Genomic DNA, 143,183 nt, shown 5'->3' with positions numbered 1-143,183 from the left:
ATATTCGCAAGTTCCTAAAAAAGAAACAATATTTGAATTTGAAATCTTGTTTAACGTTTAAGAAAAAGAGTACTATTATATGTAGCATTAGCTAAATTTTGATTTAAAGTCAAAATATAGATATGGACGTAATTTAGTAGAATTGAATGTACTCTAATTAGGGATTTACCTTCAAAATTTACCTAAGAAACAAATGTAGGGACCATGACTCACATGTTTAACGGGGGGTGGATCTACTAAGAGAGATTTGCATGTCATTTCATTGTCTTACGATATACTAACATGATCATGCATAAAATTAGTTAAGTTTCATTGAAAGCCATAAAATCAAACTCAAACTCATTGAGGTTGGCTTAGTGGGTAATAATCTCATGATTAGCTTAATCAATTAAAGACAGTAGTTCATTAATAATTATTAAATGACACCCAGGCCGAGGCCCCAAGATATATAATTAAGTGTGTTCGTCTCCTTGTTGTCCCTTTCCTTTCTGCGCTATCAAACCATCATTAGCAAAGCCATGTGCAAACTAACATGGTTTCATAGATTATTCCTTCGCATGCCAAGCGCCACAGGCAACGGAATATAATTAAGAAAGGCGGAATCATTTGGTTTGTTCCCAAGCCGTAATTAATTAACATAAGGGAACACATATTCTTGCATTATTTTTAAGCATGTATGTAGGTCTAATTGGATTGGAATAGATGATTGATCACTATATTTAAGATACGTACACAAAATATATTGTGTCCAACTTGAAGGTAGAAGATTGAATACTTATTAAGAGAACTTATTCATTTCATCACTCAAATTGGTATGTACAATCCCTTATGATCCCCTCAAAATGTAAAATCATTCACTTATATATAATATAGTGAGTTATCCCTTCAATCTAGAAACCTAGACACCAAATGAGATCATAGTGAAACGCTCTTGGAGACATAAAATGCTCAGTATCAAATCATGAGTCAATTACCTTAAAAAATAAAAATAAATAAATAACTTGTGGCCAGGGCAATGTGGCTTTCTCTTCGGACTCAAGTTAATTTGAATCATTCTTTCTGTAGATTAGAGTTGTTGAGGATATCATTTTGTTAAAATATAAAACTGTAAATATTAATTTCCGTTTAATAACACGGCTCTTGCATGAAAGTATGCAGTTAAAGTTTACTGGTAATTTGTCTAACAACACAAGTATGACAATAGCTCAGAAATGGACTATATATTAAGCATGTATAACTTTAACATTGTTAATGAACCAATCCATATTAGGGCACATGCATATTAGAAAAGATTAGAAGAAGGAGTTGGCGCTCGTTACTGATGATGAGTTTATGGTGACATTAACTAGTAATGGCAGACACTCTTTCTTGCCTGGAGTTGACATAGCTTAGTGCTGATCTATGCATGCTGATTACAAGCAAAAACTGCTGTTTTTTTTTTTTTTTTTTTTTTGAAATATCGATTGAAGAATGGCATCAGGGCAATTGCTGAGCGATCAATTAGGTTACGGAAGATCATTGGACTACGAAGCATTTACGTCTTGTCTCCTTTTTTTCTTGGCCGATCGATTCATATGTTCGATCTCATCACTTGCGGTGACATGATTCCTTGTCAATTTAATCAACGATGTCCATGCGATGGTCTTGTTAACAACATTGTTCCCGTGTCATGTATGTATGATACCCCATCAAAATGACAATATCTCTGTTTAATTTTATTAACTAGCCCTAAAAAAATTGTTAGACTGGGATTAATTAACTATGGTCTTGTGTTCTTTCATACTCTAGAATTCAAAAAATCCTGATCACTTACCGTTTGATTTTAAATAAACGGCAAGTTGTCATATAATTTTTGTTAGATGGCCACAATTTTTGTGAACTATGGAGTCTAGAACAAGACTATAATTAACTACTAACCCTAAATTTTGTCATGATCTTTCGATATCTCATATCTAACTTCATCAACTGGAAGAACCATGCATGTGATTGTATGCATGATTTTTTTTTTCTTTTCATCAGAGCCGATACGAATTAATAAAGAGGTTTTGGTTGAGTTTGAGAATAATATATATAGTACCGCTGATGAATAATTAATCAAGCATCCACTGGTGGAGGGTTTCTACAACCCAGTTAAAACTATAAAAGTTATTAATTTCTAGATGCATGTATAATTTAAAAAAAAAAGTTGTTATTTTGATATTTGGTGATTTCGACAAAATACCAATGTACAAAAAGTCAAGGCAACATGCATGTAAAGCATTATAAAAACAATAACTCACACTATTTACTAAAAATGAAAAAAAAATTCATGGAAAATACTTGTGTCCAATGTACATGGGTATACCTATTTTCCACTTGTATAAATATAAAATTTGTTGAACATTGTTCATCATGTCTAAATTGTGTAAATCGTGCACATCTCAAATCCTACATAAGGATTTATGAATATAAAATGTGTGGTGTTTGAAATTGTCACTGAAACAAAATGTACATGATGTATATCATTTAATCACTCCCCAATTATTAATGCAAATAAGCGTTGTTCTGAGTTAATATTAGGGTCGAACATTGGCACACTAGGTTAAGAAGTCATTTATTTCTTTTTATTTGACACATTTAACAAAATCATTCATTCAGAAAACAAACAGAAAATCCTGGAACTGGTCAAGAGCCAAATATACCTTTTTTCATAGATAATTAGGGATGGAGTAAATCTTCTTTATATATAAAGCTAGGAGGTCCTTTTGGAGTCACCGACTTCATCAAAAATTTTAGGATAAAAATACTCTTCAAATAAAAAAGTTCAAAAACAATTCAAAATAATGCATCAAATAATGTAGAGATATTTTTGTCATATAAAACAGTATTTTTTAATAATTAATTCTTTTTGTACAGTGTTTTGTTATTTATTTATTTTTTATAATTAATACCTCATAATAGGCTAGCAATAATGTGATTCGATCAGTTGTTTATTAAATATTATTTTTTCTATTTTTAAACATGTTCAAAATATATTAAGAAGCATGTAGTACCGGTTATAAAAAAATAAAAAAGTCTTTCACACTCGCATAATAATACATTTAAAACGTGTAAATCGCGCATAGCACGTCGTGATTAAAAAAATACTTTCTGCACACGCTCACCAGTTATAAAAAAAGATCATTTACATGTGCATAATAATACATTTAAAAAGTATAAATCACATATAACACATCGTAACTTAAAAAATATTTTATATATGCGTGCATGAAAGCTAGTAACTAGTCAAAGAAAGATTAGGTCAGTACGAGTCCGTACATTTCGTAGGGCCGGCGGTGAGATTCTGATATGTATAATATAAAAAGTGTTCAGTAAAAAAGAGGTGGGAATAAAAAGTGTTCAGTAAAAAAGAGGTGGGAATGGAGGAGAGAGCCACAAAAGCAAGATTTAAGCCAATATTCTGGTCGGAGTTGCGAGGTAGCTGGCCCGACAAAAGCTGCATCATCTCACATGCTCGTCTCCGATGTCGTCTTTGGGTCTTCTCTGTCAACTGCCTGCCTTCCTCTGCTCTGAACCAGAAAATAAACGGATGGTCTTCCTTTGATGTTTCTCCTCATTTTGTTTATTTTAGTTCGTATTTATATATAAGAGCAACTTTAGCGTTATAAAGGTCTTTTAGGGCAATTTACTATTAAATAATCTTCAGTGAACAATAATTATCTTTAATGAACAGTAATTATCTTTTGCATCTCTACCAATAAACTGAATAATCATGGCAATAAGCAATAAAATATTAGTATTTTTTATTTTATAAAATAATACAAAATGATTTTATTTGTAATTTCGGATAAAATTTTGAGATACTTTGGATACGGTCCCTAATCTTTAACATTCTTTGCTTAAACCTTAATGGTATTCAAAGTTTGATCAAAGTCCCTTGACTTTGTACACCTCATTATATTACAATTAATATTTATATTTTTATAGTTTTGACATTAATTGTTTGATATTTTATGACATTTATAATCCTATAAATTTAAAATCTCTCATTATAATACTATTAGAAACGGTTACAATAAAAAAAATTCAAACATTTTGATTGAATAAATGGATAAGAACTATGTAAAAATAAGAAATAATAAATGGCAAAAGAATGTATCCATAGTGTTAAAAAAATGGTACATTTTACAAAAAAATTGGTACATTTCACATATAACAAAGTGGTACATTAATAAAGAAGAATGAGTACATTATAAATAAATTAGGGTACAAATAAAATGTAAGATCCCACATCGCCCAGGGGAGTGGATCCTCTAAGCCTTATAAGCCTTATATGTATATTCTCATCTCTACCTAGCACGATGCCTTTTGGAAGCTCACTGGCTTCGGGTTCTATAGGGACTTCGAAGTTAAGCGAGTTCGCGCGAGAGAAATTCTATGATGAGTGACCTACTGGGAAGTTCTTGTGTGAGTTCCCATAAACAAAAACGTGAGGGCGTGGTCGGGGCCCAAAGCGGACAATATCATGCTACGGTGGAGTCAAGCCCAGAATGTGACAATTTGGTATCAGAGCCAATCCCTGGCCGAATATGTGCCGACAAGGACGTCGGGCCCTTAAGGGGGGTGGATTGTAAGATCCCATATCGCCCAAGGGAGTGGATCATCTAAGTCTTATATGTATATTCTCATCTTTACCTAGCACGAAGCCTTTTGGGAGCTCACTGGCTTCGGGTTCTATAGGAACTTCGAAGTTAAGCGAGTTCGCGCGAGAGCAATCCCATGATAGGTGACCCATTGGGAAGTTCTTGTGTGAGTTCCCAGAAACAAAACCGTGAGGGCGTGGTCGGGGCCCAAAGCGGACAATATCATGCTACAGTGGAGTCAAGCCCGGGATGTGACATAAAAGATTAAAAAATTATGAGTACAAATGAATTTTTAAAAAATATAGACACTAAAAGAAATTAATACATGGGTACAAAATAAAACTAAAAAGAAAATACTACAAATTTAAAAAAAAATGTTGCAAATTAAAAGTGGGTACAAACTAAAAATATAAATATATGATACAAAGTTTAGGCATAAAACATAAATATATCATATGTAATTTTTCTATCATTGATTAAATATATAATGTCACTTGATGGTGTACACATGGGTACAAACACAAATAAAACTTTAAAAAATATGAGCACAAAAAGAAATTAATATATGGGTACAAATTAAAAATGAAAAGAAAATTGGTACAAATTAAAAATAGGTACAAACTAAAAATAAAAATATATGATAAAAAATTTAGCCATAAATATAAATATACTAATTTTAACATTTTTAACACTAGAGGAATATATTTAAAAATAAAAATATTTTATTATTCAAATAATTAATGATGTTATTAATATCCAAGGACCTTGATCAAAAATTGAAAATGAATAAGATTTTAATCAATCGAATAGCAAAAAGAAGGATATGAACCTAATTTCTCCCAAAAATTTTAATCGTTCTTGTTGCGTCATGTGTCATTATCCAAAAAGACAATTTTTAGTGATAGATTTCGATAAGATATTTATCCAATGGTATCGTGCCACGTGTCGTTACATTTTCAGAATCATTAAGGATAGATTTCTGATAAGATTTTTAACCAATTACATCGCACCACGTGTCACAATCTGTTTACAATCTTTGATGATAAATTTCGATTATATTTTTAACGAATGATGGCATGCCACGTGGCATTATCTACAATCTAATTCTTTCTTTTTCCTCCATATATCCCACCATCCATCCTAAGAAATCAAACACCAAAATCAAAATCTCTATCATTATTCATAGTTTCTACTTCCTTCTTATAATGTCTTATTCAAGGATGTTATGGGAAATCGATGAGCAAGAGGAATAAATGTTCAATCTCCAGGTGGGCGAAAATGAGATGGAAGAGGATGAGGAGCGTTGAATGAGAGATGATGAAGCAAAAAGCCAAAAAGCCTCACATTCTCGTTAAATCATCCAAGCTATGGGTCAGATCTCCAGGCCCAGTCGTTCCACAAACATTGAAAGAAGCAAGCAACGACGAGGTTCGGATCTGTTGGACGATTATTTTGTCTGTAATAATGCATTCCCTAATACATACTTTAGACGTCATTTTAGAATGGAACGACATTTGTTCAACAAAATCATGATTGTTGTTTGCAACCATGATTCTCACTTTGTGCAAAAGAATGATGCTTTTGATGTTATGAGTCTCCTACATGAGCAAAAAATTACTCCTTCCTTGCATATGCTTGCACCAAGTGGATGAGATAGCAATGATGGGGAAATTAACCATTCTTGAGTCTCTGATGAGGTTTTGCTTTGCAATCGAATCAATCTACACCACAAAGTACCTCCGGAGACCTACTGAGATGGACTTGCAAAGGCTTCTGAAGAAGGGCAAGATGCGAGGTTTTCCTGGGATGATTGGAAGCATCGACTGTATGCACTAGACCTGGAAAAATTATCCAAGTGCATGGCAAAGAGCATATTGGGACAAAAAAATGAGCAAAAGGTATTATTTTAGAAGTGGTGGCATCATTTGATACATGGATTTGGCACGCTTTTTTGGTGTTCTGGGGGCTCAAAATGACCACAATGTCCTTGACCAATCCCTAGTGTTCAACGATGTCCTGCAAGGAAAAACATCAAGAGTCACGTACTGGGTCAACGGACATAAGTACCATGGGCCATATTACCTAGTAGATGGCATTTACCTAAGGTGGTCATCGTTTGTTAAAACAGTGCCCTGTCCACAAAGTGCAAAGGAAAAACACTTTGCAAGTTGTCAAGAGAGGTGTAGAAAGGATGTGGAGCGTTGTTTTGGTATTGTCCAAGCTCATGAGGCGATTGTCAAGGTTGCTGCTGGAATGTTTGATTTAGAGTCTCCAATCCATCATGATGACGTGCATCATTCTTCATAACATGATTGTGGAAGATGAGTACGATTATGATGTTGTTGATGAATATGAGCTAGATACAATGAACAATTCTAGAACACAAATATATTGTGCTCCTGAAGCCACCGAAGAACCCGTGCAACACGAGCCATTACAAAGGGATGGACGTTAAAATGAAAGGCTCATTCAACGATATAATGCACTTCAGGACCCATATATGCACAATGCTCGACAAATTGACTTGATAAAGCACCAGTGGGAATTGAAACAAGTTCAAGAAAATTAAGTTCATTTACTCTATATGTTTTTATTTGGTGTGTTTTTTAAGTTCATTTAGTGAGTTTTTTTTATTTGGTGTGTTTGTAATTTTATTTGGTATGTTTATGTAATTTTATTTGGTGTGTTTATGTCCTTTGAATAAAGATACTTTTGGTTTAAATAAAGTACTAAATTCAATAAATTGGAAACAACATAAAATACTCTATTCAATAAATAAGAAATTACAACCCAAGGAAAATTATGGGCTCCGATTAAAAACAAATTCCCTAGTCCCTCGTGAATGGAAAATCAACACCTAACCAATTTGTGGTGTTAGGATAATCTCCTCTTGTGGTGCTATCTCATCTTGCTCTCGCTTCCCTTGCAAACCTCCTTCGCACCACGTCTGCTTTCTCTAAATTTCAAAAATATTTAGAATTCGGTGACTTCCCCTCTACAGGCTCTTTCATAATGTCACGATCTTGTTGAGCCCTTCTTTCTTCTTTAAGCTCTTTCCTTTCTTGCCTAAGTAGCTCTCTTTCTATCTCATTAGCTTGAGATAATCTTTTAGCAGCTGTAGCTTTTGCCTCATCTTTAGCCTTATCAGCCTCAAATTTAACCATTTCCCGCACCAAAGTTAATGCACCTTGGCGAGCAAGTTCTTCCATTTATTTTGCATAATCATTCTTGGAAGCACTCACTTTTCTCTTTGAAGCCTTCTTACCTTGAGGCCTAATTGGATAACTGGTCGACCCCGACGCTTATTCAGGGGGTGTTTCCGGCACTTCTTCTGTGTCGGTTTCATGAACATATGAGTCATGAACGGGTGTAGAATGTAGATGGGTGCTGTTCATGACAACTTCTTAACCGACAGACACAACTCTTAATTTAGGACAATATTTGACAATATTCCAACATTCCCAATGGGTGAATGATTTGTTTTTGTTTTTGGTTTTGGCATTATACCAAGCTTGTGCTTAAAGTATCTACACAATGCAGGAGAAGAAATAATTATAATCAAAGTAGCTAACAAATAAATAATACAGACAAATAATTATAATGTAAATTTGGGTATAGTACAAACAAATAAATAATATATTGTTACCTGATCCACTAAATTTTCCCCACTTCGAAGATTAGCACTAGCTTATGCCAAGGTGTCTCTCCAAAGACTAAACGATTGGCTGAGTATTCTCCAACGAATGGACATCGATTCTTTGGCTCTTTTCCCACCAATTTTCTCAAGATAATTGGTATGAATAAGACTCCACGTTTCTCGCAACTGCATCTTATTACCCGTAATCGGATCATGAATAACTTTAACCCAACTAGAACACAACGTAATATCTTCAATAAGCTTCCAATTCCTACCTGCATCATTAGTCATTTTGTTGGAAACCAATTGGATTGAAACTTTGAGAGAAAGATTGGATTGTGGTTGAAAATATTTGACAAAATATGAAATTGTGGTGTAAGGTAGAAGATAATGAGAAGGTAATTATAGAAAAGTAAAATCATTTTTTTTTAATTTTAATTTTTTTTGCTGATTTTTTTATTAATTTTTAACATTTTAATTAATTTTTTATTAACTTAATTAATCTCTGCCCGTTGGATTAAAAAAAAATTGAAATCCAACCCTCCATATTATGCCACGTGGCACAATGGTAATATTTCAGAATTTATTGAAGTGATTTTTTTTAATTTATAAAGGCGAATAACGTGGACCGTTGATCTCAAATCCAACGGCTGATATTGCGGAAGGGTTTCAAATTTTTTTCGACCGTTTGAAATCCAACGGTCCAGAAAAATTAATCGTTGAAATCCAACAGATTAGACAAAGCCACATGGCCACCAACGGTAACATTTCTGTTGTCTGCATCGTGGGCCACATCGCCTGAAATGTTGTTGAGGACGTGCCTCCACGTGCGCGTGTTATGCACGCACTTGACGCAAAAATAATTAAATAGTGGCTGACGTCAGCGTTGTGTCAGCTGGCCCGAGAGCTCTCGGGCCACCAATTCGTGCCAAGCCTCTAACTCGGGCCCCTATCCCCAATTGCCCGCATAGGTTGGAGGTTGTTGCTGGAGCTATTGGGTTGCAAAAGTCGCATGTCTATCGGGCTTCAGTGAACGTTGGAGCTGCTCTAAGCTCATGGATCTTGGAAATTAAACTTACACGAGCCTTTGAGTCGATGGCAGGATAGGTAGTATATATAAAAGTAGGGGTAATGCTAGGAGACTACATTTGTAGAGAAAGTTTTAGAAACTAAGAGACATAGAAGTTGATGATTGGTTTATTACTTAAACATTGATAAACGCGTTTATTCTTATTAGTGACACATAATTTAGTTTGCATTTTTAGTCTCCAAATTTAATCTTCCTAGCATTACCCTAAAAGTAGTATGTAAGTGCATGTATTTGGATACTCATACTCCTCAAAAACAAAATAATATATATATATATATATATATGTATATATATAGGAGACGTTGGATTCCATCTCTAACCACTAACATTCTTTGACTAAAACCTTAATGATATTAATTTTTTTTTTATCAAAGTCCATTGACTTTATACACCTCATTATTGCTATTAATATGTATTTTCATATGTTTAATATTAATTACTTGACATGTTTATGGGATTTAAAATCGCATATTATATGACATATAAATTAAAAACAATTACAATAAAAAAGAAAATACTCAAAAATTTTGATTGAATAAATAGATAAAAACAAGTAGCTATATAACTTTGAAATAATAAATGTCAAATGAATATAACCATACTGTTAAAAAAAATGAAAAAGGGTTACATTTTATCATAAAATATGTATATATTATAAATAAAAAATAAATAAAATTTACATCAAAAAATGGGTAACATTTTACATAAAAAAAGGTTACATTCACAAAAAAAAAAAAAGGTACACTTTACATACTACAAAGTGGTACATTTATAAAGAAAGATGGGTGTGGATGCAAATTTCCGTCTTCTTCTTCTTGGACAAAATTGCACCTACAAAACAATTAACACCTTAGGTTAAGGCCAAGGGCCTCACAGGCCCACGATGAATTGGGGGGGGGGGGGCTTTGGCAAAAAAACTTCCGATGCCAAAGTTAGAATTTAAAGAGAAAAGTATTTGGAGAGTTTTTTGGAGTTTTGCAAGAGTATCAACTTAGCTTTTTAGAAGAAATAGGGTCATATATATAGGGAATGGGGTGTGGCTGGCCTTTAAGTGTGTTTTGGGGTGTTATTTGGTGATTCAATTAGCAATTAATATATTAATTAGGTATAAATATATTAATTGGCTAATTATCATAATAAAAGAAATGTTTTGGGAGGTTTTTGGAGGTTATGGAATGAGGATGGATGAGACAAATTTGAACTTGTTACCTATTTTGGGTACTCCTGATTTGGTTGATGAATGATTCTCCACTGCTCGCGTGTTGGAGACCCGGTATGCCTCGAGGGTAAATTTGTCATCTTCACCCAAAAATCCACATGTCGCTTTGTGATTATTTTTTGCTCCACAATGGGTACAATATAAATAAATTATGAGTATAAATAAAAATTTTAAATTTATGGGCACAAAATAAAATTAATATATGGGTACAAATTAAAACTAAAAAGAAAATTGGTACAAATTTAAAAAGGGTTGCAAATTAAAAAGGTATAAACTAAAAAAAATATATATATATATAATACAAAGATTAATCATAAATATAAATATATCAAATGTAACGTATCTAACACTAAATAAATATATAACACTAAGTGAACATATTTTAGAAATAAGGGTTGCAAATATAACACTAAGTAGTCTACACTACTGTAGGAATTTATTCCAGGTTGGAAAAACAGAAAAGAAACTGCTAGAAAAGTTTGATACTTTGTTCAAACGACCTCTTGTGTCCACAAAAAATTTCAAAAGTTAGCGTTGATCGATGAATGGATAGGACACGCATGTTCAAGCATGTTTTGAAGATTTCTTACTTTTGTGACTAATAATCAGATTGATCGATCGAAAAATATAGATACTAAATGCTTGTTAAATATTTTACATGCAAGATTAAGATAACAATATATATATATATATATATATATCGAGTTCACATTCTTCTTGGCATGCATTTATGTTGCAAATCAACAAACAAATGAAATTCCGTGATTAAATTAAATGAATAACGTTCTCTAAACAAGCTTGTAAGAATTATATATATATATATATATATATATATAGGAAGCCTTTAAGAGAAGGGATCCTCATTTAAAAAAAAACAAAAATAGGAACACCCTCTTGACCGTTAGATTTGACTTTAATTAAATTCTATGGTTGAGATTCTGTGACCTGTGATTTAATCTCAACCACAAACATTTTTTTTAAAATGGGGATCTCTTCCCTTATAGGGTCTATATATATATATATATATATTAGTACATCAATATTTTTACACTAAAGAGAATGAGAGTTTGACTAAGATACACAACAGGCCCCCAAAACTTGTCCTCTACAATATTCCTTTATTTTCTTCGCCTGATAAATCAAAACACAAATTGCTTGATTTTCTTTCTTTTTATCTTTTGGCACTTTTTTGCGACTTTTCTTCAGACCAAAAGAAGCAGACCAGTTTAGATAACCTAGCAAGGCTTCTGTGGGGCAATGCTGTTCACTCACGAGTCACGACCTAGGCTGTATAACAGTACTACATGAACAAACGATGGGATGGAAACTAGGAAACGAAATCCAAATCAAAAGCTAAGCCCTTGCATGCATCAACAATAATATGGCCATAATCCTTTCTATATAGCATTTTATTGATGTCGTTTTGTTGGCCGGCCGAGATGTTGCAAGTTATTTTGATTGAGACTTAAGTACTATGTCAACTTTACCACCACTTCCTGCATATTCAAGTGGTCCATGAAAAGTTGTGGTCCTTTTTCTTTGAATTAAAGCACATGGAAAATATTAGCGACGGGACAGTAGTTGCATTCATCCTATAGGGTGTACCACCCGACCTCTTGCCACTGAAGTACTTTTGCTGTATTTTTTCATAATTAAAGAAAAATTGGCGGTAAGGCTAGCCGACATTCACCTCTCCCAGACCCTGCGTAAAGCGGGAGCCTTGTGCACTGGGTACGACCTTTTTTAAAGAAAAATCAATTAACTAGATATCGTTTAATTATTTATATGTATCAACTAAATGAACGATTCATCGTAAATATGTTATTTGCTACAAAATCACTGATTTATTTAATAATCCAGACTGACTAAATGATTCCCGATTTGATTGATTTTTTTATAAAGCTGATCCTAAATGAGGATCAAGAAAATGAATTGTTCAAATAACAAAAACTTGTAGGGTAAAGATATGCTAAATGCAATGGGTGGTGCACAGTACTATCAGGTGAATGCAAGTATCGTCCTTAAAAATATGGAAACTTGTTTTAAAGGAGTGTAACTAAGTTGACTAAAACACGTGTATCTATCCGTCCTTTAGAGAAATTCCACTGGTGGTTGAAAGCAAAGGGCAAGTGGCAAGTGGTGTGCCTGTTAGAGTAAATATAGAAATATAGAGAATAATCCGAATAATGACTTTGAGATACGACTTGAATCGTTTCCTTAAAGTGTTATTTGCCCACACTCGAATGAATTTGCTAAAGGGTTCTTGGCAAATCACTTCCAGGATACAACAAAGTATGAAATATTCGATTAGCAAAACCGAATTGTATTCCCTTATAAATAACTAGAAAGAAATTGTATGAATGTGATGAGGAGAGAAAAGAGAGCAAAGAAATTATGTAGACAACAAATTTATGAATGAATCTCTTCTACTAATGTTACCAATATATATAGAGAGAATTGCACCTTTAGACATATCCTTTGGTTTTGGGTGTATCCTCTCACCATGAGATACAACTGAACATTGCAGCAATGTTTCTAATGGATATGTCTGATGCAAAAAATACATTCTGATGCATCATACCTTTTCGCCCAAACAGAGAAAATGTGCAGTGTTTAATTGGAAATGGTGTGATTGTTGGGTTAATGACCCAATCCCATCATCTGTCAAACATTTCTGGTGCACTGCACCAATATATATATATATATATAATAATAATTTATATATTTATTATTGAAATCTCTAACAATCCTTCCCAATTTCAATAATATATAATAAATGATATTACAATAATTCTCTCTTTATAATTATCACAAGCATACCGATATAATCATGCACACAATAAAGGTGTCTTTCGAATTAAACCTTTAATTAGTGTAAGTAATTCAAAGTTATAATGAATGCGATAGTGACCTAAGTTTAAACCAACTATTCTTATGTTAAAACCGGAATCACTACACACATGACTATGTCTTATTTCTTTAAATAAATTCTTGAACCAATTAAGCACTATTATGGCCTTGTGCTTCATCCTTGTTTCATAAATATTTACAAGAGAAAACCCAACTCTTGGCAGAAGCGGCACCACTTCTTATGTTCATATGGGAGAAGTTCCTTCCCATGTCCCTACTACTATAGACATAACTACAAATAACCTCATTAAGAGATCAAACTCATCCTCTTAAACGTTGCAATCTTGCACTGATCATCATGGAATGAGCTATATAATAATTTTCAGTGCTTTCACAACCACTTAACAATAACTTGTTATTACCCACTAAACTTTTAAACTAGTGATGTTCTAGACAAAGTCGGGTTACCATTATTGGTGGCTAATTTTCAGTAAAGGGTTTTAGCCCCATTCCACTAGATGTACTAACTACCAAAGCTCTTGAAAGTGCTTTCGTTAACGGATCCGCCAAGTTATTACTTGATTTAACATAAACAATATTAATAACTCCATAAGTTATTAATTGCTTGACATATTCATGTCTCAAGCTAATATGTCTAGACTTTCCATTGTATACCTTATTGTATGCTCTAGACAAAGTAGCCTCACTATCACAGTATAAAGAAATGGATGGCATTGGTTGTGGCCAACTCTATTTCCAATAACAAATTTCTAATCCATTCCGCTTCTTTACCTGCTGCTGCTAATACTATAAATTCAGATTCCATAGTTGAATGTGCTATACATGTTTGCTTCCTCGAATCCCAAGAAATTGCTCATCCGACAATTGTAAAAATTCACCCTGATGTAGACTTATTATCATTAGCACTTGTTATCCAACTTGCATCTGAATATCCTTCACGTACTGCTGGAAACTCAGAGTAAGTTAAACTCAGGTTAATAATTCTTTTAAGATAACAAAAAATTCTATTTATTGCTTTCCAATGAGCAATACCTAGATGACTAGTGTATCTAGAAAGTTTGCTTACTGCAAATGCGATATCTGGTCTGGTACAATGCATGGCATACATTAAACTTCTGATTACACTAGCATACTCAAGCTGTGCAACAGACCTACCAGAATTGTTAAACAAAGTCTCACTAGGGTCATAATGGGTATTTGCTTCTTTTATTTGTAGATGCTTAAACTTAAGAAGCAATTTTTCTATATAATGTGACTGACATTAACCCCCACTATGCTTTTTTACATTAATTCCCAAGATAGTATCTACTTCATTCAAGTCATTCATCTTGAATTTTGAATTTAGATACTCTTTAGTTTCAGATACACCTTTCATGTTTGTACCAAACATTAGCAAGTCGTCGACATATAAACATATAACAACACCATAATCATTTGTGAATTTAGAGTATATGCATTTATCAGCACTGTCATGTCTACATCCATATGATAAAATGACAAAATCAAACTTTTCATGCCATTGTTTTGGTGCTTGCTTCAATCCATATAATGACTTTACTAATTTACAAACATTCTTTTCATTCCCAGAGAGAACAAACCCTTCTGGTTGTTCCATATAGACTTCTTCATCTAAATCACCATTTAAAAATGCCTTTTTCACATCCATTTGATGCACATGCAAATGATATAAAGATGTCAATGCAAACAATATTCTAATTGATGTGAGCCTAGCTATTGGTGCATATGTATCGAAATAGTCTATTCTTTTTTTTTTGCTTAAAACCTTTGGCAACTAGCCTGACTTTAAATGTCTGAATAGACCCTTTTGTATTGTATTTTCTTCTAAATACCCACTGACAACCTATTGCTTTTGATCATTGGGGCAAGTCTACTAAAACTCATGTCTGACTAGATATTAATGATTCAAATTCATCATCTCTAACCTCTTTCCAAAAGGCCACATCTCTTGAAGTCAATGCTTCGCTTAGACTTTTAGGATCATCCTCAACATTCAACAATATGGGTATTTTCTTAAGAACCTTTGTTCTATTTCCTTTAACTAAAAATACAATAGATTGAGATGAAATAAAATCAGAGCCTATAGTCTTTTCTTTTCTTACCCTTTGGCTTTTCCTTGGTTCATTAACAGTTTCAAACTGTTTTCTTTTCTCACCTTGAGATTGACTAGTAGACGGATTGGAGAAATGTGTTTGATCATTCTCTTTTCCAGACACTGAGTAGTCATTATAGAATTTATTTTCTATAAATTCGACATCTATAGACTCAACTATTGTGTTCGAATCTAAATTAAGCAACCTATATGCCTTTGAATTTTCTGCATATCCTACAAATATGCTTTTAATTCCTCTTGGACCCAACTTGGATCTCTTAGGATCGAGTGCTTTATAAAAAGCTACACAACCTCATACTCTCAAATATGACAAATTTGGTTTTCTTCATTTCCAAATTTCATATGGTGACACATGTGTCTTCATAGATGTAATTCTATTGTGTATATGGCATGCAGTAAACAATGCTTCACCCCATAAATATTTTGGAGTATTAGCATTAATCATCATAGAATTAATCATTTCAGTGAGTGTCTTATTTTTTTCTTTCTTCCAAATCATTTTATTGTGGTGTATAGGGTACAGTTCTTTGATGTAGAACATCATGCTCTTCACAAAAAATATCAAATTCATGTGAAAAATATTCACCACCTCTATCACTACGAAGACATTTAATTTTCCTTCTCTTTTGGTTTTCAACTTCAGCTTTATAGCGCTTAAAACACTCAAAAACTTCATATTTATTAGACAATAAATAAACATAAGTAAACTTAGAACAATCATCTATAAATGTGATAAAATATATTTTTCGTTCTCTTGTTAAAACACCATTAAATTCACATATGTCAGAATGTATTAAGTCTAATAAATTTGTATTTCTTTCGGTAGTTGGAAAATGTTTCTTAGTCATTTTCGCTTGAATACATGTTTCACATTTATTATTATAATCATCATTGCAAGCAATTAAACCAAGTGTGCACATGTATTTTAAAGATCTAAAATTTATATGTGCTAAACGTAAATGCCATAAATGAGAGGAAGATTCAACAATATAAGCAGAAGAATTCACTTTATTATTAATACTTAGTTTGAACATCCCATCACAAGAATACCCCTTCCCAACAAACATCCCATTTTTCGACATTATTAACTTGTCGGACTCTAGAATAGTCTTTATACCGTTCTTACATAATAAATTTGCAGACACAAGATTCTTTCTAATTTCTAGAATATGCAGTACATTAAGCAACGTCAATTTCTTCCCATAAGTAAATTGAAGTTCAACGATTCATTTTCCTAGAACTTTGGCGGAATTATGATTCCCCATTAAAACTTCTTGATTGTCCGTTGATGCTTTATATATCTTAAATTGTGCCTTGTCATTGCACACATGTATAGTAGCCCATGAATCGAGCCACCAATCAGAGGATTTTATTGCTATTGCCATATTCAGTTCGGTAATCATACCCATATGCATCGTTGATACCATTGCAATAATGTTATCAATTTCAGAGTTTTCCACCATATTTGCGCTATTGGTCTTATTGGCATATTCATCACTTGCTTTCATGTGTTTACAATCACGAATATAATGACCTTTCTTTCCACAATGATAGCATACACCATTTGCATTCTTTTGATTGTTGTTGGAATTGGTCTTCTTAAACTTCCCTTTGTCAATTTTGACTTTGAAGTTCTTTTTATATTTGTTTCCTTCGACAATGTGAACTTTAGAGAAATCTTGATTTACAAAATTCTTATCACGATTTCGAGTTTCCTCTTCAATTTGAATACCCTTTTGCAAATCATCCAAACTAATATCTTCCACCATGTGTAGAAGTTTCTTTCTATAGTTATTCCATGTTTGGGGTAATTTTGCCATAATAACCCCAACTATCATAGGATCCGGAATAACTATTTTAAGTTTACGAAGCTTTAAGACCAAGACCAATAACTCATGAACTTGGTCTAGGATGTGTTTGTTATCAAACATAGTGAATTCATAGTATTTAAACATTAAAAATTTATCGGTACCTCTTTTTTCCGTTGTGTACTTGTGTTCAAGTGCTTCCCAAATTTTCTTTGGAGATTGAATGTGTGCATACAAGTCATATAAACGATCAGATAATGTGCCCAAGATGTGTCCTTGACATACCAATTTATCTTCTTCACGCTTCTTTCGATCGACAACTATATTGTCTGGGTCTTTGTTACTTGGTTCATAAATAGGCTCAAATTTCGAGTTCAACACATATATGACATTTAGAACAGTAAGCATGAAACGCATCTTGTCCTTCCATCGGGTGAAATTTGATCCATCAAATTTGTCTAACTTGTAGACATCTTGATTGATAATCTTCAAAGCCATGTTATCAGATTTGTTATCCATGACGAAAATAACACTTTAAGATTTGTAGAGTAAATATAGAAATATAGAGAATAATCTGAATGATGACTTTGAGGTACGACTTGAATCGTTTCCTTAAAGTGTTATTTGCCCCCACTCAAATGAGTTTGCTAAAGGGTTATTGGAAAATCACTTCTTGGATACAACAAAGTATGGAATATTCGATTAGCAAAACCGAATTGTATTCCCTTAGAAATAACTAGAAAGAAATTGTATGAACGTGATGAGGAGAGAAAATAGAGCAAAGAAATTATGTAGACAACAAATTTTTGAATGAATCTATTCTACTAATGTTACCAATATATATAGAGAGAATTGCACATTTAGACATATCCTTTGGTTTTGGGTGTATCCTCTCACCATGAGATACAACTGAACATTGCAGCAATGTTTCTAATGGATATGTCTGATACAAAAAATACATTCGGATGCATCATACCTTTTCGCCAAAACAAAGAAAAGGTGCAGCGTTTAATTGGAAATTGTGTGATTGTTGGGTCAATGACCTAATCCCATCATCTGTCAAACATTTCTGGTGCACTGCACCAATATATATAAAAAAAAAAATAATTTATATATTTATTATTGAAATCTCTAACAGTGCCAAGCCCAAATACCAAAGGGCAAGTGGTGGGCCAAGCCAAGCCCGACCCAATGCTCGTGCAACTTTTGCCTAGCCAACATTCGCTATCATGGAGCCAGCAGAGGCAGAAAAAACAACATCCCCAACGGTCTGGACACATGGCTAAATGGATTAAGTCATTCGTCCGACCATTCCTAAGACGAATAGTTCCCTAGGGGCATCAGGAGATTTAACGGTGCGATAATTTTTGAAGTTCAAAATTAAAAAGAAAAAGAAAAAACATGAAAAAGGCTTTAAAAATAACAAAAACATTTGAAAATAGTCAAAATTATATTTATGAATTTTTTTATATATTTTTTTCCTATAAAAACCCAACCGTCCCTTCTTCATTCCATACACCAAATTTAACACATCCGCTAATTATTAGATAACTTAATTATGCTTAAAAAAAGAAAAATATATATTTAGAAATAGTAATCGCTATTGGCCAAGGGCTAAAGTTGCACAAGAACAGCTACCATTTGGAGTGAATAGTACCTTTCATTGAGCTGCTCCTGCCCTTGCTTATCGGCTGAAATTGCTCTTAAATTTTGCTTCTAATAGTTTATATTATGTTAAATAAAATATTGCTAGAATAAAACTTGTTTTATTGTCAATTAAAACTTACCACTCCACGATCCACATGATACACAATGGCCCCCTTGATTTTTATTTTCTATTTATAAAATTCCATAAATCAACTTGAAAGAGAAAATGAATCATGACTAGTGCTTTTCGATTCTCTTGTGCAAGTGGGTTAGAGGAAAAGTGTGCAGACTGAAGTCATGGATTCCATAAATCTTCTTAATTCTTATTGTCCAGATTAATTGTCAGTTTTGTCACTTGCTGCTAAAAATGTGTATATAATTGCCTCTCAGCTTTAGCTTAATTTATATTTATAGGCCCCAAAAAATACATGTGTATGTGTATATATATACATATCTGCATTCCACTTATAGAGAATGCACATATCTCACTACTTGCGATTAACGTATTTTTATAGTACAAATTTCATAATTAAAATCATTTAATTTCTTAATTTTATTTTAAGGCCATCTTTACAAAAAAATATTTGAATAAGAGATTGTTTAGTTATCTAAATGCATCAAATGAATGAACTGTTCATCATGAATGTGTTAATTGATGCCCTACTGTTGATTTGTTATATAAATTTGAATGGCTAAACAATCTCTGATTCGAATAATTTTTTGTAAAAATGATCATCAAATACATATTAAGAAGTTAAACAATTTCAATTATGAAATTTGTACGCTTAAAATACATTATTTACAGTAGGATATGTGTTTGGTGTATTCCATGAGCTTGTAGGGTAGGAGGAACCCACCGAATTTCTGGCATGTGAACATCTCCTGCTTTTGCGGCTTCTTCCCTTCCTACTTTCTATATAAAATTCTCCTTTCTTTTTCATCCCTTTTAATTTTTTTTTGGATACTTTTCTCTTAAAAGGTTTTAGGGCTCACATTATTGTTATTATTATTTTGCTACAGAGGAATCAATTAGCATTTCTCATAGAAAGAATCAGTTAGCATTATTTGCAGAAGATCGATCATACCAGAAAAGTGGGTATTTTTAGTTTTTAGTCAAAGTAAGGTGCCGCGTTTACATTTGGCCATAGCTTTGCACATTAAATTAATATATTGAGCTAAAATGTTAGTTCCCAATAAGAGTGGATTGTTGTGACGAAACTACTCGCGTATTATCTTTAAAAAAATGTAAATAAAAGATAATAAGTAATAAATTTAACTTAGCGAGCCCTATCTACTTACTTTAAGTAAGCAAGTGTTTCAATTCATTGAATGCACGTTAACCATCAAGGTAAGATAAAACTATGAAGCAAGGGTTGATTGCACGGGATTTGGCGAAATGCCAAATCTTTTCCATATAGACATAATGTATAAGGTTCGTAAATACAATGCACACAACTTTCTTCGAATATCATGAAAATGGAACTTTGACTTTTTTATCTAATATTTTTGTTTAACATTTTATGCAGGAACCAATAATTAGGAATGCTTTGACAAAATAATAATAATAAGGAATGCGATAACATACAACTATCATATTATCTTTAACTATAAAACTTATTCATAGGAAAATGGTCGTAATACTTGGCATTTTGTAATATTCAAGTTGACAAAGGAGGGATCTCTTACTCTTGAATGATTAAAAAAAAAAAACCAAAGAAAAACTAATGAAAAGTTCAAAAAAAAACTTTAGTTTGAATGAAAAATGATAAATAAAAATGTGGTTTTTCGTTAAAAGTGAACAGTACCGGGAGTGTTTCGTTAAAATTCCCTTAAAACAATGTCTTTTCTCTTCAAATAAATAATATAAACTAGTTTTTCTAGTACAAGTGATATTAAGTATGCATATTATGTTACTAAAAACTTGGTGCGAAGCCTTGTTGCTTACGTTTATATAAAAATAAACGACAAGTAATATAACCATTGTTTTGGGAAAATATAAATAAATGAAATGTCCGAAAATAAGGTGGGTTTGAATTTTAACCTTTGAATCATACGGATAGGAGTTTGAAACATGAAAAATTAGAGTCAAATCTCAAATTTTAATTTTACAAACTAACATTTTCCTCATTTGTGTGATCTCCAAAACTCAAAAGTATACACACACACACACACACACATATATATATATATTTGGGACTCAAATTTTATATTTAAACATCAATGTAATATAACTTTATAATACATTGGAGAAAAAAAAATATTGAATTTAGAGATGACCTAAGTGGAGAAAATTTAAGCATTTCTAAAAATTAAAATCCAAGAGCAAGAGCATCATCAAAATGATGTGCATGATGTTGTGATGGGTCCAACCTCCAATGAAAAGGCCCAAAAAAAGGGAAAAAATAGTTGTATGCTGGATGGATCAATAAAATAATAATATAAACAGCTCCTCCAGTCAAACATCAAGTGCGTCGCCACGTCAGCAACCACATAAAAAGGAAACTTCTTTTTTTCCCAAATGAGATCATCGCCAAATCCCATTCCCACTGTCCACTGCTTCCCTAAATTAGGTAAAATCCAATTTCACCCATCCAACGGTTAAAAACACCCAACAAAGAACGTTGCATCTTGCTTGTGCTCCTCAGCTAGGGCAAAATATTGGTGATAACTACTACTAGGGTATGTACTCTTTCTCTCTATCATTTTCACGACAAGTATTTCTTTCTCTAAGTCCCTCATTACGCGACTAAGTTACAAAATAATAATAAAGAAATTTGCATATGCTTCTCTACTGAGGCAAAATCTTGAGTTTGACCGGAGTTATATCACAATTTTTTTATAGGAGAAATTAGGTTTACATCCTTCTTTTTACTACTACATTGATTAAAATTCTATTCATTTTCAATTTTTTATTAAGGTCATTGGATATTAATAACATCATTAATTATTTGAATAATAAAATATTTTTATTTTTAAATATATTCCTTTAGTGTTAAAAATGTTACAATTAGTATATTTATATTTATGACTAAATTTTTTTATCATATATTTTTATTTTTAGTTTGTACCTATTTTTAATTTGTACCATTTTTTTTTCATTTTTAATTTGTACCCATAAATTAGTTTCTTTTTGTGCCCATATTTTTTAAAGTTTTATTTGTGTTTGTACACATGTGTATACCGTCACGTGACATTGTATATTTAATCAATGATAGAAAAATTACATATGGTATATTTATGTTTCATGCCTAAACTTTGTATCATATATTTATATTTTTAGTTTGTACCCACTTTTAATTTGCAACATTGTTTTAAATTTGTAGTATTTTCTTTTTAGTTTTATTTTGTACCCATGTATTAATTTCTTTTAGTGCCTATATTTTTTAAAAATTCATTTGTACTCATAATTTTTTAATCTTTTATTTGTACCCTAATTTATTTATAATGTACCCATTCTTCTTTATTAATGTACCACTTTGTTATATGTGAAATGTACCAATTTTTTTAACACTATGGATACATTCTTTTGCCATTTATTATTTCTTATTTTTACATAGTTTTTATCCATTTATTCAATCAAAATGTTTGAATTTTTTTATTGTAACCGTTTCTAATAGTATTATAATAAGGGATTTTAAATTTATAGGATTATAAATCTCATCAAACAATTAATGTCAAAACTATAAAAATATAAATATGAATTGTAATATAATGAGGTGTACAAAGTCAAGGGACTTTGACCAAACTTTGAATATCATTAAGGTTTTAGTCAAAGAATGTTAAGAATTAAGGACCGCATCCAAATTATTCATTTTTTATATATCTTTTATCACGTGACAAGTTTTCATCTCCCTCTCTCTCATTAGTCATTAACTAACCTCCTCAGCTAGGAAAAATCTTGAGTGACCAAATTAATATTACCTCATCTCTTTGTCTCTCATATTATGTTTTCCTATTTACATCTCTCATCACCTAACATGGTCACTTAAATGAGAAAGAGATAACTCTAAGTCCAAAAGTAGAATCTCTCCTAAACTACCATTCACAATTATATAAATTTAAAGAATAAAAAATATTATTTACCTACCGAATTTCTGTAAGCAGATTCCTAAAATTTATCAGACAATAACAACGTCGTGTTAGTAATTCACTAAACTTATATAATGCATGGAGTGACGTTTTACATGTAAGGTAAAATTTATCCCCTTTCATGATTTACTATAAGTTACAATATTAATGCTTGTATATGTTATAATTTAGCGAATTAATAATGGTGCCTTCAACTGCCACGCGACTACCATCACACACAAGACATTGCTTATAAGTTTTGGATCGAGTCAAGTTTCCTTCATGTACGTAGATCAACGTATCATTTAGTGAATATATTTAATAAATAAAGATTCTTATTGCAAATGGTCCATGATGTTTCTGAAACACTTTACTTTGGTTTCTTACATAAAAATTGATCAATATCGTTTTCATGTTGTGCTTCGCAAATAAATAAGTTTTTGCTATCAAAGTTTGTCAAAACTTTTATTAGCATGCTAATGTAAAATCCGAAGCGAAAAGTTTCAAAAACATTAAAAATCATTTGTGATAAAAACCCATCAATAAATCAAGCGACCTTAGCATATATTGTTTAGGAAAACAACCAAGAGAAAATATGAATTTAACATGAATATGAGGTGAATTTGATTATTTATATAAAAAGGAGGTGGGGACAGAGGGACTGGTTGGGGAATATAATTAATCATTGTCTGCGGAGAGCATAACACACGCTAATGAATACGATCCATCAATAATCAATAATGGTGTTTAATTAACTTAATCTCTGTTTTTTATATTGTTATTTTTGTTTTGTTTTTTAACCAAGTTTGAAGAGATACTGTTTGAGTGAGAAGCAGAGAGTGAATGCTCTGCTTTGCTTTTGCTTAAGTCTATTTCATGTCGGGCTGTTGATTTCATAAAGTAATAAAAAAAGCTGTCCGAGCATTGTTTGCTTGCTTTGCTCCCTCTCTGGTTTCCCGGCGACACTTTAGTTTCCTTTTCTTTCACCGATTCCTTAAACAAGAACTCCAATAACCCAAGAAAAAAAAGGCTTGAACCGAAAGAAAAAGCACAAAGTCCTTGGCTTTGTGTGATTATTTTAACCCATTTCGTTTTGGGAGTATATTCAAATAACCCAGGTTCCAGTTTGCTTAGTTTTTTCAGCAGTTGTATATTTTGTTTTCTGGGTGTGTTTTGGTTATTTGGTTGGTGAACTTGATTGGGAATTGAGAGTGGTTTGCTGAGATTTGAGCTGTCTGGTTTTGAAAAGGGCAATGATGGGTTTCTTCAAATTTGGTGAAATTAGAAAAAAGTCAGAATCTTGTAGCATTTTTGAGATTGGTAAAGGAATTAGTTATCTGGGTTCAATGTGAATTGGAGAAGGTTGTGAATTGAAAGTGGTGGTTGTTCTTGAAACTCTTTGCTTTCTGGAACAAGTTGTACTGCAACTGCAATTTCTGGGTAATGAGCTGCAGGTAGAAGAGCAAGAGTTTGAATTTCTGTGAGAAAAATCATTCAAATATTAAACATGAAGGTTCCCACAAATGGGTTTATGGAAAATTCTGGGGAAGGTGAGGCTTCATGAATTTTGGCAAATCTAGTCTTATGTTTGGTTGTCTATTAATTTCTGTGATTTAGCTTAATTTTATGCTTTTAAAATGCTCTGAGGGACTTCGTTTTCTGCAGAAAGTGGAAGTACTTTTATGGTTGGGGGTTTGTTTTCTGGTTATAGTTTACAACTTTGATTGAATCTGTTTCTGTTAGCAATTTTTTGTGCCATATAACATAGGAAACAAATCTGTTTGGAGAAGTTTATCACTTAACAAATTCAGTATATGAGTTTGATCACTTCCCATAAATTCAGTGTATGGATTTGAATTTTTCATTCTTTGATTTCATTTCATACGATTTCTACTCATAAATTCAGTATATGAATTGATCACTTCCCAAAGGAATATGTAATATTTCTAAGAAAAGTCTTGTTACATGAATGATTTACTGTTCTTAAACATAAATTGGACCACTTTTGAAATAAATTTTATTTTTTAACACAACAGATCTTGTGTTCTTCTAATCTCTTACGGATAATTTGGTTATTGTGGCTGAAAGATGAAAATACTGTACGATTTGTTAATTTTCAGATATTTTATGCCATGATCTCATAGGAAACAAATTTGTTTTGAGAAGTTTATCACTTCACATTTAATTATCGTGTCACGAGTTTTGAGTTCTCTTCAACGCTGATAAAGTTTTGTTTGGTCTGCAGCAGGAGAACAGAAGAGAATTAATTCAGAGTTATGGCATGCTTGTGCTGGGCCATTGGTTTCTTTGCCTCCAGTTGGAAGTCTTGTGGTGTACTTCCCTCAAGGTCACAGCGAGCAAGTGCGTCTTTCTCTATATCTGTAAAGAAGCAATACTTTTCCCGAGATTCTGGTTTCTGATGGAATTTTCATAACTATTTTTCAGGTTGCAGCATCAATGCAAAAGGAGACTGATTTCATACCGAACTACCCCAACCTTCCGTCAAAATTGATATGCATGCTTCACAATGTGACATTGCATGTATGACAGTTCCACACAGCTACTTTAGAATGATGAAGTTTAATTTACGAACGTAAAATTTTGTATTTTCTGTAACATGATTGATTTTAGATAGATTATTCATGTGTCTCTTTATTCATTTTAATGCACAGGCTGATACCGAAACAGATGAGGTCTATGCACAAATGACTCTCCAACCAGTAAACAAAGTAGGCCAGCCATTCTTTTTGTGAATTAAGCAATACTTTACTGCTTCCCTTTTCACATATAATCGTGTTCCCTTACTTGCAAAATTGTTTGAATATCTGTCCGGCAGTATGAGAAGGAAGCATTACTGGCATCCGACATGGGGCTCAAGCAAAGTAAGCAACCTGCTGAGTTTTTCTGCAAAACTCTTACAGCTAGTGACACAAGCACTCATGGTGGATTTTCTGTACCTCGTCGAGCAGCTGAGAAGATCTTCCCACCTCTAGTATGTACAAATTTGAAACTTTACATTTTAATACGAAAATATCAAAAAGCCGGTGTACACTTGTGGTAACTAGAAGCAATGATCTTTGATAGGATTTTTCGATGCAACCGCCTGCTCAGGAGCTTGTTGCAAAAGATTTGCATGATAGTGCGTGGACATTCAGACATATCTATCGAGGTATTTCCCTCTTTAAAACATTCTCCTATTGTTCTCTTCCTTCCCCATAAAGTATAACTTGTTTCTGTTTTTTGTTTTTCTTATTAGACGTTGAGATGCAAATTTCTGAATTTTCATTCTAACTGTGTAGCAATTTCATTTCAGGCCAACCGAAAAGGCACCTGCTGACTACAGGTTGGAGTATTTTCGTTAGCACAAAAAGACTCTTTGCCGGAGATTCTGTTCTTTTTATAAGGTATGAAAGATGTGGTCAATTAGATGAATGATTCAGCCCGATTTAGTTCCTTTGGTTATCGAGTTAGAACAATCTGGTTGTATGCAGGGATGAAAAATCTCAGCTTCTCTTGGGCATAAGGCGTGCTAATAGACAGCAGCCAGCTATCTGTTCATCAGTCATATCCAGTGATAGCATGCATATCGGCATTCTTGCAGCCGCAGCTCATGCTGCTGCAAATAACAGCCCGTTTACCATATTTTACAACCCAAGGTAACACTAGGATGTTTAGGTTTTTCTTGTTGGTCTTTAGGAAATGTCATCTGTAATTGTTATTTGATTGGTTCTGACAATAATTATTTGGTCTTAAAGGGCAAGCCCTTCTGAATTTGTGGTACCTTTAGCCAAGTACAATAAAGCGATGTATACCCAAGTTTCACTTGGCATGCGATTCAGAATGATGTTTGAGACTGAAGAGGCAGGAGTACGCAGATACATGGGCACAATCACTGGCATCAGTGATTTGGATCCTGTTCGATGGAAAGGTTCACAATGGCGCAATCTTCAGGTATTGGTTAGCATTTCATAGGATTTAGTCAAGATTGCATAACTTTTGTGTAGGTCTATGTTTAAGTGACACTGGATTGGTCTCATTCTTTATTTCTGCTGAGAGTTGATTTTGTGGCTCCCATTTCCAGATACAAATTTTAGTCGAAATTTTCTAGGCATTTTTGACATGCACTTAAGCTTAACCAGAAATTGAAACTTATATACTTTTTATAGGTTGGATGGGATGAATCAACAGCAGGTGACCGGCCTAGCCGAGTTTCAATTTGGGAAATCGAGCCTGTTGTGACTCCTTTCTACATATGCCCTCCTCCATTTTTCAGACCCAAGTTTCCCAAACAACCAGGGATGCCAGGTAAACCATATTGACAAGTTAGCTAGGCTCTTTAGAGTCTAAAATCTTCAAAGTCCATTAACTTGTAAAGAAATTTTTTAAAAGGTTAGCTTGAAAAGCTTTGTTGATGGAATCACACAAACGTTTTTTTGTATGTCCACGTGAATCCTGCCTATCTGTTTGTAACCTTGGAACTGCATTTTGTAGATGATGAATCTGACATAGAGAATGCTTTCAAGAGAGCCATGCCTTGGCTTGGAGATGAATTTGGCATGAAGAATTCCCCAAGCTCGGTTTTCCCTGGTTTGAGTTTGATGCAGTGGATGAACATGCAACAAAATAATCAGTTTTCAGCTTCTCAGTCTGGATTTTTCCCATCCATGGTCCCTCCAACCGGCCTGCAAAATAACCTTGGTACAGATGATCCATCCAAGTTATTGAACTTTCAAGCCCCGGTGCTGTCTGCACCCGGTCTCCAGTCAAATAAATCAGCTCCACAAAACCAAGCTAGCCAAATGCAGCAGCCGAATGTGACATGGGCCCAACAGCAGCAGCTGCAGCAATTGATGCATAATCCTATGAGCCAACAGCAGCAAAGTAACCCCCAACAGCAGCAGCTGCATCAATTATTGAATTCTTCAGCGAACCAACATCAGCAAAATCACCCCCAGCAGCAGCTGCAGCAATTATTGCAGACACCAACGAACCAACAGCTCCAGAATTACTCCCATCAGCAGCAGCGGGAGCCTCAACAACAGCAAGACCCTCAAAACCTGCTGCAGCATCAGCAGCTGCACCAACAGCAACCGCAACGTCAACAGCACCAGCAACAACAATTATCTCAGCCGAATCCGGTAAATAACGGCTCTGTTGCTCCTAACCAGGTCCCGGGCCAAAATTTGCAACAACCAGTTATGTTCTCCCAACATCAACAGCAGCAATTACTAACAGGGAATACCCAATCCCAGCAAGCCGTCCATTCTTCTAGTAAGAATTCATTTCAGGTGCCAACTGGACAACAAAACTCACAGCTCCAGCAGCAGCAACTGGAACCGCAACCAGGCGTCTTACAAAGGCAGCAGCAGGTGTCACAATTGCAACCGTCCCCACAGCAATTCTTGCAACAGAACATGTCACAGAAAGTACAGCAGCAGCCGCAAGTACAGCAATCATCTCAGCAGGGCATCTCTGAGCAACAACTCCAATTACAGTTGCTACAGAAATTTCAGCAACAGCAGCAGCCGCAGTTACTCTCCCCATCAAGCTCACTTTTGCAGCCTCAACTCTTACAGCAGCAGCTGGCCCACCAACAAAACCAGCAGTTACAACAGTTGCCTATGACTCAGCATCATCAGCAACAGCTAAGTGGTAACAGCTTCTCAACGGACAGACTTCTGAACAACTTTGCAGCTCCTTCGGTCATGCAGTCTCATCATATGCCATCTATCCAGCCCCAGAACCAGCACAAGCCACTTACAGCAATCAGAAGCCATTCTGGTCTTACAGAAGGCGATGGTCCATCATGTTCAACCTCCCCTTCTACCAATAACTGCCAGATGTCCCCATCAAAATACTCGAACAGGAATCAGCAAGGAACCGCCATGTTGTTGGGGGATTCAGTGGCAGAACCTGCTCATAATTTGGTTCAGGAGCTTCAGAGCAAGTCTGATATTCGGATAAAAAATGAGCTGCCCAGCTCAAAAGGGCCAGACCAGATAAAATATAAAGGTACAATCACGGATCAGTTAGAAGCTTCATCATCTGGAACATCATATTGTCTGGATGCTAGCACAATCCATCAGAACTATGCACTCCCCACCTTCTGTTTGGATGGTGATGTTCAATCGAATCCTCGGAGCAGTCTTCCATTTTCCGCTAATATTGATGGATTGGCACCGGACACTTTGTTGTCAAGGGGATATGACTCTCAAAAAGATCTTCAGAACTTACTGTCTAATTATGGCGGGACACCAAGAGATATTGAGATAGAGTTATCCACTGCTGCAATCAGCTCTCAGTCATTTGGGGCACCAAACTTACCTTTCAAAACTGGGTGCTCAAGTGACATTCCCATAACTGATACTGGAGTTTTAGGCAACGGATTGTGGGCAAACCAGGCTCAACGAATGAGAACATATACAAAGGTTTGTCGCTATACTGAATCATCATTGGTTTGTTCCTTTTGAAGTTGAGGTGCATTTTTGTCTTGAAATTTGTAAACCGACTAGGCTACAACTGGAGGAAACTTCGTTTGCAGTTTCAGAGAGTCAGCTAATATATAGTGATATTATTATGACTTTGATTACATTAGGTTTTTGTTGTTTTAACGACAATTGTCAAAGTCAAATGTCATGTAGTAATATATAATTTCATTTTCTCCTCAAAATACCTTTGCCAAACTTTTGCCTAACCTTTGCATAATACTGAACTTAACAATTTCAGGTTCAAAAGCGTGGATCTGTGGGAAGATGCATTGATGTCACCCGTTATAAAGGCTATGATGAACTCCGGCATGATCTTGCCCGCATGTTCGGGATTGAAGGGCAACTAGAAGATCCACACAGGACGGACTGGAAACTTGTATATGTGGATCATGAAAATGACATTCTTCTTGTTGGCGATGATCCATGGGAGTAAGTTCAAGAACCCTGCAACAGAAAATAGCAAACCCTTTTGCCTTTCCATTCGCTCTTTCTCAAACATCCATTCTATAATTGCTTTCAGGGAGTTTGTGAGCTGTGTTCAGAGTATAAAGATATTGTCATCCGTTGAAGTACGGCAGATGAGCTTGGATGGAGATCTCGGCAACATTCCAGTCCCCAATCAAGCTTCTAGCGGAACTGACAGTGGAAATGCATGGAGACCTCAGTATGATGATAACTCTGCAGCCTCGTTTAATCGGTAAGGGTTCAAATGGTGAAATGATCAAGTCTTCGGCAGATGAAATTCAATCTGGTTTGCAACTGTGAGCTGTAATCCATGTGAGCGGAATCCCTCTCGTGCGATACTGATACAACGATCAGAACTGGAGTCTCTCCAATCATTGAGGGATAAAATTGTTCGTTGTCCGTTCGGTGTGAAAACTACTGATTCCACGGGTTTGGCGAATTGAGTTCCTTTAATTTCCAATAGCAGGTCAGTAGGAGCTCAAAAATATCTCTAACACTCTACAGTGACTTAGTCGTAATCCTTGCATATATTATTGTTGATGTGTAGCTTCATAAGTGAGATTTTTGGTGCGGTATGGCGCGGTGAAATGTATAATATGACCTTTCCTTCTTTGAGACCGATTCGACATTCAATTTCCTACTCATTTGTAAAGTATTCGTTCGATATAGAGGAATCGAAGAGATGGAATATATAACTAGATATACAACTCTAGTTATAACTCGTAATAGATGTAATGGACCCAGGATTTTTATGATTCATTTTTCGATCACAGAGAAGCACCTCTTATGAAACACCGAAACCGACGGCGGAGGAACGATTTTCCGGTGAAAGCTAGAAGCTTTGGTACATGAAAGCTAGAAACTTTAACCAAAAGATTCAGTTCTGAAAAATGGGGCTTCATCCAAGGTCATATGTGAAAATATAGTTGCTAACGAAATTGTTTCAAACGCAATCATTTTACATTCAAAAGTACAGAAAAGGGGAGTTGGAAGCCATCAAATCTATGTAATCAGATTCAGAAATGTTTTCAAGAAGCTCTGCCAGATATTTCAAAAATACAACTTGAGCTCATCTAATTCGACGACTAAGAAAGTATGGCGATGACATCTGAAGCTCTCAAAGTTATGTACTCCGAACCATCTTTGCCCTTGAAGTCATTTCCTGCATACTTGGAGTACAAAACTGTGCTTCCCTGCGAAATGGATAGTGGTTTCCTGTTTCCTTCCTCGTCAACAGTACCGGGTCCGACAGCAATCACCTGTTACATCGAAAGAAGGATGTGAACCGCAATATCTCAGAGCCCAAAAACCATATCCACAATAGCAGCAATGCCTTGAGCTACGATAAAAATATCATTAACCCCTTACCGTGCCAATGGAGGGCTTCTCCTTGCTTGCCTCTGTCAGCAACAAACCTCCCGAGGTCTTTTCCTCGGCCTCAGCTACCTGCATGATTGAACAAAGGGGAAAGAAAATCATGTTCTTTGGTTCAAACATACAGGAAAACGCATAGTAGCCAATACGCCCGTATTAGAGAGTATGGAAAAGAACATAATAAACTGACAATTAGTAGCGTGACACTGGATGTACAATTGTAAGGATGAGACAATAAAGAGTTAATGAGAAGCCTCCCAATTTATGATTTGCTTCAACAACTGACTCTTGAACATTTCAAAGGGCAACAAACCTTGATTAGGACTCTATCATTCAGAGGCTTGAGATCCTTCACATCTTCTGTTTCAAGAATACCGATTATGTCATCATCCTTGAGTATAAGATGCTTCGCACCATTGAACTCCACCTCTGTCCCAGCATACTTGGAATATACAACTTCAGCACCAGTCTGTGACACGAAAAGCATTCAGTAAACAGGGAAACCTAAACAGTGATTCATCGTAGCTAAAGAGGATTATGTGGTAGATATCTTAGCTAAAGAGGATTTATGTGGTAGATATCACAACCTCGACGCTGATGCCCACTTTTGTCTTCCCAATTGTTTTACCCTCTCCGACAGCAACAACCTCACCTCCTTGAGGCTTTGTCTGCGCTGTAGTTGGAAGCAAAATTCCACCGCCGGTTTTCTCTTCCACTGTTTTGATCTTCACAAGCACTCTGTCGCCCAAAGGCTTAATTGAAGTGTACTGCAAAATCGAATCAGAACCCATTAACATCAGATAACCTACTAATAGCATGGAATCAACAACTTCAACAAAGGAGCTAACTTTATCAAACAACCAGAGCAACAAACAAGAATTCCACGACACAAACACTCTTTCAGTTTAATTGGCATCCTAAACTTGAAAACAACGAAACCTAAAGTGGTAAAAACAGTTAGAAACCCTATTCAGAACATGTTTTCGGGTCCTATGATACATACCCAATAACCAAAACCAGTATCAAATAGCAAATCTTCAGTGGATATAATGAAAAGGGTAGAGATTAAAGTTCAAATTTATTCATATTTATTATTCAAATCATTATCATCACAAAACTACACATAAATATAGCAAAATTGCCCAAAGCAACCAAATTTTACCCACAAAAGAAATGATAAAAGCAAAAGTAACAACCTTGGGAGCGACGGTGGTGGCGGCCTTGACGGCGAGGCCGCGGAAGGAGCGGTGGCTGACAAGTGATACTCCTGCCGGCGACCCGAACTTGAGGTTTGAAGGTCTGAGCCCTTCAAACGAAGCCAAACTCCTGGCCGAGATCGACGATGCTGTCAGTTGGGCTGCTGCCATTTCTACGACAAATTACCCAAATAAAATTCATCAATTCACCATTAAAAAAATGAAACAAAATCGTACAGAAATGCCCAAATGAACAAAACGCAGACAAATATGATTGAATTGACGAAGGAAAGGGGGCTACCTATTGAATTTGGAGGGCGGCGAGTGTGGGAGGAGGAGGAGGAGGAGGAGGAGGTTAGTGGCTTAGTAGAGTGAAGAAGATAAAACCCTAGAGTGTCTGCAGGCTGCAGGATTTTGGGTTTTATCAGATGATAGAAGACGCTTCTAGAACTCCGTTTTTTGTCCCTCTCCTTTGGTTGCAGTTGTGGTTCGGGCGCCTCTTTAATTTGGGTGGGTCGACGGTACCCGCCCGAATGTGCAACCTAGAGGCTTCTGGAAACATGGGCTTTCCAAGTACCCAAATGGACTCATAAGTGGCCAGGCCTCTCTCTATGTAGCTAAGTAGATTTGTGATTGGGCCATATGGCCATATGCTTATTTGTGTAGTCTGTTATTTATTTTATTTACACGAACGATAGTGTTAGTGAGTTAAGCTGTTAGTTGTTATGCGGATGGAGAACGGTGGGAATCGAATTGGCACCAGATGCATTGCTTTCTACCACTTTTTTTTTCGGTAACATAAGGGGGGGCAAATCAACCAAAATTAACTTGGTAAATTATTATTGCCAGTTCGATCCTAGAGTTTTTTATCATATCATTAAATAAATGAGTTCCAATCCATTCATGTGGATTCTCAAAATAATAGTGCACAAACAAAAATTTCATGATCATGTGCCGATTTGTCATTGGTTATGGCAGTCAATAGTATAAAGGGATACTTTTGTCCTTTGCATGGGAGGGGCATATGTAACCTTTTGACAAACTTGGGGTGAATGTTTTGATTTGGACCAAGATTGCTAATGGACTCCATCATAGGTGTACAATTATTAATTTCTTTTACTACGGGGGCCAATTCGAAAATAACCTACCATCACAGATACTACAAAAAAAATTTGGCCTTATTTTTATAACCCACCCGCAATTTAAATTAATTAATGCTAGAATTCAAGCGCCCAACTCTTACGTTCCCACATTCAATGCCAATTACATGTTTCATATATTACATGCGGTCTAATATTCTAGTGGATATTATGTTAGATTTCTACTCGTGTATTCTGAGTTTGAAACTACATGCTCACTTTCTAAATTATTAAAAAAAATGTTTCATATATTCGGATTAATTTATTAACTCTAAATCTATCATTCTTCTCTTTAAGCATTTATTCGACTCAGTCAGTTTTGAAATCCTGAGTTCTTTTTCCTGGAATATATAGCACGTACATGTTAATTGTTGAAGAATATAAGAATTCCACATCAGAAACTTGACAAAATTAAATATGACCTACAATGTACGTTTACACTTAATAGTCAAATAAAACTCTTACATCTACCTTGTGGAAATAATTAGATACAAATTAAAAAAAAAATCAAGGTAAATTAACTATGACCTGTAGCTTATTTCTCTAAAATCTTGACACATGACTTGCAGGTACGTAGGTGCATCCAAGTCACACCCCGGGATATAGATTAATTCCAGGTGGGCGGCTTAAGGAGTTAGATGATCATAAATTCATGAATCGGGTGCTAATTAGCTAGCTGACCACTATTGATTGTCAATATAATTGTTTTTAATAACAGAGAAGAAAAACAAAAGTAAAATAATGGATAGCGGATGGTCATAGAAATGTAAAAGAATGTGAAGAGAAAAACACAGAATGAACATTAAAAACCAAAACGAAAATCTGGTTTGAGTTGTTTTTATTTTTACGATTTTGTTTTCATTTATTCTTCTTTTATTTCTTTCTTTCTCTCCCATCTGTTTCTTCATTTCTCTGATATACTTTCATCATATCTTAAGCAGAAAAAATAAAAAACCAAAAAACAAATAGTTATGAACCGGCCTATAAGAGAAATGATCTATGTTAAGGAACATACGAGGTTTTCAAAGTCAATTACGCACAAAAATGCGTTTTAACTATTTTAGATAACAATGCGTGATTCAATTGAGGTAATATCGCTTCATGAAATTAAGCTCTTCCAGAACTGTCTAATTGGACAACTCTCGTTGAGAAAAAGCCAATTAAACCAATGTTTACGTAGATGATGGAAGAGAAAAATGGAACAAATTCAGACCCCCTAACTAGAGAGATTAGAAGGAGACAAAGCACAGTGAAGAGACATGCATCATGCATGGAACTTCGGATGAGCTGAGGTTTTAGATGCATGCACATGCGTGGGGTTGGGAATCTTCGGATCAGCTGAGGTTTTAGCCCTAGATGACGCGATCCCAAAGACCTAATATTGCATGCCATAGGCGAGCTTGGGTCAGCACGGTTGTAGGTTATCCATTTAAGTTAAGGTTTGTTCCGCGGTGACGCGTAGTTGAAATTGTATTGGCTGCACTAACTCCAGTTGTTGAATCAACTTTCTGGCGTGCTAACCGTATAAATGTACCTATTTGGTCTAAGGAATTTTATTTTTTATTTTTTATGTTTTCATTGTTTTTGAACAAACAATATTATCTATATTAAGGAGAGGATGTAGACCTAGCCTCATAATGGCCTAACAATAATGTGGTTCAAATTCGCCTTTGGTGAAAATCAAACATAAGACATTTCACTTACAAATGAAAAAGAATACCACTAGACCGTAGTACTAAGTGGCGGTCTGAATAATCTTTTTGAATCTTGATTTAATATCATTTTCATATGCTTAGGTTCGCGACGACGCATTTGGGCCCTCAATTATAGATTTTATTAGGGTGCGTTTGATTGCACTTGCTAGCATTCACTAGACTGGATTAGATTAGGCGGGACTGCAGTGCCGTGTTTGTTCCACGCTAGGACAAGCTTTAATGAGACTCGCCTCGACTAACCAAGACTAACGGCTTCGCTAGAGTGTCTTCGCGAGACCCCCCGAAATCGACTGGATTGCTAAGACCAACTCCTTGCTTTGCCCCCTCCTCTTCCTACTTGTTCCTCGCAAAATTCGAAACCCAAATCCCATTTACCAACTATGCTCTGCTTCGCCCCTCATATACCATTTTCAAACCTAAATCCCTCCAAATTTGAAAACAAAAAAGGAAAAAAAATTATGCACTCTTTCCATTCTCAAAACCAGATCCAAACCCAAAATTCGATACCAAAAAAGAAAAAAAAACAAAACAAAAACAAAATCGATGTGCGTATGAAACGCACAGCAGTCGTCCATTCACACATGCACAAGAGCTGTTCTAATTACACATGCACTCCAGACTGCCTAATCGCGGACCTTCGTCATTGACGCCGGAGAAGCAGAACGATGAGTACCCATATGACTCAAACTTTGATATGGGTTCTGATTTGTCAATTGCGTCTTAGAAAAATTAGAAAAAGAAACAAGGGAGATGAACGAAGAAAAATAGGAAGAAAAAGGTGGAGATGAAAAGGGAGAGGGACAAAGAAAAAAAGGGATTAGGATAGAGAAACTTCGGGAGAAACAGAGGGAGTGGGGAGGAAAAAGAGGGAAAGGACGGAGCAAAATTATGAAGAGTGAGGGAAATGAACAGAAAAGAAATAGGAAAGCACTACGGAGGTTTCTAGAGAGGAAAAATATAGACAAAAGTAGGAATAAAATAATAATAAACCTGAATTAATAATATAAAATAATAATTATTAGTGAATTAAATAATATAATATTAGAATTTGTTATTGCTTTTAGTTCTTAGTCCGACACTACACCAAACGCTTCATTAAGTTAGTCTAACTTAGTTTAGTCTAAGCCAGTCCAGCTTAGTCCCCAAAGCTAATCTAGTCCGAGATAGTCCGACGCAATAAACGCACCCTTAATGTTTAAAACAAACAATGAAGCATGTGTACATAGTGGATAATTATAATTTCTATTTAAATGCAAATATGTCGTTGATCTGTTATTTATATTGTTGAACTTGGTACTTGGACTTTACTAGTGTGAGACTGTTTTTCGTATGAAATGCTTTAGGTCATAAGCATTGTTGTTATGTGTAACGATGAACACTTTTTGTGAAGACTTGTCCCTAATTTCTCATATAATTTTCTTCCAGAGTGTGTAAATTGACATTTATGCCCTTGTGGGAAAAGTTACATGGACATGGTTATTCGGCTTTAATTTAATTTTCTCATTATCGTAATTATTTAGTACTCGTTACGATCGCTTGAGCGCGAATTAGACCCGAATCGGATTTGTAACGAAAAAGTTACGCACAGTTAAAGTATGTTAACAATGGGTATAGTTGTACACGCGTGTGTTAATTTATCAGTGCGCGAGACACTGTTATTGATAAGGAGACAGATTTTTGATGTACGACTTACTGTACAAAATCTGAAAATCTTATCCCCTTCTTCTTTTAAAAATTGGACACTTACCATTTTTCCTCACCACCAATCAATTACTGTCCCACACTATTGCACCCAATCTGATTTTTCTTATTCTCATCCAATCAGAACTCATACTCTTTCTCTCTCTCTTTCTCTCTCATTCTTTCTCTATATCGAGACTCTCTTTTCTCTGCAACCGCTAAGAACAACCACTAAACTCCATGGAACGAGCCTAAAATTTCCACCATCACACTCTGCTCATCCTCACGAACCCAATCGTACAAACCGATCGTGAAATAGTTGAGTTTTGAACACCCAACTAGGAAACTCCGACTTAGACGAGTTTTCCTCAACGTGTTCCCGACCGAGTTACAAGCTTTTGGGACGTTTGGAAGCCTCCACACAACTCCCTCGAGTTAATAGCCTAAGTTTAAAGTCTAGTTGACGTCGAAACACACAGTTTCGAGGCGAAGAAAATAAGTCCGAACTTTTTAAGGCTTTTTCAAGCCACTTCCATCCACCTTTTAGACTTTTGAAAGGTACAATCTTGTTATAATCCTCAAGAGCTTCAATTCCATATAAAGTGTGTTGAAAATGGTTGAGAAATGAGTAAGTTATGAAGTTTTAAATTTTTTTTCAGAAACCGACGACTTTTTCCAATTTCTGGCAAAACCAGACGGTGGCGGCGGATGGCGGAAGTCACCGGAGAAAAAGGAGAATATTCCATCAAAGTTGACAGAATATTTCGTCAAAATATTCCCTAGGTATGTCAGTTTCTGGCTTGCGTATAGGTGCGCGTGTGGTCGTGGGCTAGGCAGCGCGTGCTTGACGTGTACGAGTTGATGATGTCGAGTAAAACATTTTCGTATATTTAAACCCTTCGTTTGAGCAAACTATGGGGGTTTTTCCTAGCCTATTTGTGTATGTTTTGATTAATTAATTATTTTAGTTATTTCACATATAGGAGAAAATTATCCTGAAGAAGTATGAGGTCAAGCAAGGTAAGGGGGCTACGATTCGACCACGTATCAGTGGGTGGGCATTTGTTTTTTATATATATGATATATGAAGTTTTACAGTTTCCACAAATGCTTTTGAATTGAATCATGCCTATTATGCCATGATTAAATAATGTTATAAGAAATGTTATACTGTTGTTAAATGCTAAAATATAACTACGGGATACGCAGGTAAATTTACTATGTTGATTAGAATTATTGAATCGTTATGGCATGATTGTATTTATGTAGTTTGCTCATCATGCTGCACCCTAATGTTTTTGCTCGCCTAGGGCCATGGCCAGTCTTTCACGTGTATGTTCATAATTGTACCGCACGCTCACATTTGATCCAAGTAGGTGCTGGTCATGTCGTACAGGTTGCAATAGGCAACTCCGACTCGTATGTGACCGTGAATAGCGCTAGTCTTCACGTGATTGTAGCACTAGAGCGTATATTATGATTACATCTAGTCTTGTCGTACAGGTTGCATTAGGCAACTTCAACTTGTGTGTTAGCATAGATTGATAAGCATTAGTTCAGTCGTACATGTTGCATTAGGCGACTCCCACTTGTGTGCTAGCATAGATCGATGAGCATCTGATTTTATTATGCTACTGTTGAGATATTGTGATTGGCATATTTCTGGAATTATTGTTGATTTGCATTTGATTTCATACTTATACGTAGTATGATTTTTTGGAAACATACATATTTTACAGCAAGGGGTTAGTATGTTAAGAAAATAAATAAAATATGTTTTATAAACCTTTGTTTTTGCCCACTCACCCTTCTGTTTTTCGTCCCTCCATGTCTTAGATAGTTGAACTTTCTGTGGCATACGAGGAATCTTCGATGGTTTTGACATATCTATAATTAAATGTAGAGATGTTCCTGTTGTGTATTAAGTACTTAACTAGTTTCGACTGCACTACCTTTGTCATCTATGCTCTAAACATTTGTGTATTATGGGTTCTTCCCACTACTGCGCATACACTTTATTAGCTTAAATAAATTGTAGTTCGATTTAAATTTATCCATATTTTTATGCATCACTTTCCTTTATGGTTATGTCACATTCAGGTGTCGGCCAGCATGCCTCAACTTCGGTCGGGGTGTGTCATTTTGGTATTAGAGCATATGTTTAGCAGTCCTGCATCATTCGTATGTGCTATAGGTTATAATAATTTTTTATCTCTTATGTCAGAATCATGCCACCTCGTAGAGCGCAACCTGTCAATTCTGAGACTAATTTTTCCTATTTTGGGCAACTCGGTGAGGCGATCACCATCGCTATTCAGTCCACACTTCATCTTCCTCAGATGACTACCTTAGACGTATCCCATCTTCAGATAAATAATTTCTTTGGCAATGAGGGACCTGAGAAATCTGAGGTTTGGATCGACCATGTTGAGAAGACTTTTCGAGTTATGCAGTGACAGGGGAATCTTCCAGACAAGAGATGGGTCGAGACAACAACTTGGTTCTTCCGTTTAGGACCTGGATCATGGTGGGCTTAGGAGTCACACATGTTGTCTACTCAAGATGCCATGAATTGTGATGTTTTCAAGTGTTTATTTGAGGCTAGATTCACACATTCGGAGTACAAGGATAGAAAGAGAGAAGAATTCACAGAGCTGAAGCAAGGTAAAATGTCAATCACAGAGTACCACCGAAAGTTCACTGACTTGTCCCGAGATCATTGGGAATCCCAGATATATGCTGCATTATTTTAAGAAGGGGATTCGTAAGCGACTGCAATCTTTGACAACTTCTACTCCATGCTATGTATATTAAGAATTCTTTGAGGTTCTGCTTCGTGTTGAAGATTCTAAAAATGCTGCTGATGATGACGATGATGAAGAAGGAAACAATAATAACCCGAGGAATAATAATATGGGGTAGTCATCCTTTGGTCCTCGAAGGACTCAGAAAATGGTAATAGTTTTGGATCGTCGAGTGGTGGTTTAAGTTCCAATGCATTGCGAATGAGGTAATTCCACTGGCCGTTCACGTTTTAAAAATTAGAAGAACCCTAGCAATTCTGGTGCTTTGCTCTATCGTAGATGCAATAACTGTCATTTCAGTGAGTGTAAAAAGGAAAATAGTGGGTGCTATACTTATGGTTAGATGGGGGCACATAGCTAATCAATGCCCTCAGAATCAGAAACCTCAACCTCTTACTCTACCACCTGTAGTTCCTCTTTAGTAGATTCCAGGACTTGGTACCTACCAGCAAACATGTTATGGTGGTGTTTTCCACTACCAAGGCGATATAGCCCAGTACCTAAGAGGAGTGTATTAGTACCCGCCTGATGTTCTCTATTACCAGGGCGGCTATTTGCAGTACCAGAGAGGTTATACACTGTATCAAGGCGGTGGAGCATAGTGGTATGCTGGAAGACAGTACCAGAATTTTGATGTAGCTTCTAGCAGTGGCGGCTCAACCAAGCAAACTAATCAAACCAACCAAGGTCGAGGTAATCAGGGACGCGGCAACCAGGTAAACATCCGTCGATGAGGCAGACTGACAACCATGTAAACAAAGGTCGAAGAGGTAGACAACAAAATCAGGGTTGTTTAAAGAACATCAACATGCAGTATGCTCAGGGTAACCCTGACTTGATTATGGGTACGTTGAATGTTCTTGGCCATTTTGCTAGAATTTTAATTGACTCGGGTGCTACTTATTCATTTATTTCCCATACATTTGCTCAAAAGACTCAACCTCACCTCATTCCCCTCGGTTATGATTTGGAGTTCTCGATGCCTAGGGGTGAAACTTGTTGTGTTAGTTAGGAGTACCAAGGATGTCCCGTCCTTATCGAGGATATCGTAATGCCAACTAATCTTGTTCCTTTGGATATCGTTAATTTCAATGTTATCTTGGGTATGGATTGATTAGATTACAATCATGCCATGTTGAATTGCCACCAGAAAATAGTTACTTTCCATCGACCGGGCATGCCTGTTGTAACTTTCGTCGGTGAACGTAATGGCTTAAAACACGGAGTTATCTCAGCCATGAGGGCGAAATGGATGTTGAGAAAGGGTTGTCAAGACTACTTAGCTCATGTAGTGATGACTGAAGATACTTCTGCTCGTGTGGAAGACGTTCGGGTAGTCAGACACTTTCCTAATGTTTTTCCCAACGATTTACCTGGCTTACCATCGGATCGTGAAGTGGAGTTCACCATCGACCTAATTCCAATTATCGACCATATTTCTCTAACTCCTTATCGTATGGCTCCTGTGGAGTTAAGGGAATTAAAAACCCAGTTGCAAGAACTTGTTGAAAAATGGTTCAATCAACCGAGCATTTCCCATTGGTGAGCTCCAGTCTTGTTTGTAAGGAAGAAAGACGAAACTTTGAGGCTATGTATCGATTACAGACAGCTGAATCAGATGACGATTAAAAACTGTTATCCGTTGCCTTGTATCGATGATCTTTTTTATCAGCTTCGTGATGTTTATGTTTGCTCAAAAATTGATCTAGGGTTTGTGTCGCATCCCGACCCAGGGTCCACCACATTCGGAGCTTTGCATCCATCGTAACACGATATTGTCCGCTTTAAGCCACAACCACGCCCTTATGGTTTTGTTTTTGGGAACTCACACAAGAACTTCTCGATAGGTCACCCATTCTAGAATTGCTCTCGCGCGAACTCACTTAACTTCAAAGTTCTGATGGAACCCAAAGCCAGTGAGCTCCCAAAAGGCCTTGTACCAATAGAGGTGGGCATGTACATATAAGGCATAGATGATCCACTCTATTGGGCGATGTGGGATCTAACAGTTTGGCTATTATCAATTGAAGACCAGAAGTGATGATGTTCTGAAAATAGCCTTCCAAACTCGATATGGTCATTATAAGTTTCTTGTGATGCTATTCAGGTTAACTAATGTTCCAATAACTTTTATGGACCTGATGAATTGAGTATTCCGTCCGTACTTTGACAAGTTCGTAATTGTTTTCATCGATGAAATTTTGGTGTATTCTAAGAGCGAGGTTAACCATGCCAGACATTTACGTCTGCTTTTGAAAAAAGCTAAGGGAGAATCAATATCAGTAAATGCCAATTCTGGTTGGATCATTGTCATTCTTGGGACACGTGATATCAGCCAAGGGTGTTCTCGTAGACCCTTAGAAAGTAGCAGCAATGGAGAATTGGGAATAACCTCAAACGGTCACTGAAGTTCGAAGTTTTTTTGGTCTTGCTGGCTTCTATCGACGCTTTGTGAAAGACTTTTCAGCCATAGCCCTGCCTTTGACAAGGTTAACCAGGAAATGTGTTAGTTTTGAATAGAGTGATGACTGTGAATGGAGTTTTCAACAATTGAAGTATTGTCTCACTCATGTACCTGTTTTGACACTTCCCGATGACAGTGGGAATTTCGAGATCTATAGTGACATCTCTCTGAATGGTCTGAGCTGTGTGCTGATGCAGCATGGAAATGTGATCGCTTATGCTTCACAACAATTAAAACTTCATGAAATGAATTACCCTACTCATGATATCAAATTAGCAGCTATTGTTTTCGCTTTGAAAATTTGGCGGTATTATCTTTATGGGGAAACGTGTCAAATCTTCACTGACCACAAAAGCCTAAAGTAAATCTTTACTAAAAAAGAACTTAATCTCTGGCAGCGTAAATAGATGGAATTCATCAGTGATTATGACTGCACTATCGAATATCACCCTGGTCGTGCAATACTGTAGCATATGCTCTCAGCAGGAAATATCACTGTCGACTCAATGCCCTTTATGCATGTCATGTTCATTTTCTCACCGACCTAAGATCTACTGGAACCACTTTGGGAGTGGATCACCAGGGAGCTCTATTTACCAACTTTCAAGTTAGACCCGTTTTATTGGATCGTGTTCTTGAGGCTTAGATGAATGACTCCGAATCCCAGGAGTTAAAGCAAGCAATGTTAAAGGGCAATAGAGGAGATCGAAGGATTCGAATGCCTGATGGTATGCTCATGCAAGGCGATTGAATGTATGTACCAAATGTGGAAGAACTGAAGAAAGAAATACTTGATGAGGTGCATATCTCGGCTTTTGGATGCATCCCGGGAATACTAAAATGTATCATACTATTCGACCTTTTTACTACTAGCCGAGAATAAAGAGAGAAATTGCAGAGTACGTGAGTCATTGTTCGATCTGTTATCAGGTCAAAGCAGAAAGAAAGAAACCATTCGGGTTGTTACAACCACTTCCTATACCCTAGTGGAAATGGGAAGATATCACAATGGATTTCGTGTACAAGTTACCTCATACACATAATAGCTATGCCGGTATCTGGGTGATTATAGATCTGCTTACCAAGTCAGCATATTTTCTACCTGTTTGTGAAAACTACTCTTTGAGTTGGTTAGCTAAACTTTTTGTCTCTGAAATTGTCAAGTATCATGGTGTTCCTGTTAGTATTATTTCTGATCAGGACCCTCAATTTACTTCAAAATTTTGGGTAGCTTTTCAAGAAGCTCTGGGATCGAAATTACTCTACAACACTGCCTATCATCCTCAGATCAATGGACAGTCATAGAGAACTATTCAAACGTTGGAAGACATACTGAGATCTTCAGTCCCACAATTTGGAGACGCATAGCACAAGCGCTTACATTTGATAGAATTTGCCTACAACAACAACTTTCACTCTAGCATTGGTATGTTGCCATTTGAGGCGCTTTATGGGAAACCATGTTGTACACCTTTGTGTTGGTCTGAGGTCAGCGAAAGAGTTTTGGCTAATCCTGAAATCGTAAATGAGACGACACAGAACATTCAGGTGATAAAAGCTAACCTGAAAGTAGCTCAGAATCGGCAAAAGAGTATAGCAAACAGACATTCGATCGACAAAGTATATAAGATTGGAGATTGGGTATTCTTAAAGCTGTCACCGTGGAAATGCGTTGTATGATTCGGGAAGAAATGAAAGCTAAGCCCTCGTTACATCGGGCCATATCAGATCATTGAGCGAATTAGTGAAGTTACTTACCCACTGGATCTACCTCTAGAGTTGTCAAGAGTGCATAATGTGTTCCACGTGTCCATGCTACAAAGATATGTCTCTGATCTGTCACATGTGATTCCTCCTCAGCCGTTAAAGATTAATCCAGATTTAACTTATGATGAGGTTCCAGTGACTATTCTTGACTGGGAAGACAAAGTTCTCAGGAACAAGATCGTTCGTATGGTAAAAGTCCTATGGAGAAATCACTCTGTTGAGAAAGCTACCTGGGAGACAGATGAGCATTTATGGGATCTTTATCCACGTCTGTTCTTTAATTATGATCTTTAGTAGTGTTGAAATTTCGGGACGAAGTTTTCTTAAAAAAGGTAGATTGTGACGACCTGTCCCTAATTTCCCATGTAATTTTCTTCCCGACTGTGTAAATTGACATTTATGCCCTTGTGGGCAAAATGACATGGACATGGTTATTCAGCTTTAATTTATTTTTCTTGTTATCATAATTATTTAGTACTCGTTGTTATGATCGTGTGAGCGTGAATTAGATCCGAATCAGATTTGTAACAAAAAAGTTACGCACAGTTAAAGTACTTAACAACAGGTCAAGTTGTACACGCGTGTGTTAATTTATTAGTGTGGGAGACATTGTTATTGATAAGGAGATAGATTTTTGATGTACGACTTACTGTACAAAATCTAAAAATATTATCCCCTTCTTCTTTTAAAAATTGGACCCGTGCCCTTTTTCCTCACCACCAATCAATTACTTTCCCACATTATTGCACCTAATTAGATTTTTCTTATTCTTAGCCAATCAGAACTCATCTTCTTTTTCTCATTCTTCTTCTTATTCTCTCTTTATTTCGAGACTCTCTTTTCCATGCAACCACTAAGAACAACCACCAAACTCCACGGATCACACCTAAAATTTCCACCATCACACTCATCTCATCCTCACAAACTCAACCGTACAAACTGATCGTGAAATGGTTGAGTTTTAAGCACCCAACTCGGAAGCTCCAACTCGGACGAGTTTTCCCCAACGTGTTCCCAGCCGAGTTACAAGTTTTTGGGACGTTTGGAAGCCTCCACACAACTCCCCCGAGTCAATAACCTAAGTTTAAAGTCGAGTTAACGTGGAAACACACGGTTTTGAGGCGAAGAAAATAAGTATGAAACTTTCAATGCTTTTCAGTCCACTTTTGTCCACCTTTTGGACTTTTGAAAGGTACAATCTTGTTCTACTCCTCAAAAGCTTCAATTCCATATAAAGTGCATTGAAAATGATTGAGAAATGAGCAAGTTATAAAGTTTAGAAAAAATTTCTAGAAACCGGCGACTTTTTCTAATTTCCAGCAAAATGCTCCGGCGGCAGAAGTCATCGGAGAAGAAAGAGAATATTTCGTCAAAGTCGACGGAATATTCTGACGCCGTTAGGTTCCATTACTATTTAACTAAATATTTCGTCAAGTCTGACGGAATATTCCCTAGGTATGTCAGTTTCTAACCTGCGCGTGGGCACGCGTGTGGCCGTGGTTAGGTGGCGCGTCCGACCTCCGGCTGGCGTGTGCTTGACGTGTATGGATCTATGACATCGAGTAGAACATTTTCGTATATTTAAACCCTCCGTTTGAGCAAACTATGGGGGTTTTCCTAGCCTCTTTGTGTATGTGTTAATTAATTAATTATTATGTAAATATCAGTTTACTACCCTCAAGTTTCATGGTTTTCAACATGTGGTACATAAAGTTTTTTTCGTCCCAGAGTCATACCTAAAGTGTTAATTTTGAAAACAATTTCATACATCCATTAGTCTAGCTATTAAATCAGCTGTTAACTGGTGATGTGGCGTTCACGTGGATAATGACTAAATGCTATGTGTCATAGGGGTCCCCATAAATATTAAAAAATTAAAAAAATTAAAAAATTAAAAAAAAATTATGGGCTCAACCCCGACCCTTTCCCTTCATTCTCTCCGCACACCCACCCTCAACCCTCGATTTCCTCCCTCCATTCTCTCATTTGCGACAAACCACGACCCCAAAGAAATCTCTTCCCTTATATGTACCAAATTCAAACAATGGCAGAAGGTCGCAGATGGAATGGAAGATTTCAAATCCAGATCGTGCGATCACCGAAAGTTGTAGATGGAGAGCTACAATGGCGGACCTGCTTTGTCAGGGGTCAATGGGATGCAGGATCTCAGGTGCTACAGTGCCTCCTACACGACCTCTGTGCACCGCAACAACAACAAACCCAGGCAGGAAACAACGGCGAGAAGATCAGGAATAGGAAGTAGGCGAACAGGTCGATGAAGAAGAGTTGGAGCTTGAACAATCCGGAGATGCAGAGGAAGAAGAGGGTGGCGAGCTATAAGGTGTATATAGTGAAAGGGAAGCTCAAAGGGTCGCTACAGAATAGCTTCAGGTGGAAATGGTGTGCAGATGAGAGAAGGGAAGGAGGGGGTCGGGTGGAGATAGAAGAGACTAAGGGTTGGGTGGGATCAGAGGGATGAAGGGTTTGGGTGGGATTGCTGGATGGAGGGGTCGGGGTGTGAGGTAGAAGAATGATGGTTTTTTTTTCTTTCTAATTTGTATTTTTTTAATATCCACGTGGGCCATATTGACATGTGGTGCGCAGTCATTGTCCACATAGGCTCCACGTCATCAATTAACGGCTGATTTAATAGTCAGACTAACAGATGTATGAAACTGTCCTAAAATTAACACTTTAGGTATGACTCTGGGATGAAAAAAACTTCATGTACCAAATGTTGAAAACCATGAAACTTGAGGGTAGTAAACTGATATTTACCCTTAATTATTGTAGTTATTTCATATAAAAAGTACGAGGTCAAGCAAGGTAAGGGGGCTACGATCCAACCACGTATCAATGAATGGGCATTTGTTTTTTATATATTTGATATATAAAGTTTTACAGTTTCCACAAATGCTTTTGAATTGATTTATGCCTATTATGCCATGATTAAATAATGTTATAAGAAATGTTGAACTGTTGTGAAATGCTAAAATAATACTACGGGATACGCAGGTAAGTTTACTATGTTGATTAGAATTATTGAATCGTTATGGCATGATTGTATTTATGTAGTCTGCTTATCATTTCTGCACCCCGGTGTCAGTGCTCGTCCAGGGCCAGGGCCAGTCTTTCACATTTATGTTCACATTTGCACCGCACACTGATAGGAGCATATTTATGCGACTTAGTTGGCTTGTTCTTGTGCATTTATGTCGTGTTTCCTTAGTTATTTTAATGTTTAAAGTCATTTTCGTGTGTTTTCAGATTTTATGGACAAAGTAGGCAAGAAGATGCATTTTGGAGCATTTTGGAGCAAAATGGAGCTTGGAATGCATGTCACATATTTGGGCCAAAGTGGATGGACAAATTTGAGAACTAAAGAGGCCAAGAATGTGAAGAATTATGGTCCAAAAGATGAAGAACTCAGCCCAAAAATTTGTCACCCCAACTTGCCTTCATTGCCATGCAAAACAACATAGAATTCCCTTTGGATTCCCATGCCATGCTTGATCACTCTTGTCCCCTACATAATTTCTGATTTCATGCTTCAATTCATTTAATTATTACACTTAATTGCTTGATACCTCTTGTTCCTTTCACCCACAAAATTTTATACAACTTTCACAACCATAACATGCACCAATTGATGCTCTATCATTCACATTTGGAATCCCATGCCTTGTGTACCACATGTTGCTGCACCTTTGACCCATTTATTGACACATTTTCACCTCCCTTTCCATCTCTATGCAATGTACACAATCATTCATGCCCCCTAGCTACAAGACCACTCCATTTTACCCTTCACACTTTGCATCATCACTTCATTTTCACCATTGGACCATTGCACACCACATACACTCTTTGCCGTGCATTCTCCCTAGCCTAACCTGATTCTCTAAGGTTTTTAGGGCCTATATATACATGTTTACACCCCTTGGCAAATGGTTCACACTCTCATATTCACCATTCATCACAGAAATTCGTCCATACTCACCCTAGGTAGCAAAACACCCCAAAAACACCATTCTAGTGCCTAGAAAACATAACAGCCACTCCACCTTCTTCCACCCTCTTTGCCTAGTTCTCCACCACCCTCCAACCCTCAAACACTCCTCCACACTTACCCTAAACCTTTCCATACCATTCCCCATCCATTCTACATCATAAAACTACCCAAAAATTCGTCCACAAAGCAATCTGCCGCAAGCAAGCAAAGGAGAATTCTTGGATGCACTTGCTACCCAAGTTGGAGCATTATAGGTGTTTTCTTTCCTTTGATTTTAATGTCTAATTTTATGTATCTTTGCTTTGTGAGTATGAGGAACTAAACCCCTCTTAGTTAGGGGGTGATTCGAAACCATGTTCATACTTGCAATATGATTTGATTACATCCAGTTGTGATTCATAAGTTGTGAATTCAATTTACTTATCCGATCGTATAAAAAATGATTTGTGTATGTTGGTTGAGAGTGCACGCTTAATTTTCATGCATGAATTTAACGCTAGAATATAAGGGAGTTTCACCTAATCGTTATGAACTTATATTCACAAGTAGTGAAGGTTGCTAGTCACAATCACGTTAAGTAAATTCTTGGCATAAGTTTCATGCAAATCATAGTAACGAGTGCCTCGTCAATGCTTATGTTTTTCATAGAACTTAATGATTCGTGCTTGTATCTCTATTATGCAATTCATGTAGGGAACTTGTAGGGAATGTTTTGGGTTGTCGTATGCAATCATCCAATCCAATAACTTGTGGAAAAACTGAGGGTTAATTAATGCAATTCACGGTTAATTTGGGGCGTTGAGTATTCATAGCTTATCGAAAAGCAACTGGAAATCGTTTTGTATGCAAGTGTGACATGTGTGGAGAAGAACCTCCTAGCTAGCCTTCCATCCATAAGTTTCATTCAAATTCATTTTACAATCTGTTTTGATTCACTTAAATTTGTCTAAGAATTTGTTTACTTTGTTCTTGTCTTAATTTAATTATTTTCGTCCAAAATCAACCCCATCTTATTTCTTTGAGTCATATTAATTAGAACTTGTCTTAGATTATGTTTTTAAGTGTTTTAGTTCATTAGAAAACCAAAATTCGTCCAAGTTTGTGTTAGAATCCCAAAACTGCCCAGATTGTGTGTTTAAGGTTGTTTTGAGTGTTTAGGGGCTGTTTTGAGTCTTTTGGTTTGTTTTAGTGTTTTAAAGTATAGTTTTGCATTCTTTGAGTCTAGTTAGTGTTTTAAACTTTGTTTTTACGTTTTCAAGTCAGTTTCCAAGTGATTTAGCAATCCCTCCTAATCCCCGGCCTAGAACGATCCCTACTTACATACTTTACTACAATTGATAAAAAGAGGGTTTAATTTGTGTGCTTATATATTTCGCATCACACACTCGCCTTGGATCCAAGTAGGTGCCATTCATGTCGTACAAGTTGCAATAGGCAACTCCGACTCGTATGTGATCGCAAATAGCACTAGTCTTCACGTGATTGTAGTATTAGAGCGTATATTATGATGACACTCAGTCATGTCATACAGGTTGTAGTAGGCAACTCCGACTTGTGTGCTAGCATAGATTGATGAGCATCAGTTCAATCGTACATGTTACATTAAACGACTCCGACTTTTGTGTTAGCATAGATCGAGGAGCATCTGATTTATTATGCTATTGTTGTGATATTGTGATTGGCATATTTATGGAATTATTGTTGATTTGCATATAAAGTATGATTTTCTGGAAACTATACATGTTTTACAACGAGGGGTTAGTATGTTAAGAAAATAAATGTGTTTTATAATCCTTTGTTTTTGTCCACTCACCCTTCTGTTTTTCGCCTCACCAGGTCTTAGGTAGCTGAACTCTCTGTGGCATACGAGGAATCTCCGACGGTTCTGTCATATCTATAATTAAATGTAGGAGTTGTTCATGTTATGTATTAAGTACTTAACTAATTTCAACCGCATTACCTATGTCATATATGCTATGAACATTTGTGTATTATGGGTTTTTCCCACTACTGTGCACACACTTTATCAGCTTAAATAAATCCTAGTTTCGATTTAAATTTATTCATATTTTTATGCATCACTTTCCTTTATGGTTATATCACCTTCGGGTGTCGGTTAGCATGCCTCGACTTCGATCGGGGTGTATCACTTCTAATTTTATTTTTTTTAATATTTAGAAGTACTTTAAAAAAAAGTATTGATGTTTTTTTAAGTGCTTATATCACACAAAATATAGTAATAAGCGTCTTTGATAGTCAAGAAAGGGTTTTTCTTCATTCCATAAAAATCTCAAATAGACCGTATCTTCAGTCGATAAGCTTGACTGCATTTTAAAAATATTTATTGTTTTAAGAGTTGTATCTACATATGTATCATGTGTGTGTATACTCAATCTATAGTTTCTAATCTGAATTATTGGAATGTGTTAGCGATCGAATAATTTCTAGTAAGTTGTTGGTGAGTGGACTAATTTTATTTTATGTTATTTTATTAATAGTGTGTATGTAAATATTTAGATGACGGTTTTAGACTTCATTCTTCAGTTCTACCATCATTTTTTCATTATTTGTTTTATAAACTTGAGTCTCAATATCAAAGTGAGAATTACGTGCGTGCTTCTTCTTCTTATTTTAATAATATATATTTGCACTATTGAAAACCCAGTTCCTTTGTTCTTAATTCTTACTTGTTGAAAATACTAGTGGGTATTGAATGCCCACGTAGAAACTGAAAACATTGGTAGAAGTTTTCAATGACCATGCAAATTGGAAAGTGACTTTGGATGCAGGAGATCATGTTTGTCAAAGGTTACATGCTGTAAATTTCCATATGTAATTAATACGGTTGTTTGAGTTGCTCTATAAATAGAGCACTCGAATGCAATCAAAGGATACGGAAAACAGATCAATAATATCATCCATCCCCCCTCTTTAATTTACCATCTCCTTGTGTTTTAATTACAGTGTGATATTTTACCTCTGCTTCGGTCCACTCACTATAAAGGTTATCTCTCTAACTTTTACATTTATATAACACGTTATCAGCACGAGTCTCTAAATATAACCATGTCTCATTTACATTCACTAAACAAAAAGGAAATCATTCTCTCATTTCTCTCCGCCGAACGAAAAAAAAATGTTTCCTCTAAGGTTTTTCTTGTTCATCTTCTTCCTCTGCCTCAACTGCGCGGTATACCCTCGCGACGAACTATTTGCTCCATGCCTGCTCGTAGTTCTCCAACTAGCGGTTACATACATATTTGATTACTTGTTTGGTTTGGATATTGATTACTAACCCAGTATTTATTTATGTTGATTTTACTGCAATCCAAGATGGTGTAGTACAATCGCACATCTTGAATTGCAAATTTCATCTTACTACGATCCAAGATGGTGTGGTATCATCGCCTATCTTGGACTGCAGATCTACTTTTACTGCAAATTTCAGGTGGAGCGGTATAATCGCCCACCTTGCTCTGCAAATTTACATTTACCTGTTGTTTAATTTCATTGCAATTTTAGGTGGTGCGGTATAATCGCCCACCTTGCTCTGCGTATTTCAATTTTCTTGCTACTTGAGTGGTGCGGACTAATCGCCCATTCCATGTTACATTATTTCAATGAGAATGATGCGGTACAATCGCCCTTCTCATTCACCCTGAAAATCTCGAGCCAGAAGTTTCGAGTGCTTATCATTTTGGCCTGAAGATCAAAATGAAAAATTTGTAAGAACCAGAAGTTCTAACATTACATTCCTTCAAGAATACATATTATTGCAAGTTCTTACACATCTCATTTTCTTTCAGAAAAGAAAATGGCGAACTTGGCAAAACTTGAATATGTTGCCCTGGACATTACCGGGAAGAATTACCTTACCTGGGTACTTGATACCAAGATCCATCTGGAAGCAGGGAATCTTGGAGATACCATCAGGGAAGAAAGCTGCTCATCCTCTCAAGATCGGGCGAAGGCCATGATCTTTATTCGCCGCCATCTTGATGAGGTACTAAAAAGTGAGTACTTAACGGTTGAAGATCCATTAGCTCTCTTGGAGGCCTTGAGAAGCAGATACAATCACCAGATAACAGTGATTCTTCCAAAAGCTCGCTATGAGTGGTCTCACCTGAGAATTCAGGATTTCAAATCAGTAGCGGAGTACAATTCTGCGTTGTTCAGGATTACCTCTCAGATGAAGCTCTGTGGGGATACCATTACTGAGGAAATGTTGCTAGAAAAGACTTACAACACATTTCATGCCAATAACGTGCTCCTGCAGCGGCAGTATAGAGCGCGAGGCTACACTGAATACAACCAGCTGATATCTGTGCTCCTGGTAGCTGAACAGAACAATGAGCTCCTGATGAAAAACCATAATTCCTGACCTACTGGATCTGCACCATTCCCAAAAGTGAATGTTGCTTCCCTCGAAGTGAACGCCACATCCTCTGGTGGTGATTATCATAAATGAGGACGTGGCCACAAACGAGGTGGATAGAATAGGAAAGGCAAGAACCATGGTGGTCAGTTTCACAACCAGGTTCCGAGGCATAATTCTGGCCTGAGCTTCAAAAATGTGAATCGTCACAAAGGCAAAGCTCACATGACCAATGCTCCCAAGAACTCTGAAGGAGCCTACCATAGGTGTGGTGGCAATGGGCATTGGGCGCGAACTTGTCATACCCCAAAACATCTGGTGGAGTTGTTTCAAGCCTCCCTCAAGGAGAAGGGTGTCGAGACCAATTTTCTCGACCAGGCTAAACCAATGGATATACCTGATCCAGTGTTTGATTTATTAGGGCAATTTGACGCAACTCACCTCGATGTTTCAGACTTCATTATGGAAAGGGGGAATGAAGTATATCGGTCCGATTAAATCGTTTATGTTTGATGTACTTTTATTATGTTGAACTTGTTGTCTAAAACTAGTTTTTCAGATTCAATAAAAGTGGAATGTAAATTTCCTGTTATAAATTGTTTGTTAACTATGATTCCATTTACTCAGAAAGCATGGATAAAAACTGTGGTTATTCTCAGAACATGAGAAATGGCGGAGATATTTGTCTTACAGATAGTGCAACCACACATACAATACTTCGTGATCGAAAGTATTTCTCAAGCTTAATGCTTACAAGAGTAGGGGTAACAACAATATCAGGACCTTCAAATGTGATTGAAGGCTCAGGGAAAGCCCAGATTATGTTACCAAATGGAACAATATTGTGCATACAAAATGCATTGTATGCTACTCGATCTACTCGAAATTTGTTGAGTTTCAAAGACATACGTCTAAATGGATATCACATTGAAACGAAAAGTGCAGAAAATGTGGAGTATCTATGCATTACCTTCAATGATACCCAGAAGCGTATATTGGAGAAGTTGCGTGGTTTTTCGAGTGGATTATATTATACATACATAAGGACAATTGAATCACATACTGTCATGAACCAGAAGTTCATTGATTCAAAAGTTTACATGCTTTGGCATGACCGTCTGGGTCATCCAGGATCCACCATGATGCGTAGGATCATTACCAACTCTAATGGACATCCATTATTAAGCAGAGACATTGCTATCTCAAATGATAACCCTTGCAAGGCTTGTTCTCAAGGGAAATTGGTAATAAAACCATCACAACTAAAGGTTGATGCTGAATCCCCATCATTTCTGCAAAGAATTCAAGGGGATATTTGTGGACCTATTCAACCATCTTGTGGACCATTTCGATATTTTATGGTTTTGGTTGATGCATCCACCAGATGGTCACATGTTTGTCTCTTGTCTACTTGGAATGTAGCTTTTGCGAGACTTCTTGCTCAGATAACTAAGTTACGAGCACAGTTCCCAGATTATCCCATTAAGTCAATCCGACTTAATAACGCTGGTGAATTTACGTCTCAAACCTTTGATGATTACTACATGACATTGGGCATTGATGTTGAACACCCTGTTCCTCATGTCCATACTCAAAATGGTTTAGCAGATCAAGCGGCTTCAGTTAATAGCCCGCACTCTGCTTATGAAAACCAAATTGCCAGCTTCTGCATGGGGACATGCCATCCTACATGCTGCATCATTGGTTTGATTGAGACCTATAGCCAACCACCAATACTCCTCAATACAACTCGTGTTTGGACATCAGCCAAACATTTCACATTTACGAGTTTTTGGTTATGCTGTTTATGTGCCTATTGCACCCCCGCAACGCACTAAAATGGGACCTCAGCGTAGACTGAGAATTTATGTGGGTTTTGATTCACCATCTATCATTAGATATTTGGAACCCTTGACAAGTGATATGTTTACAGCTCGTTTTGCTGATTGTCATTTTGATGATACAATCTTCCCATCGTTAGGGGGAGAAAAGACCGTTTCAGAAGAACGGAAAGAACTGACATGGGTTGTTCCCACCTTGTCTCATTTTGATCCTCGAAGCATTCAATGTGAAAATGAAGTAAAAAGGATCGTTCATCTTCAAAGTATTGCCAATCAAATGCCAGATGCATTTAATGATGCTATGAAAGTGACAAAATCGCATATACCAGCTGCAAATGCACCTGCTAGAATTGATGTCCTTGTTGGACAAAATAAAGTGGCAGCGAATGATTCATCTGGTGCACGCCTGAAGCGTGGTAGACCACCAGGTTCAAAAGATTCAGCCCCTCGAAAGATAAAAGACAAGGGCACAACTGAATCCAAATGAAATCATTCAGGAAGAAAGAATGAATGACAAATCCACAATTCATGATTCTGGACTTCCAGAAAAAGAAAATGTCCTCGATGAGACATATGTCTCTGAAGAGACAGAAGTACATGAAAGCAAAGAAATCTCTATAAATTATGCATGTACTAATGAATTGTGGGATCAGAATGAAATAATCATTGATGATATGTTCGCATTCGCAGTAGCCACTGAAATCATATTAAGTGATGATATTGAGCCCCACTCTGTTGATGAGTGCAAACAGAGACAAGATTGGCCTAAGTGGAAAGATGCAATCCAGGCAGAATTAAATTCCTTGGAAAGGCGAAGTGTTTTTGGACCAGTAGTCCAAACCCCGCCTGATGTAAACCCCATGGGTTACAAATGGGTATTCGCAAGGAAACACAATGAGAAAAACGAGATTGCTAGATACAAAGCACGACTCATTGCACAAGGTTTTTCACAAAGACCTGAAATTGATTATAAGGAGACATACTCTCCTGTAATGGACGCAATTACGTTCTGTTACTTAATAAGTTTAGTGGTTTCAAAAAAGCTTGACATGCGACTTATGGATGTCATCACTGCGTATCTATATGGAGTATTAGATACTGACATAATCATGAAAGTCCAAGAAGGACTTAAGTTGCCTGAAACAAGTAACAAACCACGAGGTATGCTCTCGATCAAATTAAGGCGATCATTGTATGGGCTGAAACAATCTGGACGAATGTGGTATAATCATCTCAGTGAGTATTTGATCAAAGAAGGATATATCAACAATGTCATTTGCCCTTGTGTATTCATTAAGAAATCCAACTCTGGATTTGCTATAGTGGCAGTATATGTTGATGATATGAACCTAGTTGGAACTCCTGAAGAGCTCCATAAAATTGTTGAATATCTGAAAAACGAATTTGAAATGAAAGACCTTGGGAAAACAAAATATTGTCTCGGCCTGCAGATCGAGCATTGTGCTAGTGGAATTTTGGTCCACCAATCAGCTTACATTGAAAAAATTCTGAAGCGATTTGGCATGGATAAAGCTTATCCACTCAGCACACCAATGGTCGTTCGTTCTCTGGACATTAAGAGAGATCCATTTCGTCTAAAAGAAGAGGATGAAATGGTCCTTAGTCCAGAAGTACCATATCTGAGTGCAGTAGTTGCTTTGTTGTATTTAGCACAATGTACTAGACTAGATATAGCTTTTTCAGTCAACTTGTTAGCCAGGTATAACTCTGCTCCAACAATCCGTCATTGGAAGGGTGTCAGAGATGTATTGCGATACCTTCGTGGGACAACAGATATGGGTCTCTTTTACTCAAAGAACTCCACAAATGACCAGGTCCTTGTTGGATATGCAGATGCTGGTTTCCTCTCTGATCCGCATAAAGCCCGCTCACAAATTGGATATGTGTTCAAGAATGGAGATACAGCAATCTCATGGCGCTCAACAAAGTAAACCTTAGTTGCTACATCTTCAAATCATTCAGAAATACTTGCTTTACATGAAGCAAGTCGTGAATGTTCTTGGTTAAGATCAATGATCCATCATATTCGGAATTCATGTGGTCTAACTTCGAAGATAGATAATCCAACTGTCATTCATGAAGATAATGCAGTCTGTGTTGCTCAAATGAAGGAAGGATTCATCAAGGGCGATAAGACTAAACACATATCTCCAAAGTTTTTCAGTGCACATGAGCTTCAGAAGGCTAAAGTTATTGAAGTCAGACAAATCTGTTCTAGTGAAAATCTGGTAGACTTGTTCACCAAGTCCCTACCAAAATGCACGTTTCAGAAGTTAGTGCAAAGTATCGGATTACGTTGATTTACCAAACAACTAAGTTTGGAGAATGCGGAATCAGGGGGAGATACATCTCAGGGGGAGCATCCATAATACATGCTTGTTGTACTCTTTTTCCTTCGATCAGGATTTTTCCCACTGGGTTTTTCCTATCAAGGTTTTAACAAGGCAACATAAGTATACTGAACACTATATCAACAATCCAGGTAAAGTTGTACTCTTTTTCCTTCGCTATGGTTTTTTCCCACTGGGTTTTTCCAAGCAAGGTTTTAACGAGGCAACTGATGTTGATATGTGGGCATCCAAGGGGGAGTGTTGAAAATACTAGTGGGCATTGAATGCCCACGTAGAAACTGAAAACATTGGTAGAAGTTTTCAATGATCATGCAAATTGGAAAGTGACTTTGGATGCAGGAGATCATGTTTGTCAAAGGTTACATGTTGTAAATTTCCATATGTAATTAATACAGTTGTTTGAGTTGCTCTATAAATAGAGCACTCGAATGCAATCAAAGGATACGGAAAACAGATCAATCATATCATCCATCCCCCCTCTTTAATTTGCCATCTCCTTGTGTTTTAATTACAGTGTGATATTTTACCTCTGCTTCGATCCACTCACTATAAAGGTTATCTCTCTAACTTTTACATTTATATAACATTACTAAACTTTTCTCAACTTTTTCTTTTAATTAATAGTATATTATATTGCCTTCCCTTTCCAGATAGAATAATCACTTCAGAACGAGGAGCATTTTTGCTCATCTTCCTAAACTCTAAGCAGGGCCGGTCCTGAGAATTTGGAAGCTTTAGGTGAGCCTTCGAAGTGGGGTCCTAAAATTCTCTAATCTTCGGTTCTTTGTATATTGATTTGTATAAAAAAAAATTCGCTAAATACGTAAAAAGTCCTATTTTCACATCAAATATCATTAACAATTAATATCAAAAGAAAATAAATATACAAACATTATTCAAACATTACACGATTCACTTTTTTTAAAACACAAATGTACTAAATCTTTGCAGTCAAGAGTTTAAGATTGAGAGTGAAGAACAACAAAACTTAATGATCAAGAGAGTAAATAACAATAAAACTTGATTGACGAGTATAATAAATTCAATGCCAATTGTTTCTCTTGTGTTTTTTTTTTCTTCTAAAATCAACATCACACTAACGAATTAAATATTAAAATAATCCATTGAATAAAAAGTTATTGAAAAGAAAAATATAAAATTCAAAGTTTTGATTACCTTAAAGTACAATCTTTAAGACCATATGATAGTTGGTTTAAACATTCAATAGAAATTGAGAGAATGGGAAGTTGGTTTAAACATTCGATAGAAATTGAGAGAATGAGAAGTTGAAAGAAAAAAGATTGCAAAGAGACATTTAATAACTTTATATGCATTTAGACAAATGGATTGGCAGTAGATTTGAAAAACAAGAAAAATCTAGTGACTAAAAAGACAGCTTCGCGTTTCGAACTCAACACCCCAACAAAAATGAAGCAACATTTCCACTGCACTAACAAATGAATTATGATATTTCTTACTTTTTTTTTTGTATTTATATGTTAATTATAGGATATAAAATTTTTTTGGGAGCCCTTCCAAAGTGGGGGCCCTAAGCGGGCACCTACTTGGGCTACCCTTAGGGCCGGCCCTGACTTTAAGTGTATGGTTAATCATTTATTTTTTAATTGTCCCCGGAACGGTATATTCTATTAAACTTAGCGGAATATTCCCCGGTCTCCTAAGTGTCTCTGGTCGCTGGTGCCACCGCCTGCTACCTTCATAGCGTCCGGAATATGGGGATAATCACGAGAAAACTATGTAATTTTCAAAGCCTATAACTTCTTCATTCTCCACCAAATTCAATGATCTTGACATGAAAATATATCTACTCAACACGAGTAATCGACTTATGGCGGTTAGAGTTCTAACCTTGGCTGGAATCGACAAGAAAATCATCGGAAAATTCGCAGCTCAAAACAATAATGTAAAACTCACGTTTGGGCACAAATTTTCACTAATCGAACGGTGGGTTCACATTTATAAGGACGGGATAAAGGTTTTGATTGTGTTTTTGTGTTCGAACGCGCCTGAACGACGATGGGTGGTTGTTGGGTTTTCAAGGTGAAGGAAGAGAAAGTGAGAGAGTTGAGAAAGATGGAGAGAAACCGAGAAAGAAATGGTCAGAAAGATGGGGGTGGGCCCCACGTGGCACACACACCGAGTCAGAAAATGGTGATCAACATGTGACCAAATTAATGGTAAAATGACCAAAATGACCTTGAATCCAAGCTTTGTAGAATCTTCGTTCCAGCTCCCAATTGCATTATGCTCGTGCTCATGCTTCCGTACATCCAAATATGCCACGTTTTCGTGGCAAAACATGAAAGGATCTACAACGTTCATGTAGAACTCTACGTAGCCCAACATGGGCATTTTTGTCCTTTTACAAATTAAAAAATTATGCTAAAAATATACGCATCGTAACTACGAAATACGAAATATAAATAGTGAAATCTGAAGATAGGATTTCACACCTATTTCCTAACCATAGTAACAAACAACATACAATTCAAACTTATCACCAAGTCAACTGTAGTCAGTGGAACAGTGAGTATAGTCGGACTTGCAAGTAGTGGTGTAAACACGGAAATTCCTGAAACAAACGAGACAAGAACACGTGTACAAAATAATATTTTGTATTAATAATTTTGGGGTTACAATCTCTCTCGAATTTGATCATTTGATTCGATCTCCTTAAGATGTTGATTTGTGGATATGCAATTGATCCAAGGGGCGTCGAGGCTTGATCTTGGATGAATGTTTGGAAGTTTCTTCAAGGGTCGTTGGAGCTTGATCTTGAAGGTTGATGGATGAATGGGTCTTCAATGGTTTTTGGGCTTGATCTTGAAGAACGCTGATGAACGGATCTTCAAGGGGCTTTTGGGCTTAATCTTGGAGAACAATTGGATTTGTTGATGTTGTTGATCCAAATGGCCGTTGGGGCTTGATCTTAGGATGAACAGATGATGAACAATGAACACTTTCTTCAAGGGCCATCGGGGCTTGATCTTGAATTGGTGAAAGTTCTTCAAGGGCCGTCGGGGCTTGATCTTGAAGAAGGATTTGACGAAGAATGAAGAGGGATTTCTTAATCCTTTGGGATTTCTTGGGAATTTAGGAGGTCGGATGCTTGAAAGCTTTAGAACTTCAAAGCTTCAAGGATTTAGGGAATTCTCTTCCAATTTGGGAGTAGAGAAATGTATATCTCAATTCCCCCTAAAATGAATGAAATGGCTTCTATTTATAGAATTTTCCAAGGTCTAATTTTGAATATAATATTCAGATGAAACAAATCGTTTCTGCCAGGTGTTGACATGTGTCCTATTTGATGACTTTTCCAATTTATTTTGATTTTTCATTTAGTTACACGCTACGTGTAAAATTTATGTGACACGTGAGCGTTGAAATTGTAACTATTGGTCAACATTTATTTCACCAAAATTTCGATGTCTACAAGTGGTTTCAGGCAATAGCATGCTGGTGATTTGATGCATAAACGATGGTGGGTGCGGTTCATGCAAATACGAGTGCATGCTAGTTTAATTCAAGGATAGGGGTTGTGGAGAATGGGTGCTAGGCTTTTAGGCAAGAATCGGTGCGGTGCATCAAGGTGCAAACTTTAGGTGTCGACTCGGCTCCGGTGCAATGTGGCTCCCGCGGTACGACTTAGATACCACAATTTTGTTTTTCGATTTAAGACAAAACCTAACAATGACAAATAGATAGATTGATACGAACAGAAGCAAATTAAACCTTGAATGATGAAACTTGCTCGGATACCAAGTTGAAAATAAACTGATGAACAAACGAAATATGAACCTTATTTTATTAACAGAAACGAATAAACAAAATTGTTGGAATGATAACAATTTACAAATTCATGGCTACATCCTGACTAACTTATTCTCTACTGCATAACGAAGCACTATTTATAATAAATTAACCCTATATAATCCCTAATAAGCAAGAAAACAAAAACTTAACTCTAACAAGTTGGGTCAAAATTCAAATAGTAAAATAAATCTAAATGTTAATATTTTCCAATATAAAAAATATGGGATAAAATGGCTGCACAATAGTGAATTGTTCTATTAATTAATTTTGATTGTGTAGGAACAAATGATATTAATTGTTGAAGGGGAGATGCGAAAGGAAGTTTTGAATTTGGGTGGAGGAGATGGGGAAGACACAGCTTTGGATTTCGGGTAGGAGGACGAGGAAAAATAGGGTGGAGGGAGAATTATGGGTTTTTCATTTGGGTAATGTATTTTTTTTGTCAAAATTTGGGTGATGTTAGGGAAGACTAATTTTTTGAACTAAATTTAATAAACAAAATAATGTGATTGTTGATGGTTGGTTTAATACTTTTTCCCTACAGGATTCAATTCGAAAGTAATCTATTATCACAAGAACCACGAAAAAAATATAAGAATCCCACATCAAATGATTAAAAATTTAAACATGAATTATAATGTATGTTTGCTCTTGTAGTCAAAACAAGGCTGCTTGTGATAAACTCTTCCCCCTATCTTGTTGTGCAAATAATTAGAGATAAATTGGAGTAATAAAACAAGTGTAATTAATTATGAACTGTTGCTCATTTCTCTAAAATCTTTTGACACATGACCTGTAGGTAGTTGCATCCTAGTCACACCCCAGGGTATAGATTAATTCCAGGTGGGCGGCTTAAGGAGTTAGATGATCATGAATTCATGAATCGGGTGCTAATTAGCCCAACAGGATTCTCTGGATTCTTTTGGTGAGGATTTTGGAGATCTATGAATTATGTCTGTTCATCGTAAATCGTGCGGTCAGTTTTTATCAGGTACTGTTTGTATTTAATTTTAAATAAAAATATTTAAAATGATTTCTGACCACACGATGTACGATAAACGGACACAATTCACGCATCTTCGGAATCCTCACAAAGAGGATCCGGATTCCTAATTAGCTAGTTGACTTTCAATTTAGTTTCCAGACTTCAAAATCAGCCATTTATATGACCGGACCGGCAAGAAAATGTGCGAAGTAAGGACCAACTAAACGAATCATTTCATAATCATTTTAATTGTTTTTTAAATAGAGGAGAATACAAAAGAAAATTAATGGATGAATAACGAATGGTTATAGACATGTAAAAAAAATGTATAAAAAAAGGACACATAGCGAACATTAAAAACCAAAACAAAAATATATTTTGAGTTGCTTTTACTTTAAGATTTTGTTTTCATTTATTTCTTTCTCTCTTTCTCATCCATTTTCATCTCTCATTTCTCTCATATATACTTTCATCATATCTCAAGCAGAAAAAATGAAAAACTAAAAAACAAATAGTTATGAACCCTATAAGAGAAACTAACTGTGTTGGGGAAGATATCAGGGTTCAAAGTCAACTACATACTGCAATGTTTTAATTTTCTTGAATAACAATGCGCGTGATTGAATTGAGATATTATTGTGTAATGAAATTAAGTTCTTCTAAAGCTGGCTAATTGGACTACCCTTGTTGTAAAAAGAAAAAAGAAAGCCAATTAAATCAACGTTTACCTTGATGATGGAAGAGAAAAATATGAACAAATTAAGACCCGTAAGTGGAGAGATTAGAAGGAGACAAAGCACAGTGAAGCGACATGCATCATGGATGGGGTTCGGAATCTGCGGATCAGCTGAGGTTTTGGACCTGGGAATCTTCGGATCAGCTGAGGTTTTGGACCTGGATGACGCAATTCCGAAGACCTCATATCGCATGGCGTAGGCGGTGCTTGCGTCAGCACGGATGCGGGTTATTTATAAGTTCAGGTTTGTCCTGCGGTGACGCGTAGTTGAAGTCGTTACTAATTCTAGTTGTTAAAGTATATATTTGGTCTAAAGAATCTTTGTTTAATCTTGATTTTAATATCATGTTCCATATGCTTAGTTTTGTTATGACGCATTTGGGCACTCAATTATATATTATAAACAAAACAATGAAGCGTGTTTACATAGTGGATAATTCTACTTCTATTTAATGCAAATATGTTGTTGATAAGCAGTTGATATTGGCAATATTATACATTGAACTTGATACTTTGACTTTTCTAATGTGAAATTGTTATTTTGTATGAAACACTTCAGCTTATAAGTACTTTTATTATACGTGTGTTTTATTATAAACATGTCGATTTTTTTTTTTAGAAAAAAAAACTTGAAATGCTTTCTAAAAAAGTATTTGGCATGTGCTTTTTTTTTAATAAGATAAAATATAGCAATAATTGTATTTGATAATCAGGAAAAGTTTTTTTTTTTTTTTTTTTTTTTTTTTTTTTTGCATTCCAAAAACATCTCAAATAGACTATATAATCAATAAGCCTGACTGCACTTTTATAAATAATCGTTAGTTCTTTAAAGATTTGTGTTACATCTGAATGATTGTAATGGGTTGAGGATTGAGTTTGAATAATTCCTAGTAATTTGCTAGTGAGTGCATTGACTAATGTTTTATTAGGCTCGAATTGAGTGGACTAATTCATATAAGGGAAATTTTGAAAGAGATCCAATTTTATAGCCCATTTTTTAAAATAAGTACAATTTTTAGTGACTTTTGATTTTTGAAATAGGTCCAATTTTTAATCCAATTGGACCCATATCAAATGACTCCTTCATACTAATAGTGTGTACGTATGTGCATATTTAGATGACGGTTTTGGACTTCATTGCTTGTTTAAATCTTGAGTCACCATATCAAAGTGAGAAACATGTGCGTGCTTCTTCTTATTTTAATAATAGAGGCATGTTGATATATATATATATATATATATGCACTACTGAAAACCTAGTTCCTTTGTTCTTTATTCTTTATAAACTATAGGAACTTACCCTTTTAATTAATAGTATATTGCCTTCCCTCTCATATAATAATCACATCAGAATCTTCGAATCCTTTTCCTAACCAAATTGATAGTATTTTTCGTTCTCTCTCACTGTTATATGAAAGCTTATGGTTAATTTTGACAAAAGGTGCTTAGATAATGTATGTGTTTGAATGTAGATGAGAATCGTTATCCATGCGTTATATGCATAAGTGACGTTCTGTTTATATATTCTACTATTTTATGAGACGTCTGTATATGCTCGTGCATCTGCAAAATCTTTGTACGGATGTCTTTTTTTAATTTGTTATGAAATTGTCCATTGACCAAAACATAAAGTTTGGTTTGAAGGAATGTAGTATGAAATTAATTGGTTAGGCACGTCCATTTCATCCATGCAAATGAATTCATCCTCGGAGTTCAATTCTCAAATTGTAGATATTCAACAATTTGACTCATTATTTGGGAAACCTTTCAGACTTGGGATCTCGAACATAGAAATGATAAGAAAAAACTAAAAAAAAAAAACTCATATTTGAAATGTAAACAAGGAGTTTAGGATTGTGGAACCAGTACCACTTTTGAACTCTAAACTTTAAACTCTGAATTTAGAACTCAAACCTAGATCTTGACGGGTAAAATAAGTATAGTATAAATCATACGTGTGACGAGATTAATTCAATGTAATCTATGTTTGGTACTAAAAATGAACTATAATTCAATCGTTTTGCAATCTTGTGGGTTACCTAGATAACACGTCATTAACGAGAGTCGAATCTAACAACACTTACTTACAAGTAAAGATGAATACTAATAAATCGTACCATTAAATTTCATCGAATTATTAATATCCTTAGAAAACATATGATAACGAATCTCAATTACTAAGCTCCAACTCAAGACTTGGGGCACAAACTCAAGACCTTGGTGCTCAGCTCACGATACTTTTAACTCGGGACCTATGTTACATCAAAGATTGCATGTTATTAAAACTATTGAAATTCAATATAATCAGTCCTTCGACAACAATCAAATTCAATTCTAGGCACTAACGAGTGCTTACATACAAAGAATAGGAATTTGAATTATTTTGATTCTTGAGTTATGTGCGTTTACTAAAATATGAGTAAGAGAAATATTTCATTCTTTTACCTTTCCATGTTTTTACTTACGCATAAAAGATTTGAAAAGTGTAAGTATTCTCTGGAAATCAATAGTCAAATAAACGAGTGTGAATAAGAAGATACAACGACAATAGCGAGTCCAAAATTTTCCCAAATAAGGCCCTTTGCCTAATTTGGTATCCAACCTTTCTTTTCCAGAAGGAAGAAAAAACAGGGAGGGAAATAAATGGAGCGCACGAGGAACAAATAACACACGTGCTTCCAAACCCATCTCTCAACCCCGCGTAAAAATTCGTACCACCACTCTCTGAAGCCGCCAGTTGTCCTTCAAACCGATCCGGACGCGCTAAAACAGTCAACTCTCTTCCCACGCCCCCAACTCCCCCACATATATATACTCACCAGCCGCAAATTCCTTAAACCCCAAGGACAACAAAATCAACCCTCAAGAACAAACAATTACTTATCGCAAAAGCACTTCCCACTACAAGTCCATCCACTTCTCCAAAATCTTTAATACGTCGTCGTCGTCCATGGTGAAGCAGACGATTGGGAAGCCCTCCGAGCGAAACGACATCAAGTACAAGGGCGTCCGCAAGCGCAAGTGGGGCAAATGGGTGTCGGAAATCCGCCTCCCCAACAGCCGGGAGCGAATCTGGTTGGGATCCTACGACGCGCCCGAAAAGGCAGCGCGTGCCTTCGACGCGGCCCTCTTTTGCTTGCGCGGCCACACTGCCAAGTTTAATTTCCCCGACAACCCGCCTGAGATTTCGGGGGGAAGGTCCCTGAGCGCGGCCCAGATCCAGACAGAGGCGGCGAGGTTCGCGAATTCGGAGCTTCCGAGGAGCCACCAGTCGATGTCGGAGTTTCAGGCGGAGTCTCAGTCGATGTCGGAGTTGCAGGCGGAATCTCAGTCGATGTCGGAGTTGCAGGCGGAATCTCAGTCGATGTCGGAGTTGCAGGCGGAGTCCCGGTCTCCGTCCGTGTCGGAGGGGAGTGGGACCGTCTTCGTGGAAAGCGAATTTCTAGTGACTCCAAACGATTCGTTTTCGGACCCTTTTAGCACATTCGGGTCGGGTAATTACGCTACGGAGTACGGGTTGTTTGCGGGTTTTGATGAAATGAACTATCAGTTTTTCAGTCCAGCTGCGGCGGTGCCAACGCCGGTCGTTGATTACTACGCGGAAGAGAACTTGGACGGTCAGTTTTTCAGTCCGGCCCAGGAGTCTTTCCTCTGGAATTTCTAGAGACGTACAGAGTACAAATTAACGTTATTTTTTTTCTTTAAGGGAAACAAATTTAAATTCAATTAAAAAACGAAAACGATTCAAATTTTTTAACGGGTCGGAGCCCCGGACAGTTTTTGTTTCTGGAGCTTTATTAAAAACCCGGATTATGGGTGAACCGATTTTTGTGCGGCCATCCCCTTGATTGAATTCGTTGTTCATGTTATAGAGTTTTATGACCATTGTATTTCTTCATTGAAACTCGTGTGTAACAAAGTGACCGCGTTGTTACCCAACTAGTTCAGCTTACGTATGCTATTCAAATTTTATTTTATTAAAAGCGGTGTTACTACATTAAACTAAATAAAAAAGAAAGAGAATTCAAACTCATAACACAATATATAAAAAGAAAAATACGTTGTTCTTCAAGTCAGTTCACTACTTACAATCCTATTGTTTAATGTTAGAAGAAGAATGAGCCACCATTGAAAAAGGGCATTATCCCAATGTATACCACACTCTAATTTCCAGAATAAAATTTCGAAACAGGAAATGCACCCACGTTTTAATCAAGTCATGCATCTTATGTAATATCTCAATCCAAATCCAAAGGATCCAGCAGTAGTGATAGTGAAGGGGCAACCCACCAATTGCACCGTACGTGCATGCTTCTATCCAAATTCAACTATCCGACAAAACAGTATTATGAAATCACATATTATTCTATGATTGTAATACGATATGTGACATGTTAAAAAAATGTTAGACGTTACTAATTCACTTGTAACATGCAGTATAATTGTACTTGTTATTGAAAATGTTCTAGATTTAGAATGTGTTTGAACCTAGATATGTAGGCTTGGTAGGTAACGCAGGTATCGAACCATATTCGACCTCAGTCTCATCCGTGATAGTCTTCATTGGAGATTTGACTTGAAACCGGAATCAAGACCCATCTAAAAAAACTAAATGAACCACAAATTCACCCGTATTTGCTCCGTATTAGCTTGTAGCTGGGTTTTCTTTGCCCCGGCTTTGCTTTGTAATGATGTTCTCTCTATCAATGCAATTTCTATCGTCTCTTTCAAATAAAAAGAGAGAAAATTAACAAGTTTTGTTAAAGGACCAGAAATCAATTGTTAAATAACTTAAATTGATTATTATTGAAAGTTAAAAAATGTCATCCTTCAACAATATATAGGCACGCACAACAGAGTTTATCATGCTTTGAGATTTAAATTACTAAAATATATATATAATTGAGACAAAAGAAAATGAAGAATATAAATTAAAAGAAATAAAAATTTTATATTTGCAAAATAAAGCGGCAGTGCCTTTGATCGAACACCGACTACAGTCACTACACTGATAGAAACCCTAGCTAATTAATCTAACCCTTGCTACTTAGATCATCAAGCTAGCTAGTACTAAACTGATCACATAACACAAAATTATTAAGAAAAATCTAAACTCTGTTAGCAAACAGCTTCCACAGCCAGCCTCTTCACGGCATCACCGCAGTTTGTCAAGCCAAATTTGCTCTCAGAAACATTGATCAAGCACTTCTCCTTGCCCACGCATTCCTACAAAATCATTAGGGAAAAGAAATAGGAATTACATAGATATAATATAAATAGAAAATTAGGGTTCATAAAATTCAAGTTCACAGAAAATTAAAGTGTTCAGAAAAAAAGACTTGCCTTTTTAAGGATCGACAATGCACGTCCAGAATCACAGCTGCCTTTCTCAAATGATCCACAGGTTCCTTGGGAATTACCAAAGCTAGCGAACTTGATTGCAGAAATGGGACGACCTTCGCATGCCAATTCCACTGTGTGCTTCTCGTATGCATGGGCACAGACGGTTCCAACTTGGATGGTTTGGAAATTCACAAGAGATGGATTGCCACCAAACTCCTCAAACAACACAATTGCATTTTCTCCATCTTCCATAAATGATCGAGGAACGTGGTACCTTCAATACAATTAAAAGCAATTAAAACTGTGATCGTTATTAAACTGTCAAGTAAATAAACATGAAAGCGCAAACTATAAAGTTCTTACCATCTTTGGGTAGGATTGCCACAATTGAAGGAACACTTGTTGTTGTCATATGTACCACGGTAGTCACAAGCATCGAGACTACAATCAGTATCATATGACAAATAACTCGGCCAATACCGGCCAATACTATGGCCATTGATCCAAGCGTGACCCTTTCCCAAACCTTGTAAGTCCACCACAACTGGATCAGTTCCAAGAGGAGCTTTGAAAGTTGCCTAAACAAAATCAAACAACAACAATTGTTATTAACTTTGTCAGTTTATTAATTAGTGATATATATGAGTTAAATATATATGTGTACATAGTAGGTTTAATTACCTTGTACCATGTCAGCATCCGGTTAATGGGTAAGTTTTCCGTTGACCACTTAGTAGCGTAACGAGAATCGGTGCTAAAAAGCTTGTTTTTCAAACCATGAAGTCCAACCTTGTACGACCATTTGTGTGCTGATAGATCCTTGATCACAATCTCATCACCATTTTGTCCCACCAGTACAACTGGACCAGAAATTCCAGTTTTGATCTCTTCAAATCCACCTCCGTAATTCTGGTTATCATTCAAATCATGATTCAAAGTTTTAAATTAAATGAAATAATTAATGACAATTAAGTAATTAATTTTAACAATCCAATAATACTAACCGGAAATCCAACGGTAGCACTCAACAATGAAATAATGTTCTTTCCAGGATGCAACTTGACACTCTTCTCAAATACATAGTTGTAGACGTTGTATTGAGCCCATTGAGAACCTATTTGCACCAAGGATATATAAGGAAATAAATAACTATAAAACAACAAATTTATTAGTATATTTAAGATTAATCAAGAAACAATATTTGTATGTCTTACCAACATATTCTCCATTAACATATGCATGAAGAATGAAACCAGTGCCATTGACCCTTAGAGTCATGTTCTTACTCCAAATTGGATCATCTTTCTTGAGATGAACACTGCCAAAAATCCAAGATAAATAAAATGAGTAAACCAAAATACAAAATATATTAGAAGAAAAGGACAAATGGAAAATTAAAATTAAAATATCCACTGTACCTTGTCATGTACCAAAGATAATCACTAGCATCATCTCCAGCAACCTTTTGATCCAAAAGTTGATTTGCAGTAATTTCTCCCTTTGCAAGGACTCTGGTGTCATCAATGGTCTCGGGCCTCCACGACCAAGCAAGTGATTCGGGTTCATCTTCAGCCTTGTTCCCTACCTTCACCTTAACTGTTGTTTGTGTGTTGACCTAAACCAGGTAAAAGAAGTTCAGAAATACTTAATAAACCAGACTCTATGTGTTTACACACACAGTGAAAGTTAATTGTTCATACCTTTGCAGTGTTATATCCTTCTGTTTTGCAATCAGGAAGAATACTAACAGACCAAGCAGGAATGGTGTATGTATTCCCTTGAAAAGTGATTGTAGCATCAGTGGTGCTATTTGCATTGCCCAAAAAGCAGCTTGATGACTCATTTGTTGCATACACAGTGGCCTAAAATATATATGCACATATCGATCCTATCAATTTGAAATTCTACAAAACTTTGGTTTATTAGTTATATCAATTCAAAAGGATAATCTTACTGAAACAGAATTGTCAAAATTTGTGGTTGTAACATTCCCATGTGTGAGAGTATACTCCATGGATTTCAAAATCTGATGGAGTTCTTTCAAATGCCCCCATTTTGGTTGGTTCAAGTTGCCTATAAAATGAGATAATAGTAAGAACTAAGAAGTTAAAGAGCCAAACACAAAGCCATGTTTAGAACTTAAATTTGAGTATTTGCTTACCATATTCGTCGAGAGGAGCATCGTAATCATAAGTAGTAGTGACGTACGCAGCTGCTGTTCGGCCAAAGTTTGTTCCACCATGATACTTAAAGAAAAAACATAAATCATGTTAGAAAGAATTAAATTACAATGAACCAAAATACAATTTAATCTAATTAATTAATGTGCCAACCATGTAGTAGTTCTGAAATGTGCCTCCAAGCTGGAAAAATCTTGCAACAGAGAAAGCAAGATCCTCAGCAGTCCTAAGCGGATCTTTGCCTCCCCAACTCTTAAACCTACAGTAACATTATATAGATTTAGAAAATTAGGTAACAAAACAAAAATAATATATCATAAAATTGATTCAATTAGTATTAATTCCAGAACTTACCATCCAGTCCAATTTTCGGTCCACATCTTGGGACTGTTCTCATTATTTGGAGTAAATGAATCACAGTACCAACCATTGCATGTGTTCATCTGATAACAAAGATATATAAATAAGTAACAATTATAAACACTAAAAATTAAGAAAGAAAAAAAGAATATTGTACCATTGGTTGAGGAGCATCACTTTGTTGGCACATAATCCATGGAACTCCAATGTCGAGAGATTCGGCAAAATTTGCACACCAGTTCATATATGCTTTACCAGCATCTCCATAGTATGATTGCACATTTCCGTATTCATTTTCAATCTAACAAAATTACGGCCAATTTATCACAACAAATTTATATTTTGATACCTAATATGATGAAATCGAATTATATGCATATATATTACCTGAGCAATAATAATTGGGCCACCTTGAGATGCAAAAAGCTTTTCTTTTTTCATCATATCAACAATCAATGTGGTAAAATTCTTCATCTCATTCTGCAAAAGATAAGAATGTTTAAATGTTTCATCATAGTTGTAAAATTCTTCATCTCGTTCTGCAGAATGTTTAAGTGTTGCGACTTGTATAACAAAATTAGTTTTGCGTAAACTAAAAGTCACTGCGATTAATTACCATGTAGACATCATTTGCGGTTCGGATCTCACAGCCAGGCAAGTTGTGCAGCCAAACGGGAAGTCCTCTGATTATTACATCCAGAGAGTTAAATTGTATCCAAATAGTTAAATTGTGTTTGGTACAAAATATTATGTAAAGCTATATGATATGTTGACAAAAAAATGTACCCATAATTCCATTCGGCACAAACATATGGACCAATTCGAAGAACAGCATAAAGTCCTTCATCTTGAACTGTTTTGAGAAATCTAACAAGGTCAAGATTCCCAGTAAAATCATACTGACGACGAACTGGCTCATGCACATTCCAGAAGACATAAGTCTCAATTGTGTCTAGTCCACCCTCCTTGGACTTCTTAATCAAGTCTGGCCACATCTGTGTACAACATGATAAATTCGTTTATAAAAAAAGAACATGAAAAACACCAAGTTAGAGTGTACTAGTTGAAGACGACGAGTAAGATTACTTGTGGTGTGCTTCGAGGATAGTGGATTGAACCCGAAAGCAACAGTCGCCTTTTACCATCGATTGTGATGGCTCTCCCATCATGAGAAACATCAGTAGCATTAGCATAAAAGCTTAAAAGGATCACAGAAAAACAGAAACAAAACGCAAAACTAAAAGAGTTGGAAAAAGCCATCGTCAGAATAACAAGAGAACAGTGTGAGGGAATGAGGAGGAGATGTCCTCTATTTATAAGCGTTGGAGTAAAGAAAAAAAATTCTTAAACCAAAATGTGTTTTATCAAAACTAAACTACTGATATTTTAAGAATATTTGGATAACAATAAGTTTCCATCGGATAGAATGTCAGAATAATATCAAAAATCAAACACTTTGATATCCAATATATATCCAGACTTGAAGTTATCTAAATTTTAAAGTTCAGCGATGGATATAATTTTAGATAAAATTACCATAAACTGGATCTGTACCAAGCCTTTTCGTGTTTTTTCATAATTAGTTGACATCTTGACAAATATCACTATCAAATAGAGAGTTTGCTGAGGCTGGGTGAGTTTTTGTGGAGTCTTTTTAATTGGATGCTATTTATTAGCTAATTAGTCTTATCGTTTTACTATTCTGTCGTAAAAAGAAAATGAAATGTCAATAGTCTAACGCAAGTACAGATTTTCGTTAGGGAAAAAAAAAAAAACATTTGAATGATATTTAGTTATAGGGAGTTTTAATAAAAAGAGCTTCTTCAAACTTTTTATTAATAAAAAACCATCTACTAACTTTATTTAATAAAAAGAACTTAAATTTTAATGTAAAAGACTTAAATTTTAATGTAAAGAACTTAAATTAAATTTTAATGTAAAAGACTTAAATTTAAGTTCTTTACATTAAAATTTAAGTTCTTTTTATTAAATAAAGTTAGTAGATGGTTTTTTATTAATAAAAAGTTTGAAGAAGCTCTTTTTATTAAAACTCCCTATAACTAAATATCATTCAAATGTTTTTTTTTTTTTCCCTAACGAAAATCTGTACTTGCGTTAGACTATTGACATTTCATTTTCTTTTTACGACAGAATAGTAAAACGATAAGACTAATTAGCTAATAAATAGCATCCAATTAAAAAGACTCCACAAAAACTCACCCAGCCTCAGCAAACTCTCTATTTGATAGTGATATTTGTCAAGATGTCAACTAATTATGAAAAAACACGAAAAGGCTTGGTACAGATCCAGTTTATGGTAATTTTATCTAAAATTATATCCATCGCTGAACTTTAAAATTTAGATAACTTCAAGTCTGGATATATATTGGATATCAAAGTGTTTGATTTTTGATATTATTCTGACATTCTATCCGATGGAAACTTATTGTTATCCAAATATTCTTAAAATATCAGTAGTTTAGTTTTGATAAAACACATTTTGGTTTAAGAATTTTTTTTCTTTACTCCAACGCTTATAAATAGAGGACATCTCCTCCTCATTCCCTCACACTGTTCTCTTGTTATTCTGACGATGGCTTTTTCCAACTCTTTTAGTTTTGCGTTTTGTTTCTGTTTTTCTGTGATCCTTTTAAGCTTTTATGCTAATGCTACTGATGTTTCTCATGATGGGAGAGCCATCACAATCGATGGTAAAAGGCGACTGTTGCTTTCGGGTTCAATCCACTATCCTCGAAGCACACCACAAGTAATCTTACTCGTCGTCTTCAACTAGTACACTCTAACTTGGTGTTTTTCATGTTCTTTTTTTATAAACGAATTTATCATGTTGTACACAGATGTGGCCAGACTTGATTAAGAAGTCCAAGGAGGGTGGACTAGACACAATTGAGACTTATGTCTTCTGGAATGTGCATGAGCCAGTTCGTCGTCAGTATGATTTTACTGGGAATCTTGACCTTGTTAGATTTCTCAAAACAGTTCAAGATGAAGGACTTTATGCTGTTCTTCGAATTGGTCCATATGTTTGTGCCGAATGGAATTATGGGTACATTTTTTTGTCAACATATCATATAGCTTTACATAATATTTTGTACCAAACACAATTTAACTATTTGGATACAATTTAACTCTCTGGATGTAATAATCAGAGGACTTCCCGTTTGGCTGCACAACTTGCCTGGCTGTGAGATCCGAACCGCAAATGATGTCTACATGGTAATTAATCGCAGTGACTTTTAGTTTACGCAAAACTAATTTTGTTATACAAGTCGCAACACTTAAACATTCTGCAGAACGAGATGAAGAATTTTACAACTATGATGAAACATTTAAACATTCTTATCTTTTGCAGAATGAGATGAAGAATTTTACCACATTGATTGTTGATATGATGAAAAAAGAAAAGCTTTTTGCATCTCAAGGTGGCCCAATTATTATTGCTCAGGTAATATATATGCATATAATTCGATTTCATCATATTAGGTATCAAAATATAAATTTGTTGTGATAAATTGGCCGTAATTTTGTTAGATTGAAAATGAATACGGAAATGTGCAATCATACTATGGAGATGCTGGTAAAGCATATATGAACTGGTGTGCAAATTTTGCCGAATCTCTCGACATTGGAGTTCCATGGATTATGTGCCAACAAAGTGATGCTCCTCAACCAATGGTACAATATTCTTTTTTTCTTTCTTAATTTTTAGTGTTTATAATTGTTACTTATTTATATATCTTTGTTATCAGATGAACACATGCAATGGTTGGTACTGTGATTCATTTACTCCAAATAATGAGAACAGTCCCAAGATGTGGACCGAAAATTGGACTGGATGGTAAGTTCTGGAATTAATACTAATTGAATCAATTTTATGATATATTATTTTTGTTTTGTTACCTAATTTTCTAAATCTATATAATGTTACTGTAGGTTTAAGAGTTGGGGAGGCAAAGATCCGCTTAGGACTGCTGAGGATCTTGCTTTCTCTGTTGCAAGATTTTTCCAGCTTGGAGGCACATTTCAGAACTACTACATGGTTGGCACATTAATTAATTAGATTAAATTGTATTTTGGTTCATTGTAATTTAATTCTTTCTAACATGATTTATGTTTTTTCTTTAAGTATCATGGTGGAACAAACTTTGGCCGAACAGCAGCTGCGTACGTCACTACTACTTATGATTACGATGCTCCTCTCGACGAATATGGTAAGCAAATACTCAAATTTAAGTTCTAAACATGGCTTTGTGTTTGGCTCTTTAACTTCTTAGTTCTTACTATTATCTCATTTTATAGGCAACTTGAACCAACCAAAATGGGGGCATTTGAAAGAACTCCATCAGATTTTGAAATCCATGGAGTATACTCTCACACATGGGAATGTTACAACCACAAATTTTGACAATTCTGTTTCAGTAAGATTATCCTTTTGAATTGATATAACTAATAAACCAAAGTTTTGTAGAATTTCAAATTGATAGGATCGATATGTGCATATATATTTTAGGCCACTGTGTATGCAACAAATGAGTCATCAAGCTGCTTTTTGGGCAATGCAAATAGCACCACTGATGCTACAATCACTTTTCAAGGGAATACATACACCATTCCTGCTTGGTCTGTTAGTATTCTTCCTGATTGCAAAACAGAAGGATATAACACTGCAAAGGTATGAACAATTAACTTTCACTGTGTGTGTAAACACATAGAGTCTGGTTTATTAAGTATTTCTGAACTTCTTTTACCTGGTTTAGGTCAACACACAAACAACAGTTAAGGTGAAGGTAGGGAACAAGGCTGAAGATGAACCCGAATCACTTGCTTGGTCGTGGAGGCCCGAGACCATTGATGACACCAGAGTCCTTGCAAAGGGAGAAATTACTGCAAATCAACTTTTGGATCAAAAGGTTGCTGGAGATGATGCTAGTGATTATCTTTGGTACATGACAAGGTACAGTGGATATTTTAATTTTAATTTTCCATTTGTCCTTTTCTTCTAATATATTTTGTATTTTGGTTTACTCATTTTATTTATCTTGGATTTTTGGCAGTGTTCATCTCAAGAAAGATGATCCAATTTGGAGTAAGAACATGACTCTAAGGGTCAATGGCACTGGTTTCATTCTTCATGCATATGTTAATGGAGAATATGTTGGTAAGACATACAAATATTGTTTCTTGATTAATCTTAAATATACTAATAAATTTGTTGTTTTATAGTTATTTATTTCCTTATATATCCTTGGTGCAAATAGGTTCTCAATGGGCTCAATACAACGTCTACAACTATGTATTTGAGAAGAGTGTCAAGTTGCATCCTGGAAAGAACATTATTTCATTGTTGAGTGCTACCGTTGGATTTCCGGTTAGTATTATTGGATTGTTAAAATTAATTACTTAATTGTCATTAATTATTTCATTTAATTTAAAACTTTGAATCATGATTTGAATGATAACCAGAATTACGGAGGTGGATTTGAAGAGATCAAAACTGGAATTTCTGGTCCAGTTGTACTGGTGGGACAAAATGGTGATGAGATTGTGATCAAGGATCTATCAGCACACAAATGGTCGTACAAGGTTGGACTTCATGGTTTGAAAAACAAGCTTTTTAGCACCGATTCTCGTTACGCTACTAAGTGGTCAACGGAAAACTTACCCATTAACCGGATGCTGACATGGTACAAGGTAATTAAACCTACTATGTACACATATATATTTAACTCATATATATCACTAATTAATAAACTGACAAAGTTAATAACAATTGTTGTTGTTTGATTTTGTTTAGGCAACTTTCAAAGCTCCTCTTGGAACTGATCCAGTTGTGGTGGACTTACAAGGTTTGGGAAAGGGTCACGCTTGGATCAATGGCCATAGTATTGGCCGGTATTGGCCGAGTTATTTGTCATATGATACTGATTGTAGTCTCGATGCTTGTGACTACCGTGGTACATATGACAACAACAAGTGTTCCTTCAATTGTGGCAATCCTACCCAAAGATGGTAAGAACTTTATAGTTTGCGCTTTCATGTTTATTTACTTGACAGTTTAATAACGATCACAGTTTTAATTGCTTTTAATTGTATTGAAGGTACCACGTTCCTCGATCATTTATGGAAGATGGAGAAAATGCAATTGTGTTGTTTGAGGAGTTTGGTGGCAATCCATCTCTTGTGAATTTCCAAACCATCCAAGTTGGAACCGTCTGTGCCCATGCATACGAGAAGCACACAGTGGAATTGGCATGCGAAGGTCGTCCCATTTCTGCAATCAAGTTCGCTAGCTTTGGTAATTCCCAAGGAACCTGTGGATCATTTGAGAAAGGCAGCTGTGATTCTGGACGTGCATTGTCGATCCTTAAAAAGGCAAGTCTTTTTTTCTGAACACTTTAATTTTCTGTGAACTTGAATTTTATGAACCCTAATTTTCTATTTATATTATATCTATGTAATTCCTATTTCTTTTCCCTAATGATTTTGTAGGAATGCGTGGGCAAGGAGAAGTGCTTGATCAATGTTTCTGAGAGCAAATTTGGCTTGACAAACTGCGGTGATGCCGTGAAGAGGCTGGCTGTGGAAGCTGTTTGCTAACAGAGTTTAGATTTTTCTTAATAATTTTGTGTTATGTGATCAGTTTAGTACTAGCTAGCTTGATGATCTAAGTAGCAAGGGTTAGATTAATTAGCTAGGGTTTCTATCAGTGTAGTGACTGTAGTCGGTGTTCGATCAAAGGCACTGCCGCTTTATTTTGCAAATATAAAATTTTTATTTCTTTTAATTTATATTCTTCATTTTCTTTTGTCTCAATTATATATATATTTTAGTAATTTAAATCTCAAAGCATGATAAACTCTGTTGTGCGTGCCTATATATTGTTGAAGGATGACATTTTTTAACTTTCAATAATAATCAATTTAAGTTATTTAACAATTGATTTCTGGTCCTTTAACAAAACTTGTTAATTTTCTCTCTTTTTATTTGAAAGAGACGATAGAAATTGCATTGATAGAGAGAACATCATTACAAAGCAAAGCCGGGGCAAAGAAAACCCAGCTACAAGCTAATACGGAGCAAATACGGGTGAATTTGTGGTTCATTTAGTTTTTTTAGATGGGTCTTGATTCCGGTTTCAAGTCAAATCTCCTATGAAGACTATCACGGATGAGACTGAGGTCGAATATGGTTCGATACCTGCGTTACCTACCAAGCCTACATATCTAGGTTCAAACACATTCTAAATCTAGAACATTTTCAATAACAAGTACAATTATACTGCATGTTACAAGTGAATTAGTAACGTCTAACATTTTTTTAACATATCACATATCGTATTACAATCATAGAATAATATGTGATTTCATAATACTGTTTTGTCGGATAGTTGAATTTGGATAGAAGCATGCACGTACGGTGCAATTGGTGGGTTGCCCCTTCACTATCACTACTGCTGGATCCTTTGGATTTGGATTGAGATATTACATAAGATGCATGACTTGATTAAAACGTGGGTGCATTTCCTGTTTCGAAATTTTATTCTGGAAATTAGAGTGTGGTATACATTGGGATAATGCCCTTTTTCAATGGTGGCTCATTCTTCTTCTAACATTAAACAATAGGATTGTAAGTAGTGAACTGACTTGAAGAACAACGTATTTTTCTTTTTATATATTGTGTTATGAGTTTGAATTCTCTTTCTTTTTTATTTAGTTTAATGTAGTAACACCGCTTTTAATAAAATAAAATTTGAATAGCATATGTAAGCTGAACTAGTTGGCTAACAACGGTCATTTTTTTAAACACTAGTTTCTTTATCGAGAGCTTAAAAGAGTTTAGTTTTGCTTTGTAGCATTATATGTGAATAAAATGCATAATTTTCCCAATGAAGAAATACAATAGCATTATATATGAATACTATATTTAGGCAGATCCAAAGTTGCATACGCACTTTTCATGTCCTACAAATGCATTAAGATTACTTATCGCGCATGCTAATTCTTAAATTGTAGGAAGCTCTAAGAAAATAGGAAATTAATCTTGTTGATACACAAAATCAGTGAGGACGTTGGTACAACATAAAATGTTAAGTTTATGACATTCGCTAGATTGCTCCGGTAACTAGTGTGGATAAGTATGTAAATGGATAGAGACAGGGAAGCAAACACAAGATGTACGTGGTTCACTCAGATTGGCTACGTCCACGGAGTAGAGGAGTTCTCATTAATTGTGAAGGGTTTACACAAGTACATAGGTTGAAGCTCTCCTTTAGTGAGTACTAGTGAATGATTTAATACAAATGACATTAGGAAATATTGTGAGAGAATGATCTCTATTTATAGAAGAGAGTTTCTAGCTTTGTTCTGACATTGACACGTATCGTGTTGTGATTGGCTTCTGATGTTGATACGTGTTGCGCTATGATTGGCTTCTGATGTCGACACTTGTCGCACTGTGATTGGCCTCCTGGTTGGACGGAAACTCTTCTAGGTCTTTGACGGTATAACTTTGATCGGTGCTCAGTAGTTTCGGGATTGGTCAAGTATGGTACAAACAAATCTGATACCCCAGTCCGATCAGGTCTTTGTATCTTGTGCTTTCAACTATTTTAAAAACATTTCCAAACTAGCCCTAATAGTTTCTGTTGATGCACAAAATCAGTGAGGACTTTGGTACAACAAAAAGTGTTAAGTTTGTGACCTTCGCTAGATTGCTCCTGTCACTAGTGTGGATAAGTATGTAAATGGATAGGGATAGGGAAGCAAACACAAGATGTACATGGTTCACCCAGATTGGCTACGTCCACGGAGTAGAGGAGTTCTCATTAATTGTGAAGGGTTTACACAAGTACATAAGTTCAAGCTCTCCTTTAGTGAGTACTAGTGAATGATTTAGTATAAATGACATTAGGAAATATTGCGGGAGAATGATCTCCTTTTATAGAAGAGAGTTTCTAGCTTTGTTTTGACATTGACACGTGTTGTGTTGTGATTGGCTTCTGATGTTGACACGTGTCACACTATGATTGGCTTCTGATGTCGACACGTGTCGCACTGTGATTGGCCTTCTGGTTGGAGGGAAACTCTTCTGGGTCCTTGACAGTATAACGTTGACCGGTGCTCAGTAGTTTCGGGATTAGTTAAGTATGGTATAAACAGTTTCTATTTTCATAGTTTGATTGCTGAAACATTTTATTAGCTTGATTCCATTGCTTGTTCTATCATCGATCTCTTGGCAATGGAACAAGAGATCGATGATAGAACAAGCAATGGAATCAAGCTAATAAAATGTTGGGGGGTTTTGATACAGATGCCTAGGATTTAAAATTTTGAGATTAAACATTTATGCTTTTTAGAGTTTTGATTAAACATCTTCATATAATTTAGGTGCCACATGAATTAGAAGTAGCCTTTTTTATAATTTAAATTACCCAACTTGCCATTATATAAATATACCTTTTAATTCCTAGATAATACATCAAAACTCCTAAAATCTTGTAGATAAATATTGTAGAATTTAATTCCAATAAAAAGTCTTTCAAAATACCCATGAATGCGACTTGCCATTCTATTTATACCTTTTAATTTTCTTAGATAATATCTCAAAACTCCTAAAATCTTGTAGATAAATATTGTAGTATTCAATTTTAATAAAAATTCTTTCAAATTACACATAAAACGTAGATTTCTTCTTGGTACATATTTGATACGTTACTTAATATATCTTCTTGGTACATATTTGGTATGTTTGTTTTCTTTTTTGTATGTATTTGTTATGTTTATATTTATTTAAAAAAAAACATATTTGGTACATATATTTCCTCTTGATTAAACATATATTTCTCCTTGGTACATATTTGGTACATTACTTTATATATCTTCTTGGTACATATTTGGTACGTTCATATTTCTTTTTTGTATGTAATTGGTACATTTATATATTATTTTGGTATGTTTATATTTATTTAAAAAAACATAGTTGGTCCATTACTTTATATATCTTCTTAGTACGTATTCAATACGTTTAAATATATTATCTGAACATATCAGCCTCAAGCCTCCAAAAATAGAGAATACGTCTAATTATCTCATATGATATCAATATAAAATAGTGAAAACAACCACTAATTGAAATGGATGAGTCCATTCAAAATTAAAAAATGAGGATCACAAAATTCTAACGTGGGAGAAGAAACCATACAACTCAAACGTGGGAGAAGAAATTGGCTTCCTAAAAAAAGGCCACGTAAAACGATATATATGGAATTTAATAATTAACATTTTAAATTAAAAAAAAAACACAATAATTACATGTAATCTAAATAAATATAAAAATGCTGACATGGCTATTGTTTAGGCGTCCTAATCAAATTTCAAAATAGAACCAATGTTTAATCTAAAGAATATTAGAAAAGTGCAGGGGATTCTAATTTTCCCTAAAATATTGTAGCAATCAAACTATGAAAATAGAAACCATTAGGGCTGGTTTGGAAATGTTTTTAAAATAGTTGAAAGCACAAGATACGGAGACCTGATCGGACTGGGGTATCAAATTAATTTCCTATATTCTTAGAGCTTCCTACAATTTAAGAATTAGTATGCACGACAAGTAATCTTAATGCATTTGTAGGACATGAAAAGTGTGTATGCAACCCTAGATCTGCCTAAATATAGTTCCAAAACAAAACATAAACTAATTCTAACACGGAACATGAACCAACTTTGGTGCGGAGCAACATGCAACTAACAAACTGCCTATGCACACCATTCGAATTTGTGGACTAAACTAGAATTTCTCAGACAAAATTGGACAATGCAGTTTATATCACTAGAAAGCTACGGTACCATCTTTCCACAACACTTTACGACTTACGATTCCAACCACTAATGAGGAAGATATCACCATTTTACTACAAACAGTGCAAGCAGAGTTTTTTTATGGATCAGTAAAGTTCACCTTTTCAGGTTTAAACTTTCACCAGCACAAGGGATCAGAGCATGAACATATTCCCTTACAAGTATGGAAGCCCACTTTCACGCTACAAATCTTGGAAGTTGCATGGAAGGGAATGAAGGCTCATCCATCGGGTGATGAACCTTGGTACAAACTTTGGTAAAGCTCCAAGAGGTAAGTACTTTTGATTATTTAATTGTATATGTGATCAAATGTAGCTATATTACGTACTTTAAAGATTCTTAAACAAGATTGGAGCGTGAAATCATAACTGGTCATGTGCATAAGCTACAACTTCGATTAAAGTTAACCTCAACCATGTATAGTTATTACCTACTAAGCCTCCAATAAGTCCAAATCTAATTCATCAATCGACCGCAAGCCAAATCAACTTATTCAAGTAATAACATCCTATGCAATGAATTAGGCACCTAGTATGGGCCAACATCGAAAATTGCATATTCATGACATAAAACCCCCAAAGTTGGGGATGATATTTTCATATTGTCGCTATAGATAGCCAAGGATTGTGCAACCTTGCCACCCTTGTAGCAAACCATCATTCCCTCTTGCAAGGATATGAAATTTTAATCCTTGCATGATTTTGTTTATTCTATCTTACTCTATCTTTTTCGGTATAGGTCAAAAGCCAAATTACCATGAGGCATAACTTTGCCGGATTACTTGGAAACTATGTAAGAATGCAACTCTAAAAATTTCAAAGTACTAGAGTCAAAGGAGTTCGAGTGGACTTAAGTCGTATTAAGAGCAGTTATGATGGGTAAACTTTTAATGTTGGGACTTGGCCTTGCTATTCGATAATTCAACATAAATATTCGGCTTCCAAAAGTTTATGCAACCCAAAGGCTATGTGTTATATAATTCAAGCTCAGGCTCTAACCATTCGAGGGAATAATTAGAAGGGTAATCTGGAAATCATGCGAGTGGTGCCTTCGAATTGTACCCCTGAGTACAATTACTTATATCGTAGAGCAGCGTACAAAGTCAATAAACCTAGCAGCGATCTTGTGTTTAAGTAGGACTAAAATAGGCAACTAGACTAAGAATTCTCAAGATGAAATTTTCCAAATGGAACTCTATCTCACGAAGTAACTTGGTAAAATGCACTAAATTTATTGTGTGGGCAATGATTTTCTAGAGCCAGAGTAAGGTGGATTGGAATTTGCGTACCTCAGAAGTTCGATCATGGACTCACCAACCTCCATTGCAAAGATGACTAAACTAATCAGTGATGCCACTTTGATCATGTTCCGGAATTAGTGGATGAAGTCTGATCCTGTTCTGGAATCAGTTGGCGAAGTCCGACAACTTCGTTGAGATTGACCATACTTGTTCCACAAGATTCGGGAACCTAATTCAGCAAGGAATTAGCAAGTTTTGCTATAATCTTGGAGTCTTTAAAATCTAATGGTTGGCGTGCGCTGCAAATAATCACACTTTTAAGAGGATGCAATATCTACTTCCTAGATATCATCTAGGATTCTCCAGGTTTAACAAAGATTCTACTATCCTACAAGATCATCTCCTCGACTGGTATAAATCTAGGGTTTATCTCTGGTTACACAATCTTTGCACATATATTCTCTTACCCACTGCTTGAGTCTTAACATTGCACACACCCTCTGGTCTTTGGTCTACTCACGATTGTGTGTTCTTTTATAGGTAAACAGGTTTAAGCATCTCCACCTCCTACTGCGATGAGCAAATTTGGTTCTAACATATTCCAATTTAGAAATACTCGGGTTCGACGCATACTAAGGATCTGACAAAATGATTTCAAAGATGCTTTCAATCTCAAGCAACCAGATTCCTAACGGACTTTCAATATGGAGTTTACTAGGAACGATACATGGAATTCGAAACTAAGGAATATGTCCTTCTTAGTTATACATGTTGCACACATCAAATTCTTCGCCTGGACTGGGGCTAGGTAAAGGACAAATGAAATCTAAGTCATGCTAAAATCTGATTCATTAAACACTTAAGTTTATTTCCACAAGTCTTAGATTATTTGTACAAGTTCCTAAACTTGCTTTTAATTGAGTATTATTGAAGCCTACATCTCTGAAACTTTCTCAATTTAGATCAAATCCAATGAATCAAAGAATGCGATTTCGGACCACTCAAACAATATCAGGTTCTGGACCACTCAACAAAACCAAAATACAAAGAGGGATTCTGAACCACTCAACGGAATCGCAGAGTAGAAGGGATTTCAGACCTCTTAATGGAATCTAAGTGGATACGATTACAGACCAGTTAACGGAATCACGTAGTACAATGGATATCAGACCACTTAACGAAATCCAAAGAAGGATACGATTCTGGACCACTCGACGAAATCACAGAGCACGAGAGATTTCGGACCACTCAACAAAATCCAGACGGAGCAGGGAACCAAACCACTCAACGGAACCCTAGTGGAACCCAGTTCCGGACCACTCAACAAAACTGAGCGGAAGTCCAAGAAACATAACAACGGCTTGAAGAAACAAGACATGAATCAAGTTACTCTATTCAAAACGACTCAACGAGGTGAGAATTGAAATAAGATCAAAGCAACAAATCGCCATGACAATGGGTTCACGGTTTGCTACTAGCCCTCACATTTTACAAACAATTCAACATGCATTTCAAATCACATTTCACAAATATGTCTAATACAGAAGTCAAATCACATTTCATAATAATAAAGCAATGGCTAAATATTAAAAATCACACTTTAATAGAAATCAACTTTATAAAACCAAGTCATATCCACAAAGGATACTACATACGAAATCAAGGTAATAACCATATCACATATATTAAAATACTCACCAAGATAGGCCCGCAAAGATTCACTGAGTCTCTAGTAATATAATTTTAGAACTTAAGAACGATTACAAATATTTGGATCAAAGTTAACCCTAGTAATTCAATTAGGAAGATCCACTCACCCGATTTCCAATCCGTAAATTTCTAGAGTCCTTAATAATACGTATGATAACATATTAAAATTTAGTGACGATCTAACAGTTGGATCCTTGTTTGCTACATTAGTCAAGTGGCGGACCCTAGCAAAACTAGGTCCAATAGTGGAATTTCATCAAACGGATGTCAAATATGAAATCAGATTATCAAATTTAGCCTAGAAAGGCAAAGTTGGCCCACTAGCCATGCAATGGTTTCCGGCGAACAAAAACCCAATTTTTCGACTAACTCCAAAAATTACCAAATTTTACAAACATGTAGATCTCAATAAGGGAAACATTTTTCATACATAGGCTGAAGGCCACTTCAGCCTGGAAACACTTGAAATGGCTCTCGATCCGTTGGAACCCTAAAAGTAGGTGTTCTCGATTCGACCTCAAAACGAACTCCAACGCCTCAACCCATGCATGGCCTTTGTTCCTTAGGTTGATGGGAGTTGGTTGGTGGTGGTGCTACCTTCAAGATTGACAGATCGCCGCTGAGGAATCACCGCACCCATTGGTGCAGTTCTTCATGAATTCGAGCCCAATTTCATTGGTTTTGGGGTGGAATTAGAAGAGGGAGGGCCATGGAGTGTTTTCTAGGTGGTTGTTTGACGTGATTCACTAAAAAAACCTGACAAAAAACTGTCGGATGAGTCGAAGGGAATCGGGTCGGGTCGACATGTCAAAAGGGATCCCATGCTCATCTCCTCTCACTCTTCCCTCATTTCTTCTCCTTCCTATTCGGCAGTCTCTCTCCTTTCCCTCCTTTCTCATCTCTTCTCCCTGTTACAGCAACACACGTGGCTTGATCTCAACGGTCCCTGCTCCAGCAAAGCTGGAGCCTTTTAGAGATGGAGGGCCAAATGACCAAAATGCCTTTATTTTTGTTCGTTTATATCTCATTTGTTATAACTGTGTTCCACAAACGGTTTTCACTTACGTACTCGTAGGATCGAGCTCTGTTCTATTATTCTTAGTGTGACCTCATATGGTCTACAGATTTTTAACGATTACTTACCAAAATGGAAACTTCGTAATTAGTTTAATTAAAATCTAAAATTAATATAAATTCCCAAAAATAATATAAAATCTCGTTAATACAAATACGCAGTTTACAATAGTGAAATCCAGGAACAGAATTTCACAAGACTAGTCCAGCTCCATATCAATAAGAAGTGTTCGATACGCAAAAACGTCATTTTAGAGAGATTTTCTCTTGGTCCATTTGTAACTATTCATTCTCGAGCGGAGGGCACTCTAAAAAACATAGTTAAAGGTGTTGATGCACCAAATCAGTGAGGACTTTGGTACAACAGAAAGTGTTAAGTTTGTGACCTTCGCTAGATTGCTTCGGTCACTAGTGTGGATAAGTATGTAAATGGATAGAGACAGGGTAGCAAACACAAGATGTACGTGGTTCACCCAGATTGTCTACGTCCACGGAGTAGATGAGTTCTCATTAATTGTGAAGGGTTTACACGAATACATAGGTTCAAGCTCTCATTTAGTGAGTACAAGTGAATGATTTAGTACAAATGACATTAGGAAATATTGTGAGAGAATGATCTCTATTTATAGAAGAGAGTTTCTTGTTTCATTCTGACATTGACACGTGTCGTGTTGTGATTGACTTATAATGTTGACACATGTCGCGCTATGATTGGCTTCTGATGTCGACATGTGTCGCGCTGTGATTGGCCTCCTGTTTGAGGGAAACTCTTCTAGGTCCTTGACGGTATAACGTTGACCGGTGCTCAGTAGTTTTGGGATTGGTCAAGTATGGTACAAACAAAAGGCATTTGTGGGACCATGATTTTCTGGGCACATGCCATGTGGCACACAAGATGATTGGAATGGCGAAATTTTCCTTATCACATGATCATGGCCGCGCTTAGCACCTTGGGCCGAATTGCCTAGGGCTTAGGCAATCCGATATGGATCCAATAGGCTTTAGCCCATTGAGGAGTTTACTTGACTCCCAAGTAAAGAAACCCTCATGTCAAATCAGGATATCACTGGGTTTAAACAATATAATCATAATCTAAGGAGGATTGAATATCTTATCCAGGATTCATTATTAGGATTTAAGATGGGTATGAATTTTATATCAAAAGAAAATTAAAGAATAACCAAAATTTGAAGAGCAAATATGTAGATATGTCTCAGGAAAATTTAGTGAAGTACAATCTCGTTTACTAGCAACTGGTTTAGAAATTTTACCAACAATTAACTCTCTTGAGGCATTCTCTTTACTTTTACATAATGAAATCTGTTATAAGTGTCAAAATGTTGTATCTCATTTTAACAAAATTAGTATTAATAAAAAAGCAACAAGATGGGTTAACTTTGTTGATGGTAATATTGAAAATAGCTTTAAACCAGTTTTTGAACATATTAAAGAAACTAATAGTGCTTTAGCTGATATCATATCCAGATCATTCATTGACAAGAATGGAACAGTTCATAGCATCAAGTTCAAGTGATAGAAGATCACAAATTAGAGCACCACTTCAGAAAGGAATGATGTTATCACCAGCAGAATTAGAACCTGCTTATTATAATAATTATAGTATTATTATGCACTTAGTACATGAATATAGAACTTTGGTTCTTAGGAGCAAAGAAGTAGAAAGACAAATCAGCATGATTAGCGTGATTAATTTCCAAACACAAGAGGCTATTGAAGAAGTAAACCAACATGAACAACAAATAGTTTTTTAGCATCATTTTTAGAAGAAAATACAAAATTTTCTACCCGCATTAATTAGCAAGAGAAAGGTGTAAGCATTTAGCATTAGATATACAAAAACGTGTAATACAACATGAGTATGAATGAAAAAAATACTACATTTCAAGTAGCATTACAGAAGTTTCTTTTTTATTCTATAAATAATCCCAAGTCAGGATTTACACTTTTATTAAGCTTTAATACTTATTAATTTGGGAACTTTAACAAAAAGTTCCATGTACTGTTCATTTTAACGAAAAATTACATTTTTACACTAAAAAGTCAATCCTGGTACTATTCAATTTACCCTTTATTTTGTCCTTATCGTTAAAACTCAAATTTTTCAAGTCATTTTCATTAGTTTTCCTTATTAATTTGGGCACCTAGCCCAAAATCAAATCCATCGAAAAAATTGAAGATAGTTATGCATTCTTGGAACACATCATCAAATCAGCTTCGTTACTCTTTTTTGCTTTCATGTAGCAGTACCCTAGTCAAAGCTTCTTGAAAGGAAGTTTAATGGCTTCACACCAAATCCTTGCCTTGAGACCGTAGGACAGGACAAGTAGTGTTGCTCCGTATTAGGTAGGGCTAAGTAGGGGTGTGTTTGTTGGACTTGGATTGTCTGCCCTCCCATTTAGGTGCCCTCTTGTGCCCTCCTGTTTTGTGTGGTCACGGTTAAGCTACGTCAATATTTTATATTATTTTTTTATAAAAATAATAAAACAAAAATAAATAGTAATATAAAATGTTGACGTGGCTTAACCGTGACCACAAAAACAAGAGGGCACGAGGAGGGCACAGAAATTGGAGGGCAGACAATCCAAGTCCGTGTTTGTTTTGTTCAAGACGGCCATGTTAGTAGCGTGGAGGCTATCCCTGCTTCAATTAGCGTCAAAAGCAGAAATTCATTTTGATGAGTTTGTTTCCTAGTTTCCTTCATCTAGCTTCTGTTATAAGTGAATTTCTATGACCTGTTTTATATAAAAGGAAGCCATATGAAAGAGTCTGTAATGGGAAGTGGTCCATTAACGTTGCTTATCGTCCTTTATTAGTGGGTATTAACATGACAGAAGCTAGAGATATTTCAGTTTTTGCATGACCATATAGATTTTTTATCATTGACCAAAAACAATAAAGATATTTTTATCGCCCCATGATTATTACTAGAGCATGCAGACACACACGAAGTCGACTAGTAGTGGCCATTTACATTCATTTCTAAAAGATAAATGTTAAGGAAATTATTTTAAAAATGAGTTTTTTTATGGACTCTTCGATATTTCTTTTTTCATAATTTTCGTGACAACATTATAAAAAATTTTGTTAAAAAACATGAGGTGACAAAAAATCTATTAAGAATCCCACTTTAAAAAAAAAAAAATCTTTTGATCATTTCTCTTTTCCAAAACACATGGAAACATTTTTCACGTTATCACTTGGAGCATCACCTGCTCTAAATTATGGGTGACCCGACCCCTTGTAGTAGTTTTGACCAAAAATCAAAAAACATAATGGAGTAGAAAAAGTCCATACAAAGCCAAAGGTCGATATCGCTTTCCACCATTATTAAGGTGAACGGAATAAAATTAGTACGTCGACATCTTACATCTAATACTTATAATTTAAAAATAAAGATTTTTAGCTAAAATAATCTTTCAGATTGGCATAATTCCTCATTTTGGTCTCTAAGTTTTGAAATCAAATGAAGTGATCTCTGAGTTTGTCCACTATCAATCATTTTGATCATTCGGTGAAAAATTCTGTGAAATAATTATCAAAATGACAAAAATACTCTCAATTTAATAAACATGACTCAATTTAATAGAAATTTTTTACGGAATGACCAAAATGATTGATGGTTGACAAACTCAGAAGCTACTTCTATCGATTTTAAATCTTAAAGACTAAAGTGAAGAATTATATCAATCGAAGATATCATTTGGATTAAAAACCAAAAATAAAATAACTCAAGTTAGAGGGTACTTGTTTTTTAAATATATATTTACTTTTTATATATATTTTTGGAATTAATAATTGAATGTTGTCAACATCTTGACGCCCTCTGCTGTATAAATGATTCTTAGGTCGTTGTCGTTAGCCACTCAGAGAAGGGTCGACTCCAAAAAGGACTTACACGAAATGGGTTATCGTTTTATAGGAACTTAAATTGTATTATAAAGTGATTTCGTGTCCTATAAGTCGTTCTCATCCCCTTCCTCCCACGGTCGTGGTTTATTGACGTTTATGGAGCTTTTCTCTTCTTGTAAAATATGTACTAACCAAATGACAAAATTGCCCTTTGTTGGTAATATAATAGTAAAGCCCTTCCCCTTCTTTCTGGCACATGGAATTGGTCTTCCCCCGAACTACTACATAAAAAAATGAAAATGTAAAATAAAAAAAAACAATTTTTATCACAGATGGTTCTTAAGATTGACAAAACTCATTATTTTGATCTCTTATTTTCAAAATCAATCAATGTTATCCCGTTAAGATTATGTCAACTATTACGTTAGGTTGTATATGGGACCCAAAATCCAATCAAATGGTGACACATAGATTACACAAAATAAGAGTTTTTATCACAAATTATCTCTGACATTGATCCAACTCCTCATTTTGATCTCTAAGTTTCAAAAATCAATAAATTTAGTCTCTAACTTTCACTACCGTGCATCAATTTATTCCCTCCGTTAATGTGGTCCCACTAGTCCAATTATATGGCTCAACATGAATTAACTATAAGAAACTATTTTTTTAAGAGTGAACCAAAAGAAGAGTATTCCACGCTAGCATTTTTCTCGCACCCCACAACCTCATTTGGAAACAAAAATTCAATCTAAATTCGATAAAATCGAATCCAAATTCAATTCAAATTTGACAGGATTTCAAATTATAACCAACTAGAGAGAATGAGGTGTGAGTTTAGGAGGCCAAGTCCTTTAGTGGTGTCATGATGCCTTCTTTTTCCTTTTGATCATACCTTGATGAAGACGACGATGACTTCTTTTTTTTTTGTAAGTTTTGGTTTTTAGTTTCTTATTTTACTTTTAGTTTAAATCTTAAAAAAAATAGTTTCTTCTTATAGTTAATCCATAAGGCGCCATATTGATTGGATTAGTGAGACAAAAAATATTGACGAAACTCTAACAAAAGGATTAAATTGATGTGTGGTATTGAAAGTCAGGGACCAAATTTATTGACTTTTGAAACATAGGGACCAAAATGAGGACTTGGATCAATGTCAGGGATCATTTGTGATAAAAATCTTTATTTTGTATAATCCACGTGTCATCATTGTATTGGATTTGTGGGTACCACATACAAACTAATAAAATAGTTGACGAAATCTTAATGGAATGATCAAATTGATGTGCGGTAGTAAATGTCAGGAACAACATTGATTGATTTTGAAAGTGATGGACCAAAATAATGAGTTTGATCAATCTTAGTAAGCATTTGTGAAAGAAAAAAATCCCTAGAAAAAATGACATTGAGATTAGAGGCATTCATCACCACTCAAAAGATATAATAAACAAATGATGCAAAGATATTGGAACATCAGTTTGGAAGAGACGATGGAAGCAAGAGTTCATTTTGGTTTTGGTCCGCCTTCAATCTAGCGAAATGCCAAGAAAATTGTCTTAAAAGTGACTTTCTATGGATTCTCTGCTACCTCATGTGTTTAAAATAAAGTTTTATAATATTGCCACACGATTTGACGTTAGGTGGCAGAGAGCCCTTGAAGAGACCTATTTTGAAAGAATCTCATTAGCATTTCTCTCAATCGTTTTTCACGTCTGAAGAACTATTGTGAAAATATTACTTTGTAAAGCTTTAACTACTGAAATTTATTCACTCAACTAATTTGGTTGCCTTTCTTCATCTAATTTGATTACTTTTTAACAATTGTTACTATGTAAAATTGATGCTGCTGGATTGCCTTTTTTATTCTCTATAAGATAAGATTAAAAAGGTAATTTAGTAATAAATTATGTGAATAGTGTTCAATAATACGTACAGGGCTAATAAAAAACTCTTTTAATTTAATATTTATTTACATAAGCTTATAAAAAATCAAAGCAATGCGTTTTTTCTAAAGTTTTTTATAAATAATTTATTGTAAACTCAAACAGATATATTCTCGATATATATAAATAATTTAACTCATTTGCAATACAACAAAAATTTTATATTTAAGAGATAAGAAATTTCAAACAAACTCCAAATTTACATTAAAACTGCACGGTTTTACAACCAATTAAAAATTGAGAAAATAAAACATAGAAGACAGCCAATACTCTTTAACAAATTGTATTAGAATGTGCTATCCACACATTTCCTTTTACTTCTCACACACCCTTTGATAATTTCTGTCCGTTGATCTTCTTCAATTCATTAGATCCGACGGCTGAAAATAAAAAAGATGTGTGAGAAGTAAAATAGGGTATGTGGATATCACACCTCCATTGTATTTTGCTCCTTTATATCATAATGCAAGGGTATTATAGTCATTTAGAGTTGCAAACAAGAAACCAGGCCGCGTCGTTTTCAATGACAAAAATGGGCCCTCAATTTTCTGTGGGCTCACACGGCCGTGGTTTAGTAATTATTGTTGTTGCCCAATCCCTTTGGATTTCTGACACGTGCAGCCAATCCACCGATGATAATGCTAGGAATCTTATGTGGGCCCCAACTAAACATGTGGTCCCAGAAATTGGAAAAGGACATTTCTGAACAATTGCCTCTCTTTGACAAGTGAGTTTTGATTGGAACCAATTTTATTATAAAATACCTAATAATAAAAAGAAAATTTTTATTTAAATCCATCTATTTTTTTTTACATCATACTTAAATTTTAAATATTAATTGTCTATTTTACCTTATTTTATAATTACTATTAAGTAAAAATTAAATTAATAATAAAAATTAAATTTATCAATAGACGCACATACTATAATTAAACCCTAGCATCACCCTTTGTTTATCCTAAACTCATTCTGACTAAAAATCTAATAGCTCTGAAAGAGAAAAACAAGATTTTCTATTAATGAATGGTGATTTTGAAGTTTTTAATCCTCCAACTAAGGTATGACTCGATGTATGAATATTTTGTTTGTTTGCTTCTTCTTTGGATTAAATTTCATACTTTTTATATTATATTGTATTTGTTTTTCTCTGTCGTCTGTATGCGCCCCAAAACACTAGTGCAATGACTTTTGATTAGTACTCCAAAGACATAAAACTTGATTCTTGGTGCAAATAAAGATTGCTCAACCTTAACCATGAACTAGCGGGTGGCATGTCTTGCACCTTTTTTATTCGAAATAGCTCCAATTTGTTTATTTGTTTATTAACATAGCAGCAAAACAGCCAGCCCTATGTCACTTCAAAGTTTATTAAAAAGTACATGAAAATGCTCGATTTTAAAATGACTAAAATGGAGCTTGCATAACATTCTCTTGACAAATTCAAGTCTGCGGAATTATCTCTTGGATCCCAAGTCCATGGATGGGTTGTGGTAGCAAAAAGAAAAGAAAAAAAAAAGCCATGGACATGCTAGTCCTATACTACATAAGCAATTATAGAGGGGCAAATGACGCCTCTTTGAAGAAAAAAAAACATTCAATTAGATGTGTTATTTTATAAAGAGAATGGGTGTAAAGATAATTTTACATTTTGAATTGGGTTTGAAATGGTAATTTAGGTAATAATTTGAGTTTAAAAAGATATTAATTCTTTAATAAATAAAATAATATGGATGAAGAGAATAAGTTAGATGTAGAAAAAAGTTAAACGAGTTCAAATAAAATTTTCCTAATAAAAACTTAAATACTTAAACACAAAAAAGTAATTTATGCACTCAGCTTTTTTTTTTTATTCTTTTTATAGAGAAATTAACTAAAAGTCTAAAATGCAACACTTACAAATTTCATTATTTAATGAATTTGTTTTTAGCATTTGATTTTGAACAGTTGAGCAATTGACAATTATAAATTCATCACTTTAGTTAGCTTTTTCTTTATTAACAGGTGGATTAAACAAATTAAATGAGAATGAAAGGATTGCCTATAATAATTACGTGTATATAATATCATCAATGTCTAAAAGTCGAGATGCTAATTATATTAAACACATGTAGGTATCGTAGCCAAATTCAAGAATTAAGTATAGAAACAATAATAAGAGGGTAAAAATATAAAACATGAATAAGGAGGGAATATGATAAGACTTACTTTACTTTATGGGAAATGAATTCGATATGATGAGAAATAATATCCTAAACACTTTTTCTTTCTTTTACGCTCCTCCTTGTATTTGTCTCAAAAAAAAAAAAACGTTATTCTTTATATATTTTCGTTGTTTCGTTTGCTTTAACAAAAATAATAAATGTTGTATAAAACGTAAAAAAAGTATGTTTATCATATGGGGTTTTTGAACTTTAATCCCTCAAGAAGATTAAAATTAAAAAAAAAACTTGGTGTTAGATTAAATATTGATTTTAGTCCTTAATGTGCCCTTAATTCAAAATAATTAATGTGCATTTTATTTAATGTCTCCTATTAAATATTTAAATTTATTAATACACAAATTTTAATTTATTTTTTGACCAAAAAAGAGTTTTTTAATTTATTAATTTTATTTAACATTCTTCAAACTTGAAAGACTCAATTAATGTACCTAAATGTTAGTACCGAAATATATTATATTGAACTAATATATTTAAATGTTAGTACCAAAATGTATGTACTTAAATATATGCACCGAAATGTATTAATATTAAAATAATGTACCTAAATGTATGTACCAGAATGTATGCACTAAAATGTTAGTACCGAAAATGTATTACATTGAATTAATGTACCTAAATGTTTGTATCGAAATGTATGTACCGAAATGTATGTACCTAAATGTATGCACCGAAATGTATTATAATGAATTTAATATACCTAAATGAAGAAGATAAAGTACATCAAAATATATTGTATAACAAAAATTAGTTTATCTAAATGTTCACAACAAAATATATTACGATGAATGAAATTAAAATAAAAATTATAATGAAATAAAATTAATACATTAAAAATTAGAAAGAAAAAGATAAATAATTAAAAAATCAAAATATAATTAATAAATGAGGTTATTAATGTATCAAGGGACTAAAATTAGATTTTGATCTTACTCATGGTTTTAATCAAAAAGTCATCTTTGCCAAGAATTAAAATGAAGTTTTCTATATTGGGTGTTTGAAAACAATCATAACTTACAGAATTCTAATGAGAAATGTTAAGGAAACTTTCTTAAAAGTGAGATTATTTCTAACACTTCATATTTTTGATACAATATTTTATAATATTAACAGGATAATTGACGTTAAATTGTGAAATGTCAGAGAATTTATGGAGAGTCGCTTCGAAAACCAAACCACTAAGTCCACTGTCCACCCACTCCTCCATCATATATTGGTGAACCTGAAAAGCTTAAAAGCATTCCAAATACACTCAAACACTTCCATTTCAATCTTCTTAAATTGGGAGGGAGCCTAAACATAAAATTTGTACACAAAAGTTATGTTGAAGTTTGGCAAGAGACCTCTCCCGATGGTCGGAAGGATATCGGAACTCCTAGTTTCCGGCAGCAGTGCCGGGTTTTCTGACACGGGCACAAGCCCTAGAGGTCCACTGGACCTCAAGATACAACCTACTTCAAGTCCTAGAGGCGTAAAGAGCTATGACGTTGGTGGTGTTGGGTTGGGAATAGTAGCTGCCCTGGAAAAATCAACCCATAACGGACGTGAAATATTGGCAAAATACGCTGTGTTCTGTCCGAACACGAACCGGTCCGACCCGATTCCGGTGAATTCGGGTCAAAACTGTGATGGGTTTTCATCAGGAGGTGTCCAAGAATTTGAGGAAGATAGTTCAGAGAATTATACTTACGTGACTCTACGTGGACAAAAAAAGTCATGCACAAAGGTGTACTACGACGGTGATGACTGCGCAGGAAGTGCCAGGCACCGCCGTGCCAGTTGCGGTGGTTTGACTATATGTGCTGATGATCTTGAAAGTTCGGTTTTTCCTACATCGGATTTCCTCAGTTGCTGCCATTTGTGCAAGAAAAACCTCCATGGCAAGGACATATACATGTACAGGTATTCCACAATCTTAACAACTTTTTCTTGTTCTTTATTAAAGCGATATTCTAATTAACCTAATCTAAACTACTGGATAACTATTCGAACTTGAGTACAAAGAGTGGTTTGTGAAACCTTTTCTTGTTAGTGTTTAACACTGTTTTGTTGGGATTTATGTTTGATTATGTCATTAATGTTTCCTGTGATGTTTTTTTTACAGAGGAGAAAAAGCATTTTGTAGCACAGAATGTCGGTCAACCCAGATAGTTGCCGACGAGAGGAAAGAGCAGTGCAGATTAGACGCTTCGAGATCTCCGGATGTTTCGAGCTCGTCTTATTCCAAAGATGAGATCTTCTCTACTGGGATTCTTGTGATTTAAGGCAAAAAATTACATAGACGGCCATACACTATACATTTATATATAATATATGAGGATATTAGTTTGTTTGTTTTTCCAATTAACAAGAAAAAAGAAAGAGGAAAAGAGAAGGAAAATTTTGGATAAATCGTATCAATCAAGCTTGTATTTTGATCAATTTGAATAATAAAGAATAAGTGTACACCTTGATTTCAATAATACTTGGATGGATGGATGAGTATTGTGCTTATGCTAATCTAACGGTTCAACTGTGTTCATATAACAGACAATTTTTTTTTTTTTTAAATTTATACAAAACCAGTTTCATGTTTCTGCAGCGGTGCAGATCGTGTTCGTATGACAATCTCTATAAAAAAAATTTGTTAGTCTTTATTTTATTGCTGATTAGTGCTTACTGATGTGTTACTGTACCGGAATATTTCTCCAAAATATGCTTTACAGTAATGGAACGAATTGGAAAAAGTATACAAATCCCGTCCCATTCGATTGAAAATTTGAAAGCTTTCTCCTTTGAATCGGACACAGTTGGACCCCATTTTTAAGACTTTCCACAAAAAATTGGACAGTGACCCCCCAAAATTAACTGTCCAACAACAGAGAGTATCAATATCCTATTAAGTATTGATGCCTGGAAAGTCCAGTTCAATCATGTAGTCTCACTCCTCTAGAAAGGGACTCGTAAGGCCACAATATTTACGAAAGAACTGATTTCCGTATACCTATTCCTCTCTCGCAATCTCAACTGTGATTTTGGCCGTTAGATTAAATAAAGTGGAATCAAGACAAACGAACAAGTGCAAAGAAGAAAAAAAGTGCGGATGGTTCTTCTGTCCACAACCATTGTGGGATATGCCAGAGTCCATTTTAAAATTTTATGTGATAGTCGTATTCAATACCAGCCATCAATCCAATCGTAAGAAATCTTGAGGCCCAACCTAACGGTAGAAGTTGGACGCAAGTATTCCGTTTCTCTCATCACGTGACTAGGGGCACTTGATAAGTGAGATTGAGTGAGATATGCAACCGATTACGTGCTATATTCACAAGACAAGGTCAGTAGAGAGAAAGGGAGGGAGATATACAACCGTTTAAATGTTAGAATCCCGACAAGTGTAAGCCAAGTCTCTACAACCGAAGCTCTTGAAGCCATCAAGACTCTTCATTTGGTAATATGAAATCCCATCTTAAACAAATCCTTAAAGAGTATAACTCGCTAATAGAAAGCTGTAAATAAGATTATGCTAAACTGAGTCAGGTCATAACCCCCAAATGTTAGAAACATAAACCATAGTAGCCATACACAGCGCAGGTATAAGTTATAAAAACACATAAAAATCTAAAAAAATACAAAGAAAACAAATCTTCAAACGAAATAAAAAAGGGGGAACCGAAAAACGTTTACACTTCCTACAGGTTTTCTCAAACACTTATTCCTCAGTGTCGTGGTATATCGGGGGGTTTCCGAATCATAATTACTGGTAGTACATGAGTTGCTGAGTTGTTGCTACATTATGGTAGCCACCGTCGTATATGGCCTGACTGGCTCCACCACCCATCCCCATGGCTGCCTTCAGAGCATGCTGACCCTGCGGAAGCATGAGGGCTTGCGCACCACCCATTTTGCTCAATGCCATTTGTCTTTCATAGGCCACAAGGTCAGCGGCTGAGAAGCCTGGCATGTGAACTGCAGCTGGTGGCGGCAGGGGGGTTGAGCTTGTCCCTGGTGGAGTAGGCTTGCTGCCCCATGAACACTGTTAACACAAACAGAAAACCATTAGAAGATCAAACCAATTGATCATTTGACGACACCATTAGGACCTATACATATCACAAACATTTAAAACAAGCATATGTGCCTGCTCCACACGACGCCTCACTCGTAAACTAAGAAAAGAAGCAATCATCTGAAATCTAATATATTTGCCAAAAATTTGTCAATTGTTGGTAATTCAACTGAATTGTAAACTCCGTCAAGAGTGTACCTTAATTGGTTTGCCACAGAGAAACCTAGCATTCCCCAACTGGATGGCCACAGCTGCTTCAGAATGGGTACTGTATCTCACAAACCCAAAACCTTTATCTCGCTGCACCCGAACATCTTCAATAACTCCAGCACCAAGGCCATGGAAATGACGATGAAGGTCAACTGAAGTAACCTGCAGATTAATGGTAACTCATATTTAGAACATTTTTCTTTGTTTATTGTGCAACTTGGACAAATGTAGACATTATTTGTTATGCCCACTGGGAGTTCCATGCTAACCAGAGCCGTTTGCCTGTGGATCCTGTCACTAACACGCAATTAACCTATGATCTTATAACAATGGTATCTTTGCAGTTTTGAAAGAGGGCCAGCTGTCCACCACGTATACATAGAAAAACACAATCAAAACTAACACTGAGGTGATAAGCTGACATTAGTTTGCTGAAGAAGTTGGTTCTTCAGCACTTTATTTGCCTATGTTGTCAGAAATTTCAGCCTCTACTGTACTTTGGTCTAAAATTGACTTCATTTGCATAAGAACATATGGTGATTACAGTATGAAAAGAAAAGATATAGCCAATCCACAACCAGTTTAATAGTCCATGAGTTAGAAAAGAAATCCTTGCCTCAGGAGCCAGATTGCCCACATAAACCGTAGTATACTGAGGATTGTTCTCTGGAGCATCTTCATTAGGCTTCTCCTGACCATCGTCTGCAAGGGACACAAACAGTAAGCTCATCATTATGGGAACACAAATGTGGCAGAAAATTAGAAAGTGAACATCATATCTAACATCATCACTACTCACAGATTTCTGATTCCAATTCAAAATAGTTTTGTACAATAAGAAAAAAAGCATTTTGGAAAAACAAAGAGTAGACAACAGATTCAAGCTGCAATATCTACAGACAAATTATCACCCAGCAAATATGCCATCATAAAACTAAAAGGATAGTTTCTTACACATCCCACTTATCAAGAACAAAAAATAACAAGAGCTACACCACTCATATTAATTATGGATAGTAACATCCAAGGGAGAACACAAACAATTTTACTTCCACAGCTACATAAGCAACTATGAAAACTTGTTTCATCACTAATGAAGCAGCTCACCTGATGTTCCATTCGTCAGCTCTACAACATTTTTAGAATCAGAACTCTGCTTGTCATCATTGGAAGTAGCACCTTTTGTGGCCCAATTGCACCGAATCTGTCTACTTCCAAGCCACTTTCCTGAGATACCAAGTTAAGAGTTATGTCATCATAGCACTTCTTAATGGGTACACTAACCAAAATTTAAACAACATATGCAAGCAAATAAACTTCCATCAAAAGAATGTACACTGTCTTACCATTTAAGTCATTAATTGCACTTTGGGCCTCCTGAACAAATAAAACCAGTGGCACAATCATACAATGAGCCCAACCAGAAAACAAGGAGTGAGAAGGAAGATGCAAAAGGAAATGTTTAACAATTTCGGTACCTGCTGATTTCGGAAAGAAACAAACCCAAAGCCCCTTGAACGCCCAGTTTTCTGATCCCACATAACTCTAGCATCTCTTTGATAGAAATCAGATCAAATTAATTTAAACAGCCGAGTATGTTTGAAATAAGAGGTACTTCAATTATCCAATAGAAGTAACCCAATATATCAAAAGACATCAGCAGAATAACAGAAAACATCAATGTTGAATAAAAAACTAAAAGACAAGGAAGTGGAGCTTACGAACAACTAGAATAACCAGAAAAACATGCAAACAGTGTAGCATCAGTAACCTCAGGGCTAAGATCACCAACAAAAATATTAAAGTGACCTGCACACCAACATAACAAGCATAAGAAATTAAAATTTTGAACATATCAGTCCATGATAATCAATGCATACACATCACTTCATAATAACCGATGCATATACAAACCTGATGTATCCTCTCTCTGACTACTTGCATATGCCCAATTAACTTTAATCGGCTGCCCAAACCTGAATAAACAGCACATTCAGCAAAGGACACCACCAAAAAACGAAAGCCTATCATAATTCTATAAGGATTTTTACTTACAGATGCCTGCCATTAAGAGTCACAATAGCAAGAGCAGCTGACCTACGATCAAAGTAGTCAACAAATCCATAGGATGACTGCATTGAGAATACATTGGAAACAACACGTAAGTAAAAAGTCTTACTAGATCACTAATGTACCAACATTTTTGAGCAACAGAATTTAATCATATGAATCCACAGCTGATCATCAAATATTAAAAACAGAAAGATTCTCGTGGAACTAAGAAGAATCTATCATCTGTCCTAACCTACCCATCCAAAGAAAAACACACAAAGTAGGCAAAAATAAACCCCACCTTATCCTTCCTTATGAGCTTGCATCCTTCAAGTGGACCAGTACTGGCAAAGACTTCTTGCATAAGGGGTTCAGTAACTTGTGGGTGAATATTTCCAACATAACTGCATTTTTTCACGAATTACAACATTATAACGTGCAATCTGATAAAAAATGACTGAGAAAAGTAATCTACCTAGCAGATGCTTCAAATATACAATGACTCATTACCCATCATAAATATATTTAACATAAATAATAAAATATACGTATAGCAGAAAGGCAACCATGCCCGAGTTCTATGCATGCGCAGACTATTATTAGCACAATAGATTGCATTCATTTACATAAGAACTAAACATTTCGGGCAAGAAAACAAACGATTTTCAGTGAGTACAAAGAAACCTAGTTGTAAAGAAAAATAAACAAAAATAGAAAAAGAAAAAAATATCTATACAACACTCACACACTGCGGCAAGTACTTGAATCAAACCCAGGAGGCAGATTTCCACTCAAGATAGGCTCTATCTGCAAAAATACGAATGTAAAAAAACAAGCAAAAGGAAAAGGAAAAAAAAAACCTAAGTAATAAATTTACACTCCCCACAAAAACTTAAAGAGATGCATAAGCAAACAAATGGTTGAAACAAAATAAAGGACCACAGGCATGGAGACAATCTTGCACATGATTACAAAATTGACAGAAAGAGGCCAATCTGTTATATAATAGGTACCCCATCAGTTTCAAGCTATCTCAATAAACTTATCATGAACCGATAGAGTTTCTCCCTTTTCAATTTTCCGTTTTATATAGGAAGCCTCGCATAGAATCATTAGAGGTAGTAGTAACAAACACTAATACTTAGAACTGCACGGCCATTGACCGAGACTGATATCGTTCCATCTGTTCATTATGCGGAACATTACGTGCCCTCGTTGGACAGTAGATTAATAGAAACAAGGATATAATAACAAGCAGAACAAGCTACAAGTATCCAAACAGTAGAGTTTGGCAAATTATATGTACATTATTAAGGTTCCTATATGGATAATAATTACCTAAAATGTATACACCATCACTTGAATACAGTTGATACAAAATTTCAAGAATAAATAGATAAATTTAGATAATTCAAACAGAATTCCCCAAAAAAATTACAAAAATTTCTGGAAAAATCCAACTTTTGGGATCCTTGTAAAACAAAGCCACACACAGATCAGCCAAACACAAAAATCCCATAAATAAATATTTCCAATGGAAATAAACCAGCACTTGGCCAAACATCTCCCACAAATTTCAACCTATACACAAAAACCCATATCCAAACAACAATAAAAAACTCAAACTTTTGACCCAGCAAAATGAACAAACATGTAAACCAGAATTAAACCACAGAGAGAGAGAGACAAAGGGACAATAAGAACCTGAGGGGCAGCTACGAGGGCAGGGTGTTGGTAAAGCGACTGCTGTATCATGGCTTGCTGCTTGAACCTCTGCTGTTCCATATTATCCTCCTCACACAACGCGGAGAATTGAGGATTTTATACAAATTGCTGTGCAATTGCAATTTTAGGGTTAGGGTTTCAGGGAGACGAAGATGAAATTACAAGGGAAACGAGGGAGGAAGAAGATGAAAAAAAAAATGAAAAATGAAAAACCGAAAAAAAGGGGGAAAAAAAAGAAAGGAAAAAACCCCTCGAAGAAAATGAGAATCAGTAGAGCAAGTCACTGCTTTTATATCTGCTGATTCTTTTATTGGAATTTTTTTAATTTCAACTGTAAGAAAATATTAAATTAAATAAATATTTTTTGTTGTAACCTACCGTATTTGTATTTTTGTGTCATTGTTTTTTCATTAAAATATTTATTTTATTTTTTAATTCCGACTGTAAGAAAATATAAAATAAATATTGTGTGCGGTAATATATTGTATTTGTATTTTTGTCACTGTTTTTTTTTTGTCAAAATATTTCTTTTGTGTGGCAATTTATCGTATTTGTATTTTTGTGTCATTGTTTTCTATTCAAAATATGAAATAGAAAGGAACTAGAATTAATTATTTTGTTTTTGATATAAACATCATTATTAAGATTTAGTTATAATATTTACATGAATTTAATACAATCATCATTTCATCAATTAGAAGATGATTTCTTATAATTGCTTAACTTGTGAAAAGTGGAATCATAGAATGAGAATCAATTTGCTTACCAAAAATGTAACTAATATAGCTTTTTCAGAATAAATAGAAAAAATTTAGAGAGCTTTACCCATAGAGACAAAAACACAAAACACTAGTTTTGAATTATTTCAAGGATAAAGAAAAACCTTAAATATCAACAAACCTAGCCCAGAAACAAGTAAACCAAAATTTTAAAATCTAGTCATGCCCCCAATAGACTTGTTACTTAACCAAGCCAATATTACAAAATGACATCATCTATAAAAACTCAAACTGATTTTAGATTCGTAAAAATTGATTTATGCACTTCTGTAAGATCAATTTCAAAACTTTTTGTGCTTCTGCAATATCAGTTTCACAATTTATGCATTGCCACAAGATCAATTTCCAAATTCAAGCATTTCTACGAGATCAATTTTAAAATTTCAGCAACTCTACAATATCAGTTTCAAAATTCCATCACTTCTACAACACCAATTTCAAAAAATTTAGCACATTTGCAAGATCAGTTTTAAAATTTCAGCACTTATGCAAGATCAATTTCAAATTTCTATCCTTTTGCTTCAAAATTCATGCATCTAAATCAGTCAAAACCTTAAAATCAAATACTTCAAACATTATTAAAATCTAAAATCACAATCGTTCTCAGAAAAAAAAAATTCATAAATTTGGGGCACAATATAAAGAAGAAGAACAAGGAGAAAGGCGAGAGATATATGAAGAAAATAATATGAGAGAATGATGAAGAAGAAGGAGGACAAGAGAGTTAAAATGATGAAGAAGAAGAAGAAAGGAGGGAGAGTAAGAAAGGATAGGTAGGAATAGGGATGGGTAAACAGGTCCTAGACCCGTGGGTAGGGGCGGGTACTAGCGATTCGAGGCGGGTCCATATTTTTCTAAACTCCAAAGTCCAGGGCAGGGCGGTTCCTAGTAAACAGCGGGGTGGGCAGGGTCTTAATTTCTGAAGACACAGGCCCTCGGCCTTGACCGTACCCACCATCTAATACTAGAGATTAAATCTATACCGTTCAAAGTTCAAACATCTCACACTCATAGGGGTCTCATAGTCTATAGTTTACTCTCAAACTTTCTCAAAGACTCTGCCAGACTCGGATGAATCTCCTCTCTTTAGTCATCATTCTCGTAACTCGATCATCGATTCGATTCTCACTCTCATTGCTCTTGATCTCTCTATCCCATAGTCCAAAATGACTCCCATCCCTCTCAAATCTCAATAGTTGAGATCCCTCACTCAATGTCTATGAAGTCGACTTCAAGTCTCCGACCACCACCATCCACTCCTCTCAACTTCGACCACCACCCCATAATCCTGACCAGTCCATCTCAAAGCTAAATCTTCAAACAAAAGGTATTCAATTTTAGCCTTTAACGATTTTAGGAATTTGGGTTTTTCTATATTTAGGGATTTTGAATTATTATTTTTATTTTGGTTAATTAATATCGTACTTTCTGGGACCTGGGTTTTTGCATTTGCAAGCCAGCAAAACTGGGGAGTTTTAATTACCAATAACTATAATATGCACTCGATTAGGAACAAAGGGGTAGATAGATTACAACAATCTTTTATAAGTTTTCAAAGGGTTTGTAAGCACTCGATTAGGAATGACGGGTAGGTAGACTACTAATTATCGTACAATATGCACTCGATTGGGTTACTGAATCTCATTCCAATTTGTGCAACTTTAGAGAAATCAATTTGTTGCATTTCCAAAACCAAGATACTATTGCAATTCAACCATTTGAGTTTACCAATGTAGTTAAGTAGTTGATTGTTTTGCGTGCTTGAAAAGTCTAGTCTTGTTTTATGATTAGCTGACTCATTTGATTCTCCTTGTATGTTAGGTGAGGTGGTTTTGTGATTTGTTTGTATTTGAAATTTGATTAGTCTATTATTATGCTTGAGATCAAACAAGAAAATCGAATTATGGCTGCTGTGCTCAGCAAGGTTTTACAAAGGAGGAATGTTATTGCTTAATTCCTAAATAAATGATACCAAAGTAATAATCTGTTTTTTGAAAAAAAAATAATAATAATAATTGGCCCTGTGGACCCGACCTAAATTGGCCCGTTTCAAATGGGTTGGATTAGGTCTGGTTCCAAGAATTAGAAATGATATACTTGCCCTAGCCCTTCCCGTTTCATTTTAAAACAAGTCGTGTCCAGTTCCTCCAAATTTGGGCTCGGCCCAACCCCTGCCCATCCCTAGGTAGGAAGAAAAAGGAAGATAAAGAGGAGTGAGAGAAAATGATGATGAAGAAAAAAGATGAGAGAGAAAGAAATAGTACAAATAAAGATATAGAGACTCATGTGACATCCCACATCGTCCAGGGGAGTGGATCCTATAAGCCTTATATGTATATTCTCATCTCTACCTAGCACGAGGCCTTTTGGGAGCTCATTGGCTTCAGGTTCCATCAAAACTCGAAGTTAAGCGAGTTCGCACGAGAGCAATCTCATGGTGGGTGATCTACTAGGAAGTTCTCGTGTGAGTTCCCAGAAACAAAATTGTAAGAGCGTGATCGAGGCCCAAAGCGGACAATATCGTACTACAACGGAGCCAATTCTTGGCTGAATGTGTGCCAACGAGGACATCGGGCCCCTAAGGGGGGTGGATTGTGACATCTTACATCGCCCGGGGGAGTGGATCTTGTAAGCCTTATATGTATATTCTCATCTCTACCTAGCACGAGGCCCAGGGGAGTGATCATGTAAGCCTTATATGTATATTCTCATCTTTACCTAGCACGAGGCTTTTTGGGAGCTCACTGGCTTCGGGTTCCATCGAAACTCCAAAGTTAAGCGAGTTCGTGCGCGAGCAATCCCATGATGGGTGACCTATTGGGAAGTTCTCGTGTGAGTTCCCAAAAACAAAACTGTGAGGGCGTGGTCGGGGCCCAAAGTGGACAATATCGTGCTACGGTGGAGTTGAGCCCGGGATGTGGTGGGTTACGGGTCGGGATGTGACACTTATCTTTCAATTATAAACTGAGTCTAGCATAATCTTTTCTTCCCTTATACCATATTCAACCATTAGGTTAAAATCTAAAATTTTTAACACAAAAACAATTTTTTTGCTTCAACCCTTGTGGGTTAAACGTTTAGTCTGATATTATTAAAGAATGAATTTAAAATATTTTTTTTTAAAGTAACTTTAAAATTTTTTTTGTAGACTATCCTAATTTAATAACAAACATTTTAACCTAAAAATATTTAGATTCCGATAAATATTGAAAAATCACCATCGACACCATGAAACTCGTGGAACACATTGAAAAAATATGAAACAGATGAAAGATTTTTTTTTTTAATTATTTAGCCGTTGGATTTAAATTTTGACAATTAGACCTTCTTTTCACTATTGAATTTTAGCATATTAAATCTTAGACATTGGATTCAATGAATTTAAAAAAATAAAACTAAAAAAAATACGCATATATGGTGGGCCAGCTCTAGTAACCCAGAAGGGAATTATAGCCTAAATTTTCCCAAAAAATGAGTTTTTGGTTAAAACTCATATTTGGCCCAAGGATTAGAGCAAGTTGAGGTAGATTTAGAACTTAAAATTTTAATTTTACTCCAAAGATTGGAGTAGATCTTAGCGTAGAATATCTCTTTTTTACTTAAAGTAGAATATCGTTGCATAAAAAAATGATTGAAAAATCCTATTCTTTTAAATGAAGAAAATAAATTCTTTTGGGTATGAAATATAGTTTTTTTTTTTAAGATAATAAACAAAAAAAAAGGTCCACTCCATGTTTAGGCCACAAAGCAACCAATTTCACAGATTAAGCCACAAAAGCAATACTTTACTATTGGACAAAGCATGTGTCATAAATCTTCAAAGCCCTACAAGTTATTTATTCTTGTTGGAGAAATGCTAGAGAGATTCTTTAAAGTTAGATTTTTCATGGATTCTTCATATTTTTTATACAATGTTTTACAATGTTGATATGAAATTTGTGCCAAAAATATGAAGTGACAGAGAGTTTATAAAAAGTCTCACTTTCAAATCTCCGTAGTATTTCTCTTATTGTTTTGAGTGTCTATCATAACATCCGGCCAAATTTGGAGCCTCATTAAATTGACATTAGACTTCAATTTGTATAAAGTATTAAATTCACCAACATGCATAAGACCGAAACATGAGAGATTTGGTAGCTCTACAACTGCTTGTCCACTCAACAAAAAGTTGATGATTCAAGCCCTTCAAGCGAGTTAGAGTTATTTTGATTTTTTATTTATCATGCGGTTATTCGCATGTGAAATATAATTAAAAGTGCAGGTTACACTTCAAAACCGTAATTCAATATTCGAAAATTCATGAGTCATATCAATTAGTGGATCTAGTTGACTTCGTACCCATTCATTCTATCCATGTCGTAGTTTATTACATCACTCATTCTAAACAAGTAAACATACCTAAAATGGTCATAGCAAATGAAAATAATGGGTTAGAAAATGTGAAGGGTTTGATTAATTCAATTTTTGTTTAGTGAGCAAAGGCCCAAATGATCCAAGAACCCAACTAGTTATTGGTGTTAGATTTAGTAGCCCCATAAGCAGGAGCAATTAAACCCGCATTGAAAGGCACCCGACCACCTTGAACAATCATAGCATGTGATGCCCACCACCTAGAACATAGCATGTAATGCCCACCACCTTGAATATGGCATGTGATGCCCAATTCAGAACCACGTGTTTTTAAGATAAATTAGATGGAGCCCACAATTTTTTTTTTTGTTCATTAGATATTTTAACGGAAGCTTTGATGAAAAGATACTGTTTATTTTAATGAAAAACTAGATTTTTATTCTAAAAAGTTTATCCTGATATTATTTACTTACAACACATTTTTATCATTTTCGTTAAAATTCAAAGTTTTCAAATCTTTTTTATTAATTTTCCTTATTTTAACTGGTAATACCGTCATTTCTCGGCCATAAATTATTCATGTTGCATTTGAATTGTGAATACCAAATCGGTAGTTTATATAGAGTCGAACAAAGGGGAGCAACTCCGTGAACAAAGCGAGACATTCAAAATAGTTCATCACTCATTAAACACAGTGATTTGATTAATTAATCCCCAAAATTTAATCTGGTATATCTGTCCACGTTTAGAATTAGGATGCACACTTGCACCTCATTTTTTTAGTTGGTAATGTTTGCCAACATTTGGGCACAATATTTCGTAGCAAAAGTGGAATACAACATAGAAAAAAAAGGATGTGACTTGTTTGAATCAGTGTCTAAAATATCGGTATCAGTGGAAATATTGATAGGTAAATTTTTGAAAATATCAATGAATATATCGTATATCGATTGCTTTCGATTGAAATGATGGAAATTTGCTCAAAAACATGGAAATTTAAAATTATTTTTTAGGGAATGTCATATGAAGTTACAACACACGTATGAATCAAGAATTAATAATTAGATATTGTGCAAACAATAAGTGTGTGATATGTGAAAAGAAAAAGTTCCTTATAATGACAAGTAATAAAATAAAACATTTCACTAGAAAGAATAAATTATATATTACTTAATTGAATTTTTTTGTTATGAAAGCAACACAAGTTTTATTGAAGTAAACTAGTACCATAAAAAAAGAAATTAAAAAATAAAGAATGCATAGGGTCAGAGATATTTCCTGCAATGCAGGATATTTCAAACACTAATTTGATTTTGTTGCGTGTTAATTTTCTTAACCAATTTCAACAGGTCAATCATGCGAACCACTAGAGCAGCATAATTTTTACTTAGAAAAAAAAAAAAAAAAGACATCTGGTGGCAAGTCATGATTATCCATCCCTTCATATGAATTATTTAATCTAGCAACACCTAAAGTTCACATAATTATTTGGTTTAACGACACTCAATATCTACTTGGTTAAAAAAGATCAGAGTTTACGACACTTAGTTTTTTAGTAGATCCGAGTTTACAACACTTAGTTTTTTAGTTCAGATCTCATCAACGAAACTTGTTAATAAAGAAAAAAGGCACATAAAATAATAAAGAAAAAAAGCACATAAAATAGTTGCTCGTACAAGGAATGCATATTGTATGGTTTGTACCATATAGTCTTCTAACTTTGGACACAAACCACGAGCAATGGGGCCACATGAATTGATGAGAAAACAAGATTGCGAGGGCCACCCAATAAATGAAAATGTTGGAACGTGCTTAAACCAAACCATGTATGCACCCCCATCTCCACCAACAGAGAAGAACAAAAAGTGAATTAATTTTATAAAAATTCAAAATTATATCATTACTAATTGAATTCCTTCCATCAAAAGCTTAATTACATGCTTACTGAAGCCAATTAAGATTAACCAACAGTTGGTAGACCTAATATGGCAGAAAAATATAGAGCTAATGAAATTCCGGGCTTAAATTAAACCCGCCAAAATTGAAAAATATAGCACAGGCTTGAACTATAAGGAAGCCTAAGGATGCATACAAGAACACAGGTTCTCATATCATTGGGTTTGTTGAGCAGCCAACCCTAACCATGACTTGTTTTCGGTTGGCTTCACCGGGCCGGATGAAGGGCTGCTCGTTTGGTACGGTGCTCGCGTGCTGAGCCTGTAAAACAGAGAAATTGCAAACAAGATCAATCAAATGGATCATATATACATTACTCTTAACATGAATTGGTAATTTTGATGATTGGAGAGAAAAATATGCTATAGTTGTTTCGGATGCCTACCTATCCTTTCTCTTTTCAAGGAATCGATGCAGCGAAGCTTTCCTCGCAAGTGGAAGATCTGCAATAGAAAGGAAATCATTGATTAGAAACATGTTATTTATTTATAGGATTACTTGATATGGAGACACGGTGATCACAGAAAGAAAATTACCAGAGACTATCGGTCGAGGGGATGGCTTGTCGCCCTCCTGGATCGCTTGATTGTCAAACTTAGGCAACATGTTTGTGCTCGGGGGAACTGAACTGCTGGAATTAATTGGACTCTTGCCCAAATGAGAGGCAAAGGCATTGTTAATGTTGGCCGGAGTAGAAGCTGGAGTGGTATGCCTCTGGGAACTTTCCTTGCTTGCTAAGAGCATGACTTCCTTCGCCTTGTCCGCGGGAAAATCATTGAACACTATGACTTGTCCATCATAAAAGATAGTCATTTGTGCCTTTTGAGGCTCTCCCGGGGCAGATTTCTTCACACTAGTACATGAGAAACAAACCAGAGCTAACAAAGATTTCACATATAAACTCAACAAAGTCATATGCTGCTAAATTTTTTCAGAAATCCGATTTTCGCCTTCTAATATCTATCGAAATCCTACAAATACAGAGCCGTAAATGTAAATTTCCAAAAAATTACCTAGAATCAGCCATCATGGGGACCTCTTCTCTGGGAGTGGGGGCAGAGGGACCAAAACCAGCTTGTTGAGGAAACAAATCCATGGATTTGAAATCTCTAGCCGCCGTTGGCATGTTTCGAGAAGTTTCCATAAATGGAAAGAAATTCATGGGTGGGGCTTTCTGATGAAACATCTCAGGTGCTCCTCCTGTCCAAACATTTTCCAATTTTATAAAACAAATAAGGAAAATTCTGAAACCTTTTGATATGGAAACAAAATTAAACGGAGCAGTGCTTTTTACTGCAATTTTCAGGTGTTTCTAGTCAAATTTGAATGAGATCTTATTAAATCTTCTTAAAAAAAGAATTATGTGCTAAAAATCTTCCCTTTTCTGATTCTCTTTCAATTGGGAAACTTCTTGGTTTCTCAGCAACCAAACAGAAAGTCTAAAACATAAACATGCACACATAAGATTCTAGATGGAGTTCATTTTCTCTTCCTCTAATTTTCTCAGCAACCAAACAGAAAATAAGACCAGCTAAAAAGTAAAGACAAGTGCTTTACCATTTGATTGTTGCATGTTGTTGCATGCCATGTCAAGATTCAGATCTCCAAAGCTGCCTTCCTCCTTGAGGTACTGGCAAAGCATGCTGCATGTCTGAGTGAAGCTCGACGGCTTCTCCGCCGTCCTCATCCCTCTCTGGCCTGAAAATTTCTCCGACGAACTCGACATTTCTCCGCCGACCCAGTTCAAAATCCCACAATCCAACCAAACACAACCCAGCACTCAAAATCCAAACTTTTCCCACCAACCCAGTTCTAAATCACTCAATCCAAACACAACCCAGAATTGAAAATCCAATCTTTCTTCCTTTTTCCAGACAAAAAAAATCCCTTTTTTTATAATCTTGGCGCTGAAACCTCCTGTCTTTATACCCTTCTTGTAGTGAGAGAAAACTTGTGGTCCTCTCTGTCTCTTTTATCAGCAGTCCACAGGCTTATCTTTTTGGGTAAACTGTCGGTTTACCCCCTGAACTTTCAGCTCACTTTCGATTTCCCCCCTGAACTTTTCTATTGGAAAATTAAGGACTCAAACTAATTTTTTTAGCCAATTTGCCCCCTACCGTTAGTTTTTCATATATTCCATCCATATTTCCGTTAAGTGAGACCATGTGCATAACATGTGAGGATAGTTAAGTCATTTCAATTTAAAAATGATTAAAAACTGAAAATAAATAATAATAATTTTCCCTCTATTTTTTCCCGCTAATTCCTATCCTCAATTTTAATTTTCCCTCTCATTCCTCCTATGCATGAGAAATAACATATGGTGTTATTGTCTTCATAAGTAGCTAAGTTAATCTTTTTTTTGAAGCATGTACTACCATTTTTATTTTCTCTAACAAATTAATAATTTGACAAATGCTTATGGTGTTATTGTCTCCAAAGCAGTGCATTAATATAAGAAACATGTCCATAAAAAAGACTAGGGTTTCTTATATTAATGCACTGTTTTGGAGACAATAGCACCATTATCATTTGTCAAATTATTAATTTGTTAGAGAAAATAAAAATGGTAGACAATAACACCATATGTCATTTCTCATGCATAGGAATGAGAGGGAAAAATAAAATCGAGGATAGGAATTAGCGGGAAAAAATAGAGGGAAAGTTTTGCTTTTTTTATTATTTTTAGTTTTTTAATCATTTTTAAGAGTGAAATAACTTAACTACCCTCACATGTTGTGCACATGGTCTCACTTAACGGAAATATGGATGGAATATATGAAAAACTAACGGTAGGGGGCAAATTGGCTAAAAAAATTAGTTTGAGTCCTTAATTTTCCAATGGAAAAGTTCAGGGGGGAAATCGAAAGTGAGGTGAAAGTTCAGGGGGTAAACCGACAGTTTACTCTATCTTTTTTTATAATTAATTTTGTAAATTACACTTTTTAAGTTTTATAATTTATTTTATTTTAAATATTACTTTATTTTATAGTTAAAAAAGCACGTGAAATATATGTGTGTTGAGTTGAAAGAATCAGGATTCTCTCCTGAGCATTTTCCTAGAGATCTTAGGGATCCCGCAATCTTGTCCGTTTATTTTATATCGTGCGGTCAGTTTTTGTTAAGTACTATTTATATTTAAATTTTAAAATTTAAATTTTAAATGATTTCTGACCGCACAATACATAATGAACGGACATGATTGCAGGATTCCTAGAGAATGCTCATGAGAGAATCTTGGTTCCAGTTGAAATATCTGTGCGTTGAGTTTAATTATTTAATGGCTGTTTTATTAGTTGGATCCAATCACTCGTCTGTTTCAAATTTGCAAACACGTTTTGTTTGAGTTCACTTGGTACGTTCGGGTTCGCTTTCCTATCTGCCAACTTCAAGCATGGCCCATGCATTTTCCGTTTATTTACAGCATCGCGGCGTCGCCTTCCCATCTTTTATTTATTTATTTTTTATTGGAGAATATTTGACAGGATAGAGTTTTGGTCTCTGAAATAAAATTTATAATTTTTGTTTTCTGAACTTGTCATAATGTGAAACAATGATTCTTTTGAGTAATATCTTTAGAAATTTCATCCAAAATAAAAAATTGAAAGTGGCAAAAAAAGATGAAAATTCTGATCGAATAAGCTAAAAGGTTCAATGCTCCATATTATAATAAGTTCAAGAACCAATACTCACAATTTTAATTCAGGGACCAAATCTCAAATTGAGAAGTTTAGAGATCGTTGCTCCAATTATCTCATTTCATTACAAATGATATTCTACAAAAAAAAAAAAAATGAAGTGCTTGATTGGTAATGTAATGAGTTGAAGTGGAAGAGTGTAATAAACAAAGCAATACACCACTTTCATCCTCCCATCTATGTCATTATATTTTCGCTTCGTCAATGTTCATGGTTTTGCTAGAAAAGGAAAACAAACACACGTTTAAAATTTCCAATATGATTTGAGAGTTTGTTTTTTCCTTCTCGCATAATTTCCACGTAACACAAAATTGAATAATTTTATTAAGTTATGTTGAGCTCAACTTTCAACGAAGTGCTTGTAGATTTGCTCATCATTTGCGGTTGATCATGTTTTAACGTAATTTTTGTTAGGTATAATTGCAAATGTTTATTTGTGTTGTATTACGTTTATGTCGATAGGCAGAATGCCTGCTTGTTTTATAATGGAAAATTTGATGCGTCAGTAGGTTTAACATTTATTTGCTTAGCAGGTTTGCAGAGCTTTGTTTAGATTGGAAGGCCGCTTAAGCTTTCGTTAGTCTGGCTTTGTTTTTGTTTTAGGCTGCTGTTTGTTTTAGCTTGTCTGGTTTTGTAGTTGCTTCTTGTGGTTGCTGTGGTTGGGCTGGTCTGCCAGACCGCCCTCTCTGGTCTGCTGCCGGCGGTGCACGGAGGATATTAACAGCGATTATCTGACCGTCTGTCTCTTCTGGTTGGCTTACAAGCAGATTATCTTGGACCAGTTTCTTAGTTTAGTTTCATACGCAATCAAATTCTGGTTGTTGTTGTTGACCTTATTAGTCTGGCCTGAAAACTGGATGAACTGAATTTGTTGCGACTGAGCAGTACCATGACCGTGGAGAATGGAGGGCCTGCCGGGCGAGACTATGAGCAATACGATTTGTTTGGAACCTTCTTGTTTGGGTTGAAACTTAAACTTTGGGCTTAGAAGGGAGTTGGCCCAAAAAGAGAAGGAAAAGCCTGAAGCTCAGCCCAGCCCTAGAAAGCAGAAAGGGCCTTTCCCGACTAGGTGTAGATCATTTGTACCACTTGCTCACCTACCCAAGGGCCAAGTAGTATAGACCAGCCAGCTAATCAGCCCAAAAGTACTTTATGATGGCAGTACAAGTAAATAGCTGATGAGTCACTATCCTTCAAACTGCATTCGGGCAAGATTATTGCTACAGGAGGCCAAGCCAAGGTGGCTATAAAAGGAGAAAGAGAAGTCAGAATCAAGGACACTCAAACAAACAAACAAAAACACAAACTCTGCTCAAAGCCAGATTTGCCTTCAAAACGAAGCTGTAGTCAGCCCAAGCCTTCATCCCTTTCGGGACAAACCCTTTGTAATAGCTCTGCTACCCTGTTCAATGCCTGCTGTAGTATCGATTTTCTTTCTACAAACTCATCTCCCAACCCCTTTTCTAAGCTTTCAAACCTTCTGTTAACCCACAAAGATAGGAAGTTGCAAGACGATCAGCCTTACCCGACAAGGTTAAACCTTGCCCGACCTTCTTTGTTGTTTTTTTTTGTCTTTTCATTCATTAGCCTAGCAATATGTTGTATACTTCAAGTTGTATCCAAGTTATTTCTAGTAATATGGCTATTAAAAGACTCTCTCAGCGCTTGAATCCGATTTGAATATGTCTTCATAGTTCAAGCTAGATCTAAGCTCTAAGTCCTCGGGCATATAAGATTTGATTACCCTAAAAAGTCCTTGGCCTCAAGGCATAAAAAAGAACCTGATGTGGACTTAACCCATCCACAACAAGCTTTGATAAACAAGAAGTCCGAAGTTACTTGGGGCACAAGTAATCGACCTGCCACTTAGTTTTATTTCTGTTATATTATGATAACCATATAACGTTCGAGTACGGGATGAATTCTGATGGGAAGCCTCAAGGCCTATTCAAGGCCCCACAAAGGCACATATTTGGATTCATCCTATTTCTCTGGCAAGAACATTGAGCACAGAAGGGGTTTTGATGGGAAGCCTCAAGGCCTATTCAAGGCCCCACAAAGGCACCTATTTGGATTCATTCTGCTCTTTGAGCTCAGGTAATCAGAAGTATGATGGTTATAAGACCCATATAACTAAAAAAAGGAACCTTATGTGTTTGAGTACTAAGTTAGTTATTTATGGGAAGCCTCAAGGCCTACACCTAAGGCCCCACAAAGGCACCTGTCAATAACTAACATAGTCTCTTGAATATATAATAATAATAACTCAAACATTCGTTCTACATCTACCATGCTGAAGATGGTAGTGGCACGCCTGAGCAATTCAAAGTTAATCTTGATCGTGAGCCTCAAGGCCTACACCTAAGGCTTCACAAATGCACCTTTCAAAGTTATCTATGTCCTTCTCTTTCAGCCTTGCCCGACAAGCCCGCTAGTAAAGCAAAAGCCCGATAGAAAGCATCAACCGGTGCCAACCTCTCGGGGAGTTGTGTGCTCGTTGGCCAGGAAGCATTCCCCACGAAAATTCCCGCCACGAACATAGTTTTGGCACGCCCGGTGGGATTCTTTGATCAAAGCAATATGTCAAAAGGATCAAAAGATTTCCAAACTGCTTTGTTGCACATACTACAAAGATTGGAGAACGCTTCTACAAGCTCCAGAAAAGAAGATGACCCGGTTCTAAGACCACTTATCCCTATGTCTTTACCTCATCTTGGGGAGGAAGATGATAGGGAGAAGAGGGGGCTTAAAACCAATCAACTAGAAGAAGCTGCGGTGACGGATAAACATACGGATCCCTTCTCAGAGGCCCCTATAAATATGATCAGTATGGCCTGGGTGGAGAAGGGAAAAGAGAATGTCACAAGAGAAGAAGAAAGAAGACTGGTTGACAAACCCATAAAGGGGGGGTTAACTTGCCTGAATATCCAAAAGCCGCCATATTCAAAGGAAGGGTGCTGTGCAGTAAGTGCCAATGCGAGTGTGAACTCGAGATACCGCCCGCGGGAGCCCTCATAGATCATGAACCAATCAGGAGGAATGAAGAACAAAAGAGAAAAGAGGCACAAGAGAAAGCTCGGCGGACTGCAGGAAGGGATACCTCCCGAAGTGTCTTTCAGCGGCTAGGAGGCGATTCCCAACCAAAGGCTTTATCAGAAATATTTCGTAACCATGAAGTTTCTGAGGAGGCAGATGATAAAGATGCCAAGAAGTCAAAAGAGAGAAGTGTAGGGCACTTTCAGTACGCCCATATGGGAAGAGAGGTCAGGATGAATGACAGGATAACAAACCCCGTCACAAAAGATAATTCTGCCCGCCTCGGGCGAAAATGGTATGCGGTCGGGAAGAATGGACAGCCTGTTAAGCAAATGGGTGCTTCCATGGTCAGAAGGGTTCAGAGGCAACACAAAGCCTACATGAATTCCTTGAAAACCCCAGCGACGTCGGAAGCTTCCAAAAATCAAAAGTTAGAGAAAACGTTATCTGGGGGGAGCAGTCAGTTCCGCTGGAGAAGTAAGAAGGAGGTGGAAAAGGCTAATAGCAAGATTGAAGGCGAATGAAATCATGTGCCACAAAACCTACACCCTGGGAAATATAGAATCTTGAGGAGAGCTCAAGAAGATATGGTTATGGTACCGACTCCCGGATGGAAGGCAGAGCAGCCTATTTGCTTTGGAACTGTCTCCCCTAAGAAAAAACAACATTCTTTATCATTAGAGGATCCCTTCGGGGAAGTTCCAAAACAAACACCATGTTCAGGTGTGAATCAGCTTGATGGGGCACCAAAACCATTGCTTCCACCAGATGTTATGGCGTGGTTGGATGAGTTCATGGACCAGATTGGGAGCAAAAAAGAGGAACTGCCAGAGCCTAGCAACTTTCATATAAACATGGTGTATGTGCTATCTGCTATGTTTGTTGCCCAACCTAATCAGCCCGCCACCATGGAAGAAGATTATGTAACGACTGAGCCAATGATGGCTCATGTTAATATGGAGATAGCAGAAGAAGGAGAGTCGGGAAAAGCTGCATCATCTGAAGCATCCAAAGAGGGTCCTTTAAGGATCTACACAGATAAAATGGTGTTCAGACGCCCGAACATTTCACTTGCCAATCATCTAAAGCCCATATATGTAACAGCTCATTTGGAGGGAGTGCCCTTCAAAAGGATTTTGATTGATGGAGGGGCAGCTGTTAATGTATTACCAGCCAAGCAGATGAAAAAGTTGGGGAGAGACACATAGGATCTTATTCCTACAAACCTCACAGTTTCTAGTTTCTCGGGCGCTATCACCAAGACTCTCGGGATATTGCCTTTGGAGGTAGATTTGGGGTCTAAACAGATCATGCTGGCGTTCTTTGTGGTGGACTGCACCTCCACCTATGGAGCCTTACTTAGAAGAGATTGGATCCACCAAAGTCTTGCTGTACCCTCCACCCTACATTAACAAGTGGCTGTGTATCATGAGGTAAGCGCAGAAGGGCCAGGCTTTTGGGAGATGGTAGAGGCTGAATCACGGCCATTTCTTCCCACAACTAATATAGCAAAAACAAGTTTCTACAATCCCAACGTAGGAATCTTGAAGTGTTTGGGAACAGATGAGAACGGCCGCCCTACCAAGGTGACGGCCCAAAAGCTCCTAGAACAAGGGATGCTCCTTACTAGAGAGGAGTGGGACAGACCTTATATCATCCCAACACCCCTACACCATCAATGATAGAACAAAAAAGGAAAGATCAGGTAATGGCAGTCAGATCCTTGATTAAACGACTGTTGGTGTATGGGAAAAGAAGAGGACAAGAAAATGAGCTCTTAGACAGAGAAGAGCAGGAATGGCAGGGGGAGCTTCAACCAGCTAGGATGAAAGCAACGAGGAATCTTGTCAAGAAAAATTGGAAAGGGCCATTCAAATGGCCGAGTGTATATATGACCTAGATGAGCCAGATGACTTGCCCGAGAGCCTGGAGCTAGTCGAATTTTTGTGTGCAGAACTTGATAAGCCACCACCGGAGGTCCAAGATCCTCTGGAAGTTATTGAGCTAGGAACAAAGGAGGACCCAAGACCAATACAAATCAGTGGTTTATTGGAGAGTGAGAATCGAGCACAAATTATTTGTCTCTTGCGAGAATTCAGAGATTGTTTTGCTTGGCATTACACTGAGATGCCGGGTTTAGATGCAACCTTGGTGGAACACAGAATGCCCATCAAGGAAGGATATAATCCGGTTAAGCAAGCACCACGAAGGATGTCGAAGGAGATAGAAGAGAAGGTCAAAGAAGAGATTGAGAGGCTCGTAAAAGCCGGATTTATCAGGCTAGCCAAATATGTGGAGTGGTTAGCCAACATTGTACCCGTTTTAAAAGCCGTAACAAAAGCGATACGATGTTGTGTTGACTACAGAAATATTAATGGTGCTACACCTAAAGATGAGTATCCCATGCCCATGGCAGATCTATTCATAGATGCAGTAGCAAAACACAAAGTCTTATCTTTTATGGATGGGAATGCCAGGTATAATCAGATAAAGATGACCCCGGAGGATATACATAAAACAGCTTTTAGGTGCCCTGGGCATGTGGGGGCATATGAATATCTGGTCATGCCTTTCGGGCTCAAGAATGCTGGTGCAACCTACCAAAGGGCGATGAATGCCATCTTTCATGATCTGATTGGCCATAATATGGAGGTGTATATTGATGACATCGTGGTGAAATCCAAGACGGAAGAACAACATCTGATAGACCTCAGACAAACATTAACAAGAATGAGGATCCACAAGTTGAAGATGAATCCAAAGAAGTGTTCGTTTGGAGTGAAAGCGGGCAATTTCTTGGGATTCCTGGTTCATCAAAGAGGGGTAGAAGTGGACAAAAATAAAGCTCGGGCAATAATGGAGTCGCCTTCACCCACTAACAAAGTGCAACTTCAAAGGCTGCTGGGCAAAATTAATTTCTTAAGAAGATTCATTGCCAATCTAGCGGGCAAGATCCAGCCACCGACTCCTTTGTTAAGACTGAAGGATAAGGAGAATTTAGAGTGGGGACCACCGCACCAAGAGGCTTTCGATGGTATCAAAGCTTATTTGACCTCTCCGCCAGTATTGGTACCACCTCAGAGGGGAAAACCCTTAAAACTATATATCTCCGCTTCAGATAAATCAATTGGGAGTTTGCTGGCTCAGAATAATAAAGGCGGGAAATAGCAGGCAGTGTACTACCTCAGTAGAATTCTGACCGAGGTAGAAACAAGGTATTCCCTAGTAGAAAGATTGTGATTAGCTCTGTATTTTACTGCCAATAAGCTGAGGCATTACATGTTACCTTGTCACGTGCACATCATCGCCAAGATAGATGTGATAAAGTACATGTTGTCAAAGCCAATGTTAACAGGAAGGATTGGGAAGTGGATTCTAGCATTATCAGAATTCAGCTTCCAGTATGTCCCCCAAAGGGCAGTAAAAGGCCAAGCAATTGCTGACTTCTTGGCGGAGCATCAAGAGTCTCGAGATGAGATAATCAATATACCGGGAACCCTAGAAGTTACTAATGTTTGGATCCTGCCAGGCAAAGGGATCTCGGGCAAAGAGGAGTGGATCCAACAGGAGATAAGAAAAGGGGCTGGTTTATGGATTACTCCTTGGAAGCTGTATTTCGATGGTTCTTATACTCAGAAGGCTTTAGGAGCTGAGATTGTGATTGTCAACCCTCAAAGGATTTATCACTATTACTCATTTCTCTTAGATTATCAAGGGAATACCAACAATCGGGCAGAGTATGAGACCTTAATAATTGGTTTGGAAATCTTGATGGATCTGGGGGTAATGGAAGTTGAGGTGTTTGGTGATTCAGAATTGGTAATAAACCAGCTAAATGGGGAGTTCAAGTGTAGACATATCACCATGGCCGGATACTATTTGGCGGCCACCCAATTGTTGAGTTATTGGGATTCTGATATATCGGTGAGTCATGTTCCTGTTGGAAATGTGCCCTAAAGCCAACCATGTGATGATACTTTACGGACATTTCACATGTTAAACTAATCTAGTTTTACATATAAAGGGCATAAATTATTGTTTGAGCCGTCTCATATAAATGTTATATGCTTAAACGATAAAGTCCAAGGAATATGTGATTGGGAGAATGTAATCTAATGAAGTTAGATTCATGAGACCATTCTTTCGTAGACACATCCTAAACGTTCCTGATCATAGGATTGCCAATTGGGCGTTGACAGTCCGTCAAGATCAGTACGTACTATGTCTTCTCTCAGGGAGAGTGATTAGTCTCGAGTCATTGGTGTGTGTGACATCAAGATAAGTACGGTAGGTGCTCAATAGAGAATGAGTTCACTGAACGCGATCAACGAAGGGTTCTCATATTCCATGTCACATGAGAACTCATGGTTGGGATAATGCAAAGTAGTCCTTTGACCTGAGGCATCATAGTTGTCTTGTGGTTAAGACCTTGATCTTTGATTATGTCAAAGTCACTCCATCAGGAGGGTGTCCACGGCATCGTTGGGGTCAAGTGACTTAGCTATGGAGACAAGTGAATGCGCAACAAGGGATCTCTAACCTTCAAACCGTTTGAGGGAGAATACTCTATGATATGATTTAAATCTCTGATCAGAGTATGAATGAGATTAGGGAATGCGTTCCGAATCACATTCATGGTAATCATATAAGCACAAGACACACATTGGATAGTAGACATGAGAAAATAAACTATCAAACCAAACAATGTGGTCAAGAGTATTAGATTAGAGAAAGACCGTATTGCATTTGTAATCCCGAACTGAATAGGTTCTCTAACCTCTTCTGATTAGCTTGGGTAACCATGACATGCTGCTAGGCGTCAACCATGGTTTGTGGAAGCCCTAAACGTGTGTAATCACTAAAGGGAGAATTGAAAATAGTTTCAATTCACAATCGATGTAAAATGGTTTTAATCGCCCACTACCTCGCTAAAAGGAACCTAAAGGATCGCACACCGTGTAAGGTGGAGATTGGAGATTAAACGGAGATGAGTAAGAATGATTAAATGGTTTAATCATTTATTTATGGCAAGGATTAATTAATATGTTAATTAATCAAACGAAAAAGTTCGTTAAAGACTTCGGGATAGTTTTGGACCTTAAGGCCCAATGGGCTTCGAACGTCAAGCCCATTAACTTAAGTTGTATGACAATTTAATGAATAAAGATTCATTAAAGCCCAAAAGCCCAAACATCCCTAAATGGCCAGCCATGATGAAATGAATTAGGGTTTTGGTTGTTTAGGTCACTTAAAGAAGTGACTATATAAATGACTTTATAACTAAAATTCATTAAGGAAATATTAAGGGTTTATTTTGGGGGAAAATTGGTGAGAATTGTCTCTCTATTTTCTCTCTAAATAGGCCAACACCTTGGAGGGTACATCTAGCAATCCTACTACTCCAAGGTCACTCATTTCTTCTACAATCGAACCTTGGTGTCGAGAATTAGAGGTTCTCAATTTTGGGAACTTGGAGAACCTATTCTTCCATCCAAATCCATGGATCTAAGAAGCAAGGAATGAAGGCCCCTATCTCTTTGGGTGATTAGCCTTTGCTTATGCAAAGAGGAATCTACAAAGGTAAATTTATCAACTCACTTTGTTTTTGAGTTGATTATTGGTTCACCAATCTACTAGGCTTTGAATTTCATGGTCATGTTTTGTTTTTGAGTACATACAAGCATGATTCCGCCTTTAATTGTTAAATTGCATGCTATATGATGTTGCTCAAATGAACATGTTTTTCAAAATAATTCCTTCAGTTCCCAGGGGAGCCAACCTAGCAGCTAATGAGATGGCGCAATTGGCCTCAGGCATGCCAATACAGGAAAGGAGATATGGGTTGGATGTCGAGATTCAAAGGAGAAATCTTCCTTCTATCCTGGAAAGGGGATTCAGCCTGGATGTAATGGTTCATGAAACTGAGATAGAAGATTGGAGATCGCCCATCATCCATCATTTGAAAAATCCCTCTTCACCCACCAGCAAGAAGAATAGACATCAAGCAACTAAGTATGTCTTATGGGCGAAAGACCTACTAAGGAAGACTCTAGACGGGTTATTATTGAAATGATTAGGCCAAGAGGAGTCCATAAGAGTGATAGCCGAAGTACATGAAGGAGTATGTGGAGCACATCAGGCGGGGACAAATATGAGGCGGTTACTGAGGCGATATGGTTATTTTTGGCCCGACATGGAAAAAGAGTGCAAGTCCTATGCCCGAGGGTGTGAGGAATGTCAAAGGCACGATCATCTCCAACATGTACCCTCTGTGCCTTTAAATCCAGTAGTCAAGCCCTGGCCCTTCAGAGGATGGGCAATGGACTTCATCGGGCAGATTTACTCGGCTTCTAGCAAGGGGCACACTTTTATCATTGAAGCAACGAATTACTTTACCAAATGGGTGGAGGCTTCGGCGGTAAAAACCATAACCTCAGCTGCGGTAAAAAATTTTATTGAGACCAAGATTCTGCATAGATTTGGGGTGCCTGAAACCATAGTGACGGATCGAGGGCCATCTTTTATTTCAAAAGAAGTTGAAGAATTTGCAAGCAAATACAAAATAAAGATGATCCGATCCAGTCCTTACTACCCCCAGTCAAATGGATAGGCAGGATCCAGCAACAAGATTTTGGTAAACATTATCAAAAGAATGGTTATAGATAGTTCGGAAAAATGGCATGAAAAGCTGGGGAATACTTTGTGGGCATACAGAACTTCCAAAAGGGCAGGTACAGGGACAACTCCTTATGCTCTAACCTTCGGGCAAGATGCAGTGCTTCCCATGGAGATCAATGTGAGTTCTGTCAGAATTCAAAATCAGTTTGGGTTACACATCGAAGAATACATCGAAGCCATGTGTCAAGGGATTGAAGACTTAGATGTAGCCCGAATTGAAGCTCTGAACCAGATTCAGGAAGGAAAAAGAGCTGTTGCCCGAGCATATAACAAAAGGGTGAAAGAAAAATCTTACAAGGAAGGAGATTTGGTATGGAAGACAGTTCTTCCTCTAGGAGCTCAGCTTAGGGGCTTTGGAAAGTGGAGCCCGACGTGGGAAGGTCCTTTCATAGTTAGTCAAGTATTAGACAAAAGGGGATATTACTTGGCGGACCTTGAAGGGAATTGGCAGAAACATCCCATTAATGTTAAATTCTTGAAAAGGTATTGTCCTACATTATGGGATGTTAGGGATTGTTACATCGAGGAGGATGCAAAGTAAAGCAGGTTTCGGGATGCTGAAGTATAGTGTATATTCATCAGTCATTCAAGAAGACAGAAAAACACAAGATTGTTAAGATATTGTTTATTTCATTTTCGACAAACTGGTGAAGTTTACAACAAATTCAATTCAATCCCGATGTATTACGTACGACTCCTTCCAGGTGCAATGACGTCTCAGTTGGTTTTCTGGTATCTTCATGGGTAGAATTCAGTCAGGTGATCAGATTGTGCGGCCAAGACGTGCCTGGTAGAGGATCCTCAAGCAGGGTCATCACCATATATGATGGTGAAGCCTGACTTATCATGGCGACAAGCGGGAAGGCAAGTCTTCATGGGAGCACCGCTTGACCAAGGGTGTTGGAGATAGCGGGGTGCCTGACCAAGGGTGTTGGGGATAGTGGTTATTTGATGGAAACTCTTTTTCTCACGAAAAAGGAGTTTTAGGAAACCCCATTTGAATCTTGAATAGCTCATTTCCCAGTCTTAGGGAGAAAACTAAGAAGGCAAAAATACTCAGGGTTAATTGAAGCAAAGGTTGAAGGAATTTGGTTGACTGAGCAAAAGGCAAAATCAAACCTGAATTTATAGAAACCTCATAGGGTAACCCAAAGGTCGTGAGAAGAGCAAGAGACGCATGGTTGTAGGCCTCCTGTCCAGAAAAACACAAGTTCCAAAAGCGGGTATACAAGCATGCGGATATTCAATCAATATTGGCTCCTGGAATTCCAGTCTGAATATCGATTGAAGGGGGCACTGTTTGGGTTGAAACTTAAACTTTGGGCTTAGAAGGGAGTTGGCCCAAAAAGAGAAGGAAAACCCCGAAGCTCAGCTCAGACCTAGAAAGCAGAAAGGGCATTTCCCGACTAGGTGCAGATCATTTGTACCACTTGCTCACCTACCCAAGGGCCAAGTAGTATAGACCAGCCAACTAATCAGCCCAAAAGTCATTTATGATGGCAGTACAAGTAAATAGCTGATGAGTCACTATCCTTCAAACTGCATTCGGGCAAGATTATTGCTACAGGAGGCCAAGCCAAGGTGGCTATAAAAGGAGAAAGAGAAGTCAGAATCAAGGACACTCAAACAAACAAACAAAAGCACAAACTCTGCTCAAAGCCAGATTTTCCTTCAAAACGAAGCTGTAGTCAGCCCAAGCCTTCATCCCTTTCGGGACAAACCCTTTGTAATAGCTCTGCTACCCTGTTCAATGCCTGTTGTAGTATCGATTTTCTTTCTACAAACTCACCTCACAACCCCTTTTCTAAGCTTTCAAACCTTCTGTTAACCCACAAAGATAGGAAGTTGCAAGACGATCAGCCTTGCCCGACCTTCTTTGTTTTTTTTTTTTTTGTCTTTTCATTCATTAGCCTAGCAATATGTTGTATACTTCAAGTTGTATCCAAGTTATTTCTAGTAATATGGCTATTAAAAGACTCTCTCAGCGCTTGAATCCGATTTGAATATGTCTTCATAGTTCAAGCCAGATCTAAGCTCTAAGTCCTCGGGCATATAAGATTTGATCACCCTAAAAAGTCCTTGGCCTCAAGGCATAAAAAAGAACCTGATGTGGACTTAACCCATCCACGACAAGCTTTGATAAACAAGAAGTCCGAAGTTACTTGGGGCACAAGTAATCGACCTGCCACTTAGTTTTATTTCTGTTATATTATGATAACCATATAACGTTCGAGTATGAGATGAATTTTGATGGGAAGCTTCAAGGCCTATTCAAGGCCCCACAAAGGCACCTATTTGGATTCATCCTATTTCTCGGGCAAGAACATTGAGCACATAAGGGGTTCTGATGGGAAGCCTCAAGGCCTATTCAAGGCCCCACAAAGGCACCTATTTGGATTCATTATGCTTTTTGAGCTCAGGTAATCAGAAGTATGATGGTTATAAGACCCATATAACCAACAAAAGGAACCTTATGTGTTTGAGTACTAAGTTAGTTATTTATGGGAAGCCTCAAGGCCTACACCTAAGGCCCCACAAAGGCACCTGTCAATAACTAACATAGTCTCTCGAATATATAATAATAATAACTCAAACATTCGTTCTACATTTGCCATGCTGAAGATGGTAGTGGCACGCCTGAGCAATTCAAAGTTAATCTTGATTGTGAGCCTCAAGGCCTACACCTAAGGCCTCACAAAGGCACCTTTCAAAGTTAACTCGGTCATTCTCTTTCAGCCTTGCCCGACAAGCCTTGCCCGACAGGCTTTGCCGGACAAGCCCGCCAGTAAAGCAGAAGCCCGACATAAAGCATCAACCGGCGCCAACCTGTCGGGGAGCTGTGTGCTCGTCGGCCAGGAAGCATTCCCCACGGAAATTCCCGCCACAAACACTTCTCTAGCTCCGAGAGCTTCCACCTGCAATTCAAATTTTGTTCGACGGTCGTTTAAAAGTAGACCAAAGAATGCATACGTGGGAGTTGGAACTCACCTTTGAAGTTCCAAACTATTGTTTGCTTTCCACTATACCAACTACTCGGAGTTTACTTTTCGTGGTTTTGTTTAATCTTAATTAGTGCATTACTCTGTAATCGTGTTTTCTTTCCCACATTGCTCATTTTCAGTCGCTTTGACCAAACTCATCCCTGAAATCATGTTTTCGTTCCTACATTGCCCACTGTAAGTCATTTTGACCCACTTTGAATCATGTTTTTGATTCCGACATTGTTATCCGGAAGACATTTGGACCCAACTGGCCCTCTAAGATTACGTTCGTGTCCCACTTTACACCTGGTTCCACCTGAGTTTATTTTCTTTTCTGTGAAAGGGGGCAGGGTTCCAAACTTGACTACCTGAAAGGAATTTGATATGGTTAAGCGATCTCTTGATTTTTCTGAGTGCAGTTATTCGAGGTCTTTACACATAAAACACAAGCATTTGCAATTGCAAGCAAAGTTGATTAGTGTACAACGTCAAACTATGCCCCCTTTTTCTTCCATTCCATGAACTGAAAAAAATTCGGTATATACAACTCCGTTTAATGAAAAATGTATACGTGGGAATGGGAGAAACACAAACAAGAAACTAAAAATAACATAAAATACTCGGTCGATCTTCGTCCTCCCAGGTTGCTTTCGTTAACAGACATTGAAGTGGTTGACCTCCAAAAATCTGAGCCATTGCGGAAAAGCTCTCACCTTCTCAAAAATCATAATCTATGTCTGTCATGTTCTGGGACGCAGAGTGTTTCACCAGCTTTCCTTGCTCGTCATACTGGTCAAGATTTTCGCAAGGGGCAGGGAAGATGGTACCTATTACACGACCTTGAACAAAGGCACACTGGAAAATGTGCTTCTTTTTGTATGTTAGCCCCACGGACATATCCCGGAAAGTCACATTTCTGACTGGAATCTCTTCACTTCCATGGATACGGACAGGCACGCGAACTCCCTGTCCATGGACGCTTGTGAAGCTTATGTCCTTGAGCACTGGAAGAGCCTTTGGATCATAGCCCTCGTCGGGGTGCTCATTGTAGTCTGTCTTGATAACAATTCCAACTCGGACATTGTCAAATGTCAGATTCCGATAGGTTATTTGTCGCACATATCCACCTCTTCCAGGGGCAGTCTTGATCCGAACAGCACGCCTTGAGCTCCACACAAGCAGGTTCTCCACCGTGACATTTGAAACCCCACCAGACATCTCACTGCCAATTGATACGCCAGCACTGTTGCATTACAGCCAAGGGTAACTTTGAGCTACTTCTGATAGACATAACATTATGTACATACTGAAAAGGAAGTAAAGGATAGTACCAGGACACTGGTGAACATTCTATGCATACTGTAAAGGATGTAAAGGAATAGTAACTACCAGGACACTGGTGAACTAACAGATGAGTAAAGCCTACATACGACATGCGTATACGAAAGATTAACCTTACTAATGCATTATTGCTGGATTCCATCCAGAATTGAAGCCTAAAAGCCATACAGGTAAATCCGAACAGTTTTCTACTCAACATTTAACTGTTCATTCCCCTTCGCCTATTCTTTTGTTTTTGTTGTTATTTTGTATTTTTTTGGTTGACACGGCAAGACATACTCAAACCAACTGTCAATTATCTTATGATCTAAAACGATGATCATATTCCAAATGAAAAGAAGTACAGAATGCCCGGACACAGTATTAGGGAATCTTAATGGGAGTGCCATTCTCATTACTGGTTGCCCTCCCCCACTCTAGCGTGTAAGGGTAAATACATACCCTACAATGGAGTGTGACTGGAGCTCCCCAATTATAGTGATGAAAGAAAATAACATGATGCCAGGATATACAATTAAGTACTTGTTTTTTAACTTAAGATGGCAACAAGAATGCAATGAAAGCCTGCTAGAAGCATAAGAGTACCTGACCATAGAGCGGACAACAAGATTTCTAATGAGTATATTCTTTGATGGCCGTCCGTAAGAAATACCATACTGATCCCAGCCACTCTTTATTGCAATTCCATCATCCCCTACGCTTATGTAGCAGTCCTCAATCACCATATCCTCACATGAGTCTGTTTATACCACAAAATCAAAGTTATTCAATATTGGTTACATAATAAACAAAAATGAAGCATACCAGTAAAATTACAAGACAAAACAATCAATTTATAGCTCAAATTATATACGAAGAGTGCTCAGAACAATTCCAGATTGAAGTCAACAAGAAAATAAGTGAATTTTGTCTTCTCTCTCTTTCTCGCTTGGGATGGGGGGTGGGGGGCTGTGAAAGGGGGTGGGAATGAAGGTATACAAGAAAAAGCTATACATCTCTGAGATATATTTCAACCTTAATTATTCCTGATCTTTCTCGGTCATCATCCCTAAAAACCACAATTGACTACCCCATGTTCATCAACACACCTGTTTAGCTGGTCCGTAAAAACTGTGAACTCACATTACTGAACGTCTTGTTTAAACTTTAAACATTCACAGCACAATACATTTTGAACGTCTTGTTTAAACTTTAAACATTCACTGCACAATACATTTTTCAATTTATGCCCTTTGTTTTGCACAATATCTTATTTTTATTTAGTGGTGCATTTACATATTTGTAAATTATAAGCTCATCCAAATCATGCCTAAGTAAAAAGAATGGCAATCCATTCAAAATAAATAGTGTTATTCAGCATATCAAACATATAGTTAGAGGAAGAAGCCCCTAGTAGGACCCACTTACCAGGATCTATTCCATCAGTATTTGGAGCTTTAAGTATGGGAGCCAAAATTGTAACATTTCTAATAGTAATGTTCTTGCAGTCATATGGATGTAGTGTCCAAAAAGGAGAATCACGCAAGGTTATATTACTGATCAAAATGTCGCTAGACCACATAATCTGAACAAGTGGACCCCGAGTGTTGTTGAGAAGCTTCTGGAGGTACTTCTTCCACCATGTTTGACCCTGTCCATTTATGGTACCATTATGCCCTGTTGGTCAGTGAATGCATACATATAATTAGAACAAACCAGATATTGAACACGTGGAAAGACGACAAATTTACAGCCTGGATTCTAAGATAACAATTGTCCACAGGCGTTCTTGATTGACATAAAGAATAAGACAATTTTAAAACAAACCACAACATATTACTTGTGTAGCAAGCAAGATGTGATGAAGTATGCATGGCAAAGGGGATTGCTACAAAGAGAGATTTTCTAGACTTGAAGGCTTATGCCATATATTGGACATTTTAGGATCATCAACTTCCCTGGGATGCATGATGGCCAAGTGATGAAGAGAAATGAAACAAAGGCAAGTCAAGGGACTTGTCTGACTCAAGTAAAAAATACCTGCCTCTGGTATTATATTCATGATAGAATTACATGCCTTTATCAACCATTTGCTTTATAGACAATCATTTTTCAATTCTTTCATTGTCTATACCATATAAGATGCCAAGATCAACCCGATTCATCGTTCAACATAAGACCTTGGGTCAAAATTTAAATGGGACCAAAATAAATAATGTTGGTTATTTATCCACTATCAGAATTTATCCTCCTTTCTCTTTGAAAGAGAATGACTAAATAATTTTTCATTTACAAGTTCTGCTAGTAAATCATGTTCGACTGCTAAGATGGCTAATTGATCTAATCTTTCTTGGATTTTTTATAATGTCTAATGTCAACAAATAGTATTCATGGCCAAAGGCTATAACAACCAAAGGAAACCTTATTTGCGTTTATGACATCACACTGGAGTCCTACTTAGATTAGATTTTTAAACTAAAACCGCGACCTTCCAGTTGAACACCATTGCTATGAAACAAAAATATAGCTTAAATAGGAAAAGGATGAAATATCTAAACCTGTTATAACAATATCTTTAAGATTTTGACCATGAATCAGACTTCCATATCGGGGCCCAGGATGCTCTCTCCCATACCCATAGGAAGGCAATGGAGGCATCAAGGGCCAATACTTCTCATCCTGTCATGCACATAAGAGTACGCAGCATCAGAAATAGGCTAAATAGCTATAGCGTACATTCTAGAGAGAGAGAGAGATAATCATACGAGTATGCAGCATCAGCAATCATCGCAGAGAGAGAGAGAGAGAGAGAGAGAGAGAGAGAGAGAGAGAGAGAATTAGCGAAACCGTGCCAGTATGTGTATTTTGTGTGTAAAATGATAGATTTTCTCACTGGTTTGTTAAATCACATTAAAGGATTGGAATAAACTTTACAGGGGATATGTGGGTGATGATGCCCTTTCAAGTCAAATTCTCGTCTAAGGTATTAGACATGTCATGTCTATTCTACAGATATAGGCACTAGGTTAAGCAGGTAGGAAAATCATATACAAGTGTGTGCATCAATTGTTTTCTAGTTTGTCAATCCCCAGCTATAAGTTAACATTTCGTACAAATCTGGAAAACCATATGCAGGGCTCATTTTCAGAGCAACAATACAAGCTTTTCACAACCAATCTAAAAGAATAAGATAAAGAAGCACATATTCCACAAAAAAATCTAGCAATCATGTTTCTCCAACGCGATTCGGTTCATATTATTCCAAAACACATCATATAATTAACCAGCAATTTAATCTGGATGTAAATGTCAGTATCACATATGAAGTTGTTATGCTAACTACTGAGACCTAGACAAGAAAACCCTAATGCTCAAAAGACTTTGCTAGCATAATATTTACAAATCAACAGTAGTATTCAGGATGTCTCCATGTTTTAATTCGAAGTAAAATAAAAGATGGTATGTTAAATAAAGTTCGAAGCTTGCTACCACCACCTACTTAAGTACAAAGCTTACTTTCGTTTGATTATTGACCAACATCAAACCAGTCCTATGCACCTCAATAAACAGACTTCCTTTATTATTATTATTGAACTTCAAGTCCTAAACAAATTGTTAACCATTCCCATTCCATTTATAGCAAAAACCAAATGAAGCATATGAGGAATGAACTTTACATTTCCTCGCAACCGAGATTTCCCATTTGAAATTTTATTTTAGATCTTCGTCTAATGAAAATATCTTGAAAGCCATACTTTAAACCTTACCGAACAAAGTAACCGCAATCATGATATAATCACCATTACTTCCAAACTATGCATTAGCAAATAAAGAGGAGAACTAACATGCAAATCCAAATAAGAAAAGCACGTAAGGGATACCAAAAAATACCTGATTCATGTCCACATTTATAACTACCATCAAATGTCAAGTTCTAATCAGTATCATATCGAAAAGTCGAATCAAATTGCAGCCCTCTGAAGAAAAGAACTATTAAAGTCCTAACAGCTAAGATTTCCCGTTTCATCGAAAACAAACAAATCGTAGCAAAGTGGAAAGCTTTCACATTTCGCTACGAAACAGATACAAATTCAAGGCAAATTTTCACATATTGAAACGAAAACAGAAACTAATACAGATAACAACTGACCAGAAAACCAAAAGCTTTACCTGAATCCCAAGTATCTCAGCATCTTCAGCAAGAAACAGAGTCATGTGACTAGTGAGATTAAACGGCGCTGTAAGCCACCGGCCCGGAGGCACATTGAGCTGCCCACCGCCTTTCTTCCCCAGCTTAGAAATAGCCAGCACCGCCTTCTCAAACGCCTCAGTGTTCAAAGTCACCCCATCGCCCACGGCCCCGAAATCCGTCAAATTGAAAGCCACCGGCCGCAGCTTCGGCATCTCCCTCGCCGAAGCTCGCCGGAATATCGAAAACCCCTTTACAATGTTCCTTTGCCACACGAAAACTGAGGCGAAAGCGGCGATCCAGAGAACGGTGAAGAGGGTTTTGTGGGAGGATAAGAAGGCGGGGAACCAGCGCTTCAGGTCCAGCCTCTGGTGGTGGAACCGCCCTAGAGGCAAAGTCTCCACCATGGTCAATGCGACTGTGAAGCACCGTAAAGTTGTGATCTTTCCGAGAAATAGGCTATTGGGTTCTGCCGATTCGACTCGGAAAATCGAGTGGAGGTGGGGATGGGAGGTTGGGGAAATGGATGAGCTTGATTTCTAAGGACATGGGATTTCTGGGTTTTGGTAAAAAGGGGTTGGATTGGAATGGATTGGGTGAGACGTCAAATGTTGGTGGAGATTGAGAATGGGATGGATTTGGTTTCAGAAATTGGGAAGTTTGAGTGCAAATCAAGGGGAAGGTTGTTGCTCTCAGCAAACCAGAAAACAAAGTTTGGAACTTCGCAGTGATGCAAGTGACGATGGAACAGTTGATCTCATGGAAAATTTGATGCTGCTTAGCCTGCTTGTATTAGGGAGGCCACGTGTGCCGAATTTTAGGATGATTTGCTCTTATATTTTGTGGAGGCAGATTCTCTGCTCTCTGCTCTCCCACTTCTGTGCCACTGTTTGTGTAGTCACGGTTAAACCACGTTAATATTTTATATTATTATTTATTTTTATCTTATTATCTTTATAAAAAAATAATATAAAATATTAACGTGGCTTAACCGTGACCACATAAAACAGGAGAGCACGAGAAGTGAGAGGGCAGAGAATCTGCCTCCATATTTTGTTGCCAAATCAAAATGCTTGAGGTCTTAGGTTCCTATGATGTGATATTTCTATTCATTGTAAGTAAAGCGTAGATTTCATTCTTATAAAAACCGAATTTGAACCATACTTATTACTACGGTGTGATATTTCTCTTCATTGTAAGTGACACATCTTAGCTTTGATTCTCATCAAAAGCAAATTTAAACCATATTATTGTTAACCATTGTGAGACTTAACCCACTTCTCATTTTAATGTGGATAATATCGTTTTTTAAGAAAAATACTGAAAAATTGTTGATTAATTTCCTTTATGAGGTCAACAATTAGCATGGAGGCAAATGCTTAGGTAATCTCAAAAATGTGTTATTTAATAAGAACTTTTTCTTTGTCATTTGTATATTTTTGGGTGTAAAGTTAAGAAATGTGTATATTTTATAGTATGAATGAAATGATATTACAGGTTGTAGCTTCACAAAAAAATAAATTTATTGATTTTCTCACTTATTATATAAGAGAAATATTAAACGACAAAATTACATTGACACGTGTATCATACTTACATATTATACACATTAATATTTCAAATACTTAAGAAATTTTATTAATAAATAAAACACGTATTGTAAACAAGTGAGATTAAAAACACCATATTGCGAAATGACAATAAATTACTGATTATGTGTCTGAGGACGTCACATTTAGTTTTTCCAAATTCATTGTAATAGATTACCATTCAAATTTGTGTATTAATTTATGGTTCAAACTCAGTCTCAAAACTCATTATTCTAGCCTGCACAATAGAATGCAAATCGAATGTCTCTTTTGCTGCAACGTATGGATCACCCACACCACCTAACACACTCAACTGGTTAACGATTAATTATAATGTAATATATACACCAAAATTTTGACATATATTTTCAAACAAAACAGTTGAGCTGTTGCATAACGTTCTTCCAAGTGCTGTAAATGGTAAACTTGAACAAAACAAATGATTGTGACAAAATACTTGTGTAGATATTTCTTACCATGAAATGAATGTACGATGTATAATTTATAAAAGTGAAATTTACACGCATGGTTAAGGTTGAGAAAAGGTGGAGGGCAATAAGAATTGGGTTTGAAGCTAGAATAAACAAGACTTATGATAGGGTGAAGTGAAATTTCTTAAAATGAGACGATGCACAAAATGGGGTTTAATTGCGGATGCGTGGAGTTAGTGACGTGATGTGCCTCTTCGATGTCTCTTTCGGTGGTAATTAATGGTTGCCTTGGAAAGTTCTTTATTCCAAGAGGATTGAGACAATGGGACTCCTTATCACCCTACCTTTTCTTCTTACTCAGTGAGGTTCTTTCCAGGAATATCAGCATTTGCTACTATGCTTAATTTGGTGCAGGGAATCAAACTAAGTCGTAGCGGGCCTGTGAGAATTGTTCAAAGTTGTAACAACTGTATGATGACTTTTGCACAACCTCATGAGGACGGATAATTTTGACAAGTCCTTGGTGTTTTTACATAGGGACAACAACGGTATAAAATAAGTATAAAACAAATATAAGAACATAATGAATTTCTAATAAATCGAAAAGTGAGTCCCTAAAGTGTAAATCTTCATCAGATTTGATCTTAATCGTCTTTTATTTGACCATTGTGGAGCTTTTAACTTAGTTTTTGTCGACTGATATGAGAAATTAAGAAGTGGGGTTACTGTATCGGAATGTTCATCAACAGGGTTTACTGCAGGTGGGAAAGACGATGAAGAAAGGAAGACGACCCGGGGATTTTTTTTATCTTCCTTCCTTCTCTGTTTTTAGGGAGTTTTAATAAAACACTCTGGTACTGTTCAGTTTTAACGAAAAATCACGTTTATACATTTTTCTGATACTATTTATTATACTTTTAAAAAGAATTTTTCATTAAAAAAGAAGTTTTTTTGAACTTTTCGTTAGTTTTCTTTGTTTTTATTTTGTCGGTGCACAGAATTTTTTTTTTATTTTTTAAATTCCTTTTTTTTTTCCTGTTTTTCTTTAGTATTCTCCTTTTTTTCATTTTAACATCATTTTGTTAAAAAATATTAATTTTTTTTATTATAATATGAGGTATTATCCAATGCACAGAATAATCCGATACAACATTAAATGTCCGACTAATTTAGTCAGTATTATCCGATAACTATTTATCCTATCCGATTGAAATAATCAGTACAATCCAAGCTGTCAAATAAGATCTAAATGAGTAGTCAAAGGTGGTAATGGGAGTCCCTATTGGAGATGCTCTAAAGTGACATATGCGACATCCTAAAGATTTCCATCACGTTACTACTAGTTGGGTTTGAAAAAGTTTCTAAAAAGTTTCTAAGCAGACAGTCGAGCTTGATACCTGAGAGAACAGGTACTAAAAATGCAGACTGCGATGAGCCGAATGTAAATATTAGTCTATTCCAGCGCAGCGCTAGCGTCGTTCTCAGCCGTGGGAAGGATGTTTGTTTGGATAACACAAACTCCGCCATTGGGAAGAAGTCACCGTCTTTTCTCCTGACTAAAGTGTTTGTAGAAGTGGATTTGCACCAGCCACTGCTGCTCCTGGTCTAAGAGATCCAGTCCCTGAGTCTAGAATGGAGAAGGCATACATCTATTATACAACAAATATACGTATACATACATACATACATACATACATATATTATAGATTGGCCAAGACACATTTTTGGTTCATGTAGTTTTCACAAAGTTCAACTTTCGTCCCTGTATTTTTAGTTGTATCGAATTTCGTCACACATGTTGTTCGGTAACTTTTGCTGGTTTGTTGTAGGGAATGGTTATGTGCACTACACGCTCGAAGGTAAATTTGATGGGTTTTGTACTAGAATTGAATCGGCAGAAGTTGAAGGATGTTGTCATAGTGGAACAATTTGCCAACTATGTAGACAAAATTTTATGCAATTGAGAATACATGTAGCCAAGTGAAACTACTAATAGTATATTCAACTTTTATTAATTTTTTTGGACAAAATTGCCATGCGCACAGTGAGATAAAATTGACAGAATCCATAGCAAGAAATCAATAGAATGTCCTCGATATTGGAAAGATTTTCAATACTTCAGAAGAAGATACATCTTTTTTATTTCTTAACGTATTTTTATTTTGGGTCAAAGCTAGATACTGAAGGTACTTACTTCAAAAGAAGATATATCCCCAAAGTTCAAGTGGTTCAACAATGTCCATGAAAAAGTCTGGCGATGATGAAGGAAGTAAATGGGACGAGACTGATTCTGAATGTAAGCAGTTAAACATGATTAGGACATGGATTAAGTGGCTGTTAGTGCAAAGACATATGCTTTGGAAAGTTATCATTTTATTCACATTTTTTCTTGGTTGCAGATATCGTTCTAGAGATATAGATTTACTATTACTTGTACGACTTCTTTCAGCTTCAGTTCAAACAACATACAGGGTAAGTTTTTTATGTAGCTTCGTTAATTAACTAATTTTAACTTTAATATGCAGATTTCTGTCAATCCTAGCCGCAAAGTTGATCGGTTGCGCGCCACAGTTTGCTTTTGCAATGCTTCGAGTGTGACGTTTTGCATGGATTTGATTGGAAATTTGGAACGTAATTATTCAAAAAAATATATAACGAAATAAATCAACTGTATATCTTTTATAATTTCATCATAAATAAGAGTACCATCTTTCATTTTTTCTTTCTTTCATTTTCCCCTATGCATGGCAGATGGAGACTATTTAAACTCTTATTATTTGTATGGTGTGCTGCATTGATGATATTATGATAACCGTTAGTTTTAAATAGTTATATCAAAATAACGCAATGAACAAATATGTTAACACATTATTTGTAAATTTTTTAGGAGTAATGTTAGAGAAACTATCTATTTAAATCATGTTTTATAAGTCATATGACGTGGTTGTTGATCGTTGATTTTTTTTTACAAAATATTCTTATGCTAATGTGGTATTTGTATTAAAGATTAATCTGATCCGACGCTCCACAAAAAATCTACACTAATCAAAGTTTTCCCCGTTAATAAATATTTTGATCCCAATCCTACCAAGTAATGAAATCCAACAAAAAAAAAAACTAATAAAACTCTGTAAAAAAAAAAAAAAGGAGTAATAAAACTTAAAAAATCGAATAAACAATAATGGGAGAGAGAGAAGACCAATAAAAAGATGTCATCTTTTTGGCCAAGCCGGTGACTTTAATGGTCCAAACCCAATTCACAATCTTGATTTTTGATGGGTATTGTTGGAAATTTGGAATTAGGGTTGGTGGAGGAAGTGTGTGATTGAAAGCGAGTGGGCTGTCAGGTTTTGGGGATTTTATTTTTTTGGTGGGAAGTAGCGAATGCCATTGGGGTTGACGAGAGTTCTTCTGGAGAAACTTTTGGTGTTGCAATTTCGAGTTCCCAATTCCCAGTAGATACTTCATGTCGTGGGCTGGAGCAGAAGATACTTTCCTTTCCACTTCTCTTGCAACCTATCTCGACAGTATACTCTCTCTCTCTCTCTCACTCGATCTACTTTTAACTGATTGAGAATCGGGTTTTGTGATTTTCTGCTGTTTTTGTTTGTTTTAGCTGTTAATTGCCGTATAGAGCTTTTTTGTTGCTGTAATATTGTTGAATTGAAAAGGGTTTGAAGGCTGCTGCTTTACTGTTCGGTTTGCAGATTCCATGTTACATGTGCTGTTTTATTGCATTTCTTTTCTATTTATGTATGAGGTATAAGGAAGATAAACGAGTAAAGCTTCCGACTTTAGGTCACTGACTCTCTGCACTGAGTAATTATAGTGCTGAATTGTAATTTTGGGTATAGGTGCGGGATCCTTTTGTCCCAATTTCTTAGACTCGAAAATGTATCTTTGTTTCATAAGCAAAAGTAGAAATGGTAGATATGTTTTCGTAAAGAGGAAGGTGATGATGATGAATCAAGAGATTTGAATAAGAAATGAGAGCCAGATATTCAGGGTATTAGAAGTGCTCGCAGCATCACTTTGTGCATTTCCGTTGTTGGATAGCTAGTTTGAGAAAATGGAAATCTAAGCCGTATTCGTGAGGCCTCAAGATTGAGTTCACTAATAAATTTGACTCAGATGCTGAAAGTGCACTCATTAATTTCAAGCTTCATAGTTCAACATTATATATTTGTGTGGGCTGGTAGTATGTGTGGTTGACAAAAGATATTTAATTCCTTACAAAGTACCTCACTTATTAGGATTTTATATTTATTTTTTCAGAAAAGCTTCTTGTATTATTGCGAGATGGACGAAAGTTGTTGGGATTGCTACGGTCTTTTGATCAGTTTGGTAATACTAATATATCACTCCGCGTAGCTTACTGAGTTCTCATTAGCTTTGCTCTTATAATCTCTATTGAAACTATTGCTAACGATGGGTGGTTTTCTTTCATCTGCATAGCTAATGTTGTTCTTGAAGGCGCATGTGAACGAGTAATTGTGGGTGACCTTTATTGTGACATCCCATTAGGTCTGTATGTTATCCGTGGGGAGAATGTCGTCTTAATTGGGGAGCTGGTATATTGCATTCTCTTCCAGTTCTGTTAGACTTGACGACTGTTAATATTTTTGGAATAGTTTATCAGTTGTTTTTAATTGAATTCTTGTTATCCGCTTTACAGGAATTGGATAAGGAAGAGCTTCCCCCGCATATGACTTTGGTACCAGAAGCTGAGATAAAAAGGGTAAGTCTGTATGTTCATCTTTTAAGATTTAAATTGAAAATTCCAATCTGCAATGCTTATGCTGTTAGCATTAGGTCATATTGAATGCAATATAGATGAAGAAAACTCAGTGAATGCATATGTGCCATAGATATAATTCTTCGCACCTAATCCAAAATTGTCCTGCCACGGGTAACAAGGAGCTTCTTTGTAGTTTTGATTGGGAATATTAGTTCACTTTGGTTCTTCCTAAAGAAAGAAACTCTTAGGTTCAATTCTTTCCAAATGCGAAGTTGGACCACATTATTATGTATGGCAAGCCCATTGTAAGGCTTAGCCCATTCCCCCATCCCCTTAGTGTAGATATTATCGTTTGTTCCAAAAAAAAAAAAAAAAAGTTTCTTGTACAAATGCAAGCAGTAAAAGATGCAATCTTTGTATGTTCTATTCCGGTGGCTGGATTGAATTGTTCTTTGATATTGTTCTCTTCTGTTCAGGCTCAGAAAGCAGAGAGGGATGCAACAGATTTAAAAGGCTCCATGAGAAAAAGAATGGAGTTTCTCGATTTTGATTAACTTGCTCCCTTTTTATTGTGGGTTCAGGCCATGTCCGCAAGTTTTAGTGCGACAGTGACCCAATATTTTCGCCTAAATAGGAGCGCAAAATAGAATAGAAACTGTTTTGAGTTCTGAGCACTCATGAACAAAGGGGAGAAAGGAAGTTATGTTTTGGGTCTAGTAGATGCGAGGCAATGTCGACTATCTTCCCACATGTCATTTGGATTTGATTGATGCGTGCAAGCATGGTCTCAGGTTCTGTGGAAGTGATTCGGGTTTTAGATTTTCAATTGCATCTCTGTCGAACATGTTTGTTTTGATTTTCCATGGGTTATTACCTGTTGTGGAGCTTCACTTTTCATGGCACATTCAGTGCCATTTATATTTGTAAGATTGTAATTCTTGTTTAATCCATGTTATATTTTAGTCATAAGATCTGTTCAAGCCAAAATTCAGTATGTTTTTTGCGAATGATCAAAGATTGGATCATCAAATCCCTCCAATATTTAGTACAAAATCCCGAAATTTGACACGGTCCGATGGATCAGCTTTTCATTCATGCAATCTGAAGTTTGAACAGTCCTTTGCTGCTTCGAATCCGTAAACATAAGCATGTAAAAACTGAGAAGTAACATCGTGCTAGTGCAATCATAATATTGCAGTACCAAAGGCTTATGCATTCTTCAGGGAAGGTAAGCAACGTAACGAGAGGCTGGTAACTAGGAAAGCGAGAAACAAGGTCGGAGCGTTTTGCCAACTCAAAGTTTTGGAAACGAAATGCAGGTGCACAAGTACATCCCACAAGAGAGTAGTGAGTCTCGGCATCCCTGGAGCAGCTTTGAGCAACGCCCCATCTGGTGAAATGCTGTAGTCCTTTGTTGGAAGGGAACCAAACCACACATTTGGTAATCTGACAAAATGATATAAAAAGAAAGTAAAAGGGAGCTAATATCTTTGGACCAGAACAACATCGACCCGTATGGGTTAGTGAGCTTGGGTCTCCATTGACGGATAAATCTGAACGGCTGAACGTCAAACGCATCGTGGAGGGTTTTGGTCTTGATGTACCACAACTTTTTTGAGAGAAATCGCAATCTCATGGGTTTGGAAATTAAATATATAACTTGAAAGCTATGTCGTAAGTGCTTCCATTCTGCAAATAAAGCATGAAATACAAGGCTTAGACATCCATGGACAGGGTTGGGTGGTTAGGATCATGGAAGAAAATGCTGATAATATCGGCGAAATATCGTAGATATTATCGGTTTTCGCGCAATGGATATTTAAATAGGTATCCAAATGGTTTTCGTCAAAATATCGCGATATTTTTTGAATTGCTACTCGGAGAAGAACGCCGGAGCTTCTACAGCTTCGGGCGATTGTAAAACAGGACCCTAGACTCCGATCTAGGTATCAAAATGAAATAGAAGACGAGATGAACGTTTTTATATATTCCGTTTGCCGTGAAACAGTCGGAGGTGTTCGGAAAGTTCGTCGACCACCCACGGCCTCGCTGGAGATGGTGTGCCTATTCCCGAGCCGATTTCGTCCCAAAAACCTTGCAAAAACACGATTTTGAACTTAAATTTCACATATAAGGTTCAAATTTCACGCATGCAATAAAGGTTATGAGCCGAACCTTACCTTACCTAACCGGAGAAATTCAAGAAACTCGCCAGAGTTCCTGTGTTCGCCGAGTGCCAAAGATGAGAAGGAGAGGGAGAAAGACGAGGTTGTTGATGATGATGGGTGTGCGTGTGTGTATGTGGGTCTCGGACCCTCGGTGCAGAGAGAAAGGAGAGAGACGGCGCCGACGAGGGAGGACTGAGGAGTAGAAGGCGATGTGGGTCTCTGTGCGTGTGTGTGGGAGAAGGATCGAAAGAGTGGGAGATCTGTGTGTGTGGGAGAATGGAGAAGGGGGAGAAGAGAGCTCAGAGAAGAAGAGAGAAGGATCGAGATTCGAAAGAGAGAGACGTATGCGTGCGAGGTCTGTGTGCGTGTGTGATGGCATGTATGTGTGTGTGTGTGGTTGGGTCATCTCATCTGACTCACCTGATTGATTTTACAATCACTTTTTACAATTTCAGACCATGGACAACAAATAATAGTGCTTTAATAATGAAACCGTGTGCCACTGTGAGTCTGTGATATTCTTTCACATGCAAAACCATGTGCCACTGTCTGTTATATTCTTTCACCTTATCAGAGGTGGAGTATCAGAGGCATTCAGAGCATTTTCGTTTCTTCTTCTTCCCTTACCATTTTCAAAGCCAGTCCAGATCCATTCCAAAGCTTGAACACAAAGGGTTCCATATTTAAGGTAAGTTTACAAACTTATATTTATATTATTGTAATTTATACAACAACAAATAAATTTGTATGGACTCGTATGTTAATTTTTTTAAGTAATTAATACTTGCATGTTAATTTTTGTAAGTAATTAAGTAATGTTAACAATTACATGTTAATTTTTTTAAGTAATTAAGTAATGTTGTATAATTATTCCCTAGGATAATTTTAATATGTTTAATGTTATTTATTATTGTATTTCCCTTACCATTTTCAAAGCCATTCCAGATCCATTCCAAAGTTTGAACACAAAGGGTTCCATATTTAAGGTAAGTTTACAAACTTATATTTATATTATTGTAATTTATACAATAACAAATAAATTTGTGTGGACTCGTATGTTAATTTTTTTAAGTAATTAATACTTGCATGTTAATTTTTGTAAGTAATTAAGTAATGTTAACAATTACATGTTAATTTTTTTAAGTAATTAAGTAATGTTGTATAATTATTCCCTAGGATAATTTTAATATGTTTAATGTTATTTATTATTTTATTAATATTATGTTTTATTATCAAATTGGATTATTATTCATTAATATTAGGTTTTTTTTATTATCAAATTGGATTATTATTCATTAAATTAGATTATTATCAAATTGGATTATTATTAATTAAATTGGATTATTCATTAAATTGGCTTATTATCAAATTGGACTATTCATTAAATTGGATTATTATTAAATTGGATTATTATCAAATTGGATTATTATTCATCACTATGTTTTATATTAGGATTATTTTTTTATCAAATTGGATTATTATTCATTAATATTAGGTTTTTTTTATTATCAAATTGGATTATTCATTAAATTGGATTATTATTAAATTGGATTATTATCAAATTGGATTATTATTCATCACTAGGTTTTATATTAGGGAATCACAACCAACACCACCAATAGCCCCAAGTTTATATAAGTCATCCAAAGCATGTCAAAAGAGTGTTTGGAGTTATTTCATTGGAGGTAATGTGAAGGAGGGAATGAGGCGTCTAATTAGCAAGTTCTTTATCTATGAAAATGTCCCTGCTGCGAAGGCATCATCACATCATTTCAAAAATATGGTAGTGGGATGTCAACAGGCCAGTGTTGGAGTACAACCTCCCACTCCCTATGAGATAAGAAACAAATATTTGGATATGGAGTATAAAGACATTGGCAAGTATGTTAACAAGTTGAGGTCAAAGTGGGAAACTAATGGTTGCACAATCATGTGTGACGGATGGACTGGCCCGACCAGATTGTCTATCATAAACTTCATGGTATACTCCAAGGGAAAGGCAATTTTTTTGAAGTCTGTTGATGCTTCAGACCATATAAAGAACTACAAGTATATTTACAAATTATTGAGGGATGTAATCATGGAGGTGGGAGAGCATAATGTTGTCCAAGTCGTGACCGACAACGGTTCTGCATTTGTCAAAGCTGGAAAAAAGTTAATGAAGCATCATAATGTGTTTTGGACATCATGTGCAGCACATTGTATTGATCTCATGTTTGAGGCAATGGGGAAGAGAGAGAATGTTGCTACTGTGGTAAAAAGAGTTAGAATGATCACAAATTATATTTACAATCACGGTTGGTTGTTGGCAAAGATGCGTGAATTTTGCAAAGGAGAAATTATTCATCCAGCTACCACTCGATTCGCCACCAACTATATTGCATTAGACAGCATACTTAAGAAGAAAGCAGGGTTGAAGCAACTATTCACTAGTGACGATTGTGCCAACCACAATTTGAGCCGCTCAAATGCAGGTCGTATGGTGGAAAGTATAGTGCTTGATCATGCTTTTTGGACTCAATCAGAACATGTGTGCCAAGTGTTTGAACCTCTTTACAAAGTTTTACGGATCGTTGACACAGAAGTGTATCCTACTATGGGGGCAGTATATGAGTTGATGCGTGTAGTGAATGATGAATTGGAAAGAAAACATGGTGCAAGGTGGGTCATAAAGATAATTGAAGACCGATGGTATAAAACATTATACCACGATTTGCATGCAGCAGGTATAAATTATGTTATAATTTGCAATTCATTTCTTTAGTTGCATAAGTATTATTTCTCTTATTAGAGTATGTGTTTCTTTGAACAACATATTATTTGAATCCCCGATACCAATACAGACTCGGTGTTGGAGATGATGGTACTCTTATACGTGCTGTACATAATGTATACTCTAAATTAGATCCTGCATCACCAGCAGTTGGCCAATTTGGAAATGAGGTACACAATTACTTAAATTATAATAATTACTTTGTTGGATTAAACTAACACGATTTATTGAATTCAGCTAACATGGTTTAAAGATGCAAGAAGAACTTTTGGAGAACCAACATCAGTTGCTGCTCGAAAAAATATGTCTCCTAGTGAGTATAAACATATTTCACTATAAGTTTATAATAGAATTTGTTGGAGTTATTAGGCTTATCAACATTGTTTTTCATTGTAGCTGAATGGTGGATCATGTATGGGATCGATGCACCAACTGTGAGAAAGTTAGCAATCAAAGTATTATCACAAACAGCTTCCTCATCTGCTTGTGAAAGAAATTGGAGCACATTTGCACTCATACACACAAAGCAAAGAAATAAGTTGGCTCATAGTAGCTTGGAAAAATTAGTTTATTGCTACTACAACATGAAGCTTCAAATTCGAGATAAGGAAGCAGAAATAGATCATGTCGACCGTGGTGACCCACTAGATGTGTTTGATATTGTTGGTGAAGATGATGATACAGAGGGTAACCAACTTTATCAATGGATTAGACCTCTTCATTTAGATGATGATGAAGGCAACTCAACTTCCAGAGTTGCTGAAGAAGCACGTAATGAAGGGATAAATGTAGAAAGAGTATTAGAGGAGGAGGTGGGATCTAGTAGCGCTGACTCTTTGGAAGAACTTTTGCGCCTAAGACCAAGAAACATTGGAATTCCACCTTCTTCCAATCCTACACAACCACAACATCATACTGATACTAATGATAGCTCTAGTACAAGATCAGGAGACTCACCTACCATCGGAGGTGGGAATGATGAAGGATATAGTGGAGCTGGAGGTAGTGGAGCTAGAGGTAGTGGTGGTGGATATGGAAACTATGTTGGACCACCTCCCGGATTTATGAGCCCCTTCACTGGTGAGGCAAACTTCACGCATGCAACACAGGATGATGACCATGGCAGTAGGCGGGCAGGACCAGGAATTAGTGCCATAGGGAAAGACTATACTGGTAGAGAAAGAGGCAAGGGGATTTTGTCAAGTCAAGAAGATGACTCGTTATCTAGAACTTCGGACTCTGTTGGAGTGGGAAGTAATAACTATGGTAATACTCATAACCAACCATTTCCCTACCCTTCATATCC

At 36.2% G+C, this 143,183-nt stretch overlaps 13 protein-coding genes across 17 annotated transcripts; 8 read left to right on the top strand and 5 right to left on the bottom strand.

Moving 5' to 3' along the window:
• Positions 1 to 23,888: 23,888 nt before the first annotated feature.
• LOC103400912 (auxin response factor 19-like) lies at positions 23,889 to 30,661 on the top strand. 4 transcript variants are annotated; one of them, XM_008339602.4, is made up of 13 exons: positions 23,889 to 24,643; positions 25,339 to 25,454; positions 25,539 to 25,634; positions 25,766 to 25,822; positions 25,930 to 26,085; positions 26,178 to 26,262; positions 26,407 to 26,497; positions 26,585 to 26,749; positions 26,849 to 27,044; positions 27,260 to 27,398; positions 27,585 to 29,521; positions 29,820 to 30,010; positions 30,102 to 30,661. In XM_008339602.4, exons 1-13 carry the CDS (start codon positions 24,601 to 24,603, stop codon positions 30,280 to 30,282), a joined length of 3,453 nt encoding a protein of 1,150 aa, XP_008337824.3. In that variant the 5' UTR covers positions 23,889 to 24,600; the 3' UTR covers positions 30,283 to 30,661. The 4 variants fall into 4 exon arrangements, with proteins under 4 accessions (XP_008337824.3, XP_070670067.1, XP_070670065.1 ...); XM_070813966.1 differs by having other exon boundaries at positions 23,911 to 24,643; positions 25,342 to 25,440; XM_070813964.1 differs by having other exon boundaries at positions 23,911 to 24,643; positions 25,342 to 25,454.
• A 296-nt stretch (positions 30,662 to 30,957) lies between these two features.
• On the bottom strand, positions 30,958 to 33,176 carry LOC103400913 (20 kDa chaperonin, chloroplastic-like). The gene is made up of 6 exons (XM_008339604.4): positions 32,918 to 33,176; positions 32,617 to 32,789; positions 32,008 to 32,187; positions 31,734 to 31,889; positions 31,415 to 31,492; positions 30,958 to 31,305 (listed from the first exon to the last, which is right to left on the bottom strand). Exons 2-6 carry the CDS (start codon positions 32,785 to 32,787, stop codon positions 31,132 to 31,134), a joined length of 759 nt encoding a protein of 252 aa, XP_008337826.1. The 5' UTR covers positions 32,788 to 32,789; positions 32,918 to 33,176; the 3' UTR covers positions 30,958 to 31,131.
• Positions 33,177 to 52,011: 18,835 nt separating this feature from the next.
• On the top strand, positions 52,012 to 52,578 carry LOC139191739 (uncharacterized). Its single transcript, XM_070812744.1, has one exon. The coding sequence runs from the start codon at positions 52,012 to 52,014 to the stop codon at positions 52,576 to 52,578; it is 567 nt and encodes a 188-aa protein (XP_070668845.1).
• A 12,612-nt stretch (positions 52,579 to 65,190) lies between these two features.
• LOC103400914 (ethylene-responsive transcription factor ERF017) lies at positions 65,191 to 66,213 on the top strand. The gene has a single exon (NM_001320011.1). It carries the CDS (start codon positions 65,291 to 65,293, stop codon positions 66,002 to 66,004), a length of 714 nt encoding a protein of 237 aa, NP_001306940.1. The 5' UTR covers positions 65,191 to 65,290; the 3' UTR covers positions 66,005 to 66,213.
• Positions 66,214 to 67,271: 1,058 nt separating this feature from the next.
• On the bottom strand, positions 67,272 to 71,583 carry LOC103400964 (beta-galactosidase 15-like). Its single transcript, XM_008339663.4, has 17 exons — positions 71,310 to 71,583; positions 71,010 to 71,218; positions 70,840 to 70,906; positions 70,611 to 70,703; positions 70,381 to 70,524; positions 70,218 to 70,306; positions 70,017 to 70,122; positions 69,845 to 69,929; positions 69,638 to 69,756; positions 69,384 to 69,545; positions 69,102 to 69,298; positions 68,898 to 69,001; positions 68,688 to 68,797; positions 68,365 to 68,592; positions 68,047 to 68,261; positions 67,684 to 67,957; positions 67,272 to 67,566 (listed from the first exon to the last, which is right to left on the bottom strand). Exons 1-17 carry the CDS (start codon positions 71,481 to 71,483, stop codon positions 67,459 to 67,461), a joined length of 2,484 nt encoding a protein of 827 aa, XP_008337885.1. The 5' UTR covers positions 71,484 to 71,583; the 3' UTR covers positions 67,272 to 67,458.
• Positions 71,584 to 72,658: 1,075 nt separating this feature from the next.
• Positions 72,659 to 77,028, top strand: LOC114821584 (beta-galactosidase 15-like). The gene is made up of 17 exons (XM_070814843.1): positions 72,659 to 72,990; positions 73,082 to 73,290; positions 73,394 to 73,460; positions 73,597 to 73,689; positions 73,776 to 73,919; positions 73,994 to 74,082; positions 74,178 to 74,283; positions 74,371 to 74,455; positions 74,544 to 74,662; positions 74,755 to 74,916; positions 75,002 to 75,198; positions 75,299 to 75,402; positions 75,503 to 75,612; positions 75,708 to 75,935; positions 76,039 to 76,253; positions 76,343 to 76,616; positions 76,734 to 77,028. The coding sequence occupies exons 1-17, from the start codon at positions 72,817 to 72,819 to the stop codon at positions 76,839 to 76,841; spliced, it is 2,484 nt and encodes an 827-aa protein (XP_070670944.1). The 5' UTR covers positions 72,659 to 72,816; the 3' UTR covers positions 76,842 to 77,028.
• Positions 77,029 to 94,287: 17,259 nt separating this feature from the next.
• Positions 94,288 to 95,618, top strand: LOC103400918 (FCS-Like Zinc finger 13-like). Its single transcript, XM_008339609.4, has 2 exons — positions 94,288 to 95,058; positions 95,261 to 95,618. The coding sequence occupies exons 1-2, from the start codon at positions 94,478 to 94,480 to the stop codon at positions 95,418 to 95,420; spliced, it is 741 nt and encodes a 246-aa protein (XP_008337831.1). The 5' UTR covers positions 94,288 to 94,477; the 3' UTR covers positions 95,421 to 95,618.
• Positions 95,619 to 96,634: 1,016 nt separating this feature from the next.
• On the bottom strand, positions 96,635 to 101,510 carry LOC103400917 (oligouridylate-binding protein 1). Of its 2 annotated transcripts, XM_008339607.4 has the most exons (12): positions 101,171 to 101,484; positions 100,212 to 100,273; positions 99,768 to 99,870; positions 99,470 to 99,546; positions 99,329 to 99,390; positions 99,136 to 99,223; positions 98,893 to 98,968; positions 98,761 to 98,791; positions 98,522 to 98,641; positions 98,031 to 98,116; positions 97,403 to 97,576; positions 96,635 to 97,171 (listed from the first exon to the last, which is right to left on the bottom strand). In XM_008339607.4, exons 1-12 carry the CDS (start codon positions 101,249 to 101,251, stop codon positions 96,893 to 96,895), a joined length of 1,239 nt encoding a protein of 412 aa, XP_008337829.1. In that variant the 5' UTR covers positions 101,252 to 101,484; the 3' UTR covers positions 96,635 to 96,892. The 2 variants fall into 2 exon arrangements, with proteins under 2 accessions (XP_008337829.1, XP_008337830.1); XM_008339608.4 differs by lacking the exon at positions 100,212 to 100,273 and having other exon boundaries at positions 101,171 to 101,510.
• A 6,684-nt stretch (positions 101,511 to 108,194) lies between these two features.
• On the bottom strand, positions 108,195 to 110,249 carry LOC103400916 (protein TIFY 10A-like). The gene is made up of 5 exons (XM_008339606.4): positions 109,834 to 110,249; positions 109,290 to 109,476; positions 108,813 to 109,129; positions 108,662 to 108,719; positions 108,195 to 108,537 (listed from the first exon to the last, which is right to left on the bottom strand). The coding sequence occupies exons 1-5, from the start codon at positions 110,000 to 110,002 to the stop codon at positions 108,432 to 108,434; spliced, it is 837 nt and encodes a 278-aa protein (XP_008337828.3). The 5' UTR covers positions 110,003 to 110,249; the 3' UTR covers positions 108,195 to 108,431.
• Positions 110,250 to 118,340: 8,091 nt separating this feature from the next.
• LOC139191738 (uncharacterized) lies at positions 118,341 to 118,967 on the top strand. Its single transcript, XM_070812743.1, has one exon. It carries the CDS (start codon positions 118,341 to 118,343, stop codon positions 118,965 to 118,967), a length of 627 nt encoding a protein of 208 aa, XP_070668844.1.
• A 2,695-nt stretch (positions 118,968 to 121,662) lies between these two features.
• Positions 121,663 to 122,528, top strand: LOC139191737 (uncharacterized). The gene is made up of 2 exons (XM_070812742.1): positions 121,663 to 122,171; positions 122,393 to 122,528. The coding sequence occupies exons 1-2, from the start codon at positions 121,663 to 121,665 to the stop codon at positions 122,526 to 122,528; spliced, it is 645 nt and encodes a 214-aa protein (XP_070668843.1).
• Positions 122,529 to 125,144: 2,616 nt separating this feature from the next.
• LOC103400920 (probable polygalacturonase) lies at positions 125,145 to 130,990 on the bottom strand. The gene is made up of 5 exons (XM_008339612.4): positions 130,160 to 130,990; positions 128,548 to 128,668; positions 127,418 to 127,666; positions 126,596 to 126,749; positions 125,145 to 125,912 (listed from the first exon to the last, which is right to left on the bottom strand). The coding sequence occupies exons 1-5, from the start codon at positions 130,583 to 130,585 to the stop codon at positions 125,387 to 125,389; spliced, it is 1,476 nt and encodes a 491-aa protein (XP_008337834.3). The 5' UTR covers positions 130,586 to 130,990; the 3' UTR covers positions 125,145 to 125,386.
• A 4,347-nt stretch (positions 130,991 to 135,337) lies between these two features.
• LOC103400919 (sm-like protein LSM1B) lies at positions 135,338 to 137,905 on the top strand. Its single transcript, XM_008339611.4, has 5 exons — positions 135,338 to 135,725; positions 136,474 to 136,542; positions 136,654 to 136,769; positions 136,874 to 136,936; positions 137,413 to 137,905. The coding sequence occupies exons 1-5, from the start codon at positions 135,665 to 135,667 to the stop codon at positions 137,488 to 137,490; spliced, it is 387 nt and encodes a 128-aa protein (XP_008337833.1). The 5' UTR covers positions 135,338 to 135,664; the 3' UTR covers positions 137,491 to 137,905.
• Positions 137,906 to 143,183: the final 5,278 nt, after the last annotated feature.

The sequence above is a fragment of the Malus domestica genome, chromosome 15, assembly GCF_042453785.1.
Source record: "Malus domestica chromosome 15, GDT2T_hap1".
NCBI classification, from domain to species: domain Eukaryota; kingdom Viridiplantae; phylum Streptophyta; class Magnoliopsida; order Rosales; family Rosaceae; genus Malus; species Malus domestica.
Note: the sequence above shows the minus strand (reverse complement) of the source record. Positions and strands in the feature narration are given on the sequence as shown.

Excerpts from the sequence above, each read along its gene's own strand:
- LOC103400912 (XM_008339602.4), top strand. The coding sequence starts at position 24,601 with ATGAAGGTTCCCACAAATGGGTTTATGGAAAATTCTGGGGAAG. Across the intron at positions 24,644-25,338 it reads TATGGAAAATTCTGGGGAAG|CAGGAGAACAGAAGAGAATT; the intron begins GTGAGGCTTCAT and ends TTTGGTCTGCAG. Across the intron at positions 30,011-30,101 it reads GTTGGCGATGATCCATGGGA|GGAGTTTGTGAGCTGTGTTC; the intron begins GTAAGTTCAAGA and ends AATTGCTTTCAG.
- LOC103400913 (XM_008339604.4), bottom strand. The coding sequence starts at position 32,787 with ATGGCAGCAGCCCAACTGACAGCATCGTCGATCTCGGCCAGGAGTTTG. Across the intron at positions 31,890-32,007 it reads AAGTGGGCATCAGCGTCGAG|ACTGGTGCTGAAGTTGTATA; the intron begins GTTGTGATATCT and ends TTCGTGTCACAG. Across the intron at positions 31,306-31,414 it reads AGAAGCCCTCCATTGGCACG|GTGATTGCTGTCGGACCCGG; the intron begins GTAAGGGGTTAA and ends TCGATGTAACAG.
- LOC139191739 (XM_070812744.1), top strand. The coding sequence starts at position 52,012 with ATGGCGAACTTGGCAAAACTTGAATATGTTGCCCTGGACATTACCGGG.
- LOC103400914 (NM_001320011.1), top strand. The coding sequence starts at position 65,291 with ATGGTGAAGCAGACGATTGGGAAGCCCTCCGAGCGAAACGACATCAAG.
- LOC103400964 (XM_008339663.4), bottom strand. The coding sequence starts at position 71,483 with ATGGCTTTTTCCAACTCTTTTAGTTTTGCGTTTTGTTTCTGTTTTTCT. Across the intron at positions 68,798-68,897 it reads TGTTAATGGAGAATATGTTG|GTTCTCAATGGGCTCAATAC; the intron begins GTAAGACATACA and ends TGGTGCAAATAG. Across the intron at positions 67,958-68,046 it reads GGCAATCCTACCCAAAGATG|GTACCACGTTCCTCGATCAT; the intron begins GTAAGAACTTTA and ends ATTGTATTGAAG.
- LOC114821584 (XM_070814843.1), top strand. The coding sequence starts at position 72,817 with ATGGCTTTTTCCAACTCTTTTAGTTTTGCGTTTTGTTTCTGTTTTTCT. Across the intron at positions 75,199-75,298 it reads TATCTTTGGTACATGACAAG|TGTTCATCTCAAGAAAGATG; the intron begins GTACAGTGGATA and ends GATTTTTGGCAG. Across the intron at positions 76,617-76,733 it reads CATTGTCGATCCTTAAAAAG|GAATGCGTGGGCAAGGAGAA; the intron begins GCAAGTCTTTTT and ends ATGATTTTGTAG.
- LOC103400918 (XM_008339609.4), top strand. The coding sequence starts at position 94,478 with ATGTTGAAGTTTGGCAAGAGACCTCTCCCGATGGTCGGAAGGATATCG. Across the intron at positions 95,059-95,260 it reads AAGGACATATACATGTACAG|AGGAGAAAAAGCATTTTGTA; the intron begins GTATTCCACAAT and ends TTTTTTTTACAG.
- LOC103400917 (XM_008339607.4), bottom strand. The coding sequence starts at position 101,251 with ATGGAACAGCAGAGGTTCAAGCAGCAAGCCATGATACAGCAGTCGCTT. Across the intron at positions 99,547-99,767 it reads AGCTCATAAGGAAGGATAAG|TCATCCTATGGATTTGTTGA; the intron begins GTGGGGTTTATT and ends TTCTCAATGCAG. Across the intron at positions 98,792-98,892 it reads TTTCTTTCCGAAATCAGCAG|GAGGCCCAAAGTGCAATTAA; the intron begins GTACCGAAATTG and ends TTATTTGTTCAG.
- LOC103400916 (XM_008339606.4), bottom strand. The coding sequence starts at position 110,002 with ATGTCGAGTTCGTCGGAGAAATTTTCAGGCCAGAGAGGGATGAGGACG. Across the intron at positions 109,477-109,833 it reads CAACATGCAACAATCAAATG|GAGGAGCACCTGAGATGTTT; the intron begins GTAAAGCACTTG and ends ATGTTTGGACAG. Across the intron at positions 108,720-108,812 it reads CCCTCGACCGATAGTCTCTG|ATCTTCCACTTGCGAGGAAA; the intron begins GTAATTTTCTTT and ends TTTCTATTGCAG.
- LOC139191738 (XM_070812743.1), top strand. The coding sequence starts at position 118,341 with ATGTTGTCAAAGCCAATGTTAACAGGAAGGATTGGGAAGTGGATTCTA.
- LOC139191737 (XM_070812742.1), top strand. The coding sequence starts at position 121,663 with ATGGTTATAGATAGTTCGGAAAAATGGCATGAAAAGCTGGGGAATACT. Across the intron at positions 122,172-122,392 it reads AATGTTAAATTCTTGAAAAG|GTGCAATGACGTCTCAGTTG; the intron begins GTATTGTCCTAC and ends GACTCCTTCCAG.
- LOC103400920 (XM_008339612.4), bottom strand. The coding sequence starts at position 130,585 with ATGGTGGAGACTTTGCCTCTAGGGCGGTTCCACCACCAGAGGCTGGAC. Across the intron at positions 126,750-127,417 it reads TACTGATGGAATAGATCCTG|ACTCATGTGAGGATATGGTG; the intron begins GTAAGTGGGTCC and ends TGGTATAAACAG. Across the intron at positions 125,913-126,595 it reads GTTGTCCGCTCTATGGTCAG|TGCTGGCGTATCAATTGGCA; the intron begins GTACTCTTATGC and ends GTAATGCAACAG.
- LOC103400919 (XM_008339611.4), top strand. The coding sequence starts at position 135,665 with ATGTCGTGGGCTGGAGCAGAAGATACTTTCCTTTCCACTTCTCTTGCA. Across the intron at positions 136,770-136,873 it reads TCGTCTTAATTGGGGAGCTG|GAATTGGATAAGGAAGAGCT; the intron begins GTATATTGCATT and ends TCCGCTTTACAG. Across the intron at positions 136,937-137,412 it reads CAGAAGCTGAGATAAAAAGG|GCTCAGAAAGCAGAGAGGGA; the intron begins GTAAGTCTGTAT and ends TCTTCTGTTCAG.